This window comes from Thermobia domestica, chromosome 18, assembly GCF_964235325.1.
Source record: "Thermobia domestica chromosome 18, izTheDome1.hap1.1, whole genome shotgun sequence".
Classification (NCBI taxonomy): Eukaryota; Metazoa; Arthropoda; class Insecta; order Zygentoma; family Lepismatidae; genus Thermobia; species Thermobia domestica.
Genome location: NC_137471.1, coordinates 131,841,980 through 131,986,158, shown reverse-complemented (window position 1 = coordinate 131,986,158; position 144,179 = coordinate 131,841,980). Strand labels below are relative to the sequence as shown.

The following is a 144,179-nucleotide window of genomic DNA, read 5'->3' as shown; positions in this document are numbered from 1 at the left end:
CCTCAGACAACTAACAGCAGAGATATGTCCTTACCTTGTGAGCTTATTTGAATTTATTTTTAAGACTTATAGGTTACTTTGGCCCATTCCGAATAGATGATGGGAACATTAGTGGAATGAAGAAAGTGATAGGATACAAGACAACTTCGAGAAAACACTAGGGATGGCCGGATCCGAAGATCCGGATCCTTTGGATCCGGATGTCGGATCTGGATTCGAAATTCGGATCTGCATCCGAAATCCGGATCTCAGATCTCGATTCTTATCCAAACCCACATCCCACCCAAATTGTGATAAACTTGAATATCAAAAGGGGCCGCGGTGGCTCAGTGGTAGAGCGTTCACCTCTGGTGCTTGGGGTCCCGGGTTGAAATTTGTGGGGTACACAAACCGCGTGCGTGGGTTTCCTCGGGGTTCTTCCGTTTCCTCCCACTTTCTTCATTCCACTATTTCATTCATTACTCATCATCACCGTCTCCTTTAGCCTAACCGGCATAAACCTGGGACGTAAAACTCAGAGATTTCATTTCATTTCATTTTTTTGAATATCAAAAATTCGCCGAAAGTAATTTCACGAAGTCCTGACAGTGAAGAACAAAACAGAAAATTAAGACGGATATTGACAAGTCTATTTTTCTCCTTCATTCTACACTAAAGATCAAATGCTTGCCTTACTAAAAAAATAATCTGATTTGACCCGGATGAGAGTTCGAATGTCGAATCTAGGTCCACCCGGTTGCAGGACCGAGATGAAATACACACATGTTTATATTTGAAACCGGAATACAAAACTCGAATATTTAAAATTCCTCAATACACCTATTTCATTGACAGTTAGAAAACAAACAGTTAAGACAAGTATTGACTAGTTTTTACGTATATTTATCTTGCTCGGTCTGCTCTAAATATGAAATGTATACCTTACAATTAGATTTAATAATTATTTAGTAAATCACAATATGAGCACCGAGAATAAACTATGAATTTTGGTGCCCCTTATCTAGATTTGAAATTTCGTATTCATACATAGAATCAGGCTGAAAGATAAATATTTGAGATCTGGACACCGAAACAAGTGCTAGTACCAAGATCGTAGCCGTTTTACCTAGGTAATGCGAGCGGAAGGCGAGCACTAATTCTGCATGTACCGGTACTTTGGGGAACACGAGAAACTAAAAACAGATAAATATTTTTTTCAGGGGCAAGTCGCGCCTTAACATGACTTTTCATGAGTGTTGTGTTCAAATACGGAAACTGTAATGGCGACTTGTTTGAAATAAATGCCTTATCCTTTTTAGCAATAAAGTTAGGTACTTTCACATTGAATAAAAATTAGCAAAGCACATTTCACTGATTAGAGTGCTGGTTCTTATGGAAGCTTTCACACTGAACCGAAGATTTCCTCATGTGGATATCGGATTGCCACAATTCACCTTGCTAAAAGGTGTGGTTTATCAGGAGGTCGGCCAAGATTCTTTTGGACTTAGCCTGTAGACTGCTTCTGGTCTCAATTATTCCTATATAACAAGACTAACCATATATAAAGTTGGTTCGAAATGATTTAAAATATCACTAATTGACCTTAAGAGGATAATCACGATTTAAATATTCGTAAATCAGAAGAGATGTAAAAGTTAAGCGTTAAAATAACTCCGATAATTCCTAATGTAACCTAATGATAGCAATAAAACTCCTTATGTAACATTTTCAAAGCTAAGATTAACAGTTTTGTTCCTGAAGAGGGTTTATGGCAAATATTATAAATCCAATTATCATAAGTAGTACCTCTGACAGCCTCGCATTTCACATCACCATCACTCTTCATCCTGACAAGTGGGCAATTCACTTCCCACAATGACTTTTCAGGCATTCCAATGACATCAATATCTCAGTTTGGGTTTGGGATCATGCTTCGGTGAACCTTGACTATCACCATCAGCAGCTATTAGAGAATCAGAACTTATTTCTGTATTAGACAATGTGGGTAACTATAGCTTTTCGTCTATAGAAGACACAGAGCGTGCCTGTGGTCATAAGTTCAATTCCCGGAGAGGCACTCAAAAATTTCGATGTTGACCCAGCATCGTGAGGACAATTGGGGAGTTATCTTAAGTAAGAGGTAGCGAACTCCAGTCTAGAAAGCCGGCATTAGGGACTTCGGGTGTCGATGCGTTGACTACACATCCCCACTTTCAACGTAAGCCCACTGGTAGGAACCAAAGGACTGTCGTGCCAAGAATTTAGTTTGTTTTAATTATCATAAATGCCTTCTTTATTATTAAATTTTATCCAATATTTTCTTTTCAACTAGTTTGGGAAACTCAGAGCTAGCCACTTGTTTTCTTTTTAATTCATGTTCATAGTTAGCACAATTAATCACTGAGGAAAAACAATCTTTTCAATAAAATTCGCCTCGAGTCTTTCGTAGCTCTAAGTTTAGTTATTTTTAGTTTCTTTTTAAGTTGAAGGGCGGTTTATCATTTCCCCCTCGCTTTCCCTATTCTTTTTTCTAGTTTTACCTATGTTTCTTTGCACGGACATTGCGCCTATACGCACGTGCTTAGCGTGTTCGTTTACAAAAGCGGGCCATTTTCCTGCCACTATAGAAAGTAAGAGTGCACTGTATCAGAGAAATATTAATTGACGTATGTAAGTGAATATATCTGTAACGAAGTCATAATTACTCAGTTTTTGCATCGTACATAGTTTCCTCATCCTTATTAATCTCTTCACCCCCGCTTCCTGAATTCCAGTTCTAGTATTCTTTCTTGATGGGGGACTGATGTCTCATGTAGGCTTATTAACTATAACATCAGCAATAAAGAAAGTACGGTTTAATTTGCACTTATTTTAAAACATTACGTTAATTAAATAATAATAATAATACGGAGCGAGCTCAGGCTACTTGTTAGGATTCTTGCTTCGCAATTGGATAATACCGGGTTCGAATTCGGAGACCAGCCATCATGACTGAGAATTTTCCAGGGTTGTTTCTCAGTTATACTGGGCAAATGCTAGGTAAGTACCTTGATCTAAGGCTCTGGAGACCTTCCTTTCATTACTTTTCCAATATTTTCATCTGTTGATTACTACAGTGTAAAATGGCCTCTGGTAGCTTATAGTAAATAAACAATAACGACGTAATAAATCTTCACGAAACGTGTAGGTTAATTTAACTACAGCCTTACAGTCCCAATAGATAGCTAAAGTTTTAATATCAATTTCCTGACTTTTATATACTATTTTCATATTGTTTCAGCTTTCAATTTTCTCATGTATGTTCCCACCGAGAATTGAACCTGAGATCACATAAACAAATGCGAATATGTTAAATATTTTTGAACACTTTAATATACAAAACACAAAACGCTTCAATGATACGATGCATGGATATGTTTTGGTTACGTCCTGCAATGTATGATTAAAGAAGCCAGGAGGGTGAAGAAAAAATAACAGAAATCTCTTTTATATTTACTCCTTCAACAAACTCCCGACCTCAGAAGGGCAAGTCATAAGTTAGGTAATAAAGTCATACAACGAACACAACCATATCGCTCTCCTGAAATTCTCGTGTGTATGTTTAAAAATCTACTGTTGTTCCACGCCAACCAGTCTATATTTTTTGTTGTATATACCTTCGAAGTGAAAGATATTCATTATTACATTTGTTAATGGTTGGACTCTAGTGAGTCAGAAACTACTATTAACAAAGAGTTTGTTTTGTCTAGTATTCTTGCGATTAGAAGGGCCTTATCTAAAAGATATTTCATTTGTATATGAGAAAAGAAGAAAGTTTATTTTCTAAGAATAAAATAAATATTTTCAATGTGAAGCTAACATTAAGTTTCGAAGAGGAGCTAAACAGGAGAATTTGTTACCATTTACATCAGTTTTCAGACACTTCACTATACTCTGAAATGGGAAGAAATCAAACTTGGAAACATTTTACTAAAGAGACTTCGACAGAAAGTGCAACATGTAAATATTGCAAGGTTAAAATAAAATAAAGAACAAAGGTAACACAAACGTGTTATGGAAACATTTAAAAGCACAGCAACCTACTATATCACTGAATCCTAAAAAACGAATTTTAGAAATTCAATTTTATCATCACAATTTCAGATGTAGGTTTGGATACGAATCAAGACCTGAGATTCGAATTCGGATCCAGATCCGTGATCCGGATCCAGATCCGAGATCCGGATCCAGGTCCGAGATCCGAATTTCAGATCCAGATCCGAGATCCGGACCCAGATCCGAAATCCGAATCCAGATCCGAGATCCGGATCTTAAGTTCGGATCCGAGATCCGGATCTAGGTCCGGATCCGGCAAGATCCGGATCCGGATCCGAAAATTTTTGGCCATCCCTAGAAAACACACACTCGATGTTTGTCCACTACGAAGTTCACATGGCACTAACCGAGATCGAACCGACTACCACACACAGCAGAGGTGAATGCTTCACGGTGTATCTACCGTGACATTTCTTGTCATGTGTGTTCTGGGTAATAACTTAGTTGTATCTTGATTAGCATGGTGCAGGCTGCTACATTTTACTTTCGTTCCCATGGTATGCTGCCATATTTTTTACAAGACAAGACGAGACGAGACAGAACCTCTCGAGTCAAGACGGGACGAGCACATTTTTTCGAGACGAAACGAGACAGCCTGAAGTCTCGTCTCGTGGCAACACAAACTGAGACAATCATTTTAAGTATGTGCACTTTAAAAAAATTAGTTAACTAGATCTTTTTCATAAAGTTTATGATATAAAATTATTGTTCGAAGCCTATGTATTTTAATAAGCCTTCTCCAAAATCAATGCACGTGAGTTGTGCTTTCATCTTCCGAGTTCTTTTAAACTATATGTTGTGGACGTTTATATGTTTGTGGTCAATCCTTTCGACAATGAGATCTCGGAAACTACAGGCTCTAGAAAGATGACGTTTTTACTGATCGATTGGAAATTTTGCGTAGATTGTCCAGTTCTAATTGAATATTAAAAAAAAAACATGGCCATTATTTGTTTATTACATTTTTAGCGTACACTGGAAGCGTTGAATTTTTTTAAAAAAGCACCATATCCTACGCGTTATACATTCCAACACCCTACTGTTGTATATAGAGGTTGTATATGTCTTAGGCGTTTGTTTCATGGCCAAATAATAATGAAAAAGGAAGGATAACCATTTCTCCAGTCTAGGATAAATCTTTACTTTTGGAGTGTTTTGCCTAATGAACACCATATAGGCATATAACTGTCATTATAATTAATTGTGTATGTAATGTATTTGCTTATTACATACTGCATATAAGAAGAAAGAAAACACTGGTCATACATGAATTAGAAACTCCAACCGGAAGTAGGCTCAAATCTTGCAAACGGTGCGAGATATAGGGAAAAAATCGATAAAATCTCCCTTTTATGATACGCCTTGCCGATTTTTTTAAAGACTTCTTTCACTTGTGTCTGTAAAGGGACATGTACAGATGTTGTGAGGAATGAGAAGGATATTTATGCTCATATGCGAATGATGCGCTGTGTAGAGAGCGCAGAGGTTATATGTTTGTCGCCAATCCTTTTGACAATGAGATCTCGAAAACCACAAGTGCTAGAAACATGTCGTTTTCATTGGTCGATTCCCAATTTTATGTAGATTGTCCAGTTCTCATTCAAATTTTCAAAAACCGTATCGTTATTGGTCTATTCAACATTTTAGGGGCCATTTTGAGCTCATAAGATTAACATTGTTGCAGGCCTAAACTACGGTGTGAGGCAACCAGTAGAGAAGTTACGAATGGCGGGTTGACGGTCATTGGAGGCGCTTTGCTTAAATATGAATAGCAAAACCTATTGTATGCTGGCAACTTCAAAGTAGGGATGACCACAAAGTTCCGGTTCCGGCGGAACAAGTTTCGCGGGGAACTGGTTCTTGGAGATCCGGTTTCCAGAACCGGTCCCGGAACAGTTTCCAGAAACGGATTTTGGGAACAGGTTCTAGACATGGATCTGAAAATACGGTTCCAGAACCGGATCTTAAGAACCGGTTCCAGACCTGAATCCAAAAGCCCTCAAAGATCCGTAAAAGTGGCACAAAGTTGACCTTCAAGACACTGCAAAGAGGACTACACGCTTGTGCCCTTCCTGCTCAGACCCAGTGGCGTAGGGAAGGGGGGGGGCGGAGGGGCCGGCTCCCCCCCCAAACAGGTCCGACAATGTACTTTGGTACTTTGATGTTTGTAATTTTTTATATATTTTTATGTTTATATATTTTTTTGTTTGTAATTTTTCTATATGTGCCTATAACAGCACTTGGCCCCCCCAAACACACATCCTGGCTACGCTCAGACCCGTTTGTGCCCTCCAGAAAACAAAATGGTCCACCAATGGGTGTTTAGCCAAATGAGTTTGCGAGTTTCCTGTTTAGCCAATGAGTTTGAAAGTACACAGTTTGTTTAGCCAAATGAGACAAGCGGCGGCCGCCCGCCTGTCGCTTTCACCATTTCATCTAGCACACTGTTCACAGCCTGTCAGCAGCTCGGGTTTAGCGTAAGGATGGCCACAAAGTTCCGGTTTTCAGGACCGGTTCCAGGCCTGGATCCGAAAACCGGTTCCGGGACCGGATCTTGGGAACCGTTTCCAAACCTGGATCCGAAAAATCGGTTCCGGAACGGGATCTTCTAGAACCGAATCCATTTGGAGTCGAAAACAGGTTCCACCAGGAACAGTTCTGGCAATCCCTACTTCAAAGGCCTCAAGAGACGCAATGAGGCGTACTCTGACGGATATGAATTTATTAGAAAAAATATTTCCACTCGATATCGTGCTACTTCTAGGAATTTGATACAAACTCACTCCAACATCTATACATAGGAATTTACTTCCTTTGTGAGTCTCCTATCCTTTACTTGTGTGAGTAAGAAGAGATGCACAGTGTGAATGAGATTCATTTTCATAACAAAACGATGCACTGAGTAGACAGCGCAGGTTCAGCTAGTGGCCCCTTAATCACAAGAATTGAAAGAACTTTTCAACGACCGCATGATATTCCAATAGTAAGTACTCTAGGGGTTCAACAATGTTCTGGGATGGGGCCACCCCAGGCCCCATCTAGTTATGACTTGATAACACAAATAACATTAAGCTATGTAGAACACTTCATAAAATAAACCATTCCCCCCAGAAAAAACACCAAGAAGTAAAGTGATTTATTTTTTTAATATTCATGTTAATTTTCACATAAATCAAACTAGGTTGTGAAAAAGACTAATACATTTGGGACGACTTTTCATAGCAGAAGTTATTCCAATATAGAGTACACAAATACTCATATTAAAAATGTTTTCCATCCATTTTTTTAAATAAATATTTTCACTTACGGTTCAAACGCACTCACTGACTTACCGTTCATAATCGTAGTTCAACTCTAGTTATCAACGCCGTCAGTTCGTTTGAAATGTAAGTGGAAACAAATAAAAACACGGATGGAAAACAAAATATCGCATTTGTTTAATTATTTATATCTCCGTGAAAACTGCGTAGAATATATACTACGACCTGTAAATAATGATGTCAGTTATGAAGAGGTTACTAAAACGTTGGGGATGAAAGAAGGATGTCCACGTCCGTAACTGCGAGAGTTCTCTGCTGTAATAGTACATATATTTTTGCTGGAACAAAAACAATTGTCTACGTTATGGAGGTGCCCGTTAAGGGCGTTTCACTGTATAGTTTTGATCCATTACTAAGTAATATTTAATATGTTAAAATGAATAAACAAATAAAATGAAAAAATATATATACAATTTATTGCTCAAACCATATGTAAAGTTACTTACAAAAAACATGTTCAAATTTCAATATGTAAATCGTATAATTAATTTTAAGTTTTTTACTATAATTTATTTCTACTAATGTGTCACGGTATGCAATGCTACCTACAAAAATTAATATAATTGTTCCATTCTATATGTATTTTACACTTGACATGAACGATCTATAATAACATAATTAAATGAACTTAATAAGAAAGATTGTCAAGTTGATCACATAAAATTTGATTGCTATTTCAGTCGCTGATATGAAATAAGATGATCAATAAGAGGTAATCACTTCATTTTTCCGTAATGAATTTTCACATATAACTATCTGTTGAATACAATAATACAATTGGAGTGCTCTTAGAGAACAAAACTTACAATCAATCTGATGTTTAACTATGGGCAAATATGACATAGTGTATGTAACTGTTTAAATTTGTTCAAGCCATTTAATTTGAATAAAAGATAATATGAAACATGTTTACAAGCTTTTTTCTGTAACACGTAAACAATTCTCATTTAAATATCCCATCTTATTAGAAGTAACGACAAAGAAAACATCGTATTTTATTTTCAATAATTTCAATTTGAATTATTTATTATTATTATTATTACAGTAGAGGCTCGCAAACTCGACCTAACGTAGACTGAAAGGGTGGAGAGTTACCGACAATGTCGAGGTTTACGGAATAAGGAGTGGGCTATCTGCAATTCATATTTTACTCCATATTACTATAATAAAAGCGATAGAACCACAGGGTAGGACACAGAAAAGTACAACACATCGTAAAATAGCTCTAAAAATTTAAAGTATCTCATACAAAACATAACAAGAAATCATTAGTTCTTTTTAGAAAATAAATCGTGGTGATGGACTGTGTCTGAGTTCAGAGAATTAGTGTTAGAAAGGAAAAGGTACACAAATTCTAAAATTGAATACCGTAACAAATCTTTGAGAAGAGGAAAGCATTCTGGCATTCATACGCAAAAAATATAAACTGTAATTGCAATAACACGGTAAATTATAATGTATCTTTACTATTTGCACCGTATAGGTGGTGCTATAAATTATTAGTTTAGCTATTAATAGAACAGCACATCATTTCAAAAATAATGTTCTACTTGATCAGCAGAAATCATTTAGGGACTACAAAAATAACAAAAGTGACTGTCGAGTGATACGAAATGTCGAGTGTACAAATTCTGCTGTATTTCCTAAAGCTCTTCAATTATTCCATTTTAAGCGTGTTTAACATGCAATACAATTATGCTTACAAATAATATAATTTCGTACAAAATATTACACATTATGCTGTCGTATTTCATGTTTTTATACAACAGTAAGCTTTTCAATGATGAATACATTTTGCATAAAAATACATCATAATTTTATGTTAAAGAGTTCTCTTTTACACATTTTATATTAATCCGGGAGAGGGGTCTCCTCTAACCCACTGAATAGTATATTTATAAAAAAGTTTTTTTTAAGTAGCCAATTCAATTAGTACTAAAGCAAAAAAAAAAAAAAAAAAAAGCGACACTTTGCACGAAGCAATTAGAAGAAGGGGACCACCTTCCCACGTACTGAATAACACCGCATATTTTCGAAATACACTGAACTCTAGCCAGAAGGCATTGTGAACGGGGTTACGCTTGGCAACAATGTAGGAAAAATGAATGACGTTTATATCGCGATCACGAGTCATGACATACATATACCACAAAGTAAACGCCAGTTCGTGTCGGTCCTGGTAGCCGAGTAGGTTAGCGCAACATACTAGTAAGGAAAATCGTTGTTGGCGTGGGTTCAAGTCCTGCTTTAGGAAAGTTTTTTTTACTACTTTATTTTTTTTTTATAATACTTCTTTCGTTAAAATAAGATTAAAATAATATTGAAAAAGTGATTTAACGATTATTTTTTTAAATTTTCATTAAACTCCTTTCCTTAAAATAAGTTTGCCCTTGTACTTATACAGATCCATAGTAAAAGTAGTAGTAGTAGTAATAATAATAATCATAATAATAATAGTAGTAGTAGTAGGAACTGGTTAGAATGCAATTGAGCATTCGTTTCCGTGCGATGTTGCCAAACCTAATGCCTTCTGGCTAGGGCTGAGTGTATTTCGAAAATATGCAATAACACCACCCAACGGACAGTGTTACCAACTCAATATGAAGTTATATTTTTCAAATGATATTAAGTCAAATTATTACAAATTTCAAATGTATTGACAAAAAGAAAAACAGTACAAACATTTACAGCACTTTGATATGATAAACCATTCCGGAGATATGACAGTTATTGTTAAAGTTAGTAGAATTACTGCTTAAAATCACGTTATTGCTAGAAATTTTTAAAATGGTTGTTGCTTTTCTTCGGTTTTTGATACTTCAATGACAATTTTGGTTATTGCAATTACTTTAAGTTATCGTTATTATCTTTATGGTTTTTGAAAACAATCTGCGTAATTAAATGTCATATTTATATGCACTTTTCCGAAATAAAGCCTTTTGGAAACGTTAAATTTTGAACTCATTATAACTTTTTTCCTTTTTATTCCAAATGTACCAAATTATGAATGTACTATTTGACATTAAGGCACTTTCACTTGCATTATTAATGTTGTAGAAACCTTCAAAGTTTGGTTTTTGAATATTTGTGATACTCTAGAGTCATTAGTTAGCAACACTGAACAATAAGTTGTATTCTTTGGTTCGTAGATTTCAAATTTATAATAAACGTAGTGCCATTTGAAAAATAAGATGTGGATTGGCAACATTGTTTATTAAGTGGTGTTGTCCAATACGTGAGAAGGTGTCTTCCTTCTTCTTGTTTCGTGGGAAGTTTCGCTTCTGTCCCTCTTTCGGTTTAGCTGTAAAGGCACTGGCTAAGTTTTAAAGAAAAAAACACCCTGTATAATTTAAGGTAAAAGAGTTATTTTACATTTTCTTAATCCATAAGCTTACATGTTATTTCGTTCATAAAACACATAACATCTATTTTGTTTATCTACAGGAAGCTACAGTATTCTTTGTTTAATATATACAAGAAAATAAATTAAAAAAACAAACACAACTGACGCACTTCGTAGAAAACTGATTTCTGGTTGGCCAGTTTGGCCAAATACATACTTAGTGGATATAAAATTGCATTTATTATTCTGGTCAAATAATAGTCTTAAGTTAAATTTCTTATGGTCTTCAAATGAAATGATTGAAGGTAGCGTACGAACATACTTTCTAAGCTACAAATGAACTAATTTTTTATGTTGCTATGGCAAATTGTCTAAGTAAGCAAAGTAACAAATAACTAAAAATGTGCAAATGATTAATAACATTTTGTTAGATAAAAAAAAAAGCAGAAACTACCTATTGGGTTCCTAGGTTAACCATTGCACACACACACGAACAATGGTCTATCCGATGTGCTACTGTTGGATAATTATTCTTTTTCTCAAGCGACTATTTTCCAATTCTATTTTGCCTTTTTCTCTTCTTCGCCAACCCAGTTACACTTTCCCCACACCTTTTTTGTAAATGTAGAATCATTAACTGTATGGTATTTTCCCCTTAATTGCAGTAGTTCTTCTTTTTCTCTATTAATTGATTTTAATCGACACATCTTTGGAATCTCTCCTTTTTCTATTTCATATTTGGATATTTCGGATAGAGTTTCCCTATCACTATTATATATATATATATATATATATATATATATATATATATATATATATATATATATAAAACTCTCTTTTCAGGAATTTGCCCTAGTGTCACTTCCGAAGTCTCGGGCTCAGTGTTGGATAATTGACCGTCCATTTCGGTTCTTAACAGTTCGCCGAGAGGTATATATGTGCTGGCACATTCGCTTGATAGTGCTGTTAGTTTGTATGTGTTCTCAGCTCTACTGACAGAATGTCATTAGGCCAGCCAACATCCCTCTTAAATTCGGGGCGCGGCTGTGCACTAAACTTACAGCAGTTTTTCTGAATGATCGTGATGTCATCCGCGTAGTACCTCCTGCAGCCTTCCAAATTTGCTGAATGGAGTGAGTAAACTGGCTCACTGTCATCGGGTTTCCCGAGTCCGTAACGAACACATAATCATGTTCTGGTTGAAAACTGGGTCTTACAATTTCTATATAAGTTTTTAAAAATGTTTTAGTTTCCTTGTTCATGCATATCTGAGCTGGTCCTTTTGACGCTGCTTTTTTATGCTCAAAGACTTGAACAACAAATATTCTTTCATCTCTGGTACTGCTATCTGCTTGCTCATGTGTTGAAACAAACCAACCGTTTGCAAACATTGCTACTTTCATATTAACAATAGCATCTGGGCGCTTTGTCGTATTGAACATGAGGGCTATCAACAAATAATCCCTTACAGTTGAGTGTTCTCCTGAGGACAATATTTGGCCCTCACTTCGAATTTTACGTAATAAGGTTTCTGCACTCATTTTTATCATGCTTTCATCAAATTTCGTTATGTCTACAGATGTGACTGCATTTTCACGTTCTTTTATTATGCGTTCGTGCGTCCTTTTCATGTTGAAAGTTTGAAACGATTTTTGCTCAGCCTTGCAGAAAGTTAACCTGATCATCAAATTGATTTGCGTCCAGCTTTTTTGATTGTAATAAATACTTCAACAGTGTTTTCAAAGAGTTCATATATGAAAGCACTGTGTTAGGCTTCTTTGCTTCCTTTTGGGTTGAGAAAAAAATCCCTGAATTTTGGGATCCCTTTTTTCACTATTTCGTCTACCGGCACAATGTTGCATTGTTTTAAAATGCTTTTAGCTTGATAAACATGCTGATGCCTGTTTTTCTTATTACAAACTGTGCCTCCGTCTATGGAACTGAGCCATTTGTCGAACTCGTTCCAAACGTGCTCTAGAGAGAAGTCCAACAAGTTGCACTTCGAGCAAAGTGCTTCTTTCAGATTATCCTGAGAAGGCTTCTATGTTCATTTTTCTTAATGCTTCGTAGTATTGTTGACTTTTCTTCGTGTATTTATGTTTGTTTATGATATGGCGGTCCATTCGCAGAACTTTTGCCGAACAACTTTCTAACTTGCACCACTTCCATCTTCTCTTTGTCACAAGAAGTTTTCGGTATTTCATACCGAATGTTTTTGCTTTTTGTTGGACTCCATTTGTAGGTATTTCTTAGATGTCGAGGTAATTGAGTTACCTCCTTTGCGCATATTGGACATCTCTTTTTCGTCTTTGAATACCTGCCCTAAAAATTAAAGGAAAAATCAATAAATTAGCAACGTCTGCTATGTAAAACACTTAATCAATATTTTAATACATGAAATATTTTTTTACATTCATACTTGTTTTAAAAAGCAAAATAGCTGAAATAACTACATATTGCTAAAAATACAACCTTTTCGTATATACAGTATTCTAAAAATATTAATATTGTACTAAGAAATATTGATTTTGCCCCTTCAATTTGTTTGCCTGCATTTTTTTCAATTATATCAATAATGAAATTAGTAAAAACTTATTGCTGAGTACAGTTTGCGATCACTGAGACGGCATAACATGGAATCTTCACATTTAGAGCCTTGGAGGATTTTTTTTAATTATTCACTAAATATGCATGATGTTGCTATATCAGACTTGATTGTTTGATCAGCATTCGTTTTTTATCAGATGAAAATTTAAAAGAAAACCACTGTCGCCATGTCAAAACCCTTAGTTAAGGCAGCGGAAGGTGAAATTGACTTTAAGAATTCTATAAGGGTTACGATCACTTTTAACCTCCGAGGTTATATTAAACGAGGACAACCTAGTACCTGAAGTTCACACTTTCCAACCTCAAATCGCATCCAGCTCCACCACACCGGAGACAAGATCGCTAACCACTTCGTCATGAGGTATAAATGTTTTAAAGTCTGATGAAGAAGAGAAACGAGGGCTTGGGTCGTGCATTTTTCTCCTGATTGAATTGATTCATGAAAATGATATCATACCAGATGAGGGAAAAGAAAGGGAATAGAATGAAAAGCTTGACTGATTTTAACATTGTTTTCATTTAAAAAAATATTTCATCATACAATGCACTCGTTTGGTAATCACTAATTATTATTTTGTATATTTTACGTCTAAGGTTTAAATTGAACATTTAATCTAACACGAAAGGAAAAATGAATAACTATGTTTGATAGATACTTATTCTTATTCTAGAAAACTGTACAGGTATTTCTGTTAAAATGAGGAAAATATAATGTCATTATCTAGTGCAGATTGAGTAATTGTGTATTCATCATATTATTTACAACACTACCAATTTACACGTTTAGTCTTTATTGTTGTAATCGTTATCACAGAACGTATTAGGAGTTCCGGGTATTAAGAGCAAACTCGTCATCGGGTCTTTTTACTTTTGATCGACGACAGGATACAAGATTTACAACTTAATATTTAAAAAAAATAAAAAATCCCCATTTCAATTAACTTATCGATATTTTTATAAATTTATTAACTCATTGGGGTGGATTCTTTTCGAGCAATTTTCTCAAAAACGACTTAGGGGATTTTGTTCGTATTTCATACATGAATTTCTCATTAACAACCCTAAAATATGAAATAAGTAAATTTTCATGAGTGTATACACAAGAGGTAGTTTACTCTAAGTCCTTTTGTTTACACAGTTTTTTCTCAAAAACGACTCATGCCATTCTATTCCCATTCCATAAATAAATATTAAATCAATAACACTATAACGTTACATAAATACATTAATTTCTCATAGAAACACCCACAATAAATAGTTTACTTTTTGGGTTATTTTATTTTTAATTTAGAATTTCTTGAAATAGTACCCTCTATTTTTTGATATTCTATAAACAAATATTCACTAATAATCCTAATATATATGGCCCCGCGTGGCGTAGTCTCTAACGCTCTCGACTTTGCTGCGAGCGGTCCCGGGTTCGATTGCCCGTGAGGTCACTCGGTCGAAAAAGTGTAGCAGATTTTTCAGGCCTGCCTTCTTGAGTGAAGTTTTTCCTGCGTTTTCCTCACTCCCACCAGGCAAATGCAGGGATGGTACCTAATTTACATTTTCCAAGTCGCTTCCCTCCCTCCCCATTCCTTTCTTCCTTCCTTTCCCCTGGATTGTGTGCTCGCCGAGGGATGACGTCCAGTTTGTCCTGTATACAAATCCATACCCACTTGCTCTACACGCTTCTAAGTAATTTTATCAAAGACATCATAGTCTGGAAGAGTCCATAGGCTATTTTAAATTTTCTGATGCGTGTTATAAGAGAAGAGAAGGGGGATTTAAAGAGGGGAAAGTGTGTTAAAAACTGACAAAAAAATCTGACGAGTCTTTCATGTTAGGAAGATGCAACTCGCTTCCAGGTAGATGCAACTTGGTATAAAAACTACTTCCATGTAACGTTATTAGAGAGATCACAGTCTGGAATACACCGTAGGTTATTTTCAATTTTCAGTGCATGTCCTAACGGGGAAAGAGGAGGTTCAAAGCGTGAAAATGTCGGTTAAAAATGAAGAAAATAAAGTATCTCACTAGTCTTTCATATTAGGAAGATGGAACTCGAAGCTCCTTCCAGGTAATTTTAGCAGAGACCATAATCTGGAAAAGACCATAGGCTATTTTCAATTTTTTGGTGCCTGTCCTAAGGGGCAAGAAGGGACTGAAAGAGAGAAAAGTTTAAACATTAGGCACAAATGGAATATCACACGAGGTGGGGTCAAATAAAGTTTAGCATCCCTTTCAGCAGCGAGTCTATATGATACGTTGATCTGCAACTTTACGTGGAATTCGAACATGAGTCCCACCAGGAACTTAAAATGCACGCTTGTGTAATTTCCGTCTAACATAAATCACGAAAACCATTAATTGAAATGTGAGTGTGAAAAAAATCCGAGAAATTCCTTTCGACAGAATCATGCAAAACTGAAAAAGTAAAATGTCCTAAAATGACTAAAAAATTTGAAATATGACGTAAAATTTTAAAAATGACTTGATGAGAAACTGGTAAAAAAAAAAAAAAACATTTCTACAAGGTGAGAAACTTATTCAAGTTTTATGTACAAGTTAGCAATGTCTACGTTATACTAGTTAAAAGATAGTATGTCACCAAAATCCGACCATTGTTTAATAGGTTATTTACTGAAAGAACATACAATGAGTATGGAAAGACGCATTTTGGTTTCAAAGATAGATATATTCATAAATCCATTACAATTAACAGTTATTATTACATGCCCCTTGGTACACTCATGTCCAAAATGATTGTCGCATATCTATAACTGTCTTCTTATAAGAATATAATTTGATAATGATTTTGTAGGGTAGTTTTACTATGTGTACAGATACTATGTGTATAAAGGGGAAATGTATACGTATTTGTGGTAAATTTCATAGGAAAAGAATTATACATACGAAAATTAGAATGAGTAAAACAAAATGTTGCTAAACGGACAAGAAAGATTTATTTCTGTTTTATTGTTATTTACTAGTAGGGTATCAATGTATGTTCTGCAGACACTTTTCCCCCTTCCACCCCCCTAACTGTCAAAAAATTATGAAGCCACCACTGACTATTGTACTTTAACACAGAAGGATAACCCAAAGTGAGATCGCATAGGCTTTTATGACATTTAAAATCATAAAAACTTACATCTAAAAACTTATAACTAAGTTACATCTAAAACTTATAACTAAAACTACAACTACTCCTCTTCTATCTTACAATGACCCCAAGCTAATGTATTTACACCATCTCTTAATATATATCTTTTATCATCTGAAGAATCTAATGCTAGCTTATGAACGGTTATACTATATATATATTAATAATATAGTAATGAGGTTTATGTCTTTATACATTTAGACTAGTGAGATACTTTATTTTCTTCATTTTTAAATAAGCTTTCTTTATAATCATTAAATTGCAACTCCTTTGATATTACAGCTTTAGTTACTCCTTTAGCTTTTTTCTCTTCTTTATTTTCTACTCTATAAGCATACATCTTTGATCTCAATTCAATAAACTCTGTCATTATCTTACCTTTATTCTCATCCTTCATCTTACCTATTACTTTTTTGTTTATTAGTGGTAGTCCATATATGTTATTTTCCTTGTATTCACTCGTGTCAAATTGATCAATTATATCTGTTATATCTTTATAAAAGTCATCAGTTTCAATCTCACATATAAAGCTATCAGTATCCATATAACATAAATCTATATTGTTTCCATATTTCGGCTTCATCGTGTTATAGTGAAAATCATACATTAATAGCTTCGATAGTTCTAATACACTCATACCAACATATATTGGTTTATTAAATGTCAATCGCTCTTTTTTCATATGTATAGCACACAAATTCTCTGTAAATATTGTTTTATAATCAAAATTAGGTTTTGCAATTAATTTTTCTACTCTTTCAGGATCACATTCTAATTGTATGGGCTGCCTCTTTCGAATATTTTCCATTGTTTTTCCGAATACCGAGTTATTCATGAGCTTATAAAAATCTTCTTCAAACTTGTTTTTAGCTTGCGTTCTCATATTTGTATTTAAATCAATGTATTTCTTTAACCAGTCTGATTGTTTGAATTCTAATATTCTATGCACTTTCTTTAATCTCATTCCAAGTGACATATATAGTTTTAAGTTCCTATAGTGAATTACATATCTTTCCTTATAAAGTGTCGTTAGTAGTTTTGATTGTTTAGATTCTGGTGGGCACATTTTTTCTGGAGCTAATGGTAAATCAGAATGTTTGTTGTGTAAATACCTCGGATACTCTAAATCTACTTCTAATATGTAGCCGGTTTCAGAGTCATCTGGAATGTTCATTATATCTATGCAAGGTTTAACCCACTTGAAATCTTTATAGGGCATGTATTGACTCATCGCCCATCCATATAAGTTGTTTGCGTCTAGATATGCTAGGTATGTTGAACACTTATCTTTATTATAATTTGCCATGTATTTGTTGTTAGCTTTTACATATCTTTTACTACATTGCGAGATCCCTCCTCGTATACCTTTTTCTAGCATTAGTATTTTATCATAATCAGTTAACATTTCTAATTTAATTTTAGTCATCTTTAACATTGCATCCCACGATAAGCCTGGTGCTGTATAATACCATGCAGGATCTAATCCATATGCCTTTAAACACACATCTCTAAAGTTTTCAAATATATCTGCTAATTGGAGGACATCTGTTTTGTTATAATGTTCAGTTAAGTCCTCCCCTAACTTTAGATCGAATTCTTTACAAACTCGTACATGAAGCTTATGGCGTTCAGGACTCATTTTTTCTCCTGTTAATCTGTTTGTAAATTTGTCTGGAGACAATGGAACAGGTTCTTTCAATTTTTCAAATGAATCAAAAAAGTCATATGGATAATCACCTTTAGTATTAACTAGATCAAGTTTATCAATCGGGAAAAACTTTAATGTTTCTCGAAATTGTTCTGGTTTTAAATTACTAGTTAACTCTGCTAAACTCTTTGGCATAAATCTAAATGAATCAACAAATCTTAAATTTATTCCATCTTTTTTGGTCCTGCTTTTACATATTTTTCATATGTTATGTACCTTTCTTCATTATTTGCGATCAGTTTAATTTTCTGTGTATCATAAGCTAACTCCTTAATAAACAAATGCGTATCAGCCAGTTAAGTTGTGAAGAAATACAGGAACAAAGTTAGGATTTTTATAGTTTAAATAGCAATAACTGTGAGCTGCACCTCTAAACTTTCCAGTTAAATGATCATGATCTCTTACTTTTGCTTTATTTTTATTTATCTTATACAAACATTTTCTTAATTCGTATTTCCATTCTTTTATTTTTTCACTCATATCATCTTTATCCTTGTAGAACTGTATTTTCTTCTTTAATATATTTATTTTTTTCTCAACAGCTGGTGGTAAGTTATTCAAGTTTTTCTCACATATATGACAAGTATCCGAACTGTTATAAACTTCTTTTTCCTCCTCACTAAGCGGGGTCATATCAACTATCCTGTTATATATTTCCATAATTTCTATTGCTTCTTTTTGCAACATTTCAATAAATACTTTTGCAGCATCTGGACCTCTATAACTAACAGGGGCTTTATAGTTCCCATTTGAATATTTCATATAGTAACAAAAACTGATTGGTTCATGCTTTTGATATTTTACTGTTTTACTACAATTATGCTCTATTTTTAACTTACATAAGATACATTCAAAGTCGGCAAATATGACAAATGGAACTCTTAATGAACGATTATAGTTTTGAAACTCTATTTGATTGTCGTATGCTTTTGGAAGTTCTATTCTAAGAGCCTCATGTTCTTTACAATATAGCTCATGGTTCTGTAATTGCTTCTCATTTCGAAAGTATCTTGTTAAACATCTATCACAAAAGTATAACTTCTCAGTATGTTTTGTTACTTGAGTTCTTATTAATCGTGATAGGTCTTTTATCCAACAAAAATGACTATTATTTTGATCATCTTTTATATATAATAAATTAACATGTTTTTCTTGCTTTGTTTTTGTGATTTGAAGTGGATATACATTATAGTTCCTGTCATAGCTGTAAACATTGATAGAAATATTACTTCTTTCAAATTTTGGAATATCATTTAATTGTACAGGAAATTCAATGTTATCACAATACTTCTTTTGCAACTCATTAACAAGCTGTTTATAATGTGAAGGTCTTTGATACTGAGAACATCTGTCTATAGGTTTTAAATAGCTTGCAATAGAATACAAGAAACATTTATTGTCTTTATTTTTAATATTAATCACTGCTTTCTTATCCTTAATTGGTTTAGGAAGTTCAATATAGGAAGAAGCTCTTAATGGTACATACTTGTTTAATCTGATTTGTAAATATTTAATTTGATGCAATGTCCATCCTGATCCTCTACCTTCAAATTCTTCCATTTCTCTACGAAGCTTTTGTTTGGCATAAGATATATATTCATTTAAGTCAGTTGATTCTAATATTCTCTCGTTTGATGTTTTAAAATTTCGCTCTTGTATTTCTTTATCTTTAATATAGTCACAAATGAAAACAAGGTTAACTTTAACAGGGTGAAATTTTAATTCCTCTTTGATTTTGTTAATAGCAACTCTTCCACTTGTATCTAAAAATTTTATTGGGTCTTTATATCCTCCTGTGTTTTCAACTTTAATGGTTTGTAAACGCTTCTTTAATGCTGTTTCTTCTAATTCTACTTTTATAGGTATACGTGTTGGTTTCGGTTCTTCAATTACTTCTTGTTTAAATGGGAATATATCTCTAATCTGTCTTCTGCTTTGTTCATCATCATATTGTTTAAGAAGGTCTATCAGTTCTGCTTTCCTTAATCGGGAATATCTTTTGATTCCCTTTTCTTTACATTGCCGCCTTAACTCTATTACAGTAAATCTAATATAATTACTCATCTTTTAACACTCTCAGCCCCAACCCTATTTGAGTAAATTTCATCCCGGGACCAGACTACAGTTTGCTATGAACACTGTCAGCCCATGTGTATCTATTTGATACACGTGGTCCATCAGTAAACCCTCACTGTGTATCAAAAAGATACACATGGGGCTGAAAGTGTTAATATATAGAAAATCTTACTATTCAATTTTTATCTTCGCCGGATTATTTCTAATCATTTTTGTACTATTTTTACTTCCATATATCCTAATACAACACTTAACATTGTACACTCCTGCCATTGTCTACATATTACGCGTTGTATTAGAACACGACTTTCATGGGAATAACCCATCAAAGTTACATATACACATATTAAAATTAAATCATTTTTGTAAACTTACTCATCATCGTCATAATCATCACTACCATATTTATATTCATTATCACTACTCAAATCAGATGTTTTTTTGTTGCATTATTAATAATTCTTTTTCCTTTAACAGTATTTGCTTCTCTAGTAGTGCTGCTAAGAGTTTAAGATCATGATGAATTAGTTTAAGTCTATCATGTAATAAATCAAATTCTTTCTCCATATTTATTATATAGAAAACCAACAAAAATGTGATAAATTTAAAAAATCTAAGAATAAAAACGAACAGGTGAATATGACTAGTGCTAAGGAAATATTATCTTACAAACCTATATTTGATTGTGTATGTAAACATTTAGATATTGGAGGTTATAATGATGAAGACAAAATAAATTTTAGCATCTCCATAGGTATGTTAAATCATTTGTTCAAGAAAGCTATTAAAGAAAAGAACTCATTTCTTATACAAAACATTCTCTATACAAACGTTATGAACTTGTCTGATGAGATATTAGATTCACTGACTGATGAACAATAGTTATCTATAGGTTATGATGATTATGAGGAGGAATATAACTATGATCACATTACAGAAGATTTCATACGCAAATATCAGGAGAAAGTTAATTTGAGTGAAATACGTTCATGGAAAAAGTTATCGGAAGAGTTTATAAGAGAATTAGCTGATAAAGTTGATTGGGAGATTATTTCGGAAAGCCAAGACTTATCAGAAGACTTTATAAGAGAATTTGCAGATAGAGTTCATTGGAGAGAAATATCGTATAATCAAAACCTATCTGAAGAATTTATTAATGAGTTTATAGACAAAGTTGATTTTGATGCTATATCTTATGGAAGCAAACTCTCTGAAGCCTTTATACGAGAACATGCAGATAAAGTTTCTTGGTGACGCTTATCTGGAACTCAACAATTATCAGAAAACCTTATGAGATTACACTGACAAAGTAGATTGGGAAATAATTTCAATGTTTCAAAATTTAACAGAAGGATTTATTGCAGAGTTCAAAGACAAAGTTCATTGGCATAACATTTCAATTTATCAAGACCTTTCTGTAGAGTTTATATATTTATTTAGACATTACGTAGATTGGAGAATTATAATAAGAAAATACCGTAATAATTCCGATTTAGGTAGTATATTGAGTTTAGCATTCGATGTTACAACAGATGGTTTGTTTAATGTTTAACTAATTACCTTTTATGGTTATTATACCATAAAAGTCGTAACCTTAATTATTAGATATTAACCTTAATTATCAGATATTAACCGATCATATAAACAATCAATTTTTGTAACCAAATCTTCTTCTGATAAGGATATCCAAAACTCATTACCCTTACCTTTACGAATATCTAGTTCTTGCTGCATTAGGTTGAATAGCTTAATACTGTTAGGATCTCTAAACTTATCATATATTATTACATGATTCGGATATTTTTCTTCTGCTTCATTAAGAGGCTTATATACGCTTCTCTTCTGACAGCGAATAGCATAATAAGGGAAAGGATCATTAGGTTTGTTCTTCTTGTATATGATTAGACAATTATCTTTTCAAATATCATCTGTATATGGTGTTGCGATTGTTTTAAGACGATTTATTTCCTTTTCTTGTTTCTTATTGTTTATACGTAATTGATTCATTTGTTGTTCTATCTCTTGTACGTGCGTTTGTAGTTGTTCTTTATCATCCAAGTATTGTTCGGCATCTTGTGTGAAGTAGTCTTCAATAATATCATAACACTTATCGTAAAACTCTTTAGACAACATTGAGCTATAGCAATAAATATTTTTTTATAAACGTATGTTCCTGAGATAATATATGCTGTTTCTTTGTCTCCTCCTTTTACTAAGTATGTAGAGCAACTCCTATGATTATAGGGGTTGGTTTTTTGTTATAGTATTCTATTAGTTCTTGAGATTCTTTATTTTTCAGCCAATTATCAAATCTTTTCCCACCATCTTGAACCAGCTTAGTAGCGTTAAAGTATCCTGTACTCTTATCTATAATCAATTTAAAATCACCAAAAATACCATACCAATAATTACCTTTAATCTGTTCATAACAAATATCATTTAAACTATACGAATTATCCATAGTACTCATATTTATTATATGAAAATGTTGATTTAATCATTTTCGGAGTTTTTACCCACACAAATAAATTCTCATTCACCATCTCATCATATCAAGTATTAACTCTTTCGAAATCGTTACACCCTTACATAATCATCTAACACAGAGAGGAACGATTCGTCGCCCCTTATCTCCTCCAAACTAGCCTTTTATCGTTATTATTCCATAAAAGACAACGTTTATATTTACACTACAACATTACTTTTATCTATCCAGCTGTTATGTGAATCATCAAATCCTAACCATTTAACGTATACTTTATCACCTTTCTTTCTTAACACCTTTTCCACCAAGTATTCATCTTTATGTTTCATCTGTAATAGTTCTGGATCGTAAAATCTACCTTCTACATCCTCTTCTTCTAAATCTTTAATTCTATATGTAGGTGGATTAGATGGAATAACTTCACTAATAACAAATACTTCTGTTGACCAATTAGGTGTATATCCTTTCTCAAATAACCCTTTCGATTTACTTATCCGAACATAATCACCTAATTTGTATTTGGGTTTAACACGCTTATATTCTTATACACTTTCTCCAATATTGTTCGCTCATTTTTCTTATTAACTTCTATAGGTTTTAAACCAAGTGTTCTATGTACTCTATTATTATACTCACTAACCAATGTTGGTAATATCTCTATCCATTTGTAATTCCCTTGTGTTGTAAACCTTTTCCACATTTTTTGTTTAAGTGTTCTATTAAATCTCTCAACAACAGAAGCTTTCTTACCACTATAGGTTGAGTAATGATTAATCTTATTTTCCTCCATTAACTTTTTAATTCTTTATTGTAAAACTCTGCCTTGATCAGTTTGTAAGTTACTAGGTTTTCTCATTCTTAATATGGATTCGAATGCTTCTGTAACATTCTTACCACTCTTATCTTTAACAGGAACAGCAAACGCATATTTCGAAAACACATCTATAATCGTTAGCAGATACTTATAACCTTTATTTAATTTGGAAACACCTTTTAATACTCCACTATCCATTTCTACAAGATCAGCTTGCCAAAGATCATCGATACCTTTTATAACTACACTTATACTGTCAAAGTTTTTTCTAGATGGCTTGTGAATTTCTTCTATAACGTCTTCTCTAACACCTTTACCATCATATAGTCAATCATTCTTTTTAACGAATTGAGTTTTAGTAACACCGCATACAGAACAAATACCTTTCTTTAGATATCTTCCATTCTTTGTTTGTTCAATTCTAATAGTATCTTTCTCCGTATCTGTCAATTTCTTACACTTAACACAATACATCATCATTATTTATTGTATAGAAAATCAACAAAAAAATTATAATTTATCACTACCTAATACTATACTTTTAACATTATCATCATCATCACTTGATTCGTTTTCACCTTCATCTTCTATTTCTATATACATAATAAGCAATAATAATTTACCTTCTTTCAATTCAGAATCTTTGGATGGTCTAATTGTTAACTGATCATTTATATTAAAGTGTAATGGAAAACTTTCAACTAAAGCGTCATTTAAAAATAGATCTATAAGATGTTTATTAAGACTCGATTCTATATGCATTAACCTACCTCTATAAAGAAATTTGTAGGCGGCAGCTAAATTATATACAAAAAAGGCTGGTTTCCCAAGATCATCTTCTGCCAATCGACATGGAAATTCAACAACTTGTTTTCGTGTAAGTAAATTAAACTCTTCTTTCACTGATTCAAGCTGTTCTAATATTACAACATCTTGTTTATCAATAGCATTAGATACATTAACCAATCTTTTATTTTTAAAATCAACCCAGGATGTAAAAACTTCTCTAGCTTCTTCTTTTATACTTTTAATGTTACCAAAAATATCCATATTTATTATATAGCAAACGTCTTTAGGAAAGCTCTCTTTCTATGTACATTACAACAAACAATAATTGATCTTCTTCCATAGCTGAATTTTTAGTTGGTTTAATTGTAATTATATCGTTGTTGTTAAAGTTAAAAGGTAAATTTTCAATCAAAGTATCGCCTAAATATATGTCTAGAAAGCATTTATCCAAACTTAATTCCATGTGCATTATTTTCCCACTATAGAAAAATTTGTAACCATTAGAAAGATTAAATATTCTAAAGATTGGTTCCTTAACGTTTTTAGCTCTTAATCGACATAAAAAGGGTATAGTTTCCTTTTGCATAATCAATTTAGTAGTATCCATCCTAATCTTTTGAAAATATTCTTTCTTTATGTATGTGTCTTGTAACGTTTCTAATGCATCTTCAAATCGTTTTCTATCGTTCTCTAATTGAGCTTCTATTGATGTAAGTTGACTTACGCTAACAACATCATTTAAATTCTCCAACAATTTTAATTTTTCTTCACTAATATTAACATCATCTTTTCTATCTTTAACATTACCAAATATATCCATACTCATTTATTATACAGAAAATGCCCATCCTAATTTTTCAAAACATTTCTTTAACATCTCTATTTGTCTAGATGAGTGTTTAAAATCAATATCAACATGAACATCATGCTTTTTCATCAGATAGTACAATACACATTTTAAGTTAATAAACAATACTATTTTCGGATACAGTTCTTTAAAGGTTTCGTATAAATTTTCGAAGTCGTTTATAAGTGTTTCTTCCATATATCGTAAGTTTAATGGTTTTTGATCGGTAACGTGGTAGTGTATTAAATAGACATCATCATAATATTTTGTGTATTTATTTTTCTTTAGTACTTCTAGAACATCTTTTGTTGATATTAACTGTTTTGATATATCTCTAAATTCATCATTTAACACCTTGAACACCTCTTCAGGAATAATTCTATTCTGTAAAGCTTGCAAACGAGATAGCTGTAACTTAAATCTTTTTGTAGTATCATACCATGGTTTTCTTACACAACCAGCTCTCATTCCTTCATTAGTACTGAAAACCCAACCATTCGCTACAGAACAATAATCACAAATGTAACTGCTCATACCTTTTGTTAATGACTTACTACCACAATAACTGCATTTTAATGGTCCGGAGTATAATTTGATAACAAGTCCTTTAAGGTAATTATTGGATATAACTTATCCAACTCTTCTTCCGTGTACAAAAATTTAGGTATTAACATTTTTCATAACTGAATAACTGTATATGCGTTGTTTTTATGTTTTAAGTCTATCTTACTAACATCCCGAAAATACCAACAAAAATTATATCTAACTAGTGCATCTAGTTCATCCTCATGCTTCTCAAAATAATCTAAAAATCTATTGTGTATAGCTTCCATAGTTATATTAAAACAAAACTTTTATGGATATACCATAAAAGCACTTAAACCTACTCATTTTTAATCATACACAAAACATCACTGAAAGAATACCATTGATTTAGAAGATTTAAAACCTTAACACAAAGATGACCACATATAACTGAATTAAAGTCTTGTATTCGTTCGTCATTGTAAAATAAGTTTTCGGTACCAAGATATTGTACTAGTTGTTTAGGAGGAACACCACCATAAGAATCGAACACGTACTTTTTATTGCTATCTTTCCAATAACATATCCAATGAGTGCCAATGTTTTCTGATTTATCAAGGTTAACTACACCACACTCATTTACATAGGGTTTTTGTGGAAGTTCATCACTCTTAAATACACCTCTAAATCGTTTTATCTTTAATTCTTTAACCAACCTCTCTATATCAAAGTTGGTCAATGGTTTTAGTTTTTTGACTTCTTTGGTTTACCTGCTCCCTGCTTTTCTTCCATAGCCATATTGTGCCTTTTCTGTTCTTCAAGTTCTTGTTTATTCTTCTTAGCATCAAGTACAGTTTTAGTAATCGCTGCTGCACCGCCTATGAGCCAACTGCTCCTAAAGCTGCTAAAATGGCCGGAATTGTAAAAATAAAACCACCCATATGCTCTTTCTTAATCTTTTTCATTTGTGCAGTAGTTAAAGTTAAATCCATTCCTTTACCTTCTTTAATTTTCTTAGATTTGTCGCTAAGTTGTTTCTTTGTTAATACATGATCAATATTTAAATCCTTTAGTTCGTTATAAGGAACACTAAACATACAACTTTTAATAGAACACATCTTCCTATTTATTTAAGAGAAAATCTTAGTTTGTAAAAGTACAGTTGTTGTAGCTCCACCAAAATCAATTAAGGAATCAGTCTCATCTGTTATCCTTATCTCAAAATTATCAACCTTGTCTTTGGATATAGGGAAAAATAATGGATAAGTAGGTTCGTAAATAATACTATGTTTAAACTCGGCATCTGTTTTAAATGATACTATAATTCCTGTTTCTCTATATGTGTATTCTGTATCTTTAACAAACATACCATCTGCTATATTACAGTGAACATTAATTGTATCGAAAGGGTGAAACTTTGGTGTCTTATCTCCAACATGTTCTATGTTTTTGATTAAGTTTTTCTCAGTAAAACCTAATACAGTGTTAATGGTATCTAAGGTTATATCACAATGCTCGCTAAATATTTTAACTCTATTTTTCTCTCTGTCCTCAGTAAATTTAATATTTTTAAAAGCATCGGCGGAGTATGGAAGATCTGATTTAATATATTCTTCTAATTCTTTTAAACTATATGACCAGGTTGAACTATGAGTTGTTTTATAAGATTAGGATGAAGGTTACTGCAAAATGTTAATTTATTATTTTTCTCTGTAATGTTTGGTGTTAAGTATGTTGTGTAAAACCCAACTAGTCCTATACTTAAATAGTTGCTACTGATGTCTAATTTGTAATGGAGTTTCTTCTTTAAAACAGAAGTATCACTCGTTAACTTAAATACCTTAGCCATTTAATATATAATAAATGAATGAGTTTGATTTACCTAGAGATATTCCAAGAGAGAAAGTAATCAAGTTAATAGAAGATATCATTCAAAAGTTAGAATACAGTTTAAAGAAGAAAAAGAGAAAACTACGAATTGTTAAATATGCATACTACACTTTGATCACGTTATCAGTTATACTTTCTGCAACAACTGAGTTTATTAATATTTTTATACCTGTAACAATTTACTCAATATTAACAACGTCTCTTGCAACTGGAAGTGCTATTATAACAGGTTTGTCTTCTAAGTTAAACATAAGCAAAAGAAAAGACGAATATAAAACCATTGTCACTTGTATTAACTCATTTAAAGAACAGGTAGAGATGATAATAACATTAAATGGTGAAATGGATAACGAATATATAAAAGATACGTTGCTTAAGATCAGAGAACAACTTAAAGATATAGGATCATAAAAGAGACGATTTTCTCTATAATAAATGAGTAAGAAAACTATTAATTGGGATGTAAAAGAGATGATAAAAGAAACAGCAGTTAAGAAAAGAAATGGAGAGCTTATACCTGATGATATTCGATGTCTTATTGTGGGTCCATCTGGGTGTGGTAAAACTTTTTTGTTATTTAACTTCTTATTACAGCCAGGTTGGTTAAACAATAATTACTTCTACATATATTCTAAAAGCATGAATCAGCCAAAGTATGAACAATTAAAAGATCGATTTGAAAAAGCAGAACTAAAGTTTAAGAAGCAAATAGCAACGTTCTTAAGCAGTAATGATTGTATTGTACCTATTGATGAATGTGAAAAATACTCTGTCGTTGTGTTTGATGATTTCATTTTAGAGAATCAAGATACTGTTAGAAATTTCTTTACAAGAGATAGACATAGACATTTTGACTGTTTCTATCTTGCACAAACATATTCAAAAGTACCTAAACAGCTTATAAGAGATAACGTTTACTTTCTATGCATATTCAGACAAGATGATACTAATCTTAAACCTGTGTATAATGAGTTTTTTGGAGGAGATATGTCTTATGATAAATTTAAAGAGATATGTTCAAAATGTTGGCAAGAAGATTATGGTTTTATAGTAATTGATATGACAAGGAAGGTAAACAATCGTAAGTATAGGATCAAGATAAAACACTTCTTAAACGTTTGATGTTTTTTCACGTTTTCACGTTTTTTGACGTTTGTTTTTCACGTTTTAACGTTTGACGTTTATTGACGTTTGTTCGTGTTCTTTATAATAAATGGATGAGAAAGAAATTAATAAGAATATCAAGTTAAAGAAGTTCTTGATAAAGGGCTTCAATCTTGGAAAAAAGAAAAGCAGGTATATATGATAAATTTAAGACACAAGAACAACCTGTAATTGATGCTATTCAAAATTTAGGAAGTGAAATCAAAGAAGTAGCAGAACAAAATAAAAATCTAATAACTTAACTTGTTCCAGTTGTACATAAGACGGCTTCAATAGATCCTAGTCTACTAAAAACACCTAAAAAGGTAACTTATGATAGTTCCCCAAGTAGTAGTGATACGCCTAACAGGAGAAATAAAACAAATGAGAAAACAAATTAAAGACAAAGTTGAAGGAGTAGAACCTTTAACAACAGCGCAATCATTTGGTAAGATTGCAACGAAATATTATAGTAAAAGAAATGATAGTGTATTTGGAATAAGAACTGTAGGAGAAGATGGAAAAATAATAAATAAGATAGGAAATTCTGAAGTTAAAGTGAGTGGCGATGATTTGGTAATTAATGGTAAAACTTATAAAGGAACAGGTCTATGGAAATTGTTAACGATGAATACTAATAAAACCATTGGAGATTATGATGATGACGATTTTGAACAGTACAAGGAAATAATAATAGAATCAGATACTGCCTTCCAAAAATATAATCGAGATAAAAAAGTAGCATCTAATAGAGTTTCTAAGTACATTAATATTATCAAGCCTATTTGGGATAATTATATTAAACCATCTTTACCTCCAACTCCTAAAAGGACTGGTGAAGGAATTAAACAATATACAGAGATACCTAAAGAATATATATGGATGGATGATGTGAGAAAGTTAATTGATCGGCTAATAGTTATAGATGGAGAAGAAAAGGCTGGTAATAATAACTTTTATAATGAGAAAATAGGTATAGTGAGTATGATTAATAACAAGCTTTCACAATTTATTCCTAATGATCCAAAAGGTATAGGTTATTTGATTAAGATCTTAAATACATTACCACCACGATTCTGGAATGATGAGAAGCTTGGAAAAGGATTAGTAAATGATTTGATTAATAAACTCCCATTTGAATTACATATTCCAGGATTTTCGTATTGTGGCCCGGGAACTAAGCTACAAGAAAGGTTAGCAAGATGTGATAAAGGTATTAATCCTCTAGATGAGGCCTATAAAGAACACGATATATACTACAGAGACAATAAAGATACAGAGTCAAGACATATTGCAGATAAGGAACTAGAAACTAAAGCATGGAAAAGAGCATTTAGTAGTGATGCATCAATTGGTGAACGATTAGCTGCTTTTGGGGTTGGTACTGCTATGAATGCTAAGGCTAAGTTAGGATGGGGATTATAAGTTTTTAAATGTTATTATGTATGATTCTTTTATGCCATAAAAGCGTTGTTTCAAGATTTTCCTTATAATAAATGGATAGTGTTGAGAGTTACGAGTTACAGAGTTTTAAAGCTAACACAAGAACATTTAATAATTTGAATGAAGCTAACAAAGATATTGAGTTTGATTTCGATGTGGGGGATGGGTTTATACATCCACACAAAGCAGATTGTCATATGACTTTTAAAGTTGTTGGTGCATTAGTTGGAGGAACATTTGGTGCAAATGATACTATAAAACTTGTAGATAACTTCTTACCATCCTTCTTTTCTCAAATTGAGGTTAGAAAGCATGGAGTTGTTATAGATAAGATTGAACTACCAGGAATAACATCTACAGCTATTAGAACATTAAAGATTTCCAATCCAGAATTTGGATATCTAAAACAAGCAGGATTTGAAACAGATGATAAACTTGGTCTACGAAAGGATTTTAGCGTTTTGTACCCATTAAGGTTAATTCCAGGCTTTTTAAGTGATTATAAAGAGGTTATGTGAAAAGGTGGGTTGAGAATAACATTTACAAAAGCTAACAACAATAACGATGTCTTGTACAAATGGGATGGGACAGAAGCAGGTGCAACAGCTCCTCATGATGGAAAAATAACAATAAAAAGTATGGAGATAAGAATGCCTATTGTTGAATACGAATCTAATTATGAAAGCCAGTTAAAGTTGAATATTCTTAAAGAACCTAAAATTATGTTTTCATTCCATACTTATCAATGTGTTCAGAAGACTGTTGTAGGTTCTTTCTTGGAGTTTGATGTTACTACTCAATTTAATTCTAGACAATTTGATATGCCCGATTACGTAGTTGTAATGTTCCAAACTGATAGAAGTGGTAAACAAACAGCAGATGCAAGTAAGTTCGATCATTGTAAGGTAAAGAATATCTATCTTAAGAATGGAAGGAATGAGGTGTTTCCAAAAGAATCATGAAACTTAGATATTGCTAACACGGATTATTTTAAGATGTACGAAGATTATACTGCATTTAAGAGAATAACATGTGGCAATACCGAAATGTACTATGATCCTAAAGAGTTTATAGATAACAGACCAATTTGTGATTAATTGTAGTAAGAGGAAGAATGTATCAGTAAATGAGAGAACAAACATAAAGATTGTAGTAGACTGCAGAAGCTGTGGCTGCTAATACTATATGTTATGCGATTTTAATTGGACAAAAGAACTTTACATATGATCCCAAGAATGAGAAAGTAGTAGAAGAGTTTTAGATAGTTAAATGTATTTTTGTGGTGTTTATGGAGGTTTTTCCATAAACGCAATTAGCAAAAAAATGATTAAAATATTTTGGTGAAGATAAAAATTGAAGAGTGTTCATTGATTTTCTGTATAATAAATACGATGGCGAGTCATATTGAGGTTTTAAATAAACTTGGAAGTCTTGAGCAAAAACAAGTTATTGGATTAAGAGAATTAGAATTAGGTACAGAATATAAGATTGTGAAAATGGAAAAGATTAAAACTAAGTTTGGAAAGAGCATTTTAGTTGAGTGTGAGGAGTTTAAGGTCTTTCTTCCACCTAGATTTACAAAACACTTAACAGATAAAATGATTGATGAGATCGTTAAAGATGGAATAAAAATCAAATACACTGGTCTAAAAGATAATTATCCAACTGTTGAGTTCTGTATGTAAAATTTCAAATGGGGATTGGTTTTATGAATTTCAAATGAGGATTGGTTTTATGAATTTCTCATAAAACGAACATTTTCCTTATAACAAATAAGCTATGGCTACTTATTTGAATAAAAAATGACGTTAAAGCATTGAGATTCCTTCGCATAGATGAGTTAGAAAAAGGTAAAGCGTACGAGATAACATTATGGAAATTGATTCAAACACAGCGTTATGGTTAAAGAGTTTTAGTACATTTAGATGAGAAATATAAGACGTTATTACTACAAAGATATAGTGACGAAACTGAGGAAGTGTTGAAAGATATGAAAAAATATAAGTTGGTTGTTAAGTACGGAGGTTTGAAAGATTTTGATAATGGTTATAAAATACATCAGTTTTACTTTAGAAATGAATCCAAAAAATAGCAGAAGATTCCATTATCAATATCCGAACTTGTAATTTTTAGTATGTTTTAAGTGTATAAGTGTTTTTATGGTATCAAGACTATAAAAAACTAAGACCTTTGGATATACAGAACATAATGTCATTTAAATTTTAAAGATACATGTATAAATAAGGGATTTATTTGAGTTTTTTTGTAATTATTTCCTTAGAGTTATGCAATCTACATGACGTTCAATAGATAGTAAATTTATTTCTCTATTGATTGCCGTTTGAATTTTGAAAATCGGTTAATATTTAAGTTATAACTAATTCAAAATTTCGGGAATTTTTTACGGGTTTATTTTTGAGTTTTCGGGAAAATGTTATTCTTTAAAAAAGTCTTAGAATTTTATGTAGATTATGCTAGTATTTTTTATTTTTTCGATTTGATGAAATTTTGTAGAGATATTGAAAAAGGGAGAAATATCGTGAGGGTTATGCAACCATTTATGCACTTTAGAAAATTGGTTTTGTTATTAGTATTCATTTGTCGTTTGAATTTTGAAAATCGGTTAATAAACAACGAAGTTATAAGGATTTAAAAAAATAACATCCCTCGAGTACACCATTAAAAACAGGGTTGGTTATCGTTTGCAAAAAAATATCATGTTTACCATATGTTATAGCGAGTCGTTAGTAATAGTTTCAGAGCTTAATTCGTAATTTTAACAATTCTGGAAAAAACATGTTAAAAAATGTTAGTTTCCAACCCTGTTTGTCACGTGAAGGCAAAAATCATCTTGTTACAACTAAGAATTTTAAAACTTTTTTGATTGTGAAGAGAGAGAGAAAATTGTAACTATATAACGTGACAGTATAACGTGACAGAATTGGTATTGTTATTACTACACTTCCATATGCTGCTTGATTACTAAAAAGAAAGAGAAGAAAAACATGCATGACTGCCTGAGAGGATGCAACTTGTGACGTAAAAAGAAACAAGTTCTCCTTTACATTGTTACTACAAGTCACGCTTCAAAAAAGAAAGAAGGAGAATTATCGTAAATCACATGTACATGTATACTCTTTGCTTCTCTCAACTGAATATATGTATATGCGTGTGGAGAATGTGTATAAATGTACGTAACAGTGAATCAACATACTTAACTTTAAGTTCATATTACTCAGCTATTAGTAGACCGATTTCGATCAAACAAAAACTATTTTTTCAATCAAAGACAGCGCTATAAGTTATAAGTTTTTATGGTTAGATGTAAGTTTTTATGGTTTTAAATGTCATAAAAGCCTATGCGATCTCACTTTGGGTTATCCTTCTGTGTTAAAGTGTAATGGCCAGTGGTGGCTTCATAATTTTTTTTGGTAGTTAGGGGGTGGAAGGGGGAAAAGTGTCTGCAGAACATACATTGATACCCTACTTTTACTGCTCTTTCGACATGAAATTTGCCACATACATGTCTGCCGATTATGCACATACTAACATTATAAGAAATACCGGGCGAATTCGTTATCAAATTATATTCCTACAAAAACATATTTATAAACATAAGACAATAATTTTGGACATGAGTATACATCACGGCCCATGTTTCCTAATGCATCCACCTTCCTATTCATAAACAAAAGCCAATTTAACAGAAAGAATAGATAAATTTAAATTGTCTAAATGTAGAAATAGTAGATAGGCATCTAAAATGTACAATACGCCATTTGTTGCCAATTAAATTTATGCCTCAAGAAAAGCAACTCTAAATGTCAACAACACCAAATTACTTAATTTCTTCTCGCTAATTTGTTTCATCGCTGTATGTATTTACTATTTGGTGGCCAAACTACTCTCAGAAAAAAATGTCAGTGCGAGAAAATGTTTAGGAATTTAGGGGGGTTGTAAATGGCATCTCTTTAGACATCACTGTAAGACTGTTTAGAAACTGTAAGACATCACGTTCCGAAATTAATCCTTATAACTCATTAACTCACTGTATATTCAACACTGAAAACTGAAAATTCAAAATTCAAAATTGAAGGTATCAGATTAACACTATTCTGATACCTTCCTAATTCTCCCACCCTTCAGTACGTTACTTAAGGTAAAGATGTATCGTAAAATTACACTTTCTAGTGTTACTGTAATATCTACCACATATATCTAGCACCATCAATAATGGGAATAGAAAAATTGGGATCAGAATGGAGAGTTTGGGGTGAATTAATGGCGCCTAAGCACGTGGATGGATGGAAACCTCTTTACAGGCTCGTAGCCAGAACGATAAAGCAAGGGAGGCCAGAGCATTTTACAAGGAAGCTAACAAGGGACATCACCCAATTGTCCGGCTCCGATTTCAATGAAATTTTTCTAGCTGATAGAGGACATTTATGTATTATTTGTGATGAAAGAAATTTTTGCCATGGTGCATGTTTTCTATTTTTTACAATTTTTAAGAGTTGTGATGTGGTTATTAGAGATTACTGCAGAAGTCCTTACTAACCTTTGTAAACGGAGCGTTAATAAAAGGACAACCATGTAGATACATATAAGGCCTAGGGGGAAGTTGTATGGTAGGTATGACCTTGATGGCATCCATCTTGAAATCCGCCATTTTGAATTAAGGTCAAGTTTTTTTTAAATGGGAATAGGCTAATATGATACATAATTTCGGGCTAGAATTTAATCAGGAAGACAATGGTGAAGCTAGTGTTGAGATACACTCATTATTAATTGTGTACAGTGGCGTATTTACAATTTTGTTTCGGGAGGGGCTTTGCTAATTTTCGGGGGGGGGCTTTGCCAAGAAATGTGAAAATTCTGCAAGGTATTTCATTTACTTTATTATACTAAGTAAGATTTCGGGGGGGGGGGGCTTAAGCCCGGAAGCCACCCCCTAAATACGTCACTGATTGTGTATGTAATGTATTTGCTTATTACATACTGCATGCAAGAAGAAAGAAAACACTGGTCATACATGAATTAGAAACTCCAACCAGAAGCAGGCTCAAATCTTGCAAACGGTGCGAGATATTGAAAAAAAATAATCGAAAAAGTCTCCCCTTTATGATACCCCTTGGTTTTTTTTAATCAATACGTCTTTCACTTGTATCTGTAAAGGGACATATACAGATGTTGTAAGGAATGATAAGGAGATTTATGCTCATATGCGAATGATGCGCTGTGTAGAGAGCGCAGGTTCAGCTAGTACAATACAATGTTCCCATTGCATTGCTTTTCCCTTCTCAATTTCTATTGCGGTGCAGAGGCGAATACTAAAGAACAGATAAAATCCTCATCTGGCAATAACGGTTTTATGTAAAGAAAACCGCCCTAATCCTTCCCTCTAAGGCGCAATGAAGTTGTCCTTTTGGGAAGCAGGGCAATAAAACCATTCAGGGATAGTATATATTTACTTCAAGGATAGTATATGGTACCGTACTTCGCAAACTGGAGACAGAGAATACGAGAAAAAGAAATCTGTATCATAATTGTAGCTTTATATTCTGTGAAAAAAAAAGAAAAAAAAAAAAAGAAAATGCATATTCGTCAATTTTTCAATATTTAAGCGAACCCAAAAGATAGTCGCCACTCCTGGATTATGGTACTTTTGCGTACCATAATGAAAGTTCTATGGTACTTGGTACAGGACTTGAAATTATAGTATGCGTACCATAATTATGGTGCGGTTGACAGCCCTGTTGGGAACGGCGATGAATGATTCGAAAGAGGAGATGACAGGTCACGTGTTTTGTTATTTTTTGTCGAGGTCAATGATTTCTTGGGTTCAAATATGTCAATTCCCTCTTAACCCTTCACCTAAGGTAAAGTATTTTTTTTTTTTCTCGGAAACTCCTTTTATGTTCAGAAAGGAACTAATTCTTTTCTGCCTGCCTGCCCAGTCTGGAGAGGCTTTGAGTCAAAGAAGATACTTGCAATTGTGGTTATTGGTATGTCAAACAATAGAACAATAACTTCAAGGTCACTATATTCATATAGGAATTAAGTCTCTTCCCTTTGAACAACATGGATTCCTGGAAAATTCAATATCCATACAACACCCTCCACAATGCAAATATTTTAAAGAATTAAGACGACGTTGGCGAACATAGCTTGTCCAGGTTCTGTTTAGTGTCATATTTTGATTTGAAATAGAGTACATGGAAGGCAATTGTTGTTTCTTCCGAAAAAAAAATACAAACATCAAAGTACCAAAGTACATTGTCCGAACCTTTGTGGGGGGATGGGCCCACCCCTTCCCTACGCCACTGGATATCACGCACAAGTTGGCCCAGTGGATGTAGCATTTGGTTTCATGATCAATAATGAGTAGAAAATAATTAGGGCTGCGTACGATATAAGAGTTGAGACTATCTCGTCTCGAAAATATGTAGTGAAAGTAATGTCTCATGTCGAAAGGTGCATGAGTTCCTATTAGAAGAGCTCTGTCTCGATTCGTCTACAGCGCAACCATGAAAGTAATCACTTTTAGTAAAAAAAGAATTACGGTGATACAATTTCGCAAGCTAGTTTTTTTTGTGTAAGAGAGACAATATTGTATCACTGAATTTTCTGTCTGTTTTAGTTTACAGGAAATATTTCTGCCAAACAAATAGATTCTATATTATTTGCAGCGTATGAGTAGCAAGTACCTTAAACTAATAAACCTAACCGAATAATAAATATACCAGCTAAAAGTGACCTGATTTTTATACGATTCCAGTAGTTTTGCTACTTCGGACTGGCGTTTAAGAAAAAAAGGGGAATTACAATACATATATTCCAGCAACTTAAGGAAAAAGTACATACTATTTCAGGCAGCAAGAAACACAAAATTCAGGATTACCCATAAATGTTTTAACCAATATTAATTACAATAAAAATTACAAGATTGAGAACAAATACAGTTATGCAACATCTGAACGTTATTGCACTATTATCTGATACTACAAATACTACTTAAGTTTATAAGCGAACAGACAATTATCAGTTAAGAAATATTAAAATCAGCTCAAAAGATGTATCAAATGCTGCTGTAATCCATGTTCATTTATAATAAAGTACATTACACACAATAATATTTCTCACCGGAAAGGTGTGAGTTCTTTTGAAAGTCATTTTTTGTCTTTATCAAATTTCCAAGCATTATTTTACTGGTACGTAAACATATATTTGACAATACATCTCGCAAAGTCTGTTTGCATTGGCATTCATCCTCTAGTTTGAAAGACAAGACATAGCTTTTTTGTAGTAGTTTGATGACACTTAATTGATGTAACACAGACAATTGATTCCGTGTAGACAGAAATAAAACCTCGTGATACTCAAGGAGCTTTTGTAGAATGCAACAGCAGTTGCAGAAAGCGCACATTCTGTTAGGACTATTAGGTTTCCATGATCCATTTCTTTAAAAAGATCAATGGGAATTTCGACATGAACTTCTCCAGATTCTACCCACAATTTGCACTCTACACAATTCTTACGTGCCAATTCCTTTCCTACTACCGGTACATAACCAGATGTGTAAGTTAGAATAGGAATAACATCTTTTAGTATTAGTTCTAATACGAAATCATGCTCAGAAGCACCAACGAACGCACCCATATCAACTTCAACATCTTCAAAATTCTCAACTGGAAGAAGAGATTTCAATGGAATGGAAACATTATTGGAACTTAACATAAGTAGACTTTTAAAACGAAGCTTCCTTTCACTCTCCAGAATTTGGACATAACTTATATAATAATTAGCACCACTCATTTTCTGGTAGTTCCCGAAACGTCGTTCAATGTCGTCTGTCTGGAATTTTCCCAACAACAGGTAATCCATTCTGTAGTAATGAAATACATAGGACATCATTTGCAAATGTGTTTGTGTTGTTAGTACATCAGCTATAGGAACACTCTGTCGCCAGGTTTTTAACCACATGAATAGAGTACGAAAAACATCAACAGATGAGTCTATTCCTCTTACAGGTTCCCTGTCTGGGTCAGTGAATCGTTTTCCCTCAAAAACGCTTTGAACATGCACTATTTTTTACTATTAAAAAAAGAAAAAAACAGAAAAGTACACGTTTCCTCATACCCAGGAAATAACAGTATAATGTACAGCAATAGCTCTTAAAACTGCTACATTCTTTTCATTTATTATATCTAATGCTAGTTTTATGTTTTGTTTTTGCACGTTAGATGGATACACTCACTTCCAAGACAAACTATGACCATATTTTACAATAGACTTCTTTTCCATACTATATAACACTTCTAAATACTTATATTGTGCTTTCAAAAGAACACTCTCATTATTCATATCAGGATACATGACATAGCGTCCATCATTTCTTTTTGCAAGGCAGTTATTTCGAATGCATTTCAGGACGTGAACGGTATCGAAAATAGAAAAATAAAAGTCTAGAGTTATCTACTGGATGAGAAATACTCGGTTCAAGAATTTTGTTTGGGATTAATAACTCAAAAGCTTTGCGATTTACAGAATTATTATCTGAGATTATGCTTAACACCTGAAAACTATTTTTCTCAAGAGCAAAAATAACTTCTAAAATCAAGTTTTTCTATTGCTCACCTGTAAGGGTATGAACAAGTACAATACCGACCACTTCTTTAAATTTAGAAAACACAGAATAAATCATAAACGTTTGAGCTGTTTTACAATCTTGTTAGGATTTAACTGACTAGACCCATGTATTGATCCACTCTTAAAACTATAAGCCTGTTAAATGTATATTTCGTCAATCAGTAGGTTAATTACATGATCATGTTCTAACAAAAAAGGCAATTTGGCTTGCAGGTAGCTCATACTACCTTGTAAAGAGCTACCTTCAAGTGGATATTTACAAATTATTTTTTCTAGATTTCTCGGATGAGGTAGACAAAGTAATTTAAAACTATAAAGAAGAATATAGGCTGATAGTGAGTTGAGTTGGTTTTGGGTTTAACGTCCCGTTCAGCAGCGAGGCTATATGAGACGTGGACCTACTGATTAACGTGGAATCCGAACCACAGGAGCTCCCGCCGGGAATCGAACCCGGGCCTCCCACACCAAAGGCGTGTACGCTAACCGCTTAGCCACGGAGAAGCTCAGGCTGATAATGAATGTATATATAATGGAACTGCTAAGAAATAGTATTGTCACTATAACATCTTTGCATAACATTAGGTTTTGCAGCTGGTTACGTTTAAGCTGTTCACAAATAAAATGTATTTGAGTTGAATCACAATAATGAAGAACAGAAATAGCAGTGTCAATAGAGTCAACTTTATCTATTGTGTTTAATAGTATTCTTTTACTCAAGAAATGTCATTAAACCTTCTAAAATATTTAGAGAACTTAGTTTTTAACCCTTTTGGAAGTTATGTTTGATGTACACTCATGTCCAAAATGATTGTCGCATGTCTATAATTGTCTTCTGGTAAGAATATTATTTGAAAATGATTTTGCCGGGTACTTTTCATACTGATACTATGTGTATAATCGGAAAATGTATATTTGTGGTAAATTTCATAGGAAAAGAATTATAAATACGAAAACTAGAATGTGTAAAACAAAATGTTGCTAAATGGACAAGGAAATTTTATTTTCGTTTTATTGTTCTTATTTACTGCTCTTTTGACACGAAATTTGCCACATACATGTCTTTGCCAATTATACACATACTAACATTATAAGAAATACTGGGCGAATTCGTTATCAAATTATATTCCTACGACATGTTTATAGACATGCGACAATAATTTTCGACATGAGTGTACATATATATTAAAATCCAATGTATCGAATACTACAAGAGATCCTAAAATACAAGGTATATTTTTTTTGAGATCAATATAACAAAATGATTTTTTTTTTTTGCGCTAGTCACACAAACCAAATTTTCTGCAATGCTCTCTTTATTATCAAGGAAGTAATACACTATATCTTTTCCTGAGTTTATCGCCGTTTTAGCCACATATTCTTTATGTTCTATAATACCTTGTCTGACAGCTTCAAAGGGAATCCGCTCTTTCTCTTCCAACCTTTTTGATTTACTGGGAATAGAGGACAGATAGTACGGCAAGTTGGGAAAATTACTTGACACTTTTTCAACTTTGGAATTTTTCTAGGAAACACTTTCACTTCACCACCCACAACAAATGTATCATGACGAAGTATGTTAGATTCATGAAAATGTTTTCTACATATCACTAGACTTTTTTTTTTTTTATCCCGGTAGGTATTTTCCTAATGTATTGACTTCTTAATGGCTCTGATTTTGGGAGCAAAAATGTGATAGCAGTGGAATCACTTTGCTCACTTTTATGATTAGACTTGCAACCACTCACGCTACAGTGACGAGTCATGATGATGACAAGGAGTAACCACACTGAGAAAAAAAATGTAGGTGGCATACTTAAAAACGTAGGTTACATTCGTAATTCCTGTAGTTTCTGGACTTAACGTACAACCGTATATAACATCCTGCAGCAAACGTATAGCTGAAAAAGTATGTATTATACGTACTGTCTCCACAAGTGCAATGACGTCATTCGTGTGACGTTATCTGCAGTAACAAGTATATACGGAGGTAATATCTAGCTTTGTGACGTCAGGGTCGTATGTAGCATGTGGGTTAATAATGACGACATACACTGACTATCAGGACGGAGCATGATTTCAAGAAGTATGCAATATACGTTCTGTACGTATGTTTCTTGCGTTCAACCCCGAGACAGCATCTATATTGTACTTGTGCCCCATACGTACGACTAGATACAGTATACGTATTGTACGTATGTATTATACAGATTTTCCTTATGTCGCACACAGCTTGTCCAGATACAGCATACAGAATATCCGTATGCACCATACAGAGTGCATATATGTAGCTTACAGACTGTCTGCATGCAGCATATAGATTATACGTATGTCGCGTACAGGTTGGCCATATGTAATGTATAGATTGGATGTATATAGCTAATAGGTTGTCCATATGAAATATACAGATTTTACCTGTATCGAATACGTATTGCCTTCTTGTAATGTATGGATCGGACATATGCAGGATCTAGAGTGTACGTATAGTGCACCATTATTAAAGTGCTGCAACATACTGCAAAGTGCATGATACATTCTTACTGTAATGTTGTCAAATATTGTTTTACTCTGTATGAAAACAAAAATAGCTTAAAATATGGTTGATCTCCTTTGTGCCAATAATAATAAAATTAACAATACTACACTTTTCAAATCTAAGTTTGGAGCAGTGAAACTGTCCAAAGAAATGTATTTACCTGCAGGGTGTCCTATAAGTTTGGGCTTCCTGCTAATTCGTTGGAAAGCTACTGCAAAGTCAAGTGTTGAAAAGTGACACAAGCGTTAATTTTAAAATTATGGGCACAAAGCAGGGGCGGATCCAGGACGGACTTCTGGGGGGGGGGGCGGTCGGCGGTAATACTGCTACTTTTAAGAGCTCCAAACTTGTTATGGATGGGTTTATTTATATATAAAATAAGAAAGTTTCCTCTGGATCCGCCCCTGGCACAAAGGAGGTTAACCATATATTAAACTATTTTCGTTTCCATACAGAGTAAATCAATATGTGATATATTACTGTAAGAATTTATCATATGGTTTGCAGTTAGTTAGTTGCAGCACCTCAATAATAATGCAAAATGCACAGCCTTATACAATCCTATATTCAAACTCAAACAAGATTTACGTACAATCATTTATTAAGCTGTTATCATCCATTGCTTGTACGATATAAAGATTATTTTACCTCATTCTTTTCCTTAATAGTATCTTCTACTAAAGTGCAGTTGTTACCACAAGAGGCCTGAATAGAATTTTCCAGAAATAACTTCTCTGTACATTTTAATTAACAGGTATGTCTTTTTTTTTTAAATGTCGCAATAATTAAAAGTGTGGTGTCAGCCGGAAACGTATTCGCTTACAATATGATTCCTACTCAGTACTCGCCATTAAAAATGAAACACCAAGAAGGAGACTGGGTAGATGCGCCAAAGTTCCCAGGCCGATACCTAATAGTAAGTGCAGAATACTCTTAAACGTTCGCTGTATTCGCTGTGTGACAACGTGGTGACAGCGGAGGCGTTGTGCAGCCATCGACTAAACATATTTATTCTTCCCTGCTATAGACATTCTGCAAATTTGGACTTTCCTGGATGCATCCTTCTTAGTGCAACATTTTAAGGAAAGAGCAATTTAACAGTCTCATACATTGCTTAAAGAAAGAGCAATGATTCTCAGAATTACTCGGAAGATATATATATACACAATAATTTAAAACGGTTATTTCAAACTTTGCAATTCAAAGCACGAAAAGAACTATAGATAAAGGAACACTGATTTTAGCCAAATAGTAATTAGTAAACTCAATCACACTCAGTACCATTAGTTGCTTGGTGTTATCCGTAAGTCAGAGATCACGGTATCTTATTTCGTGTAGATTTTTGCATTTGTTTAACGAGTTTGAAATGAAATCTTTAAGTTTTACGTCCCACTATTATGCTGGCTAGGCTAAAGATAACGGGGTGTTGTTCGCAGTGTTGAATTCAGACATTTACACCCGGGGGGGGGGGAATGTCAACTGCTCGGGGGAGGGTTATTTTTCTGTATTTTTTTCAAGAAAGCAGCATATTTAACAATTCCATTCACATACACATCTTACCTAATATTGAGACTAATTGCTGATAAATATTCAATGAGATTATAATTTTAAGAAAACAATCGTTTGATTTCATCTAAAACATTAAATAAAGACTGGCAAAAATAGTTTACACTAAACTTTAACTGCTATTTACAGTAACTATTTTTATTATTTCCTATATTCAGTAATTACTGTTTGTTACTAATGTAAAAATTTTTAAAAAGATTTAAATTAACTGAAATATTTTTTCTCCTAAAACAAACATACTTAGGAATATCTTAATAAAAAGTTATCATTCTTTCTCACACTTCTGATTCTAAATCAAACATATTAGCCTTGGTTTCTTCACTGCATATACATCAATAGTTTAGTTGACGAAATCTTCAGTAGGATTAGTGCCGTGTCGTGGAAAATCAGCGCTTGGCGCGAGAGTATACGACGGCATCCCCGTATATATGAGTGAGGTCGACAGACCAGCCGCCAAAGGTGGGAAAATTTTAAAAAGTAAACCCTGCTTTTCCTTGATTTTGAGCACTTTTCATTACTTTTTTCCTTTCATTTTATATATGTCCACATGTATTTCATTCCTCTGTTTTTCTTTTCTTCTTTTCTTTTCTTTTTCCCTCCCGAATTTTTCACCCCTTACTTCGGCGCCCGGGGCCGTCGCCCCGCTTGCCCCTCCCCCATGGAACGGCACTGAGCAGGATCTTGGCCACCTTCAATAGCAATCTTTCACTTATATACTATTATCATATTGATAAATTCTATATAAGTCTCTAATCAAGGAGGGATAACTGTTCCTCTTTGATCCCTCTAAATGACGCCCACTGAATCTCACCCTTTAACTGAATTATTTTTAATTAAAGAAAGATGTGTTTACTTTAACAATCGTAAAACACATTTACGTCTGTTACTTCCGATGCGAGAAATGGGATTTAGGCGCCCTATTTCAAATAATGTAGGAACTGTATATTTTCAAGAACTGAAGTCTGCTGACATGAGAGATTATATGGAATGATCGAAAGATCTTCCCTATCTTTCCTTTCGTATCTCAACCTGTGCTAGTGCTACCTACTAATATATAATATAGGGCGAGAGTATAGTACCTACTAAAATACAAACCTTTCTTCAACAGTTAACAATTTCATGTTCTGCCAAACTCAGTCATAGCGTTAAGAAATACAAGTTTTATTCACTATTTGGTATTCTATCTTAGATGTTACATGTTAACATTTATATAGAATGGGTCTGCGTCATTTATATGTATATTGAGAGATCGGATTTCGTCTGCACGTACACGGACAGAAAAGCAAATAATTGGGTGAAGTAATTTCTACATTTTGTGACTGAAATTTTGGGAGTTTCTCCGGGGGGGAATGAATTTTCTTCGGGGGGAGATTCCCCCCGGGCTACCCCCTGAATTCAACCCTGGTTGTTCGGTGGGGGTCAATGTTGCCAATTTTGGGTAAAGTCGCTAAATAAGTGGAATTCGACCTCAACGATAGCGTAGGTTGACCATAAAATTTTCAGTTAAAAACGGGACAGGTTCTTGCAACCCTAGACTTTTAGATCTACCTTTGTTCTTATCAGTGCCTTGATATCAGATTTCCTCCTCTCTCTCTTTGTTACAGAGCGGGTACTTATGAAAAAGGAAAGACACGTTGAAATTTGTTCAACACACAACCAACTGCTAAAACCTCTGCTGCCTTTCGAGCAGTACTGCGAACTATAGAGTATGTTTAATATAGGGAATTTCAGTTCAATTTTTGCCTCTTTGTTATTATTAATTATTAATACTTTTAAAAGGAGTAAAGATACTGGGTTTGTTATTTACTTCTTTCATTTACATAGAACGGGACGAATACTACTTTTTCCATCTACTGACGGGACGGCCGGGACACGCCACTAAAACGGGACTGTCCCGGTCAAAACGGGACGTATGGTCGCCCTACGATAGCGACAAAAAATATTTTTTTCCGATTGGAGACTTTTTTGGGTGATTTTTAAATGACGATTTACCTACTTACACATTTAGCGACTTTTTGCTCCAAACAAAATGTTCATCTGTAGAGAAGCATTATTAGTTCAAAACAGTTTTTACGTTCTTTTTTTCTGTTTGTTTGTTTTAATCAGCGCAACTGATGAAGAGTTTGGAAATACAGCATACTCACTGCCCCACAATCCTGCATTGTTATGTTACCCTTGCCCTCTAACGAAGAACAACTACAAACTTGATGTCCTTTAGTTCGCAGAGTTTCCGTTGAGAAACACACGTAATACATCATTACCGATAGCAACAAGATTAGCTATAGATTGCGTGAATAAAGGCGAAGAAGATGTTTGTTATATTTGTCCTTTGGGGTCTTTTAATTATTCTGCACTTTTTCTTTTACAAAAAAATTGCTTAACGTAAGTACTGTAGTGTTAATTATTTCGGAACTATTTTGACCACAATATGAACAAAAGTACCCGAAACAACCTGAAATGATCCCTGAATTAAAGGATTGGTTGCGCCCTATTTACAAAGATGTGAGTAGAACCAGCGGTGCAAATCTGTCTTCAACATTGGGGGGGGGGGGGTAAGACCGTTACCATACTTTTTTTGGCGATGTCCAAAATACTTATGAAGTTGAAAAACAATGTTGTGGAGGATCAGAGTTGTCTTCAGCGTTGGGAGGCTGCAGATTTGAGGCTTATTCTGGGGGACATCTATTTTATCTCACGTTCCTTTGTAGCAATCGGACAAAAATAATCAAATTTCTCCCAAAAAACACATTTCAAATCGGATTATTGGGGAGAAGTCCCCCTCAGTTCCAAGATTGGAGGGGACATGTATCCGTCATCCCCCCCCCCACGGATTTGCGCCAGTGAGTAGAACATATTGTTTAGTTTACATCTACAACTTTAAAACAATGCTTATAGACAATGAATTTCTCTATTATTTTTTATAGCGACTTTTCACCCAAAATTGGAGTCGTCATATCCCGTTTCGCAAACTTATTGCCAACATTTTGGAAACTGGTTGCGAAGAGAGCTACAATGGATGAGTCGAGTTATTTCGTCGCTTCCGCTGTGAACCTAAGTACAAGATTCCAAAGAGATTAAGAAAAAATGAAATGAAACCTTTGAGTTTTACGTCCCACAGTTATGCCGGTTAGGCTAAAGGAGACGCTGATGATAAGCAATGAATGAAATGGTGGAATGAAGAAAGTGGAAGGAAACGGGAGAACCCCGAGGAAACCCACGCAAAGGTGTTTGTCCATCACAAAGTTCATTTGACGGGGGCTGGGATCGAACCAGGGACCCCAAGTACCGGAGGTGAACGCTCTACCACTGAGCCACCGCAGCTCTTAAGAGATTAAGAGTCACAAACATAGTCACTTTCAATTTTGTAATATATATAGGTCTATATATTGCATCACTGACTAATAACTAAAATCCTTGGATTGTATATATAAAAGTCGCCCCCTGCCCGTAAAAAGCTTCATTCGAACTCGGAATCGAACAATTGCATCTGTAAAACAGTGCTGATTTGATTTTAACGTTCCTTTCAGCAGCAAGGCTGTATGAGACGTGGACCTACAGATTAACGTGGAATCCGAACCACATAAGCTCCGGCCGGGAATCGAAAAAATGAAATGAAATCTTTGAGTTTTATGTCCTACGGTTATGCCGGTTAGGCTAATGGAGACGGTGATGAGTAATGAATTAAATAGTGGAATGAAGAAAGTGGGAGGAAACGGGAGAACCCCGAGAAAACCCACGCACACGGTGTTTGTCCACCACAAGGTTCACTTGGCGGGGCTGGGATCGAACCCGGGACCCCAAGCACCAGAGGTGAACCTTCTACCACTGAGCCACCGCGGCCCCCGGCCGGGAATCGAACCCGGGTGTCCCACGCCAAAGGCGTGTTCACTAACCACTTAGCCACGAGGGAGCTCATCTATAAGGCAGTGTAAGCAAACAAAAAAACGCACACTGGATGTTTGCGCAACTGAGGATCAAAACATTCTCAATGGAGTATGAGAAATAGTTAACGCCAATCAAAGTGTGCTTTTGCTTATTTATTACTTCGTTAATACTTAATTCCTTTTAGAAATAGTGAAACTATACTATGAAGAAACACTAATAAACTAATAACAATTACGTTGTATTTCTTACCACACCACGACCATTTTTACCACCCATAGAATTTGAACCTAGTACTATACTGCATTAGTCACGCCGTAACGAAAGATGAACACCTGGCACTCGTAGCTGTTGAAGCTGTGTTGTAGCTACCTGTATATCACGCGGCCTGCGTTGGTACTCCTCAACATAAATACCTCACAGCCCAAAGCCAGGAAACATCACAGACAGAAGACAGGGGCACAAGCAGTGCCTGACACTTCACGAACTCTAAACCCGCCAAGACTCAACTCAACATGACCTTCAATTACGTTCTAGAAACCAAACCAATGCTAAGGCACAAACTTACCAACTTCCTATATGAAAACACAAGAAAAAAAATCTAACTTTTTTGGTTCCAAAGTGATGACATAACAATAATACTAAAAAGGTTTTAATTTTCAGTAACCCAAACATTAATTAACTAGGGAACATAACAAAGCAAAAATAAATAAAAATAAAAATAAATTAAATTAAAAAATAAAAATCTGACAAGTAAACTCTCCCTGACTATTTTTTTTGAATTTCAGTGAGGCTGTAAAATATGTCAGTATCTTCGTAAAATATATATATTTCAATGTAAACAAGTTCTTTAAACAAAAGAAAGCTTTGTAGTAGAGCGCTTACCTCTGACGCGTTAGGTCCCTGGTTCGATTCCTGCTCCCGACAAATAGCCTTTTGGTGAACACTGTAGGTGTGGTTATTCTTAAGACTTTCCAGTTTCCTTACATTTTCTTGATTTCACCATTATCATGTATCTCATTGTCACCTTCTCTCTTACATTGATGTACAATCATGGGGCGTTAAACTAAAAGAAAAAAAAAAAAAAAAAAAAAATTTGCAAATATCCTAGTAAAAATGAGTTTTCTAGACTACACAAGTGGCCCCGCGTAGGGTAGTCGCTAGCGCTCTCGCCTTCGGTGCGAACGGTTCCGGGTTCGATCCCGGGGGAGAACTCGGTCGAAAAAGTATCAAAAGATTTTAAGTCCAGCCATCCTGAATGAGGTTTCCTTGGGTTTTCCTCATTCACAGCAGGCAAATGCCGGAGTGGTACCTAACATATAGGTCCCAGGCCGTTTTCTTCCTTCCCCAATCCTTTCTTCCCTTCCTTTCCCCGGATAGTGTACTCGCCGAGGAAAGTCATCCCTCATATGGGGTAACAAGGCCATTGATGCCGAAAGCCCAGAAATCTAAATCCTAAATCTTCACTACACAAGGAAATTTCCGCGCTGAAAACGGTTTATTAGCAATTATGTTAAGCAGTCCTGTAGTAAATCTGCACCAAGTAATAAATCGTCACATATAAAATGGAATGAATAAACACATAACATTCATTTTGCTACCTTGAAACATAATATGTTTCAAAACATTAATATTCAAAGTTTTTTCAAAATTCAGATTCACCCATTCCATTCTCCTCAATCATTTACGAGTTACAATAGTAAGAATTGTAGTCATAAACTACATTACTTACTTAGTACTATATTAAAGCAAGTTACACTAAAAGAATATATAATTAATGGAATATTTAACTAAAGTAATAGTTAACTATTGTACTTACCCAGGCTTTTGTTTCCTTCCTCTCTTCTGTTCCGTTTGTAAACAACCTCGTTTCGCAAGCAAAAGACGGTAGTTCAATGACGTCAGCCATGGCGAAAGAAAGAGTGTCTATAGGCGGTCTGGATCTTACACACAGATGGACGTATATAACGTATAGCTGAAGTATTTAACATACGTATACGTATGTAAAATACGGAAAATTGTTAGATGTCAGACATCCTGCAGCGACATGATGTAACATCTAAGCGGGTAAAAGGCAGTACCTATGTAGTATATGGATAAAGTACGCTCCGTACCGATTTCCTTAGTAAACATAACGAATCCTTGTATTTGTACAATATACCGCTGTCCGGATAATGGATTTTTCTCAGTGCACACATAAATTCTTCGTTCAGTCTATAAATAAAACTAAACAGGTATCAGTGAAACATCTAAATACGATTTACAAAGATGTGTATTTAGTACATTTTAAAATGAGTACACTTTAAAGAGATTGTTATTAATATTACAGGAACATACATATTTACTAAGTAAATCAGTTTTCTGAAGAAGAAAAAAGGGTCTTGTGTTATAAATGCAGTAAGAATAATTAGTGATAGATTACATGATCGGTAACCACACAACTTTCTCGATGCCAGATTAATTGTCAATTATATATATTATATGTAGAGTCTCCGAGACAATATGATACACAGCTTATGGATAGTTTTTTTTGACCAATCTGGTTTAGTTTTGCTAACACCATTTTCTAGACTACGGCTTCGTTTGTAAGATACAGGGTTGCCAATTGGGAGGCACTATTGACTTTTCAAAATAGAAAATACAATTGAAAACTGGGCCACAATAGTGATAATATATTGCAGCAAGGTGCTGTGTATAAAATTAGTGTAATAAATACAAGAAATATCAGTGACACGGTATTAAGAAAATCAATTTGGTCCAAATAATCTACTCACAAGCTGTGTAACATGTTAATATATATGTACAGGGGTTGGACAAAAAATCCAAATACATTTCATATAGGACACGTAAGTCTGGCCCTCCACTGTACAACACGTGTTGCGGTTGCCGATCGTTTTTTGTTTTCAATGTGTCATGTTGACCTTCCTCTTCCGTCAGCAGTAACCAGTTCACCTGTGAGTGTCGTGGTGTGAAAGTGGTGCGGTAACATGGGTGACGTGCCGGACTTCCAAAGAGGCATGATCGTTGGTACAATCCGCGGCAAAAAAACCTGCAACATGAGGATATAAGTTTATTGTGAAATGACGAAGTCTTTTGCTCCAAAATAAGTGTGCACGGGAGAAGGCCGAGGTTTATCCTGGCGTGATTCGTTCCACTTAGACGTTATGTTCATTCCCTGTGCTGTTAGGCGTAGTTTCACAATAAACTTACATCCTCATGTTGCAGGTTTTTTTTTGCCGCGGATTGTACTTATCTGGTTGGAGCTTCAGTGGCAACAGTGGCGAACATTGTTGGGGTATCGAAAGGCACTGTGTCCAATGTTACGAGGGCATACACAATTCATGGGCAAACGACATCTGCAAAGCACAACAGTGGTCGAAAGACAATCCTGTCAGGTAATGACCGGAGGGCGTTAAAACGGATTGTAGCAGCTAAAAATAAGACCACTGCAATGAAAATTGCGTCTGAACTCAATTCCGGCCTACAAAGCCCGGTTTCATCGAAAACAATGCGACGGGAACTTCATAAAATGAAAATTCTTGGCAGGGCCGCTATCGCCAAACCCCTGGTCACAGCAGTAAGTGCGAAGAAGCGTATCCAGTGCTGCAAGGACCACAAGGCGTGGACTCATGAGCAGTGGAAACACGTAACGCGGTCCGATGAATCGAGCTTCACCTTGTTTTGAACAACCGGTCGAGTTTACGTATGGAGAACACCGTCGCAGGCCTATGATACAGACTGTCTGCTCCCAACTGTAAAGCATGGGGGTGGTTGTGTTACAGTGTGGACAGTGATATTGTGGTTTTCTGGCGTATGAGGCCATTTTGATGGACCAAGTTCTACCCATGGCCTAAATATTGTTCTCTGATGGTGATGGCATCTACCAAGATGATTTGGCACCTGTCACGCTGCAAAAGCGGTGAAATCATGGTTTTGGAGCATGACCAGGAGCTATCACACCTCCCTTGGTTCCCACATTCACCAGATCTGAACATCATTGAACCATTGTGGTCTGAGTTGGAAGGGCGTGTTCGGTCTCATTACCCTCCACCAGCATCCATTAAGGAACTGGAGCATGTTTTGGAGGAACAATGGTACAAAATTCCACACACCACGATTCCGGAGCTGTATACGTCCATTCCACGTCGGATCAAAGCTTTTCTGGACGCAAAAGAAGGCTTCACACCATGCTAGGTATGATTTTCACACTTTTGCAAACGTTTTAGATTTTTTCACCAAGAACTGAGCCATGAGGTATTATGACTTAATTTATTCAGTTGCGTTCTTCTGTTACATATGCTCATATGTTTCTACAACTTAACGTAGTATGAAATTTACGTACGAATTGTTACATTCACAAATAGACCTTGTAAATATAAGGAATTAATTTACGTTTGCATCAACTCGTGACGTGAACTTAATTAAATAATTATCATATGATCGGAACTAATTTTTAGTTTTTAAAAACTGAATATATATAATGGCGCAGCTACAAACTATCCAGGCACTACTCAATTTATGGAAACTGTTAGTGGGTAAAGAAGGAATAACATAATTATTAGTGTGGAAAACCTGTGTGCAATAATACGAAGTATTGTCATAGCTTACAGGAAGAGGTAATATTACATCATATGAGCACGAAAGGCGTGTCTGTTTTAAGGTATGATTTTAACACGTAACTTGTATCGGTGGATTTTAGTTTCATGCCCATTCCCACCATCTCTTCGCGCCCCTGAGTTGCGATAAGTACCATCGCAGGGGGGGGGGGGCGATTGCCCCTTAGAAGTGGAAAATTTCTTGTTTTATATATATAAATAAAACCCATCCCAGAGTTTGAAGCTGTTAAAAGTAGCCCTAACTAGTAATATGACAACCCATCGCCCTTCCAGAAGTTGGTCCTGGATCCAAACCTGTACCATCGTGCTCAGTCTTTACCCGGATTCAATTCCAAACAAGTTTTCAAATTTGCATGGTTGATTAGATGTCGCTAAATTGAGTTCAAAAGAAACATCGTTTAGTACTATAAAGTGATTTTACAACAAAAATGGTTTATTGATACAGGGTATCGTGTTGCTCTCTTATACCGTGACAAAATTTCTTAATAACAGTAATGTCATGAATGGTAGTAAAACTTCCAGAGATGATTATCCACTTAATTGCTTTCGTTCAACTTAGTGATATCAATGAATAATCAAACCTGAATTTAACATTAATGAATGGACAGTAGCCTACGGAATTCTACCAATATTCTTTGCATTACTAACTCTGGTTTGATGTTTTCAAGTAGTGTTAGCACTAATTACTCGTATATAAAGAAAAAAAAACATATTGGTAAGGAGGACTAGCATAACAGGACTATGCTACAGAGGAATGCCAAAAATATCTACACTAAAATTTTCATTTTTGTATCATTTTTTAGTTATTGAAATGTTAAACGGACGATAACTTGAATTTAGCCATACACGTTTCATTAGCTTAGTGAAAGTTACCTTACTTATGAGCATATTCGTGTGACCGCTTCGAGAGCAGCTTCAAACCCTTTCTAACGAAGCAGAGCTTTACTTAAGGTTACTGCCGTTTACATAGACATAAATATGAATGCGTGTAACGAAAAGTAGGGCGAAGCCGAAGTACGTTCGGGCGAAAGTCGAAATAGATTAGGAATTAAGTATTGAGGTTTTTCGTAGGTTTGGTAGTGCAAGGATAGAATAGAATACAACTACAGTTAATGTGCAAAGTCGGCAGTATTAATTAAGTATATAGATTTTTTTCTAGATCTGATAGTGGAAGGGAGTAACTTAAGTTAAGCCGAGTTCAAAATCAATAAATCGTATATGGGAGTGAATACACATATGAAAGGAACTATCCCCATAGTAGTATGGGCCCCACCTGATCGCGTTTTGGACTTTGACCCCGAGCTTTGCGACGTCATAGGTCAAAGGTCAAGGACCTTGATCCGGGGTCAATGACCTAGTGGTACTTAGGACCATCCTCTCTAAATTTTGGCAGGAGTACCTTAGCCCACCTCCTAAATTTTTGCAGGGGTACGTGGGACCATTCCCCTTACATTTTGGAAATTCCCAAATCTAAAAATTAGGTATGGTAGCCTAGGACCATAGTATGTACCTCAATTAGTATTGGCGGTCCACCTCGTTCCCTTTCATGAGTAAAAGCCAAAATGTTAAATTTTGCTGGGGTTTTTGACCAAATTTATCCCCTTTGATGAGCTGTTATTACCTTATATAGTTATATGGGCGTATACAGGGGTCTATTCCCTTTCATAAGACATGGGTATGTTGATGCACTCCTTTAAAAATTTGGGAGGGATACCTAGGACCACCCCTTAAATTTTGGAAATTGTGAAATTTAAACATTTGGTATAATAGTATAGAACCCTAATATATATCCCTATAAATTTGGGTGGTCCATCTCGTTCCCTTTTAGGGGTACAAAATTGCCAAAATATAAACGTAAGCAATACGTTGTACCACGTGTTTGGTTTTTAGCCCATTTTATCCGCTTGGATGAGGTCCTATTACCTTACATGGTTATATGGTCATGTATAAGTGTCCATTCCCTATCATAAAACATAGGTACATTGGTGTACCCCTCTTAAAATTTGAAAAGGGGTACATTGGCCAACCCCCTAAGTTTTGGAAATTGCCAATCTAAATATTTGGTATTATAGATAGGACCCTAATATAGACCACTATAAATTTTGGGTGGTCCACCTTGTTCCCTTTTAGGGGTACAAAATTGCCCAATTTTAGTACAACCACGTGTTTGGTTTTTTGGCCCAATTTATCCCGTTTGATGAGGTCTTATTACCTTATATAGTTATATGGTGATGTATAGGTGTCCATTCCCCATCATAAAACATAGGTACATTGATGCACCCCTTTAAATTATTTGGAAGTGGTACCTTGGCCCACCCCTTAAATTTTGGCAATTCTCCAATTCAAGCATTCGGTATTATTGTACAGGACCTCAATATGTATCATGATTAATTTGGATGATCCACCTTGTTCCCTTTCATGGGTAAAAGATTGTTGAAAATTAGTATGACAACGTGTTTGGTTTTGACCTAAGTTATCCCCTTTGATGAGATCCTATTATCTTATATAATTATATGGGTATGTATAGGGGTCAATTATCTTACATAAGACATAGGTATATTAGTGCATCCTTTTTAAAATTTGGGAGGGGTACCTTGGTCCACCCCTTTTATTTTGAAAATTGTTTAATATAAGTATTTGGTATTATAGTATAGGACATCAATATGTATCACTATAAATTTGGGTGATCCATCACGTTCCCTTTCATGGGTAATGAACAACCTAAAATCAAATTTCGAAGGTTATTGATCCCCCTTCGAGAAGGTCTTATTACCTTATATGATTATATGGGCATGCATAGGGGTGTATTCTATTTTTTAAGATATAGATACAATGGTGCATCCGTTGAAAAATTTGAAGGAGTACATTGGCCCACCACCTTAATGTTTGGAAATTGCCAAATGTAAACATTTATTATAGTACTATAGGACCCTAATATGTATTAGTATAAATTTGGGTGGTCCTTTTTTGTTACCTTTTATGGATAAAAAACGTTAAAAATTCAAATTTCGGAGATTATTGACCCCCTTTGATGGGGTTTTATTACCTTATATGAATGTATGAATGTGTTCAAGGCTCTATTTTCTTTTATAAGGCATGAGAACATCGATGCTTCCATTTTAAAATTTGGCAGAGGTACATTGGCTCACCCTTTAAAGTTAGGAAATTGCCCAATTGGGTATAATAATATAGGTTCTTAATATATACCATTATAAATTTCGTTCCCTTTCATGGGTAAAAAAATGTCAAAAATGTAAATTTTGGAAGTGATTATTTCCATTGATAAGGATGAATGAGTACAGAGATTTATTACCTTTATATTTTTATATTCCCTTTTTAATTTTGTTGGAGTACATAGAACCATTTCTTAAATTTGGGAATTATCAAATAACAAGTTGGTGTCCCTCTTATGGACAAATATTCAAATTTTAAAGTTTATTGACCTATTTTATCTTTCTTGATACGGGTGTATTATTGAATGAGTACAGGATCTATTACTTTTCTTAATAATACAACGAGATACTTTGTATAAATTGATAATTACTTGTATTTATCGGGCAGAAAGTGCTTCTACATAAGCACTATACCAAATATAATGTTAATTTAAAAATAACAAAAGAAGAATGTTTTCAAAATATATAAGATATATACATTATTGTATAATTAGTTGCTATGTAGTTGTTGATAGATACCTAACAAACATGTACGATTGCAATATAGTCTATGTACATATTCGTTCAAAGAGAATCAACGAATAAAATTGTGTAAAACTTATTATCGTTTTGTAATTTCAATATAAAAGGTGAGAATACTAGTAAATGTAATCACGGAAGATATTTTAATGTGTAAACAAATACTACCACTCAAGATCTACTTATATTATTAGCCGAACCAGGTTGACGACTACCTTTGGTGAGTCGTTGTAAAAATTTTGGTTTGCCTCACCCGGGATTCTTGCAAATTCATATCCCGAAGTAAAGTAAGGGTGAATTTACTTTTGTAATAAGGTTAATGACTACGTACTTGACAAGACTTAGAAGTGGTAGAATAATCACACGAAAAATGAACGGTGAGGCAATGCAGAAAGAAACCAGTGATAGTGATAACGGTGAACAAAATGCAGCACCAGGAATGACATTAGAAGACCGAATTTTATTAGTCTTACAGCGGCAAGAACAAAGCCGAAAAGACGATATGGAAGTCATGAAGCAGGAATCCAACAGACAATATGAAGGATTAAAGCAGATGATAGAGCAGAAGTCCGAGGAATCCAACAGGCGATTGGAGCAGAAGTCAGAAGAGACGAAACAATTTATTATTCAGGCAATGAATGACATCACTTCGCAGTTTGATGAAAAGTTAAAAAGAATATCTGAGGATTGCCAGGATAATCAAAACCACCTAATCCAAGAAGTCAGTGGTGTAAAAAGTGATTTGGAAGTAATAGAATCTTCTGTACAGCAACAAAAGATTCAGGTCATGGATAACTCCAACCAGATACGTGTGAATACACAGTTGATAGCTACCTTACAAGAGAAAATCAGGACACCACAGATCCAGGACAACACATACCACAACAACATGGATAATGATCGTGTAGAATTCCCTTGTTCACAAGAGTTGACTTCGCCTTCACCCGTATCTGATGAGGACATTATTCTGGAAGAAATTCATCCGAGGAGTACAGATGGGCGGAAAAGAGATGGTGCAACTACACATCACGCCATAGGTAGGAATTGTCGCTCAACAAGAACACGGAATGATAAAAGGAAGGTAAAGTTAAGCGTCAAGATGAGTGAAATACGTGCTATGAGTAAGTTCAGTGGTAAATGTAATGAGAATGCTACTTCTTTCCTAGAAAAATTTCAGGACGAGTGCAATATAATGTGTATAGATAGATCACAATATATGAAACTAATCCCTCATTTATTACTCCCACCATGTTCTTTATGGTTTAAAGCAGTACGAGATCACGTTAGTACGTATGAGGAATTCCAAGCAGCGCTAATCGCAAATTACGAAAATGACTTTTTGCTTGCAAATAGAGATGCCACGATTAGAAACCAACATTTCAATCCTCGTTTGCACAAATCTGTTGTCGAGTTTGTTGTAAATACATACAACGAATTAAAAGTCGTAAATCCATTGCAATCGGAATCTAGAATCATAGCATCAATTCGAAATTTGCTACCATTTAAGTTACAACAGATCCTATTTTCTACACAGTGTATGAGTTTTAACCATTTATTAATGTTTGTTCAATGTTATGAAACTCAATACCATGCTCTGAATCAACAATCAGGAATAGGTAAAAGTAAAAATAATTCAGATCATTTTGTACCTGTTCGGAATCTAAATATCCGTAGTGTGAACGATACGGAACACAATCTAAACCGAGTAAATTCAAGCAATCAGAACGAGCAAAAATAGACAAAGCTATGTAGGGAATCCGCCTAACCTAATTAGTCGTGGCAATCCTTATGTAAGACCATATACCCAAAACAGGTTCAGAAATAGACGAAATACATGGCGAAATTCCAGGAATACAGTAAATTACGTGGATAGACGTAATCGGGGGTTAAGAGATGGCACTTCGCATCAAAATCCAGATATTGATGCAATTCCTGTACAGAACAGTAATACGGGACATAATCATGAATGTGCTGTACAATGTACTTTATTGGAACCATACACGAGTATGAATTTAAACTAATTGCAGCTGATGTGGTAGGGGTTAAACCCATATCAGCTATAGATTCTCATGAACATTTATCTTCAAATTTATGCGATAACGTCAAACTCACGTCAGCTATTGATTCTTATGAATATTTATCTTCCAACTTACATGTTCATGTTAATGATGAAAACGACCTTATACATGACGTATCTGTAAATAATTATTCGGAAATAGCAGTTAATAGATGTCAGTACCAATTTATGCCTGTAGTAAATCGTTGTTGGTCCAAAGATGATACTGTCAATGATGGTTTTGATGTTGAAGAAAATTTTGTATTTTTAAAATCATACAGTACAGCTAAAATACCTGTCAAAATCAATGGGTTAAGCACTGAAGCTTTACTTGACACAGGAGCAAACGCCTCTTTATTATCATATTCGCTATGGAAAGCAATTACTAGTAATTATTCGAATCCTAAGTTACAAAAGGCTGAGAATCTTATTATAGTTGATTTTACCGGTAAACATAAAAAGAGAGTAGCTGGAATTACTCGTGTGACAATAGCTATTCAAGGTTTTGAAATATCAATCCCTATTCTAGTAATAAAGGAACTGAATGAAAAATTAATTATGGGTTTAGATTTATTATCTCAATTGCGTGTCATGCTCGATTTTAGAAACCAAACGTTGACTATACCTGGCATACCTCAGGAAATCGTTCAGAAACTGCTTCCAAAATTAGATGATATTGCTTGTCAATATAATAATGTTCCTAATGTACATAACGGTTCTGATTTGATTTTCCCTGTGGAACGACATTTTAATGTCAAGTTAGAAGATTCAACAATCGTAGATTCTTCCAATTTAGTGAATATGGTAAAAATCCGAAGACATAACAAATTTTTGAAACGTAATTCTCAAGTAGAGTCTTTGCAAGAAGGAAAATATCAGATCAAGGTCAATGACTTAGTTTTTGTTAAACAACATCCACAAAGTAATGTGTTGTTAAAGAAGATTTACAAATTTTGTGACATTTTCTCAGGTCCTTATTTATGTTTTAAGGAAATAAACCCTAAAGTTTTTGAATTGTTGAACGCTAAAACGGGTACGTCAATTGGACTTCGTAATATAGATGAGTTGAAGGTTTGGAGACCTACCCAGTATACAAAAGAAAAATGGATGCGTCTAGTGAAAAAGTTAGTCGCGCCTGACATTCTTGCTCAAATAAATAGGAATGAAGGAGACTAAGAAAAAATATAAAAGGGTGTCTTCTGTTTGTGTAGAAATAGATTTATTTTCTTCCTTTTGTTCGCTCGAACGTAGGTTGCGTTTAATTTTTGATTTTTATTCAATTTAATTTTCTTTGATTTTCATTAACCAACGATAATTTTCCAATGATTTTAATTCTTTCTTATTAATGTGAAGGATTATAATTTAATTCATGATTGATTAAACACAAAAATTGTTTACATTATATTAATTTGTGTTGAAACTTTATTGTCAAAAATAAGTATTAATGGAATAAAAGATTTAGTATAAATGTATTCATGTAAAGGAAACTAAATAATGTTATATATACATACGAGGGTTGATCAAAATGTATAGGACATAATTAATGGAATATTGTTCTTATAAACGAACCAGTGGTTCTTAAATATAAAAACCAAGCTCCCTTGTAACTTTTATATTCAGTCCCATCGTCGGGCGACATTTTTATACAACGAGATACTTTGTATAAATTGATAATTACTTGTATTTATCGGGCAGAAAGTGCTTCTACATAAGCACTATACCAAATATAATGTTAATTTAAAAATAACAAAAGAAGAATGTTTTCAAAATATATAAGATATATACATTATTGTATAATTAGTTGCTATGTAGTTGTTGATAGATACCTAACAAACATGTACGATTGCAATATAGTCTATGTACATATTCGTTCAAAGAGAATCAACGAATAAAATTGTTTAAAACGTATCATCGTTTTGTAATTTCAATATAAAAGGTGAGAATACTAGTAAATGTAATCACGGAAGATATTTTAATGTGTAAACAAATACTACCACTCAAGATCTACTTATATTATTAGCCGAACCAGGTTGACGACTACCTTTGGTGAGTCGTTGTAATAACACCCAGGTGTATTTGTGTACCAATCTTAAATTTTGGGGGTACATTTCTTATTGTTAAATCAATAATTGGCAATCGTTCTTAAAATTGGATGGTATCTCATTCTTTGGGTAAATCATTGTCAAATATTAGTATGATCACGTGGTCAGCTATTGACCTATGATGGGATTAAGAGTCCAGGACATTGGTACATTTAAACTTTGTAGGATAATTTGAAAATTGTCAAAATGAAATTACGTTATTGCTTTTGATTATTCCAGCCTATGGACCTAATATAAACGTAAGCAATACGATGTACCACGTGATTTACCTTGATGAGGTAGTGTACAGAGATTCATTTCCTTTGTTGTGGTACTTCTTAAGTTTGAGTATACACTTCTAGAAAACAGTTGGTTCTACTAAGGTAAACAATTGACGGCCATTATTGACCTTATTGAACATATGATGCTATGATTAATTCTAAGACTTAGGTATATCGGGAGAAGTATTCTTTAAATTTGGGAATTGTTATAAACAGAATTTTAACATAAGGCGCGAAATTTGAAACAATACATTGAACTTTAGTCACAGCTCATAGTCTAAGATCATTGGTGGTGGATGATTTGCCCTTGAGGTTTAGAAATCTGATAGCTAACCTTTTGGAATTTTATGACTCATAGTCTAAAGGCAATACATGCTACAGCACTGAAATTTAGTAACAAGGTGATGTAATCTGACACTGGCAGAGTTATTGTTGATGCAATTTGATTGGATTATCACTACCTTTTGTGGAATCTGATTGGTTGATCACTCTTTCACGCAATCTGATTGGTTGAAGATTTTCAAATCTTTGCTGCATTCATTTTTAAGTTTTGTTTAACATTTTATCGATTACTGTTTAAAAATCTTGGCTTGAATATTTTCGTTCAACATTTTGTACTCACTGATAAATATGATCAAAACCGTTTATTTGTTAATCGAATAGTTAAAAACCGGATAAAGTTTTACGGTTAATCGTGAAACGTAAAATTATTTGTTTGAAAATTTTTAGTTTGAATTTTTTTGAAATTTTTATGAACATTTTTTCGTTTGAAAATTTTTTGTTTGAAATTTTTTTGTTTGTTAAATTTTTTCGTTTCAAAATTTTGTTTGAAATTTTTTTGTTTGAAAATTTTGTTTCAAACTTTTTCGTTCCAAAATCTTGTTTGAAAATTTTTCGTTTCCAAATTTTTATTTAAAAAATTTGAATTCTTTGTTTAAAATTTTGTTTCAAATTTTTTGTTTGAAAATTTTTTGTTTGTAAATTTTGTTTGCAATTTTTGTTTGGAAAATTTTGGTTTCAAATTTGTAAGTTTGTGCACTCATTGATATAGAACCGGAACTGTTTAGAACAAAAACTTCTGGCAACATTGTTTATCATGATGCAATAATACACGTCAGAATATGGTAATGCAACGTCATCAGTTTTGCATCATCGTTCGAGATAGTATTCTTCATAACGTCATCATGGCTACTTGTCTGGAGTTTCTAAACTCACGTGATGTGATGAAATCATTTACCGATTTACAACAGAATATACCTTATAGAATCTTAGCTAGCCAAATGATCCCTACAAAGTTTGGATTAAGAATCATAGTGAAGCTTGAAAATGATAAGGATATTATTTTACCAGCAAGATAAATACTCATGGAAGCTTCAAAACAAGAAGAACTATTACGTATTTTAAACACTGGATATGAATCTTAATGCTATAAAAGACTCGTTGGACGGAGTCTTCAATTTGAATTTAGTACATCACCGGATCTGTGAATTAGGTTTCGTCAGCAATTGTGATGAAATCATGAATTCAAACGTCAGCACATTCCATTTCAATACCTGTCAACATACCTGTGTTGATAAACAGTTTATTTGTGATCAAATGGACATTGAGTTTCCACGAATTGGCATTGCAATAGACCTTAAAAGACTTCAGTTGGAATTAAAATTATACGCTAAAGACAAACTAGTCCAAGAAGTTCAAAATACATTGTATCGACAATATCCAGATCGTATATCTGGTATGGATGTATGTGATTAATCAGTGCAGTGTAATAAAATGATCCATTTCAATGATTTGTGTTTTTCATTTCAAGTACAACCCCATGTTCTGACGTGTACTATTGTATCATGATAAACAATGTTGCCAGAGGTTTTTGTTCTAAACAGTTACGAAACGGCTCTCTACCAATGAGTGCACAAACTTAAAAATTTGAAACCAAAATTTTCCAATCAAAACTTTCAAACAAAAAGTTTACAAACAAAATTTTCAAACAAAGTTTTGACACGATAAAAATTAACGAACAAAAATTTCAAACAAAAAATTTTGAAACGGAAAAATTTCATTAAAAATTTCAAACAAAATATTTTCAAACAAATAATTTTACGTTTCACAATTAACCGTCAAACTTTATCCGGTTTTTAACTATTCGATTAACAAATAAACGGTTTTGATCATATTTAACAGTGAGTGCGAAATGTTGAACGAAAATATTCAAGCCAAGATTTTTAAACAGTAGTCGATAAAATATTAAACAAAACTTAAAACTGAATGCAGCAAAGATTTGAAAATCTTCAACCAATCAGATTGCACGAAAGATAGTCGTCAGCCAATCAGATTGCACGAAAGATAGTGATCTTCCAATCAAATTGCATCAACAATAACTTTGCCAGTATCAGATTATATCACCTTATTACTAAATTTCAGTGTTGTAGAATGTATTGCCTTTCGTCTATGAGCCATAGGATTCAACAAGGTTAGCTATCAGATTTCTAAAGCTCAAGGTCAAAACAACCACCACCAATGATCTTAGACTATGAGCTGTGACTAAAGTTCAATGTATTGTTTCAAATTTCGCGCCTTATGTTAAAATTCTGTTTATAACAATTCCCAAATTTAAAGAATACTTCTCCCGATATACCTAAGTCTTAGAATTAATCATAGCATCATATGTTCAATAAGGTCAATAATGGCCGTCAATTGTTTACCTTAGTAGAACCAACTGTTTTCTAGAAGTGTGTACTCCAACTTAAGAAGTACCACAACAAAGGAAATAAATCCCTGTACACTACCTCATCAAGGTCAATCACGTGGTACATCGTATTGCTTACGTTTATATTAGGTCCATAGGCTGGAATAATCAAAAGCAATAACGTAATTTCATTTTGACAATTTTCAAATTATCCTACAAAGTTTAAATGTACCAATGTCCTGGACTCTTAATCCCATCATAGGTCAATAACTGACCACGTGATCATACTAATATTTGACAATGATTTACCCAAAGAATGAGATACCATCCAATTTTAAGAACAATTGCCAATTATTGATTTAACAATAAGAAATGTACCCCCAAAATTTAAGATTGGTACACAAATACACCTGGGTGTTATTAAAAAAGTAATAAATCCTGTACTCATTCAATAATAAACCCGTATCAAGAAAGATAAAATAGGTCAATAAACTTTAAAATTTGAATATTTGTCCATGAGAGGGACACCAACTTGTTATTTGATAATTCCCAAATTTAAGAAATGGTTATATGTACTCCAACAAAATTTAAAAGGGAACTTAAAAATATAAGGATAATAAACCTCTGTACCCATTCATTTTTATCAAAGGGAATAAATTGAGTCAATAAACGAACACGTGGTCATACTAATTTCTGGCAAATTTTACCCATGAAAGGGAACGAAATTTATAATGGTATATATTAAGAAGCTATATTATTATACCAAATTGGGCAATTTCCTAACTTTAAAGGGTGAGCCAATGTACCTCTGCCAAATTTTAAAATGGAAGCATCGATGTTCTCATGCCTTATAAAAGAAAATAGAGCCTTGAACACATTCATACATTCATATAAGGTAATAAAACCCCATCAAAGGGGTCAATAATCTCCGAAATTTGAATTTTTAACGTTTTTTATCCATAAAAGGTAACAAAAAAGGACCACCCAAATTTATACTAATACATATTAGGGTCCTATAGTACTATAATAAATGTTTATATTTGGCAATTTCCAAACATTAAGGTGGTGGGCCAATGTACTCCTTCAAATTTTTCAACGGATGCACCATTGTATCTACATCTTAAAAAATAGAATACACCCCTATGCATGCCCATATAATCATATAAGGTAATAAGACCTTCTCGAAGGGGGATCAATAACCTTCGAAATTTGATTTTAGGTTGTTCATTACCCATGAAAGGGAACGTGATGGATCACCCAAATTTATAGTGATACATATTGATGTCCTATACTATAATACCAAATACTTATATTAAACAATTTTCAAAATAAAAGGGGTGGGCCAAGGTACCCCTCCCAAATTTTAAAAAGGATGCACTAATATACCTATGTCTTATGTAAGATAATTGACCCCTATACATACCCATATAATTATATAAGATAATAGGATCTCATCAAAGGGGATAACTTAGGTCAAAACCAAACACGTTGTCATACTAATTTTCAACAATCTTTTACCCGTGAAAGGGAACAAGGTGGATCATCCAAATTTATCATGATACATATTGAGATCCTGTACAATAATATCGAATTCTTAAATTGGAGAATTGCCAAAATTTAAGGGGTGGGCCAAGGTACCACTTCCAAATAATTTAAAGGGGTGCATCAATGTACCTATGTTTTATGATAGGGAACGGACACCTATACATCACCATATAACTATATAAGGTAATAGGACCTCATCAAACGGGATAAATTGGGCCAAAAACCAAACACGTGGTTGTACTAAAATTGGGCAATTTTGTACCCCTAAAAGGGAACAAGGTGGACCACCCAAAATTTATAGTGGTCTATATTAGGGTCCTATCTATAATACCAAATATTTAGATTGGCAATTTCCAAAATTTAGGGGGTTGGCCAATGTACCCCTTTTCAAATTTTAAGAGGGGTGCACCAATGTACCTATGTTTTATGATAGGGAATGGACACTTATACATGACCATATAACCATATAAGGTAATAGGACCTCATCCAAGCGGATAAAATGGGCCAAAAACCAAACACGTGGTACAACGTATTGCTTACGTTTATATTTTGGCAATTTTGTACCCCTAAAAGGGTACGAGATGGACCACCCAAATTTATAGGGATATATATTAGGGTTCTATACTATTATACCAAATGTTTAAATTTCACAATTTCCAAAATTTAAGGGTTGGGCCTAGGTTCCCCCTCCCAAATTTTTAAAGGAGTGCATCAATATACCCATGTCTTATGAAAGGGAATAGACCCCTGTATATGCCCATATATCTATATAAGTTAATAACACCTCATCAACGGGGATAAATTAGGTCAAAAACCAGCAAAATTTAACATTTTGGCAATTTTTTACCCATGAAAGGGAACGAGGTGGACCGCCAATACTAATTGAGGTACATACTGTGATCCTAGGCTACTATACCTAATTTTTAGATTTGGGAATTTTCAAAATTTAAGGGGGGTCGGTTCCGCGTACTCCTGCCAAAATTTAGGGGGTGGGCTAAGGTACTCCTGCCAAAATTTAGAGAGGATGGTCCTAAGTACCACTGGGTCATTGACTCCGGACCAAGGTCCTTGACCTTTGAGCTATGACGTCATACATGTCGGGGTCAATGTCCAAAACGCGATCAGGTGGGGCACATACTACTCCCATGCTGGAAGCGTCAGTGGATTTGTGTGACCCTTCGGGCCCTGGCCCGGGTTCATGTAGGAATTTAAGTTAAAAAGGGAAATACTGAAAGGTGCGCACAATCAGTATGCAAAATTTCACTCTGATATCTTGAAAACTAATAGCGTGAAAATATTTTGAAATTTGGCTTAAGAAAAAAAAAAGTAACGCTTCTCCGACGCCAAGTTGACCGTTCGGTTCCAAAACGCATCTGAGGCGTTCTTTGGTCCAAGCTTGACTTGACCAAGAAAAGAAATCTGGCTTAAAAACTTGTTATAGATCCTAAATAAGCGTTCAAAAACAACACAACTCCATTGTAAAAAATGTTACCATAAATCCTTTAAAGGTTAACTGAAGAACCCCAGAGTAAGTCTATCAGTCATTGACGTAAGTGAATGTAAAAAGTTTAATATTCAATTATTGTTATAAGAACTTTTGAAGTGTGACTCGTACTAGCAGTATTTGAAAGACTATTAAGCACTCAGAGGCGTGCCTATATGATAACTATGATTCATTTGGTAAACCCTAAATCTGTAAGATCTGCATCTGGAAAAAGAAGAATCATATGTAGTTATTTTTCAAGCATAGAACCCTGCATTAAAAAAAACGTGTCTTTATTATTGAATTACTATGTATTACATAAATAGAGGTATAAGCCGAAAACTTCCATTTATGTATGTGGCCATACTCTCTCACCAGTGCATTTGCGACAGGCTATCGCAATCAATATTTAGACCTTAAGCGACCCTCTGTACGAGGCGAGGCCAAGTATTCTATGTAATAATATTGTTGAATATCGTACTACGTTGTATGCTAAATGTGATATTACGGTTTTTGTGTGTTACTGGAATGACGTTAAGTTTATGTACCGTTAAGAATGGCAACTCCGTCCGACTTTATTTAAAACCTTGCAGTCAAATTTATGTTTTCTTTTTCACACACTGCCTTACTGAAATACAAACCAATACAATACTGACAGGCCTTGTTCCCATTGAGAAGAGGGTGGGATTAAACTATTTGTAAAACGTAAAGATGACTTAAAACTTAAAGTAACAGACAGTTCGTTAGTGTGGCAAACTATCCACTGTTTTGGCCTACTCTTGTAACAGTACGAAAAAACATTTGTGAAATTTATTGTACATTTATAACCTGTTAGAGAATCGTATATTTTAACCTGCGCTTATGTTGTGCTATTTATTTTTCACGTATAATAAGTTGCTTGATATTCTACTATTGATGTAAAATTTTGTGAATCAGAAGAGTGAAAACATGTTTTCCTTATTTCATTTTTTGCTTGTTTGTTAAAATATTTGTTTAATCAATAATCTGTTTTACTATTTTACACAAAGATGTTACTATATTTTGATTTTAAATAAATTATAACTTACGTGTGATATTAAAAGTAAGCAATATATTTAATTATATTTAACAATATGTTTATTTTCTCAGATTCGTGTCTTATGATTTAAATAATAAAAAATGTTTTATAGTCTATAATATCGCTATACTAACATATTAATATTTTTTTTGGAAAGAGAGAAACAAATAATGTTGAAAGTTCTCTTCTGAAAAAGTTTCAAAAGTAATTATCGGATATTATATTTTATTTCATTTGTCTTTTTGTAGTTTTTCACTATATTCATTTGCATCTGCTAGCGTATATTATAGAAATATTAGTAAAATTCTATGAATGCAGCTTATCATGGGAAAATATATAGAAAATTCAAATATCCTTCTATCTTTTATTAAGGAAAAGTGTAAAAGTTTTAATGAAAATCAGTGAACTTTAAAAGAAACGTGCAAAAACCTGAAGAAAGGACTTCACTTAGGTATACAAGAGAGCCAATCCTTTTCTTTGTCGACGATAAGCCCCAGCGTTTTCGTTTAGTTCTTTATCAAATGGAAGAAGTTCTTACCTAATGAATCTATGACAGGGGAAAGTCTATGAAATGCTTTTATAAAGGGAACTATGAAAGCTCTGTCGCTTCTTGTGAAGGTATGTGATCAACTGGCCCTCACACCTTGAGTTGAATGCGAATGAGGATAAGGGGAAAGTCAGTTGTTGCTGTGGGTATATTTAACATACTACATGACAGTTCAGTTACACCGTGAACTTGCGTAAATAGAGTGAACATGCTGCCTTCTGTACGAGTTCATACTTTGGTCAAACTCCGCTCCTGAGGGCGGAAGATATACCAGATCTTTGATGAGGGTGTCTTGTCTACGTGGACAGTGCTGCGGTGGTTTAATAAGTTTAAGGACAATGATGAAACATTCGATGACGCATCACGTGCCGGAAGTCCAACACATGTACAAATTGAAGATCTTCAGGCAGCAATTGAGCCGAACAGTGGCCAGACATGTGAGGAACTGGGACCACAATTCAATATGAGCGGGGAAATCATCCGGTAGCACCTCCATCAACTTGGGAAACAGTACAAGTTTTGTCGATAAGTCCCACATGAATTGGTTTCTGACCGGAAGGCACGCGAGCAGATACCTGTGTTTCTTTGTTATCTCGTTTGATGAAGAAACCATTTATGGACAGGATGTTGACACGTGATGAGAATGAGTCCTGCACGAAGCTCCACGGCGCCGTCATCATTGCTTAGTATCCCATGAACTGGTTCCAAAACGGCCGAATCAGCATTGCACTAGAAGGAGGTCCCCTTGTGTGTTTGGTGGACTGCTCGCGAAATCGAACATCGGGAACGTCTTCCAGGTGGTCAGAGAGTGAATGCAGTTGACCGTCTTGAACCGTGTTCAAAAGCCTCAAGACTGTGGAGCCAGCACTTCTGAATCGCAGAGGTGTCCTGTTACAGGACATCGTTAACCCCACACAGCTAGGATAACCCGGGGCACCATTTTACGCCTTGGATGTGAAACACAATTGCATCCGCCATACTCCTGGACATTGCACTGTCCGATTATCACCTGTTCCATTTCTTGGACAATCACCTTAGAGGACACCAGTTCAAATCGCTAGTCATCATCATCATCACAGGTATCCTGCCCTTATTGGCAGGTCACTTGCCGGAGCTGAAAAGCTTCCATAGTCCACGGTCCTCCGCTAACCTCTTCGTCTTCGCGTATGATATTTCTGTTTTAATATCATCCATTAATTGTAGTCTCCTTCTTCTTTCCCGCCACCATACCATCTAGAACGTCCTTCAAGATACAATCTTTTCTTAGGCAATGTCCAAACCAGTTTCTCTCCCTCTTCCTAATAATATCTAAGAGTGTTCTTTTCTCACCCAGCATTTCGAACACTCATTCGTTTTCTGCTCGACCCAACTATTTCTTTCCATTCTTCTCCACACCCACATTTTGAAGGCTTCTAGTAGATTTTCATTAATTTTACGTAATGTCCACGTTTCTGCCCCATACAGTAAAACACTCCACACGAAGCACTTTATGAGTCATTTTCTCAACTCTTTATTCAAGGTCCCACAAAACAGACTTTTCTTCCTCCTAAAGGCTTCTTTCGTCATTCCTATCCTCGTTTTATTTCACGTTCGCACTTCATATTATTACTAAGAATACTACCCAGATATCGAAAACTGTTCACTTGTTCTATTTTCTCTTCTCCTAGGTTTATATTTGACACAGACCCCTTTGTTCGAATCACCATGGCTTTTGTCTTTCTAACATTTATTTTCATCCCATATTCTTCAAAGGCCTGTCCCATTTTTCCTAACATTTTATTGATTTTCTTTTCAGATTCTGCAACAAGCGCCATATCGTCTACAAATATTATGCATCTAATCATTCTAGCTCCTACCGAAATGCCATCATCATCATATAGCCTCTTTTTCACTATCTCTTCTAGATCGACATTTAATAGTATTGGCGAGAGGCAGCATCCTTGTCGAACTCCCCTTCCAACTGCACTCTCTCCCGTCAGTTTTTCTCCCCTCCCCTATCCTAACACTTACTTGTTGGTTCATGTATAAGTTTCTTATGAGTCTTCTATCTTTCCATTCCAACCCTACCTTCGTTAGAACTCCCAATAACAATTCCCAATTCACGTCGTCAAAAGCCTTTTCTAGATCAATAAATACAACATACACCTCTTTCCCACTTTCTATAAATCTTTTACCTATCGTTCTTAATAATCAAATTGCAACTCTTGTGCCCTTGCCTCTTCTGAACCCGAACTGCTCTTCCTCAACTTCTTTATTTGTTGTTTCATATAACCTTTTGGTCAGTATTCGGAGCAGAATTTTAGCTGCATGACATATGAAACTAATAGTTCTATAATCCTCAAATCTCTTTGGGTTCGATTTCTTAGCCATCGGTATCATGATCGTTTTCAGAAAGTCTTTTTTTGCCATTCTCCTATTTCATATATTTCATTGCATAGTCGGAACAATTCTTTCTTTCCCTTGTCTCCTCTATTTTTAATGAATTCGATTGGTTTGTTATTTATTCCGGTTGCCTTTCCATTCCTAAGCTCGGATATAGCCTTTCCAAACTCATCCAATACAATACTAAATCCTTTATCATCCTCGCCTACTTCATTTTCTACTTCAACATTTAGGCTACACGGTCTATCCCTACTCTCATATAAGTATTGAGCGTATTCTTTCCACCTTCCTATAACTTCATTTCTCTCGCTGACTACCTTCCAATTCTTATTTTCTATTGTCATCACAATACCCATTGCTTCCTCCGAAATTCCATAGATTTCACCTCCTTGTATATTTCCTCATATTTCCAAACTCTTTCTAATTCTTCTATGTCCTCGCATTTTCTTTTGTAAAACTCTTCTCCCGCTCTATCATGTTTCTCTTCGTAATTCAATTTTTAACTTTCTGAACATCTTTCTGCCCTCTTATATATCAACCTGTTTCCACGTCTTCCTCTCTCTCATTTTCTGCAACATCTGCTCTGTAACCCATAGTTTCTTAGCAGTTTTGTGTTCGCGGTAACCTACTGCTTCTTCTGCAGCTTGCTGTAAGCAACCTTTAATATTTTCCCACCGTGCGTTACTACCTGCGCCTATCCTTTCTTCGTTTGAACATTTTTAACGAAAATATTTCTTATTTCCTCGTTTTTCAACTTTTCAGTATTCAACACTTTGTTGCCTACACTTTTTAGTCGAATATCTAATTCGGCCAGCACAAGATTATGATCAGAGAAAATATCAGACCCGGGAAGGGTCTTCGTCTTCTTTAAGCTATTCCGATACCTGTCCTGAATCAAAACATAGTTTTTCTGATATCTTCAGCCATCTATTGGTGATTTCCATGTATATCTTCTCTTGTGCTGATTGAACCAAGTGATCCCAATTACTAGTGAATTCTGTCTACAGAAATTCACCAGTCCCTCTCCCCTTTCGCTAGTAGAGGTGCAAAATACGCTTCACAGCCTTCTTCGCTTCACAGCCAACCAAGTTCTACCACGATGGAATCCATTGCCTTTCGGATCGTTGACAGATCATCGATGTTGATGGGCTCTATTTTTGATTTTCTAGGTCTTCTTAGGTAACATATCGATGTTCGAAAGTTGTGGGTGAGTTTATAGTTGTGACCATGTTGGAATTAAAACATGGTACAGGGTTCATAAACGCTTACTCTTATGGCTTAGGGCGTATTCATCCCACAGAGCGCCAATGTAATTGATTTGGCTTTAACTCCTCATTTTATTTCGTTTAATTGAGTGGGACTTTCGTGAACTTGACTTATTTCTTATATATTTTATGTATGGATTGCTGTTTAGAAGTGGTCTGTTTTTCTGTTATCCTACCACCTGAAGACAAAAAGTTGACTTAAATAAGATGGGAGGAAGTATAAACCTCTGCATATTTTTTGAGCATGTGTGTTTGAAGAGATATTTTTAGTAAGTGATTAATCATTGTGACGTTTGATAGTGATAAAAAACTAGCCTTCAGCCAAATAATAATGCATTTTTAGATCCTAAATTAAGAAAGTAATAATAACTCTATAAAGTGCATCTCATCTAAGAAATAAGGTTATGTTAGTCAATCACTTTTATTCCTATACAAATTTAATCTCTATTTCTTTAAGATGATATAATTTAAAATGTCCAACACAGTGAATATCAACAGAAATTGAGGCGTTTCGAGGTGTGCCATAATTTTGGCGCAATTTTGCGTAGTTAAAAGTCTTCAAGGGTCAAAATACGACGAACTTTGTTCTTAAGAAGACAAAGCTTTTGAACCAAGTGAGAAGAACATTCAAAATTGTTACTATGAACTGAATGGACATCCTAAAACTGGAAGTGGTAAAACACTTATGAATTGTGTCGTTCTCCGGAATTACAGCTCGCGCTATCATGGAATTGCAGGGGGATTAGGGTTACTCAAGGATTTTCGAAATTAATTATTGCTAATAAAATTCTTTATATGATTTGTGTCATAACTGAGGTATGTTAAGCTTTTTATCCTAAAAATGTCGTGAAGGAAGGAGGAAACCCCGAGAAAACCCACATACACGGTGTTTTTCCACCACAAAAACGATCGGTTAACTATTACTACTTTCATTTCTCGTTCGCATATTTAATTCCCGAAGAAGGAATATAATTTCAGTGTAAAAATCTCAACGAATATCTCTACTATGACATTTCAAAAATAAGAGAAAGCTAGAATAAAGAACGAACTGAAGTCACTCGTGGTCATATGGTCAGAATAGTAATGCGGTACGTATCCCACATGAAGCTATAAGTTTACGGTCCATATAGACTCGATGCTTGATAAAGACAAATAGAAATTATTCAGCCAATGAAATAATTAGGCTAGAGAGTTAACGGATTTCAAGTATAAATGTGACTTAACTAGGAAACGACAGAAAACTATCTTTTCTTGAAAGCATTTCAAGTGACTTCCTATTTTTCATCATTCTGCACAGTAACTAATGATGAGGTCTATTGTAGAAATAAGTGAAATATTCTATTTACATTGTTTATTTTCAGGACCCTTCGCCGTCGAATACGTGAAGGAACATTTTCAGGCTGGCAAATCTGAGTGAAATTCCTGAAAAGTTTTGCGTATTCACGCCAGGCAAGTGCTAGAAAAATACCTAGTATGCTTAGCATTTATAGGAAAAGCAAAATGAATGCTACAACTTTACATTGTATTTGTAAAAATTAGCGCTAAATGAAATGTATCTTTTAGTATGATACTTAACTATTGCTTCTTGTATTGTATCACAGACTCGAAGAATATTTCAATATACTCTAAAAGTCATTAAATGGAATAAACAGTTTCTTTCAAATGTTTATTTATTTATTTATTTCCTATTTAAAATGGCGGAGTTAAGGCACAACCTTTTCTTCCACTCAACCATTTACACTTTTCTTTTACAGTCGGAACTCATTTTTTTACTGAATAAAAATGATATACAGTTATAATGTTGATTGTTATAAATCAAATTTAGATAATTAAAAATTATAAAAATGAGAACAATGATAATATGACTAACTTTTATGTTGAAACCACGCTCTAACTGCATCGTTCTTTATAATTTTTTAACATAAGAGTAGAACATGTACGGAGTTTACTAGATAAGCAAATGGTATTTCTCGATATAAAAACCAGTTCTGTAACGAGTAATATAGTGAATACTTAACAACCACATTCTCTATGTTATCAAGATTGGAACTGCGAATTTTGTCTGCAGGGATTATCTCAAGTTGAATGTGGTCTCTTGCTTTTGTAGAGAGTAGATTATTTATGTCTAAACATTGTTCAGTTTTATTTCTAAGAGTTTCTAATCTCTCCAGCCATCATTTTGTAAACAACTAGCTAAACACTGACGTAAGATTCACCCCACTTTTTATTTAACTTTTTATCATAGATTTTCTTTACCTTTAGCAGATAGAGTTGAATACTTTTTTTTACATCTTCAGTATTGAAAATAGGTCATGTAATATTTTACCATTTTCTTTTAAGAGGTGTGTTTGTAGAAAACAATGTTAATTTGCGTTCACTCAATATCATTTAGGAAAGTCAATTTTACAATAATTGCTGATTTTGTTACAGATACGATCATTTTTTAAATCTAAATTATTTATTGTTATGTGATGGGCTTAAGTTTTAAATAGATACTGGAAAATCATAAAGCAATGTAAACGTAAAATCAAAATTAAATGGAAGTTTCTTTAATTGTTAATAAAACCAGAATATTCGAGCCGTGGTTTATTTATTTTTTTTTTTTTTTACAAGATATGATAATTTAAAATATAGTGTATTCTTGGTCTTAATACGAACCGGCACTTTACACAGACAAGTGTGAGAACAGCATCTATTTTCAATTGTGTTGCCTTATTATAAAAGGGCTTACACTCGAAAGGATACGTAGCATTTATATATATATATATATATATATATATATATATATATATATATATATATATATATATATATATATATGTGTGTGTGTGTACGTATGTTTGACTCAAAAAGTAGTGACAGGATATGTTCTTAATTAATCTACGTCCAAAGCATGTACTAATGATAGCAAACTGAATTGATTTGAAGAAGAGTTTTCCCGTCAATTATAACTGAGTGAGATAAAATTGAGTTCAAACTAACGGAAATGGATCGTGGTTTAAGAAATAAAATTTCGAATCGTCTCCCTCTATACCAATGTATTAATTTGAGATAATTAAAAATATTACCTAAAAACAGTATCAGCGTTAGAAGCCAACACGTTTCTTACAAAAATTGAATTAAACAAAATCCAAACAGACTCAGTGCCTATGATGTTTCACACTTTTATGTGTAAACGTTTCTTGTAGTGTTTGAATTTCGCTTGAATTCGTCCTCGCATTTTCGACCCTCTGAGAGCATTAACTTCATTTATATTTTCGAATTTCCGAACGTAGTCTCTAACAAGTGCTTACCTCAATACTAGCAGAGGAGAGGGTTCTCTTTACAATGTTCTATTATTTGTATTACTATGTATATGGTTTTCCGTACTATCGCCGTGTATGGTGAACCTAATCTTCAAGCCTTAACCTAATTTCAAATTTAGAATTTTACTAAGTTTCTTTCTGCACCTTAATCACGTCTAAGGTATTGATTTTTGTGTAATGACATGTCTGTTGCGAAACCTAATTTTTCATTAAGTATATGCATTCTTGGCACACGTTTCGCACATTCGAGGTTTTTCATCTGTGTCAACATATATTTTTAAATGTGACTTATGATTAAATCCTTCTCTAGTCTTGGTATATTTAAGATTTATTTGTATGTATTAGTATGTGCCTTACTAAGCTGGGTCTTAATCTCTTTTGGAACAAAAAGGATTTTAACCTGTAACTATTAACATGTTTGTTTCCAAATGTGACTTATGGTTAAAGGCCTATTCGCTCCGTTTGGACTTGTTCGATTTTTCAGCAGTATGTTTTAACATGTGTTTTGACAATTGTGACGTTTGCCTAAATCCCGTTCCACACTCATGGCACGCATGAGGTTTTTCACCTGTATGCACCAACATGTGATTTTTCAAATGTGATCTTTTACGAAAACTCTTTCCACAACCTTGGCAGGTGTGAGATTTTTCAACAGTATGTATTAACAAATGTTCTTTCAAATTTGATCTTCGGCTAAAACGGTTTCCACATTCATGACAAGTGTGAGGTTTTTCACCTGTATGTATTAACATGTGTTGTTTCAAACTTGATCTTTGGCTAAAACGATGTCCACATTCATGACAAGTGTGAGGTTTTTCACCTGTGTGCACTCGCATGTGCCTTCCCAAATCTGCCCTTCGGGTAAAACCCTTTCCACATTGGTGGCAAGTGTTGAGCTTTTCACCTGTATGTATTAACATGTGAGTTGCCAAATTTGCCCTTCGACTAAATCTCTTTGCACACTTTTGGCATGTGTATGGATCATTCCTTGTATGAATTAACATTTTTTTTCCCAAGTGCGTTATACTACTAAATTTCATTCCGGACTCTTGGCACATGAGAGATTTTTCTCCAATATGTATTAACGTGTCTGTTCTCAAGTTCGACATATGGTGAAAGTCCTTAGCACACTCATGGCTCGTATGAGATTGTTTACCTGTATGCATTAAAATGCGAACATTCAAATGTGATGTTTCACTAAAGCCTTTTCTACTCCCTTGGGAAGTGTGAGGTTTTTCAAAAGCATGTATTATTAAGTGTGCTTTCAAATTTGATTTTTTCCTAAATTGCTTTCCACACTCTTTGCACCTGTGAGGTTTCTCACCTGTATGTATTAACATGTGTTCTTTCAAATGTGATCTTCGGCTAAAACGGTTTCCACATTCGTGACAAGTCAGAGGTTTTTCACCTGTATGTATTAACATGTGTTGTTTCAAACTTGATCTTTGGCTAAAACGTTGTCCACATTCATGGCAGGTGTGAGGTTTTTCACCTGTATGGACCAGCATGTGCCTTCCCAAATCTGACCTTTGGGTAAAACCCTTTCCACACTCGTGGCATATATTAGGTTTTCCAACAGCATGTATTAACATATGTGTTGCCAAATATGGTCTTCGAGTAAATCTCTCTCCGAACTCTTTGCAAATTGGAGTTTTTGAATGTGTATGAATTAACATGCCCCTCTGAAAATGTGATCTATGACTAAATCTGTCTCCATACTCCTGCGAAATATCAGCTTTTCCACTTCTATGTGTTAGCATATGTCCTGCCAAATGTGATCGATTAAATTCTTTGTAAAACTCCTTGCAAATATGTGATTTCTCATCTGAATGAGAAAGTATTTCCTTTCGTGTAATAAACTTATTTCCACTTCTGGAAACAGTATGCTTACGGAACCTGTAAAAAAGTTCAATAAAAAAGGAAATGGAAATTGAGATAAATAACATTAAGCAGTAAGGAAATTCAAACTTTTCTATGTAAATACAGCAACAATGGGAAGTTGTTCTATATTATATGTGTTATTGCATATTGAATGTTGTGAGTACCCAGGCTCTCATATTCTATTTTTCGTGATACGCGCAACCAATAACTATGGTAAAATCTGCATATTATTTCTATTCTGCAAAGAAGAGAATGTCTTTTCTGTTATTATCTGAAGTTCTATTTACATTTATATGTATACATCAGACTTGAGTACATACCAAAGTTCATATGTTACACTATGGAACTAACATCTCATTATTACCGATGAAAATGGAGATTCTAATTCACAGGAGACGTTTATTTATAATACCGCTACTTTCAGTGCCAGAAAATTTAGGAATATAATGCCAAATTAACAAAGGAAGGCAATAACAATCTTTAAAACTTAAAAAAAAAAAATCCATCATTTTATGCAGCACACCAATTTCCACGAGTGTTTTTAATATCCTCGGAATGCTTAGAAATATTAAATATTAATTGATTTAACGATCCATACATTTATTGAAATATATCTAGTTTGTTAGATACAATACATCACTTATATATATATATATACGTGGTTATATATAAATATATAGAATCTTTTCAAAATAAAGCCTTTTCTCGAATATCGAATTTTTATTTCCTTTCAAGTTTTGTCATTATTGCAAGAAATACCTGATATTATGATTGCAGAATTTGACATTAAGGTAATCAGGATGTTCATTTCCCCGTTCGTCCCTCTTAGTTATTAGTCTTACAATATTCTAGAATATTCATTGTTATCATGCTGTACCATCCTCAGTTTGGCACTCAAAGAATAAAGTGTGCTTTGATATGTTTTCGATTCATCTGATAAAATACCATTAGAAGAAAACGTATTTCTATAATGTTTTTGCAACATTGATATTATAGGGTATGTCAAACAATGTCTCCTGGGTATAATTTGAAACGTAAAACACTGCAATGCTTATTCTTTGTTACTTGAAAAGAGTGTGTGAAGACAAATGCTCTACTCTGTATATTAAAAAAAAAAAAAAACGGAAGAATGATGTTACAATTACATTCTAAAAGTAAAGCAGGTGAACTGTATCAAATAAATTTTCTAATATCCTGAATTCCTAACTTCATCTGGGTTCTTATCATAATACTTTGATCGTAATGGGTATCGAAAGGAGAGGAAAAGGATTGAAGATTTACCTTAACAGTATCATCTCTCGAGTCTCTATTGTTCGAGGGAGAGAACATAGCGCATAAGCTTATTATTCAAAATAAACTGCCTCGTACAGCAGTGTTTTGGTATATACCGAATTCAAGAGGGAGATGAGGAATAATCTCTCAGTGCGTATGCTGGATATCCAGCTTTAGTGTCATTCGTTCAGAAAACAGGTGAAACGCTTAAAATGAAATTACATACTGCAGGTAGCTCTGTCTTCCAACCGGCTCTTTTATTTTATTTAAATTGCCTTCTTCAGAATGAGGATTCTAGGAGTAACAGAACAGGTTTAAATTGTACACCAAAAATAAGGAATCTGAAGAGCGGATTATGTTACGGAGGTGAAATTTGCTACATAAAATCTTTAGTGAAAACCAGTGGGCAAGTGACTTACGTTTTAAAGGAGAAAATAGGCAATTTGCGTCGTATCCTTAATAACATTACCATATGTTGTAAAATGAAGACACAATGTACAGACATCAGTCGCAAATTGACTGGTACACTGTGATAAAGACAGTTTTGCTAGCATACAGAAATTTTAGAAAAAATTGATTTTTATGTGGTTGTCATGAAATTATAATTCAGCTGTGAACACACATATCTTAAGCACAACATATAGACTTATTTCGATATTTTAACATGCGAATCGTCTTGAGCTGCAGGTCTAGAGGAATAAGATTTTAGAAATCTTGAGGAAAATACGTCACAAAATCACACTTTATTCCTACGTAATTAAAATTCATATATACAAAAACGAAAACAAATATAAACAAAATATAAATAAAAATATAAATAAGAAAATATAAGCAATTTGTGTGTCTTAATGACTTACTCGAGATTTCTTTGTTTAACTCAAAAACAAGTTATATAGACGTTCCTCAATGAGGAAAATATCACGAAACGTTCTTCAAGTTGAGGCTACGCCATTCGCAAAGCCATAATTTGTGGAAAGCAAGGAGCACCCGCCCCCCCCAGAGAAATTCCCCGCCGTTCGAGGAGCCCCATTTTCAGACAAAATTTTCTTACTCCATATACGATAGGAGCATGGAAGTAGAAATGAAGCATCAAACAGGGTCGCCAGATTACATAAACAAAACAGCACACAAAAAGTAAGTAGACCAAAAATGAGTTGTGGACCCATTTCAGTAAAAAATACCTACTATTAGCGGCTTTAGAAATAATAATTATTGGTATGGATTTGAGATTTATCAATATTGTCTCCTTAATAATATTGATAAGACCTTCCCGTGCGGGAGGGCCCACCGGCTCTGGGCCTCCCATAAACATTAAGAGAAAATTGGAAAGAGGGGGCCCAAGAATTAGAAAAAATGAAATGAAATGAAATCTTTCAGTTTAACGTCCCAAGATTATGCCGGTTAGGCTAGAGGAGACGGTGATAATGAGAAATGAGTGAAATGAAGAAAGTGGGAGGAAACGGGAAAACCCAAGAAAACCCACGAGCACGGTGTTTGTCCATCACAACGTCCACACGGCGCGAGGTGGGATCGAACCAGGGACCCCAAGCACCGGAGGTGAACACTCTACCACTGAGCCACCGCGCCCCCCTAGAATTAGAAGAACAACTTTTCCTAGGATCTCAAATAAGCTTATTAATGCTTGCACCCCCAGAAAAAATCTAAGTTACGGCGCTGGTCATCGGTTGCAGGGATTGTCCCGATTTATTTACATTTCGTCTTTAACACAACTTCCAATTTCCAAAGAAGAAAAGACAACCAAATTATTTTGACATTCCTTAAATTGTACCAAAACGTGTAGAAATAGACAGTTTTATGTTTATGTTCCATAACTACTAGTTTATTTTCTTATATTCATATAAGGAGTTTGTGGGAAATTGAGGCCACATGATCATGAGGCTGCTGATCATCAGGCGCAATCCAATAGGGATTCGAATTCCTATGAAGAGTAAGGTCGGAATTTTAATTGTCCTCAGTATTTCTGTGTTCTTGTTCCTGTAGTGTTTGGAATACGTCGAAAGAACATGAGGGGCCAGTGGCGAACAATACTCCGGTTGGGGCGATTTGTTTAAAAAAAAAAAAATGTGAAAGCAGGAAACTCTCACTGCAGCTACCTGGGTTCAAATCCCGTCGTAGCAGTTATTCATTTTTCTGAATGGGAAGATAATGTTTATGTAATTACTGTTGTAATTATGTCATTCCATTATATTATTATTATTATTATTATCACAGAAGGAAAGAAAAATTAACATAGTCGAAGGTATTCATAGGAACAGAAAAGATATAGAGTATGTCAGATGTTTCTTAGGTTTATACATGAACGCAATAATATTATTATGTTTATGGATTTACAGGTAGAATTATCATTTTATAACAACAAGAAATGGAATATAAAGATTTGTTAGCTGATATCAGTAATGCATTTTGTTTCGCCCTTCTTCTAGGTAGAAAGGTGAGTTGACTTCTTAAATAGGATCATTCCCGTGACTAGCGTTGTAAGTTCGATCACAATTTGCAGTTTGTGCACAGCTACGAACAATTCCTTGGAACTCATTTTTGGCCCATACTACAGCAGAGAGGACGTGTTTAGCACTTATGTATTCATCAATTTTTGTCCAAACACGTTACATGCCAGACGGTTACGAATGAAGTTTATACAGATGACGTAATTTTGTGTTGTTGGCATTTCGGCTGCGACGGAGGTCGTCTCAGCTCTTAGACCCAGAAAAATTGAATATTTTTCATGTTAGTATACGTCAGAAGTATCAGTTTTGTAGATTGTAAAAATTTACTGAACAGTCACACCCGGAATCGAACTCGGTCCACAACATTATGAAACTAACGCCGAAGCCACTACTCTAAGACATCACTGTTCCGGAGCTCTAGTGAGAAAAACTAATTTTCTACAGATTTATAAAATGTTGAGGGAAGAAACATTTGAAATGCCTGGCAATTGTGATAATGTTGATGAGGCAAAAGACTATTTTTATTCTAAAGTGAATAAGATTTTTGATAAAAATGTACCGAAAGTGATCTCTTCAACTAAAAACAAATACCCATGTTGGTTTGACAATGAGGTAATTGAAATAATTAGACAAAAACAAATACAACGAAAGAGAATGAAATATTCAGAACATGATAGAATAATGTTTAGACAACTCAGAAAACAATCCAAGAAAATGATTAATAAAGCATATAAGAAATATATAAATAATATAGACCAAAGGTTGAAGTCAAATATAAAATGTTTTTGGAATTTGTTAAGCAGTAAAAACATAAATTTTAAAAATAATTACAACAGAATAATGGCATATGGAGAAAATATACTGGACACAAATAATTCAATTGCGAATGGCTTTGCTGACTTCCTTAAATCAGTTTATGAAAATTCGGATTGTTGTAAAATTAATAATCTAAATCAGTTAAACAACTTACCCATACACACGTTAGTATTGAATTTAATTACTGTTGAAGAATTTAGAAAAGCAGTTAAGAAACTCAAGCCGAAAAAAGGTAGTGGCCCAGATGGTTTTCCACCTTACATACTGAAAGCTTGTGCAGAAGTTTTGGAGAAACCATTATGTATTATTTACAATTTAATCATAAAGACTATGACCTATCCAATCTTATGAAAGAAACTCGTATTTCACCTCTCTTTAAATCAGGAGACGTTAGTAAGATTGCAAACTATAGACCAGTTGCAATTTTATGTGCTACCTCTAAATTATTAGAACACATTTTATATAAGCGTATTCTTGCTCATGTAAAATCATATATTAATATTAGAGAGCATGCCTTCTTCCCAGGAAGGTCAACTATTTCCAACTTAATAACGTATACGCAATATATATACTCTGTATTACATAGAAGATCAATTGTACAGTCCGCGGCATAAAATTTGTTACAAAAATTCTAAGTCCAAATGAATAACAAACTCTTGCCCAGTTTTCTTATGCATTCCCGCAATACATGTATCAATCGATTAGTTGCTTCTAGTATTTATTCCAACTCATCCCCGTTCTCCACCTCTCCTTGTCTAAAGCAGTGTGTGTGACGTAGTACACTCTTTCCATTCAGCTGAAAAAGAAACAGGAATCAAGTTTACAACGTTATAGCTTTAAAACAGTCTTTTTCATTCGTTTGTTCTGAAATATTTTAAGAGCCTAAGTTAAAGGAAAGTCACACAATCTTCCCAGAGCCACATAAATATCTTTAGTTTCATTCTTTTCTTTCTTTAAAGAGTGCAAGCTAGTAAGATGCTCCCTAAGTAATCTATGGAAATTGCCAAGAGCTCTAAAATATCTACGGACAGAAACGAGTTTTATTCAATGATTCATTGAATTTCTTTTCAGTAAGTGCAAGCAAATATTTCAGGGGCGTCATTTGGGCAGGACAGGAGGGTGTAATTCCCCCTCTCTTGAGCTTCATAAATACGTACTTTTTGATCAAATGTATAGTAATACACTAATAAAAAGTGAAAATCTTATGTCGCCGGAGAATCTCTTCCCCCCCCCCCCCGAATAAAGTCTAAAAGACACTGGTTTTAACAACAAACCTATAGAGTTACGATAGCACATTGCTAAAGAGCTTACATTTGGTTTCAAGAGTCGAAGGTTTGATCTCAAGCCATATGACTTCCTGGGTGACATTGAGAGAGAGAGAGGGATTCAAGTATGGAGACAGAGAGGGATGATTTGTATACACAGATTTAGAATTGGGGAAAAAATGGTCGGACAGCATTCGTATTATGACGAAAATTCTGATTTTGTGAAAGATAAGAAGGGAAGTTTTCGAACTGCGAGGATCACATTAGGCAGTTGTCGAATTAATGTGGAGAACTCTTTTTAGAGCATCAGATGATTACGAAAGGAGAGAAAGATCTTCAGAACTGAGTAATTAAGATTTTAAAAAATCTGGTTTCGGCGACGGGTTTCGAAGCACGAACCTTGTGGTCATCGAACCATGGCTTTATCCATTCTGCTACGGAGGATTCTATTACTCGTTCACATACGTTTCCCTTAGCTGCGTTGAAACCTACCTTAAGGGGATATTCCAAAAGTTGACTCGGTAGATGCGCCGTTCAGTTAGGACGTAAACCTCTTGTAACTTAGTTACAATGTGTAAAATGAACTTCCTCTTCTTCAGGACACTTTTTAAAGCTTTAAAATTTGTTACTATTGCTTTAATTAAGTGACATTTGATAGAACCATCTGATAAAGTAGTGCCAAGCCCTGTGCGTCATTGTGTGTTAGGTGAATGGTTAATGTAAGTTATTTTTACGTGGATGGTACGAGCTTCCAATCAAGACCATTCTTATTGATTATTTTATTTGAGCTACGCTCATACTGTATATTCCACAAGTTCAAGCTAGTAGTCACAGCTAGTTTAATTCGAAATAATTTTCCAATATTATATTTTTTACTAAATTTACATGGCATTCTTCACTTGTTTGTAGCCCTGCATAAATGCAAAATTGTTTTAAAAGTATATTTTACTTTCAAGTATTATTGATATTTTTTAAATTGTCCTTCAAATTTATTTTATAATTATTTTCTATTTCTTAATTATAACATATTTTCTATTTATATTGTACTCTATGTTACACGTTTATTATTTACATTTTATGTCTTACCTTTGAAGAGGAGCTTTTCACAATTCAGAGCAGCAGGGACATACACAGGATACAGGCCTTGGCAATCGAGAGCTTTTGCCTCCACGAAATCACTACTTTTTTGTTTGTATATATATATATATATCTAATTTTATAGATGGTGATAGCAGGGGCGGATCCAGGGGAGTGTGTTTGGGGTGATCGCATCCCCCAGAATAGGGAACTTTTTATACTTTTTTATTTTAAAAATAAAACATATCCTAAGTATTTTTCATTTTTGTATTATAAACGTAAATTAAAACCTAAAGTAGATAGGCCTTACTTTCTTAAGAAAGTTAATTCTACAGAAGAGCTCTTTCTGATTTTCTATTTTTTCCTTTTCTTTCTTTTCTTTTCTTTTTTTTCTTTTTTCTTTTCTTTTTTTGCAATCCGCTCTTACCTTGATTTGACTTCGAACGACCGCCCCTCCCAAACAATCATCCTGGATCCGCCCCTGGATGATAGACATTTTAGTAAAATATGCCCTCAATCGCTGAAATAAATTCCTGTCTAGCTTTCGATCGCTGAAATAAATTTCTGTCTACGGCCCTGCAATACAGTGACGATTTTAGGGAGTGATCAGTTAGTAATGCCTCCCTGGAGCAACGACACTTCCCCAGAAGTTATATCTCCGATATTTCAGAATGTGATTTGTGCATTATCACTTTTCACTCTCAGTGTCTTGAAACGCACCAAAAAGGAACTGTTCTGAAGTATTTACTGGTTCTCCCTATGACCCCATTTCAATATGGTCAACCTTGGACATATACACATCTGAAATATCACCTTTTATGTCAATGATCCCGAAAACTATCCATTCGACACAAATATAGGATATTTTCGATTCTTTATTCCTGTCACCCTCCCATTGTCAACTCGAAGCTAACCAAGGCTTATTTTGGACTTACGCAGCATCTACAGTGTCACTTTTCATCTTTACACATGAATTCGACACTAATTTCATTCGTATTTGACTACTTTTACATGTCACCTTCACCTCTTGGTAGGGATTTTTTCAGTATCTCGCCCCCACAACTATGGAGAAATTTCAACCAACTAAGTATAACTATAAATTATCATCTGAAACACAACAGTGCGGGTGATCTTTTTCGCAGAGGAATTCGTTAACTACTGTTTCAATATCAATGTATTGGCTTTTTTTGCTCTGCATGCTGGAGGTTGCCAAAGAGCTAAACTTCATTCTGTACTATTGTGATGTGAATATAGTGGTTTAATTCACTGAATGCTCGCTTAGATGACGCTCTCGTCACAGGAAAAGTAAGATACAGTTATAAAAGAAAAACGAAACGAAATATTTAAGTTTTACGTCCCACGTTATGCCGACTACGCTAATGGAGACAGTGATGGTGAGAAACGAATGAATACATTTCTCACCACATTATCTCTCCATTAGCATAGTCGGCATAATCGTGGGACGTAAAAATTAGATATTTCATTTCATTTTTCTTTTATACCTGTATATCACTTTTTCTGTGACGAGAGCAACATCTAAGCGAGTATTCAGTAAATTAAACCACTAAAACCTATATTCATTGCACAATAGTGCAGATGAAGTTTAGCCCTTTGGCAATCTTCAGCATGGACAGCAAAAAAAGCCAATACATTGATATTGTAACAGTAGTTAACGAATTCCTCTAAGAAAAAGATCACCCGTACTGTTGTGTTTCAGATGATAATTTATAGTTATACTTAGTTGGTTGAAATTTCTCCATAGTTGTGGGGGCGAGATACTGAAAAAATCCCTACCAAGAGGGAAGGTGACATGTAAAAGTAGTCAAATACGAACGAAAAGAGTGTCGAATTCATATGCAAAGGTGAAAGGTGACACTGTGGATTCTGCGTAAGTCCAAAATAAGCCTTGGTTGGCTTCGAGTTGACAATGGGAGGGTGACAAGAATAAAGAATCGAAAATATCCTATATTTGTGTCGAATGGATAGTTTTCGGGATCACTGACATAAAAGGTGATATTTCAGATGTGTATATGTCCAAGGTTGGCCATATTGAAATGGGGTCATAGGGAGAACCAGTAAATACTTCAGAACAGTTCCTTTTTGGTGCGTTTCGAAACACTGAGAGTGAACAGTGATAATGCACAAATCACATTCTGAATTACCGGAGATATTACTTCTGGGGAAGTGTCGTTGCTCCAGGGAGGCATTACTAACTGATCACTCTCTAAAATCGTTACTGTTTTGCAGGGCCGTAGACAGAAATTTATTTCAGCGATTGAGGGCATATTTTACTAAAATGTCTATCATCCAGGGGCGGATCCAGGATGATTGTTTGGGAGGGGCGGTCGTTCGAAGTCAAATCAAGGTAAGAGCGGATTGCAAAAAAAGAAAAGAAAAAAGAAAGAAAAAAAGAAAAGAAAAGAAAGAAAAGGAAAAAATAGAAAATCAGAAAGAGCTCTTCTGTAGAATTAACTTTCTTAAGAAAGTAAGGCCTATCTACTTTAGGTTTTAATTTACGTTTATAATACAAAAATGAAAAATACTTAGGATATGTTTTATTTTTAAAATAAAAAAGTATAAAAAGTTCCCTATTCTGGGGGATGCGATCACCCCAAACACACTCCCCTGGATCCGCCCCTGCTATCACCATCTATAAAATAAGATATATTTTTGGTCTAGGAATTAATTCGTGCGGTTGGTACGCACACATTGAAGCTGTAGTACAAACACAAAATACATAAGTACCTTAAGAAAAATATTGTCCATCGCTAGCCACCACTTTCGCCCATCTGTCAGGCAATGTACGGATTCCGTGGCGAAAGAAGTCCTCATCCTTGGAAGCGATCCAGTCAGAGACCCATGTTTCGATATCTTCTGAAGAAGTAAACCGCTGTCCAATCAAATCGTTGTTCATGCAATCGAACAAGTAGTAGTCCGAAGGAGCAACGTCTGGTGAATACGGCGGGTGGGGTAAAACTTCCCATCCGACATTTTCTAAATAGGTTTTGACCGGTTTTGCGACATGTGGGCGAGCGTTATCATGTTGAACAATAAGTTTATCATGTCTGTTCTCCCATTCTGGTTGTGTTCTGGCTAGAGCTTGCTTCAAACGCATTAATTGTCGTCGATAACGTTCTCCATTCATAGTTTCACCCGGTTGCAGCAGCTCATAGTACACCACACCTTTCATATCCCACCATATGCACAGCATAACCTTTGCACAGTGAATATCTCGTTTTGGTTGTGATGGACCTGGTTCACCTGGTTTCACCCAGGCCTTTTTTCGTTTAGGGTTCTCGTAATGGATCCACTTCTCATCACCCGTAATAATTCGATGCAGAAACCCCTTTCTGCTCTGTCGTTGAAGCAGCAATTCGCAAATGGTTTTTCGTCTTTCAACGTCTCTGTCTTTCAATTCATGTGGAACCCAATGTGACATCTTTTGAATCATTCCCATGGCTTTCAAGCGTTTGGAGACTGTTGTTTGATCAACGCCTAATGCTGCTACAAGTTGTTCCTGCGTTTGACACGAATCCTGCTCGAGCAATGCTGTCAATTCTTCGTCTTGAAATTTTTTTGGCTGTCCAGCTCGCTCTTGGTCTGCCAAGCCGAAATCACCACTTCTAAACCGTGCAAACCACTTCTGACACGTTCGCTCAGCTAGAGCATGGTCACCATACACTTCCACCAAAATACGATGACTTTCAGTCGCACTTTTCTGCATGTTAAAGTAATGCAGCAGGACACCCCGCAAAAACACTTTATCAGGCACAAATTGCGCCATGTTCACTTCACTACAAACTGGTTTTGTTGACGCTTTAATCCACTGCCCTATACTACGAACGATACGCGATGACAGGGGTTTGCAACACATGTGTGGATACACGGAACTGTGGGACGCTCCGTTCGTTGCGCCATCTCTTGTCCACCCGCACGAATTAATTCCTAGACCAAATATATATACAAACAAAAAGTAGTGATTTCGTGGCTCAAAAGCTCTGGATTGCCAAGGCCTGCATCCTGTGTATGTCCCTGCTGCTCTGAATTGTCAAAAGCTCCTTTTCAAAGGTAAGACATAAAATGTAAATAATAAACGTGTAACATAGAATACAATATAAATAGAAAATATGTTATAATTAAGAAATAGAAAATAATTATAAAATAAATTTGAAGGACAATTTAAAAATATCAATAATACTTGAAAGTAAAATACACTTTTAAAACAATTTTGCATTTATGCAGGGCTACAAACAAGCGAGGAGTGCCATGTAAATTTAGTAACAAATATAATATTGGAAAATTATTTCGAATTAAAGTAGCTGTGACTACATTACTTCAAACTTGAACTTGTGGAATATACAGTATGAGCGTAGCTTAAATAAAATAATCAATAAGAATGGTCTTGATTGGAAGCTCGTACCATCCACGTAAAAGTAACTTACATTAACCATTCTCCTAACACACAATGACGCACAGGGCCTGGCACTACTTTATCAGATGGTTCTATCAAATGCCACTTAATTAAAACAATAGTAACAAATTTTAAAGCTTTAAAAAGTGTCCTGAAGAAGAGGAAGTTCATTTTGCACATTGTAACTAAGTTACAAGAGGTTTACGTCCAATCTGAACGGAGGATCCACCGAGTCAACTTTTGGAATATCCCCTTAAGATAGCTTTCAACGCAGCTAAGGGAAACGTATGTGAACGAGTAATAGAATCCTCCGTAGCAGAATGGATAAAGTCATGGTTCGATGATCACAAGGTTCGTGGTTCGAAACCCGTCGCCGAAACCAGATTTTTTAAAATCTTAATTACTCAGTTCTGAAGATCTTTCTCTCCTTTCGTAATCATCTGATGCTCTAAAAAGAGTTCTCCACATTAATTCGACAACTGCCTAATGTGATCCTCGCAGTTCGAAAACTTCCCTTCTTATCTTTCACAAAATCAGAATTTTCGTCATAATACGAATGCTGTCCGACCATTTTTTCCCCAATTCTAAATCTGTGTATACAATTCATCCCTCTCTGTCTCCATACTTGAATCCCTCTCTCTCTCTCAATGTCACCCAGGAAGTCATATGGCTTGAGATCAAACCTTCGACTCTTGAAAACAAATGTAAGCTCTTTAGCAATGTGCTATCGTAACTTTATAGGTTTGTTGTTAAAACCAGTGTCTTTTAGACTTTATTCGGGGGGGGGGGGGAAGAGATTCTCCGGCGACATAAGTTTTTCACTTTTTATTAGTGTATTACTATACATTTGATCAAAAAATACGTATTTATGAAGCTCAAGAGAGGGGGAATTACACCCTCTTGTTCTGCCCAAATGACGCCCCTGAAATATTTGCTTGCACTTACTGAAAAGAAATTCAATGAATCATTGAATAAAACTCGTTTCTGTCCGTAGATATTTTAGGGCTCTTGGCAATTTCCATAAATTTTTTAGGGAGCATCTTATTAGCTTGCACTCTTTAAAGAAAGAAAAGAATGAAACTAAAGATATTTATGAAGCTCTGGGAAGATTGTGTAACTTTCCTTTAATTTAGGCTCTTAAAAATATTTCAGAACAAACGAATGGAAAAGACTGTTTTAAAGCTATAACGTTGTAAACTTGATTCCTGTTTCATTTTCAGCTGAATGGAAAGAGTGTAAGGAGAGGTGGAGGACGGGGATGAGTTGGAATAAATACTAGAAGCAACTAATCGATTGATACATGTATTGCGGGAATGCATAAGAAAACTGGGGAAGAGTTTGTTATTCATTTGGACTTAGAATTTTTGTAACAAATTTTTTGCCGTGGATTGTACATTTCATTTATTTTGATTTTTCTAAAGCTTTCGATAAAGTAAATCATTCAATTTTATTGTTAAAGTTATCTAATATGGGCTTGTCAAATCAGTTCCTGTCTATTAAAATCTTATTTAGTAAATCGTACTCAATATATAGTTTACAATAATTTAGAATCTGGTGAATTTGTGGCAACTTCAGGATTACCACAAGGTTCAAATCTAGGCCCATTATTGTTTTTGATTTATGTTAATGATTTACCATCAAGGGTCAAATTTGCAAAATGCATTATGTATGCAGATTATATAAAATTACAGTATGAAATCCTATAATCATAGCTTTGAGGATAGGAGTGTAATACACCAGCAAATTTTCTTACATAAAATTGTAAATTATAAGATAGATGTTTCAGAATTTTTGGAAAACATTTAATTTAATGCTGTTGGAATTAGAAACAGGAACAGAAATTTATTTAAATATGATACTCCTAGAACTGAAAAATTCAAGAACGCTCCTTTAGTACGTTTGTGTAAATTATATAATGACCTGTCAGCAAAAAATGTAGTTTTGGATTTAGGAGTTCCCTTGACAACATTTATAAAAAATCATAAAATTTGTAATTAAAAATTCAAATAGCTAAGTATGAAAATTATATAAGTATCCTTGTCAAATTTGATTTTTACCAATATTATACATTCGTCATTGTTAATATGGTATTGATAAAATATGAGTTCTGCTAGATGAACATTATTTTTTACTGGAATTTAGATTTTTGTATGTACGTATGATTTATTTAGATTAATTCTTTTGACTGGTTTCATTTTTTGTTTTAATGTGTGTTATTTTTTACTATTCATCTAATTAATAGTGTGTTATTTAATTGTATTATGTACATTTAATTATATTATTTAGTTTTATATGTATATTATTTTACTGTATTGCTTATTGATATATACAAAATTTGTGTAAGCAGTATTTGTAAGTCTTCTTTAATTGGAGTTATTTACTCTGTTGAAGGCATAAATAAATAAATAAATATTTATCATGTTATCTACTCCCAAATGCTGAGCGTGCAACCTAGTTAGATACATGAATCTTAATTTACCCGGTAAATAAGCTTTCCTTGCCAATATAATAAATTATTTTGTACTTCCAACTCATATCGATGTTTAAAAAAATTTATGTTCTTTATCATCTAAAGAAAGTGGTAGTCTTTTTGGCCAACCCTTTTTTGTCCAATTTAATACCCTTTGCATCCATATATCTTGCTGCATCTCCTGTTTAATTTCTTGTTCAGTGAGAATAAACGTTTGTAGCTGACTCATATAATTTTGCGTTTCCTCTTCAACTTGTTGTATTCATAGGAAATCTTGATAAAAAATCCGCCACTCTTACTTCCTTGCGATATACAATTTCAAAACTATAATTGGTTAATAACAAATACCATCTTAATAAACGGGGCGTGATTGTCGATGGAGATGCTTTCACTCCAAAAATCCATCTAATGGGTTGTGAGTCAGTTAGAATTTTGAACGATCGTCCGTATAGATATTTATGGAATTTCTTCACCGCAAATACCACAGTTAAAGCTTCCCTCTCAAATTGTTAATAATTTCGTTCATCGTTTGAAAGCGTGGCCGATGCACATTCCACCGTTCTTAAGTTATTATTGTAACTATTAAATAATACGGCTCCCCCCCATAGGGAGAGGCGTCTGTCATGATAAGAATATCCGCCGTTTCATCAAAAGGGTGGAGAACTAGCGCCTGTGATAAAATTTCTTTAATGTTATCAAACTCCTATTGATGTATCTTATCCCATTTCCATCGTACACCTTTATGCAACAACTGGTTTAGATTGGGAATTTTCAAGGACAATGCTGGCAAATGTCTATGATAAAAATTAATCATTCCCAGAAAGGATTGTAACTCTTGAACAAATTTGGGCGAGGGCGTAGTTATTACAGGTTCTAACTTTGCCTTCGCGGGCATAATATTATCGCCCGCTAAATCATATCCTAAGTACGTTATTTCTTTACTAAAAAAGATAGTCTTATCTTGTCTAACTTTCACATTGTAGGCCATAAATTTTTCCAATACCTTTACTGTTCTCTCGTAACATTCTTCCAAAGATAGATCCCAAATTAAAATGTCATCTAGATAAGTTGCAATGCAAGAACAGCCGTGCAGAATCTGATCACTTGAAAAATTTGTGAAGAAGAATTTAAACCAAAAGGCAACCTAGACTGTTGATAAAGCCCCCAAGGTGTATTAATGACTAAATATTTAGATATTTCATCTACCTCCAACTGTAAATACGCATTACTCAGGTCCAACACCACAAAATATTATCTCCCCAAGTTTATTAAGAACGTCACTTATTTTAGGGATAGGATACGCACATTTTTTTGTATACTGATTTAGAGTCCGTTTAAAGTCAAAACATAGCCTTATATCACCATTTTTCTTACGAACCACTACCATGGGCGTAGCCCAGTCGGAAAACTCCACTTTCCTCCATACATTCAACATACACAACTTATTTACTTTCTTCTTCACTTCATCTAATAGAGCGTACGGAATATCAATGCCTTTCTAAATATAGAAATGTGATCCACTTTCATCGGAATCGTCACTTTATATCCCTCAACCTGTTGAACAATATTATCCGAAAAAAGCGCCGCAAACTGGGTTAATAGTTTATTTTGATAATAGCGAGCATCCTTAGTATCAGACACCATCGAAGCCATCATTTGTAAGTTCCTAAAATTCTCTATATTTTGCTGCCTCCACATGGGAGTTAAAACGTCCAACCAATTTCTACCTAAAATGGGACTACTCATATCCTTCTCAATGACCACCAGAGGTAAATTATGAATCTCTATGGTAATCCACTTTTACATTCACATAGCCTGCCGTAGATATGAACGAAGAATCTGCATTTCTCAGTGAATTCTCAAACTTCATTATTTGGTTTCCTGGAAACCACTTCTTTTGTTGCTTCTGACTCATACAGAAGGGTTGATTAATTCGTGTGTCAATTTAATTTGTTCACTTTGGAAAACTGGTATGAGGTAAAGCCGTACAATTTGGTGTAACTTTAGACGAAGGACATAAATATGTTTTCGCCATAGAAGCATGTAATTTGTACTAAAGATTGAAGAGATATAGGGTCAAAGGTCAAATTTCGAATTTTTACTTATGGGATTGCAATGTTAAATTCTGAAAGAGCCTCAAAAAACGTAAATCAAAGTGATAACAAAGAAAAAGCTGTATGTATGATTCTATATCGCAAGCCGACCAAAAATGCGTCAATCAAGTCCAGATCAGAGGTCACGGTCAGATCAAGATTACAGGTTATCTTGGGAACCCATTAGAATACACTGAAAACAACGCAATGTCCGTACCTCATCATGTCAAATCGGTTCTCAAAATGACCTGTGACCTTGATCTGACCGTGAACTCTGACTATGACACTTGATTGACGCATATTTGGTCGGCTTGCGACATAGAATCATACCATACAGCTTTTTCTTTTGTTATCACTTTGATTTACGTTTTTTTGAGGCTCTTTCAGAATTTACCATTGCTACCCCAGAAGGAAAAAAAATCTTAATTTGACCTTTGACCCTATATCTCTTCAATCTTTAGTACAAGTGACATGCTTCTATGGCGAAACAAAACTTATGTCCTTCGTCTAAAGTTACACCAAATTGCACGGCTTAACCTCACACCACTTTTGCACAGTGAACAAATGAAATTGACACGCGAATTAATCAACCCTCTGTATATATATTTGCTGCGAATGTAGCACGTCTCTTGAGCTAAGTCATGGAGCGGATGGGAGTCGAAGTCCATAATTGTGTGTTGTCTTAACTGACATCCCGTCACGCACGGACCAAACACACACAATTCAGCGCTTTCTGCTCAGCTGGCTAAGCAGAGCAGTTAATCACGTGGATTCGAAAGAATCGCAGATGGTGGTAGTGAATATAATGCATTTTATTAAGATATCGTAGATTGTTTTAGAAAGCTAAATATTGCAGAGATCTTCATGCACTAGCGGATCCAGAATGATCGTTTGGGGGAAGGAAGTGATTAGCTTCCTGGAGGATGAGCGTAACCTCAATATGATCAGAATTTTAATTTGCAAGAATGGGACGCATTTGAAAAAATGAAATCTTTGAGTTTTACGTCCCACGGTTAAGCCGGTTAGGCTAAAGGAGACGGTGATTATGAGAAATGAATGAAATGGTGGAATGAAGAAAGTGGGAGGAAACGGGAGAACCTCGAGAAAACCCATGTACACGGTGTTTGTCCACCACAAAGTTCACTTGGCGGGAGCAGGGTTTGAACCCGGGACCCCATGCACCAGAGGTGAACGTTTACCACAGAGCCACCGCGGCCCCTGGGACGCATTTGAATCCGAGGCTGGAGTGAGGTGTAAACTAGGGATGGCCAAAAATTTTCGGATCCGGATCTTGCCGGATCCGGACCTAGATCGGAATCTCGGATCCGAAATTCGCATCTCGGATCTGGGTCCGGATATCGGATCTGAATCCGAAATTCGGGTTTCGGATCTGGATCTGAAATTCGGATCTCGGACCTGGATCCGGATCCGAAATTCGAATCTCAGATCTTGATTCGTATCCAAACCTACATCTGAAATTGTGATGATAAAATTGAATATCTAAAATTCGTCGAAACATTTTTCAGATTCACTAATATAGTAGGTTGCTGTGCTTTTACATGTTTCCATAACATGTTTGTGCTACCTTTGTTCTTTATTTTATTTTAACCTTGCAATATTTACATGTTGTATTTTCTGTCGAAGTCTCTTTAGTAAAATGTTTCCAAGTTTGTCTTCTTCCCATTTCAGAGTATACTGAATTGTCTGAAAACTGATGTCTAACAAATTCTTCTGTTTAGCTCCTCCTCGAAACTTAATGGTAGCTTCACATTGAAAATATTTATTTTATTGTTAGAAAATACTTTCTTATTTTCTCACATACAAATTAAATATCTTTTAGATAAGGCCCTTCTAATCGCAGGAATACTAGACAAAACAAACTCTTTATTAATAGTAGTTTCTGAAACACTAGCGTCCAACCATCAACAAATGTAATAATTTATATCTTTCACTTCGAAGGTACATACAGCAAAAAAAATATAGACTGGTTGGCGTGGAACAATCGTAGATTTTTAAACATACACACGAGAATTTAAGGAGAGTGATATGGTTGTGTTCGTTGTATGATTTTATTACCTTACTCATGGCTTTCCCTTCTTGCGATCGGGAGTTTGTTGAAGGGGTAAATACAAAAGAGATGTCTGTTATTTTTTCTGCACCCTCTTGGTTTCTTTAATCATACATTGCAGGACGTAACTAAAACATATCCATGCATCGTATTATTGAAGCGTTTTGTGTTTTGTATATTAAAGTGTTCAAAAATATTTAACAAATTCGCCTTTGTTCATGTGATCTCAGGTTCAATTTTCAGTGGGAGCATATATGAGAAAATTGAAAGCTGAAACAATATGAAAATAGTATTTAAAAGTCAGGAAATTGGTATTAAAACTTTAGCTATATATTGGGACTGTAAGGCTGTTAGACTGTAAAATAACCCACAGGTTTCGTGAAGATATATTACGTCGTTATTGTTTATTTACTTTAAGCTACCAGATACATCCTCAGAGGCCATTTTACACTGTAGTTATCAACAGATGAAAACATTGGAAAAGGAATGGAAGGAAGGTCTCCAGAGCCTTAGATCAAGGTATTAACCTAGTATTTGCCCAGTATAACTGAGGAACAACCCTGGAAAATTCTCAGTCAGGATGGCTGGTCTCCGAATTCGAACAAGGTATTATCCAATTGCGAAGCAAGAATCCTAACAAGTAGCCTGAGCTCGCTCCGTATTATTATTATTTAATTAACGTAATGTTTTAAAATTAGTGCAAATTAAACCCTACTTTCTTTACTGCTGATGTTATAGTTAATAAGCCTACACGAGACATCAGTCCCCCATCAAAAAATAATACTAGAACTGGAATTCAGGAGGCGGGGGTGAAGAGATTAATGGGGATGAGGAAACTATTTACGATGCAAAAACTGAGTAATTATGACTTCATCACATATATATTCACTTACATGCGTCAATTAATATTTCCCTGATACAGGGGACTCTTACTTTCTATATTGGCAGGAAAATGACCCGCTTTTGTAAACGAACACACTAAGCACGTGCGTATAGGTGCAATGTCCGTGCAAAGAAACACAGGTAAAGTAGAAAAAAATAGGGAAAACGAGGAGAAAATGATAAACCGCCCTTCAACTTAAGAAAAAAAGCTAAAACTAACTAAACTTAGAGCTACGAAAGACCCGAGGCGAAATTTATTGAAAAGATTGTTTTTCCTTAGTGATTAGTTCTGCTATGAACGTGAATTAAAAATAAAACAAGTAGCTAGTTCTGAGTTTCGCAAACTAGTTGAAAAGAAAATATTGGATAAAATTTATTAAAAAAAAAAGACATTTATGATAATTAAAACAAACTAAATTATTGGCACGACAGTCCTTTGGTTCCTACAAGCAGGCTTACGTTCAAAGTGGGGATGTGTAGTCAACGCATCAATACCCGAAGTCCCTAATGCCGGCTTTCTAGACTAGAGTCCGCTACCTTTTACTTAAGGTAGATCCCCAATTATCCTCACGATGCTGGGTGAACATCGAAATTGTTGAGTGCCTCTCCGGAAATTGAACCCATGACCACGGGCACCGAAGGCACGCGCTGACCGCTGTTTTTTATATATAAAAAAGTAACAGCTTTTTATCAGACTATTTAACCTGTTGAAAGCTTTGCACGGATTACACTGTAACCATTGTGACAACACACAGACATAGAAGTAAACGAGGACAGTTCAAAACACCTATGCCCGAAGCGGGATTTTAATCCAAGACATTCACAGCAAAGATCCACATCCTAATGCCGCAGACCACTCGACTATGGCTGTCGGGTTTTCTCGGCTAATCCGTAGCACATTTAAAGTAACTGATTATTTTAAAAGCTGCTTCTAAATAGGCCTACTGACAATCTGAGTCTTATGTATCAAATATTTCCTGCGATAATACCATATACTCTCCGTCTTCTATAGACGAAAAGCTATAATTACCCATATTATCTAATACAGAAATAAGTTTTGATTCTCTAATAGCTGCTGATGGTGATAGTCAAGGTTCACCGAAGCATGATCCCAAACCCAGACTGAGATATTGATGTCACTGGAACGCCTGAAAAGTCATTGTGGGTAAGTGAATTGCCCACTTGTCAGGATGAAGAGCGATGGTGATGTGAAATGCGGGGCTGTCAGAGGTACTACTTATGATAATGGGATTTATAATATTCTATGTTGCCGTAAACCCTCTTCAAGAAGATAACTGTTAATCTGAGCTTTGAAAATGTTACATAAGGAGTTTTATTGCTATCATTAGGTTGAATTAGAAATTATCGGATTTATTGTAACGCTTAACTTTCACATCTCTTCTCATTTACGAATATTTAAATCGCGATTATCCCCTTAAGGTCAATTAGTGACATTTTAAATCATTTCGAACCAACTTTATATATGGTTAGCCTTATTACATGGGAATAATTGAGACCAGAAGCAGTCTACAGGCTAAGACCAAAAGAATCTTGGCCGACCTCCTGTAAAACCACGTCTTTCAGCAAGGTGAATTGTGGCAATCCGATACCCACATGAGGAAATCTTCGGTTCAGTGCGATAGCTTCCATAAGAACCAGCACTCTAATTAGTGGAATGTGCCTTGCTTATTATTCCGCAATGTGAAAGTATTTAACTTTATTACTAAACAAAAGAAAAGGCCTTTATTTGAACAAGTCAAAATCAAAGTTTTCGTATTTGAACACAACATTCATGAAAAGTCAAGTTAAAGAATATTTATCTGTTTTTAGTTTCTCGTGTTCCCCAAAGTATATGCGGAATTAGTGCAAATGCATTCCGCTCGCATTACCTAGGTACAAACGGCTACGATCTTGGTACTAGCACATGTTTCGGTTTCCAAATCTCAAATATTTACCTCTCAGCCTGATTCTATGTATGAATCCGAAATTTCAAATCGAGTTCCACCAGGCACCAAAATTCAAATCCTGGCACCAAAATTCATAGTATATTGTGATTTACTAAATAATTATTAAATCTAATTGTAAGGTATACATTTGATATTTTGAGCAGACTGAGCAAGATAAATATACGTAAAAACTAGTCAAAAGTTGTCTTAACTGTTTATGTTTTCTTAACTGTCAATGAAATAGGTGTATTGAGGAATTTTAAATATTGGAGTTTTGTATTCCGGTTTCAAATATAAACATGTATGTATTTCATCTCGGTCCTGCAACCGGGTGGACCTAGATTCGACATTCGAATTCTCATCCGGATCAAATCAGATTTTTAAGTAAGGCAAGCATTTGATCTTTAGTGTAGAATGAAGGAGACAAATCGACTTGTCAATATTAGTCTTAGTTTTCTGTTTTCTTCTTCACTGTCAGGACTTCGTGAAAATACTTTCGGCGAATTTTAGATATTGAAATTTATCACAATTTGGGTGGGATCTGGGTTTAGATAAGAATCAAGATTTGAGATCCGGATTTGGGATCCAGATCCGAATTTCGAACCCAGATCCGAGATCCAAGATTCGAGATCCGGATCCAGATTGGAGATCCGGACCCAGATCCAAGATCCCCGGCCATCCCTAGTGTAAACCTGATTCCCAGTTTCCATTTTGGGACCCGAAATTTTGTGTGTGTGCGTGTTTTTTAAATGAAATTATATACTTTCTGTAGATTTCAACTTAATACGCAATTCTGTTTCGGAGGCGTAGTGGTCATGATTCACTTCACACATAGTCACCGCGACATATCAGACTTAGTCTGTCTTAGTACTTGGACAAAAGAAAATACAGTAAAACCTGTCTATGTTGGCGACCATCGGTTCCATCGAAAAGTGGCCAACTTACAGAAAATAAGTGTGATTTTTGTATTTTTAGAATAGGATTTCTAGCATTACTTGATTGTAAAATTTTAATAAGCAGTGGCACGACAACTACTTATAAACAATGTATATAGAGTAGTCATAAAAATATACAGTACTAGAAAATATCACTATAGTATGCAAGAGCGCCGGCCGATTTCTCTGTAAATTTGGGGGGGGGGGCATTCAGATGCAGAAAGTATATATATGAAGATTTTAAGACAAATTGCACTCAAATTATACCAAATATTGTATACTCATAAATAAAATAGGGGCCACATGAGCTTTGGGGGCCCGGGCCCCCTCGATCCCCCAGGATCGGCGCTCTTGATAGTATGTTTAATATATATGCATACCTTTCTCTTCCTGAAAACTAGTCTGGTACATTGGATTATTCGGATTGAAAACATAATAATACAAAGAACCATGAAATAGAAGTGTATGTACGCAGTTTATTAAAATTGATATTATAGCACAATGAGTTATTCAGATTGAAAACAAGAAAAGCTAAGTTATAAATTGAGAAATTCATATGCAATTTATATGACTTCTTTTCAGTTGTTACTGAATGGTGGTTCATTCTAGACATATTTGCTTTATTCTTTTTGGCAGATATGTACATTCTAATATTGTATAGTTAACTACCTCTTGTTAATGAACTAGAAGTTTTTCCCTCGGAGCAAAATATGTTTTGAGAAAATCTTGAGGGAATTCATATCTCAAAACCTCCGCTACCTTTTGACATCCAGTCAGGCGCCAATAAATGACAATTGAGCCTTGAGAATTTTCCGGAATTACTAAAGCTTCCCACTGATGAAAGGAGCCAATATAGCTAATGGTTTTACCAAAACAGACAGGGTAAACAAATACGTACAACCATTTCCTGAATTCCTGTACGTGCTTTTTCTTATTCACATCTTCCTTTACCACCCTTTTATGAGGGTAGTGTTCTGGCCATTGACCTCCAAGAACAAATCGTGCGAATCTATGCTTCCTTGTGTCCAGTCACAAATACAGAACATCTGCCTCTCATATGGGAATTCGAAAGAGTTAAGAAAAATAACAAAATTGTATTTTTGTGGCCAAGATACGCAGGTAAATTTATCATTATCATCATAGGGTAAACATTGCTTCAGTGTGGCCAACTTCCAAGATAGACAGGTGGCCAACTTATAGAGTAGTAAGTAACGAATATCTTATGGGAAAATGCAGGTTCAAGACGAACTAGGCCAAGATAAGCAGGTGGCCAACTTAGAGAGGTGGCCAAGTTGACAGGTTTCACTGTACTATATTGACGATGGCGTTCATTTGAATGTACAATTTTCTCTAATCATTTATATTTTAAATAACAGTTGCGGGACAGCAGTTGAAAAAACAAGACAGGCTCGGTCTACGCAAAAACAGATAACAAAAGTATGCATGCATAAAGAATAATACCCAACGTCAAGAAATAACAAAATATTATATGGCATTTTTATGTACATTTCTTGGTAGCTTAAAAATAATATAATAATTATAATTATAAATGATGTTTAATAGTATATGGCACACAGTGTTCAAGTGTGCCAAAATATAGGGAAGCAATCCTTTCATATTGCTTTAATTTCTGTTTATATCAGGACATAATTCAGCAAATTGAAAATTGGAAAAAAAATATAATATTCAAACTGAACTACAAGGATGTTTTAGTGACTCGATATTATTGCCTGTAGTAGTGATTACACGAACATGCATTTCGTGACGTTCCCCCGAAATAACAATATTATCACTTCCCCCCCAAAAAAAAACTGGCCTCCTCACTAAAGGGCATAGATCTTGTACAGAAGAGTGAAATGAATACACCTTCTAATGCATAATACTAATCATTACTGCATTTAAACCTTGTACTGTACTACTAAGCGGAACCCGGAGCGACGAGCGGTTCGAAGATAACCTACAATAGTAGCGCATAAACCCTGTAAGCTTGCATTGCAAGTCGACCAAGCTTGCATTGAGTTAGATTGGAAAGCGTGCAAGTATGCTGCGAGCTGGATTCCTGTAACAAAGTTAAATGGGCGCAACCTTGCATTCAGTTTTCCATTCAATGTTAACGCAAACATTTTACGCTGGCGTGATAATATCACGCTCTTCGAAGTGTTTAAAGCATCCCTTGCAAGTACAAGAAAAGGCAGATTGTACAATGCGCGGCAAAAAACCTGCAACATGAGGATGTAAGTTTATTGTGAAACTACGCCTAACAGCACAGGGAATGAACATAACGTCTAAGTGGAACGAATCATGCCAGGATAAACCTCGGCCTCGTCCCGTGCACACTTATTTTGGAGCAAAAGACTTCGTCATTTCACAATAAACTTATATGCTCATGTTGCAGGTTTTTTGCCGCGGATTGTACAAAAGCATGCGTTGAAAGTGCAAGCATAGAAAGTCAAAAGCCAATCACGGGCCAAATGACCGAAAGCTTTCTTGCTATTTGGGAAGAAATGAACTGTGAATTTAAATCCTGTATGAATATAATATATTGGAGTACTCCTTATCCATATAAATCACTAGTCACTGTGAAGATAAATGCACAATTTATTCAATAAAATACGGCAAATAATGTAATAACAAAAATATCAATACTATACTTTCTGTTACACAAACTCAATAGAAATATTGTACATGAATTTAAATTATATAGTATCAAATATAAGCCATTATAATGCATAAAGAATTAAAAAGAAAATGAAATTCACTGAACGATTAGCAAAGCATGCAATAAAATGAACGAAATATCAAAACGTAAAACCAAAAAGATGTTTCCGTTCATTATTGCACACAAACTATATTTCCTTTAACATACCGACTGGCAATATTATTTCATAATATCAAATGTTTTGGGAAAAAATGTTAATTAAAATTTAATTTGGAAAAATTCTCATCTTTCAACGAAATTACCAATTGAGAAAAATGTACGTTTAACTATTTCTTTTATTTTCATCTCAGATGTAATATGAACCCCCGTTTGGCCCACTGGCTAACACACTTTGCCTTTGGTGCGGTGATTTCGCGTTCGATTCCCGATGGGGTTTCAGTTGAACGAAAAAAAGTGGTTCGGATTACCATAATCTGTAGGTCCATGTCTCCTTTAGCTATCCTGGCAAAATCGTTTGACGTTAGACAAACATATCAAATATCATGTATAATAGAGTATATAACTTTAAAAAAAGCAATTTTACAAACTTTTTTGTGTTCGTCTTTCTTGATTTTGAATTTCATTTATATAACCATTTAGGACACAACTTTAAAATATACATTTTTAGTTCAAAGAGTGAGTAGACTTGTCCTCCTTTCTACAGCTGTTCATTCAACGAATGAATCATATTATTGCTCCTTTGAGGCTTATGGTGGCCACCTCAAGGAACTAGGGACAGAAGTATTCACAATTCAAATATGTCTGTATTAAGTACCACATATTTTATTAGACTCCGCTAGACTTGTCACACAGATTGGATTGGTCGCTAAAACACGATATTTTATTTCCCAAAGATAAATGCTGGATGTTAAAAAAATAGACAAAAGACCTTTGGGGGTTCTCCTCCGCCTCCCACGTGGATCCGCCAGTGCTTTCATGTAAGAAATTCTGGAAAGTTTCTATATAATATATCCGAGCAACATCTCCTGACACAAACCACCCTCACCTCATATGTTTATATATGAAAGTATGAATACCACATATGAAGGGTAAGGGGAAAAAACTAGGAATGTCCATGTTTGTGCTTTAACGAGTGCTTTGGCCTATTTGTTGGTGACCCTTGGTACTATTTCACTGCGTATGCCATGCATGCGTAGATGTAGAAATGTCCATGTAAAAAGGGGCAAAAGATTTGACCAACTGGGAAAGAACAAGGAATGTCCTACGCAGAAGGGAAAAGAACAAGGATTGTCCAATGCATTGTAACTTATGATGCCTACAACGATAACGTTGTATTTTATATATATCCGTCGTAATCAGGGCAGCAGTGCTCGAGCATTTTGTAGAAGAAGAAGAACAAAGAAATAATGCAGGTAATATCTGTAGATTGGTAGATATATTTCGGTTGATACGTTGCTATAGTGATGTAAACGGTTGTTAAGGAGATGTTAAATATATATAGAGAGAGTTTAAGATTGGTGCATGTTTCAATCTAACTAGTTCTTATCTATACGTAATAATTAGAACACCTGAACATATATACAAACTGGCAATATATGTAGTTATATGTATAAATGGTGGTTCCTACTGCAAGATTTGGTAGAATATGTTGAATGCCATCTGGCGACCAGCACTGCTGAAGTAACAGTTTGTGCGCCCTCTTTGACCAAGTTAGATGCTTCTACTGTATGCCGGTGAAAAGTGTTTAAATACGTTGAGATAATCCTTACAATGAGTATCCTTACAATGAGTTCAAGTGCGAAGAAAAATACTAGTGATGTGCTGCGAAAAACGAGTAAGAAGAGAAAAATAAGATAGGAAGACTGTCTGACGTTATGAAAAAACTTCGCCTGCATTCGCACGACGTAGGTGAGAACTGCAATTGCAAGAGATTGAAATTCTTTGATGCCACTTCAGCCGCAGAACGACAAGGCATAATTAATGCCTTCAATGAATTTAGTACGATCGATGCACAGAATTCGTACCTTGCCGGCCTGATACCGTTGGTTCCAGTTGCAAGATGACGATCGTGGAACCCTGCTAATGCTATGTATCACGATGTCTCTTTCTGCTACAAAATACGAATTAAGCGACATAAAACAACGGAAGAAGTACCCGTGTGCTTTAAAACTTTCCTATCAATGCATGGCATTACGAAAGGGAAATTAGAGCACATTCAAAAAATCTCAAAGAACATGGTGTACCTCCAGTTGATCAAGGAGGTAAATATTCATCCAAACATCGCCAGTTGGACGACGATACTGCGAACAAAGTTAGGGAGCACATTGCATCATTTTAAGGACGATGTAGCCATTACAGCTTGCATGACTCCAAGAAAATATACTTGAGTGAAGATTTGAATATTTTGAAAATGTGTTATGTTCTGTGATAAGTTCACCAATGTTCGCGTCTCTTACGATGCATCCCGCAAAATAATCAACACAAATTTTAATATCTCCTTTGGCCACCTACGTACCGATACGTGCAGTAGCTGTGACGAGTTTACAGTGAAAATTAAAAGTCTTGATCCAATTATTGACGCGAAGCAGATAAGATAATTGACAGTTCAAAACAGATTGCACAAATCTAGAGCCCAAATCTTCTATGATAGGAAGAGATCTGCGCGCATCATGTCACGGACCAAATATGGTATGGAGGCCATATCAATTGATTTCCAAAAGAACATTTCACTGCCTAACATTCCGACAAATGAGGTCTACTACAGGCGACAATTGTCAATGTGTTCATTCAATGTGCATTCACTGTCATCCAACCATTCTGTCATCTTCACTTACCCTGAGTTCATTGGGAAGAAAGGTTCAGACGAAGTTTCATCTTTTTTGTTTTACTTCTTTTTTTTTAAATTTTCTGGACAACAATGTAAGGCATGTTAATATATTTTGTGATTCCGCTGGAGGTTAAAAAAAACTTTACAGTTGTGCGCTTTCTGCACTATCATATTCAATATGTCAAGAGACTGGATTCAATACACGTTACTTTCGTTATAAGGGGACACTCTTATTTGGAATGTGACAAAAACATGGGTTTAATTAATCAAAAGTCAAGGAGGGAATTACCAGAAAATTGGATCGCAATTCTTCAAAATGCAAGAAAGAAGCCTGAGCCCTTTAAAGTTGTTGTTGTGGAACAAGATACATTAAAGGATGGACACCATGTCTTCAAGATAAATTTGTGAAGAGATGTTCCTTTCCACTCCAGCAAATCAGGGAGATGAAAATATCAAGCGATAAGTCTGGATTGGTTTTTCATCGCAGTACTTATAACGGCGCTTGGCTGAGCAATCCCATCGCTTCCAACAAGACAGGACGTTCTAACAGCAACATCATCGAAAAAGAAGAATTTGAGATTCCAACACCCTTCTTCCTATTTCAAAACCAAAGTACACTGATCTTCAGATTTTGAAACGATTTTTTGACCCTAGAAGCCAAAGATTTTACGAGACTCTGCCACATTAGCAGCAGTGAATTGGGCATTTCTGATCGTTACATACCATATTATGTGACGTTCCTTGTTCTTTCCGCAAATTTTCGGGATTTACTTTGCAAATCAATAAACATACATTTTTCCAGTTGCAGCATTGTTCTGATTATGCTTCCTGGTAAACGAATGCACAGTAACCTTTAACTTTATTAAGTGATCGTTCGTGTAATTTAACCCTATTCATTTTGTATACGGTTTCCAATATTAAAAAGCAGTTTTCTCGAAAATTTAATTTTGTGACATTCCTTCTTTTTTCCCCATACCCTTCATATGAAAATATCTTGTCAACAACCCCATGAGTAAAACTACGGGTGCTGACGGCGAGCTTCGACATATGGCCGCGTACAGTTTGTGGTGCCAGCTTTGGCGGCCGAGGCGAGTCTGACTCGTTTTTAGAACAGAACCCACTTGGGAGCCAAAATCGTTAAGCTTTACGTCCCAAGTTTATGCCGGCTAGGCTAAAGGAGACGGAGATGAGAAAAGGATTATATGTTGGAATGAAGAAAGTGGGAGGAAATGGAAGAATACCGAGACAATCCACGCAAACGAAGTTTCTACCACAACGTTCACTTGGTGTGAGCTGGGATCGAACCAAGTATCTCATGAACTAGAGGTGAATGCTCTACCACTAAGCCACCGTGCCCCTTTCGATGATTGGTTGAGTGATGGTTGCTGTTACGGTGCCAACGTGGAGCTGTCCATGCCATTGCCCTGCCCTCTTGTAGCCGCCGACCTTCTCATGACACATTATGCTCTTCCAAAAATAAAGGTGAAATAAACAGTTTTCTTACGTATAATGCCATGTCATCTGTAATCCACTGAACCAAATGAAACGTAAAAACTACACGAAAAATGTTGCCTCCATACCGGGCCAAGAAGCACCTACCCCAACTTCTTTCTTATTTCTAAGTTCTGTCTTACTTCTCTAACATTTTCGCAGTGAGCCAACTGAAGGACAGTGCAAACTAGTACAGCGGCATTTCAGTACAACAGGATCAAAATACTGCATTTAATGAAACAAAATCGTTTGCCCACAAGTAGCTATCCAAATGCCAATCAAATGTGAAAAGGAGCCACCCGAATTTCTCACTAGAAATCCAATAGGACCGCCAGTTCCAAAATGGCCTCTTCTTCCAGATTTTTTTCACACATTTATTCAAATACCAATTTTATATCAGAATTTTAAAACTTTTTTCTTTATGTATTAGTAGAGAATGAAATAAGCTCTCCAGCGAATATAAATCCACGCAGGTCTTTGTATACGTAACAATTATGGCCGCCATTTTCTAATATGACTGTTGTAATAGAGCGGCTTTCCCATAAGAAAAAAACAAAATACTGGTTTAATAAAGCAAGTAATTTCTTTAGCATACACATAGGTATCCAAATGCTGCTCAAAAACTGATATGAAGCCAGCTGAATTTCTCACTCGAAATCTAATACGGCAGTCATTTCCAAAATTGCCTCTTTCTTCAGGCTTACTTCTCACATTTTTGCATATACTATGAAGTATAGTGACATGATTGTGAGATAACTGTGTAAACTTTTAAATTACTTCGCCAAATTCAATTATTTATTAAATTGCGGCTATGTTCTACAGAATCATGAACTCTCATTAAAATCCAAAGGAATAAAAACCTTTTACTAAGATTGTACCGTACATTTCCAGATAGCTTCTGTAATCACATATTTGTTAATAAACACGACTAAAGTTTTCTTCTTCACTTTCCGCATACCTTACGCACAGCCTGATACTTCCCCATTCATTGAACTCCCAAGTCATCATCTTGCAGCCAGACATAACCACGGAGGACACATCAACTAGTGGTATTTGTTACGAAGTTTAGGAAGGTGCAGGATCATCGGAGGCAAGCAGATCCTACCATTGGAGGACGACCCACTCCATGTCCCGAGAATACCATTTTGCCGGTTCATCGCCGCAGATACATTTTGAATTTGACATCTAAATAGTGACATGAAGGTGTAGAAGAGTATCATCTTAAAAGGCGCATCAACGCAGAGAGGACTCGACGCCCCCAGCAGTCCAACAAGATCCAGTTGTTGGCTGATTCAAGAACATCCAGGCTCCTCCGGAGAAAACCATTCATCATCCAAATGACCAAGACGACCCCAGTCTAATCGGATTTGTCAGGCTAGTGCTCATCCTTTATCTTTTAATCATAATCTATCTCTCTCTCTTATCTATTTCCCCAACTAGTCATTTTTCAAAATTAAAACATTTGAATTTCATTTAAATTTAATCATAATTTGATAGTTGAAGTACCGTGTTGTGCTTAAATCTTTTCACATATAAGTAGGTATCCAAACATGCATCAAAAATTGAAATAAAGCCAGTCGAATTTCTTACTAGAAATCCAAAATGGTCACTATTTTCAAAATGACCTCCTTCCTGAGACTTCCTTCACACAATTTTGCATATAACCTAATTGATGTCAGACTTCTCTAACGTTTCTCTCTAAGTATTGGCAAAGAATAAAAAAAGGACTTTGCAACAACTTGAAACCTACGTATGTATAGGCGCCATTTCCTAATATGGAGATATAATAGAGCGGCATTCTCATGTGAGAATGTTAAATTACAACACTTAAAGAAGCAAATAAATCCTTTTGTACATAAGCAGGTAAAAAAAAAAAAAGCTGATATGAAGCCACACGAATTTCTCGATAGAACTGAAATATGATCGCCATTTCCAAAATGGCCCTCGACATAGGGTTGTCTTTTTCTTCTGCTGCAATTGGTTAAGAATAAAATAACGTTTCAAACGTAAACAAACCCACATATATATGGTTAACCAATATGACCACGATTTCTCAAAATGACCGTTGTTGAAATTCTTTGCATAGGTTTCAGACTTTAATAATTCAATCTATATGGGAATTTTGTAGAATTTTATTTTCATCATTGATAAACCATCAAATAAACTTTTAGCAAACCGAAGTGCTTACTAGTTCTGTTAACTTTACCAATATGGCCGTCATATATTAAAATTGTCTTCATACAGCACTTATCTTTACATATTGTAAGACAACGTATCAGCTACTTTCAGCAGCTTTACTTCTCTTGATATCCAATATATTATTCAACAATAAGGAAGGGGAATGATGCTTATTGTCAAAAAAATTGATACCGAGATGTCTGTCGAAGAGAGAGCCGACTGTTTTGCAGACTATTTTAGTTGGGTGTACATAAGGAGGAGTTTAAAGGATGCATACCTATGGGAATGGGAATTAGTAATTTTGATAACTGCGTGGATAGCCTATCGGTTTCTCAGATAGAAATGAGAGAGAACAGGCAATAAATAAGTCAGCGAAAAAAGTAACTAGCCCAGATTGTATACTACCATAAGTAGTGAAAGGACGCACAGAGCTGTAAAGCATCCATTACAGTAGACCAAAAAAACACATTTTTTAACTTCGTGTTAATGCTTAGTGTCCGTGTTTTTCTGTATTGTTGAAATCGGTTGAATAGTTTTTTAAAATCATATATACCTGGGTAGACCTATATAATAAATCAAAAATGGCGCTTCCAGTGCCCGAGGACCCATTTTCCGGGAAAAATGTAGCTTATCATCACTGGCGTTAGACAAGTTTTCCAACAGCGAAAGCATTTTCGAAAATAGTTCATTAGTTAATGAAAATTTCTTTTATATATATTGAAACAAAAACAACGGCCCCAGCGTCAGTGGCTCATTTTTCGGGATAAAATATAGCGTATCATTACTGTCATTAGGTAAGTTTTCCTACAGTGAAACAATTTTTGAAATACGTTCAGTAGTTTCTGAAAATTTCTTACACATAACAAGCTGAAATACCCATTCTTCGCATTGGTCAGATACATCATTATAAATAAACTGCACAACGAAAAGAAAAAATATCGTGTCATTTTGTAGTACTACTCCGGTGATCCGCGGCCCGCAGCCGAATGCAGTTAATTTGAAAGTTAACGCGATCAGAGTTTCACGATTGATCTCAACGATCGCAGAAACTATGTATTTGACACTAACATTGGTCATTTTGGATTATCTTTGCATGTCTCGATGCCCCTCTATTGTTGCCCCTGTTCCTTAGCTGATGGGGGCTAAATTTCAAAGTAAACACAATCTTGAGTTTCATCATTGAGCTCAGCGACTTCAACGACAATGGATTTGACAGTAATATAGGTCATTTTGGATTATTTTTACATGTCTCGGTATCCTCCCCGGTAACCGCGTCCCGCAGCCGAACGAGGTAATTTTAGAAGTTATTGCGATCGAAAAAAAATGAAAGCTTTAAGTTTTACGTCCCACGCTTATGCCGGTTAGGCTAAAGGAGACAGTGACGATTAGAGATGAATGAAAGTGCTGCAATGACGGAAGTGGAAGGAAACGGGAGAACTCCGAGAAAACCCACGAGCACGGTGTTTGTCCACCACAAAGTCCACACGGCATAAGGTGGGATCGAACTAGGGACCCCAAGCACTGGAGGTGAACGCTCAACCACTGAGCCACTGCGCTCCCCTTTTAATGCGATCGGAGTATCAGCATTGGTCTCAGCAACCGCAAAAACTATGGACTTGACACTAATAACGTCCATTTAGGCAGCCCCCCACCTTTTCAGACTAAAACGGAAATGGTCTCAATCGTTTGTACAGAAATGTGCTGGTGAAATTTTCGTTTGTACACAATTACGGGCGCCGCCAGAAAGAAAACAAACTGGGAGGCTGTCTAAATGGTAGCCCCCACCTGTCCAATTCAATCACAAATTGTTGCAATCGTTTGTACAGAAATGTGCAGGTGAAATTTTGGTTTGTTCACATTTAGGGGCGCCGTCGGAACGAAAACAAAGCGGGGCCAGTCTAAATGATAGGCACCCCACCATGTTCAATTCAATCACAAATTGTCGCAATCGTTTCTACATTGTTTATACAGAAATGTGCAAGCGAAATTTTCGTTTGTACGCAATTAGGGGCGCCGCCAGAACGACAACAAAGTGGGGCAGTCTAAATTATAGCCCCCCATCATGTCTAATTCTATGACAAATTGTCGCAATCGTTTGTACATCATTTGTACACTAATGTGCAGGCAAAAGTTTTGTTTCTACGCTATCAGGGGCGTCGACGGAACGAAAACAAAGAGGAGCTGTCTAAGTGGTAGCCCCTCCATGTTCGACTAAACCACAAATTTTCGCGATCGTTTATACAACGTTTGTGCAGAAATGTGCAGGTAAAATTTTCGTCTGTACTAAATAATATTTGGAGGTGAGTATTTTTAATATTTGACCTAGAATTGAAGAAAAGGGATGAGGATTGCTCTCGGGATATCTCGGTATTGCTGAAAGTTAGACATGTGAAAGTTGTTGCTTCGACTTCTTATTTCAGATATTAAACCAGTGTATCGTGTTTTAACGTTTTCTGACACTTAACCTAAAAAGTAAGGAATGGGGTTCACAAAAATGCTCAGAAAATTCGCGATTTTGGATTTATTCTATATTAAAGACTCAGGATGAAGACAAAATATCGTGCACAGTAGCACGTTGGACCATCTGCTAGTCCTAAGATAATAATAATAATAATAATAATAATAATAATAATAATAATAGTGTAGAATCAATCAATTTTGAAAATTACTGGTTAGTGGAACATTAAAGAAATGTGTCACATACAATGGAGTATTTACTAACAAGACTTTGTACACACTATTGTGTCGATTGGTATGTTCACACTATTGTGTGATTCATTACATTGATCATGTTGGAATCTAATTTTTTTTATATGTATTTTTATAACTTACTTACAATCATTATTGCTGAGTTAGTTTATCACTCCTCGGCTCTTACTATTATTAAACTTATTCATTATTTCTTACGTGTGCTGAATCCTTATGAGAAAATGCGATTTTTTTCTTTCTACCTTGCGCAGAAACCGTTATCCTCATCTCGTACAGGAAATTGATAAGTGGAAGATATAACATATTCACAAAGTAGACTGTTAAAGGCAAAATTATAACACAGTATCTTGTTTTATGGGATCATCTTCATTAAACTCATTTTGCAAAAACTATAGAATGCATAGTGAAGTATTTTGGTGCATTCAGCATTCTGATTTACGAGTAGGGTTGCCAACTGGCCGGTATTTCACCAGCCTGGCTAGGATTATTGCTGTAATTTTGATTAAGACCGGTGACCGGTACAAACTTAAATTAGCCCCCTTTTGACCGATATTTTGGAATCTGCAATCCAGAATATAACATTGAACATCGAAATTTTTCAACAGTGCCTTTACAAACAAATTTCCGTTGTATTATACATTATCGATATTTTTTCTAATCTATGGCGGTTTTTTTTATTTATTTATTTAACATAAGAAATTTGATAACACTTAGATTTTATTGTAAAAGAATTTTATATATCTATTGAGAGTAGAAAATGACTTTGTAAAGCAATTTCCTTTGGTTGAAGTGTAAGTTTATAGAGTAAATTTCATTTTATGAATCAACAATTCTTACGTAAAGATTAATATACAGTGTTATTCATCTGTTTCGATAATTATAAAAAAAGTGTCAATTGTTGGTAAATACAATAATGATCAATACAGTCTTCAGTTTCTCATTTGTACAGAGAATTTTGAGGTTGTGCCGGTAATTTTGTTTTCCAGATTTGGCAACCTATTTACGATGTTTGGTTTCAACTCTGCTACGTAGTGGCTTAGTACTGACACTCCGCATGCAAATAAGTATGTAAGGCTACCATACGTCCCGGTTTCTTAAAATTTGTCCCGGTGTCCAGAAATTTTCCTTCTTGTCCTGTTTCTTTTTTTTTTATTAATTACATATCAAAAGCTCTGAAAAGATAATGAAATCGATTTATTCCTTTTGCCTTCGATTCTGACAATACTATAGGGACAATTTCATTCTAATCTTTATTATTATTCCAATCGCTGCTTACCCGGATATAACATGCAATGTTTAAATCCTCCTAACTGGCACTCTGATCACCAAAAGTAGGAATGTATACTCCGAGCTGGCGACAAATTCTTGTAACGTTGCAGACCAGTCCCGAAAACACATTTTTTCTGCTTCAGAAAAACAATTATTCAAATTGCTTTCTTTTAGTTCGCCTGTATTTTAGGTTAACAAAAATAAATCAGTCCATTGAAATTTGGAAACAACTTCATAAATCTGGATTTTTTTTCTTAATAGAGATGTAAAGAACATGTGAGGTGGTATGTGTAATAATATTGAAAATATAATTTTTGCTTAAATAGTGTATGTTTATTGATTGCGTTTATATTGTATAACAGCTTCTATAATAATTTTTAGCATTGTTGACTAAGTATGGACTATAATAATGCATTATTTTAAGTTGTGTAATTAGTGAGATGCTGTAGAAAAATTAGAAAGATAAAATTAATACAAAATGCAATATTTACTACTAATTTGTAAGATATCCTTTTTTTGTTTTCAAAAAATATGGTAGCTCTAAAGTATGGGTGCTGACAAGTGTGTATGCGATAGTCTATATCTTGGTAACTTCTGCTCAGATCTAAATCAAATTCGGTGAATAAGTGGCCTATCGTCTAATTAATAAAGATCGCTACATTTTGCGAACTCTCTCTGACCTCCTAGAAGTGATGGGGATTACATGTAAAAGTAACGTGTCGAATCCATAGTTCATTGGGTCTGAGAAGAATAATGATACTTTTGATGCCATTTAAATACCATTTTAGCCTCCATCATATTGCGGGTTCAGAGGGAGGAATAATCGAAAACAGACGATATTAGTGTCGAAGGAATAGTTTCCGGGATGACTGAGATGAATAGTGACATTCACAATGGCATTTTAAGTCCAAGTTCAGCCCTTACCGACATAGAGTGGCATATAGAAATAAATTAATGTTTAAATGGGTATAATAAGGACTCGCACAGTTTGTGTTTCACGCTTTGCAAATCGAGAACTTCAGAGTTCGGTTCACAGACTGTCCCTCGGTTTCTACTCTCCTTCGGTTTCTACCCAACTACGGTATTTTTAAAGTCCAAACATGTTTCACCCACTCCACCTAATATATTCAGAGTAGATTCACGAGTATCGGAATAGAAGACAGCGACAACTGGTGTTTTGCAATCGATTTAGCGTTCTAATAATAGGTACCATTTCAAATCTCACCAACCGTTATTCAAACCGGTTAACGTTGATAGCTAAACAGCAAAAACGATAATACACAGCCTTAGCCCCACCCCCTTTCTTTGTTTCTAGGTTAAGTATTAAAAAAAGTTAAAACACGATACACTCGTTTAACATTTGAAATGAGAAGTCGAAGTAACAACTTTCATATCTCTAACTTTGAGCAATTCCGAGATATATACATAATTATAATTATTGCAATCCCCACCCCTTTACTTCAGTTCTAGGTCAAATATTAAAAATACTCACCTCCATATATTATTTAGTACAGACAAAAATTTTACCTGCACGTTACTGTACAAACGATATACAAACGATTGAGATAATTTTCTTTAAAACCAAACGTGGGTAGGGGCTACCAATTAGGCAGCCTATTCTTTGTTATCGATTTAGCAGCGCTCCTAATGGTGTAAAAACGAAAATTTCGCCAGCACATTTCTGTACAAGGACATACAAACAAGTGCGACAGTAATGGGGCCCCCCACTTTGTTTTCGTTCTGGTGGCGCCCAATTGTGTGTACAAACGAAAATTTCGAACGCACATTTCTGTACAAACGATTTCGACAATTGTTATTGAAATGAAAAGTGAAATGAAATCTTTGAGTTTTACGTCCCACGCTTATGCCGGTTAGGCTAAAGGAGACGGTGATGATGAGTAATGAATGAAATGGTGGAATGAAGAAAGTGGGAGGAAACGGGAGAACCCCTAGAAAACCCACGCACATGGTGTTTGTCCACCACAAAGTCCACTTGGCGTGGGCTGGGATCGAACCCGGGACCCCAAGCACCAGAGGTGAACGCTCTACCACTGAGCCACCGCGGCCCCAATTTGTTATTGAATTGGACATGTTGGGGGGCAACAATTTAGACAGCACCCCACTTTATTTTCGTTCTGGCAATGCCCGTATTTGTGTACAAACGAAACTTTCGCCTGCACATTTCTGTTCAAACGATGTACAAACAATTGCGACATTTTGTGATTAAATTGGACATGGTAGGGGCTACCATTTAGACAGCACCCACTTTGCTTTCGTTCTGGCGGAGCCCCTAATTGTGTACAAACGAAAATTTCGCTTGCACGTGGGTGTACAAACGATATACAAACGATTGCAATAATTTGTGATTGAATTGGACAAGATGGGGGCTACCATTTAGACAGTTGTTTCCGTACTGGAGGCCCTCCTAATTGTGTACAAACGAAAATTTCCCCTGCACATTTCTGTACAAACGATGTACAAACGATTGCGACAATTTGTGATTGAATTGGACATCGTGGAGGGCTACCATTTAGACAGCCCCACTTTGTTTTCGTTCTAGCGGCGCCCCTAATTGTGTACAAACGAAAATTTCACCTGCATGTCTCTGTACAAACGATGTACAAACGATTGAGACCATTTCGGATTAAGTCTGAAAAGGTGGGGCGGTGTCTAAATGGACGTACATTAATATCGGTGATTTTTTAAAATTATTTTTACATTTTTAATTGATGATTCCTCTGTTATGGTCCCTTTTCTTAGCAGATGAAAGATAAATTTGAAAGTACACGAGATCTTAAGTTTCACCATTGAGCTCAGCAACCTCGAAGACTATGTCTTTCTTTAGCGTGGAATATGTCTTTTGTTAGCTTACATTCTTCGCGGTATGACGTCACGAATACTTAACCAACTACTTCCTGTGGAATGAAATCATACACAGGGGCTGAGGCATATGAAAAGAGAGAGAGAGAGAATCATAGATAACGTGTGCCTGGCAAGGCTGCTTTTAGTTCACTCTCGCTATTCCCTCCTATGAAATAATTAAAAGCCGTTTCAAACAGCCAGGCAAGAGTACCAACAGTCGCGTTTGTTGCAACAATGCCGCTACTATGGATTCGCTGTCTGCCATATACGTATACAGTTTCCGATCGAAATGCTATAAGCGGAATGTACTCGAACTAAAAAATTTATACGGTTTTCATATTTCGTATGTTTTATGGTTACCAGTGGAATTTTTTTCAAGTAAGTTTTTTTTTGATAACTTGGCATATGAGGAGCATGAGGAATGTAATTTACACTGACGACCGTATAAGTTTACTGTAGACAAGCGGTGGCTGCAGTCTGAAGAATGAAGAGTAGGAAAAGCATGAAAAATGATACGGCGACCGTATACAGTCGTCATAAAACGGTGGATGCCACATTAAATGTAATTTTTAATTATAAGGTTTCAACAACAATAACGGGTTGTATATATATATATATATATATATATATGTGTGTGTGTGTGTGTGTGTTTTTGCGTGTGTGTTATGTGCACAGAAATTCGGAACAGCATAAAAACCGCTAAACTATACGAAGTTCTATTTCATTAAGCATGCTTCCGCGAGGAAATATTTATTAATCTACCAGGAGTAGAGTAGCATGGTGGTTAGGGCGCCCATGACACTGTTGTGAAGTAGCTTCGGGATTTTATTGCAAGTATTGTGAAGTAGCTTTGGGATTTTACAAATCCCTTCGTCTAAACACAACCATAAAAAAAATTGTAACAATAAAAATTTTATGAAATTAAGAGATGGATCTATAAAATATAAAGTATATATATATATATATATATATATATATATATATATATATATATATATATATATATATATATATATATATGTATTGGCTCTAATTGTTCGATTATACGGAAGTAATTATTTGTCCGCAATCGTTCGACAGTGGGTACAGTAATGGGATTATATGAATTACTTTGTGAAATCTTTGATGAATACGTAGAAAGTAATTTTTGACGTGCGTGTCACCTCTGGTCAGCGGTCAAAAATGCAAAATGTAGGGTAGTTGCTATATTACGATTTCTTACACAAATCAGTTGCAAGAAAATATGGAAGCTTTGAAAGGCGTTTGTTTATTTACAATCAAAACTAGAAAATTAGGCTTATCTACCTACGAATTAGAATTTGCAGCTGCAGTCATAGAGCAATGAATAATCTAGGTAATAGTTACTTTATGCAAAAGATTAACATTTTAATTTATACGTCGTTAAAGTTTGTAATTTACGTGCAAATGGGAGCATTACCGATAGTCTAAATATCACAATTAAGCTACATATATTATGTAATATTTAAGCACAAATGTCTTCATAGCGTTATTAAAGAAATTACTTGATTATTTTCTCTACACTTTTTTTTTAAATTTCATTGCATACACAAAGAACATAAATACGTTTGTTATTTGTATATTTTTATTTTCCTATTAATTTAACTATTGCACTATTTTTTTAGTGTGAAGATCTATACATAAAATATATATTAATTGTCACTAATTTGTATATTTACTAAATAAATTATTAAAATTTTAAAATTTTATTAGGTCATTTTACGAGAAACCGAGATGTTAAGCACACAAGTATACTAATGTAGTGTACATCTACGCACAGTATTTACTATGCACTCGCGCACTTTTGAACTTAGACCTTTAACGCACAGTAGATGACGTCAGTTCTGAAAATAAGCATACTTCGATTCGGCACTTGTCGTTTGGACACGGCCTTTGCATTCCCTTACTAATAATATCATTAAGACACAAATGGATATAACTCTGAATATTACAACTTGGATTGACGAAAGCCGTTTAGACATTCAATAGTTTGCATGGTTGTATATTCAACAGAAAGATAAGACACAATACAATTTTTCATACCTCAGGTTCCACTAGCCAGACACACGCGATTTCTTGTTAGATAATGAAACAAGTGCTGCCGGATATTAATACACGACTTACTGCGAGATTCAAAAGCTTTGCATTACTTGTTTGTTTGTAGACAGCTATTAGTTTATTGTTCTGAAACGTGCGTAAACACTATGTCCACTTCGATTAAGTTAAATTTCTATTACACTTGTTATGTACTTCTAAATTATATGCACAAAATAATCGTTTGGTATAACGACGTTGTATGATCGTTTGGTTTAACGACCTCATTTCACATTCGTGTTGGAACAATATGTCGGAAGTTGACAACTCTCTCAACTATGAGCTCGGTGGATAAACAGTTAACGCAGTCGCCTTCTAGTGGGAGAGCAAAGTTCAAATCCGGCAGATGTTAAGGAAAAGATACAGCAATCCCTATTGAGAGGTTCCCTGTGAATTCTAATGAAAAGGTTCTCCCGATTTTCTTCTCAAATATCTAGAAAAGGGTTACAATCGTGACCAAATCTGAAATCTACCTTCAAAACAAAACAAAGAAACAAAAAAAAAAAAAAAAAAAAAAACACGAATCAAATATCGCTAATTTGCACTTGTAGTATTGTTACAAAATACATGGAACTGGAAACTCACAACGGTTTTATGATTTCTAAAATGAGTTCAGAAGCCGCTTCACAAGTTGAGTTTTTATGGAACGAAAGTAAACTCTTTGCTTGCTATTGATTGCTTTACGTAAATTATTCGAAGTCTACATTATAGTTTTACCGGTCTAAAATCACTTCTTTCGTAGCAACAGGTAATGGAAAAGTTCTCCGCGAATTCAAACAGATTTGCATTTAGTTTAAATGGTAGGGGAAACCGGGCTAAAGTGCTCACCTAAGGAGATTTCCATATCTCGTATAGTGTTTGGTTTACTTGGTTAGAATATTGGTCAGCATGAATTGTGTACATTAATGTTTTTGAGACGTGATATTGAAGGAGATAGAACATATTGTTGGTTTCGATATTAAAGTTCTTGTCACTAGCTAGGAATCGACCACTTTACTTCAAGTATCTATCTGAAGCGGTCCCATATCAAAAAACCATCTTATCTCTTCAGTTATTTCAGTGATGCCGTAAAATTACTGAAAACATGATGAGACGGATGCGTTGGAACACAATATACGTGACAATGTGTTGACGATGTATATTCTTCATTGTTGAAATAGGTCTATTTTTGAATCAATTAACCTTTTTCAACTATGAAGAGATTTCGTAATAAAAAAGACACGATCAAGCTCTTTAAAATATTTCAAAAGGCCTACTCAATGTTGGAACTGGAGAATATATTGATGTCCTCGAGAATACTTTCCTACGTTCTCTTCACGCCAAATTGCAGACCAAGATGAGTTCATATTCATGCATCAAAACAGTGCTGTATATAACCCACGGCAAACCCAGGCGTGGCTACAAGAACATGCAGAGCTCATCCGAATTGATTGCTCTCCACGATCTCCCAATTTCAACCCACTCGAACATTTGTGGTCTTTCAGGGTGCAGGAGTAGTAGGAAAGACTACAAGACATGAAATAAGAAGTTCTAGATGCGCATGTGATCGAGATGTGAAATATTACCGACTTAGGCCTGATTACTGTTATTCGCTTGTTGCAAGTATGCCAGAGCGACTGCGTACCGTAATAGCAGCAATTATATAAGATATTAATACACGGTTAGCCTTAAAGAAATAGACAACTTTAATGTTCCCCAAATGAACCTTTAATGGCATGGTGACATAACTTTCTTAAGTTGTAGGGTACATCTGGAAGTTTTTGTGGTACAACTACAAATGTTTTATGTGTGAATCTTTGCTTACATCCTGTAGTCGAATTCATCGCAAACACGCATCAAAGTCTGACTGTCCACCAATGCAACAACGTCTCTGAGTCGTTCTTTCAGTTGCGTCAAACTCTGAGGGAGGGGAGAACACACACCTTATCTTTTAAGAAATCCCACAGAAAGTAATGACACGGTGTGAGGTCTGGACTTCGTGGTAGCTATTCAGTCATAGCCAAGTTCTCATCATTTGAGCGGCCAATTTACCGCCTAGGAAGAACTTCTTCAAGCTAACCTCTTATATCGGAATGCCAGTGTGGTGGGAATATGAAATTGACACTATCTTCTTCAAGCTGTGGCATGAACCAAAGTTGCAACATGTCCAAATACATTCTTCCAGTAACGGTTTCCCCTTGGAAAAAGACTCGTCCATAAACCTTTTTGGGCAGTACAGTCAAAACACGTAAGCCTTTGGGGAGTCCCTAACCTGCTTCACAATCTCGTGAGGGTTTTCACTTCCACGTATACGCACGTTATGTGTGTTTACGATACCACTAATGTGAAAGGTTCATTCGTCCCTAAATGTAAGCAGTTAAGAAATTCATCTTTTTCTTCACAAAGATTTTGCATGAACACAGAAAAATTTAAACATTGCTGTTTGTCACTTTGACTGAGACTTTGAAGTAATTGCAATCGATATGGATAGAACTGGAGACGTTTGCGTAGAATATTCGAAATAGTCTTTTGAGGCATATCAAGTTCCTTTCCTATTATGTGTCGTTGTTTACCTCGGGCTGCGAGTGTAGCTCGCATGAACTCGCTCAAATGTTTCATTTGGCACTGAAGGTCTTCCCTGGATTTCTTCTTACACAGACAACCTGTTTCTTCAAATTTATGCACTCAGTCATAAATGGACTGCCGTGTGGGTGGTTGTTTAACATATTTTGTCCTAAAATGACGTTGCACTACAGTAACTGAATTTGTCTTGGCATATTCCAGAACACAGAACGCATTCTCAATTTGACTCGCCATATGCCTGAAAGCCACGTCAAGGTCAAGTTCGACGACAAGGCCGCTTACGTTACACACCCATCACTGAATCAAAAGAAAAAACTACATGTACGCATGAACTGCAGTTAAAATTTTTCTGCTCTAAAAATTCGTAACATTTTATACATAGTACAACTTGTCTATTTCTTTTAAACTAACCCTGGATATATATATATATATATATATATATATATATATATATATACATTTACATGAGGATGAGGATTAGATGCATGGCATGGCCGGAATGAGGAAAGTAGGAGGCAGAAGAGAATTCCGAGAAACCCAAACAAACGATGCTCGAACACTACAGAACCTACTTGTCGGGATTTAGGGATAGAATCCGGGCCTTCCGTCCCAGAAGTGATCACTCTACGAATCAGCCATCGTGGCCCCGCAAAATGGTCACTGTTCACAGAACAGACCAGCCGAAAGCATTAATTAAGGGTATTAATGATTATTTTGCCGGCATATGTTATACAAATTAGCAACAAAAACCTATTTGTCTCTAAGATTTGGCCGCGGTAGAAGGTAATGATAACACCTGCTATCGTAAGATGTAAATTTCTGAGACACGAACCTTTAGCAGTGAAGTTGATTCAGCCAGATATTACAATAATTTATTTACAAAAGCTGAATTTGTAGTTGGTCTAGTAGCAGTTCGTTCATGTTACGACCTACATCAAAATTAGAACCAAAAAAATAAGTGAAAGGGCTTCGTAAAGATAACACCTATTGGTGATGGAGTGGTCGATAATTTCTTCATGTGATCTGTATTTGACATTCTTCCTTATTAAGGATTTTGTATATACAAAATGTTACAGTTTCAGAACCGATAAGTAAACGAACACAAAAGTACGAGTTTTTGGATCATGAAAGTATTTCGAATTAGAGGGAAAGTTACATTCTAGACAGTGAATTAGAGTTACTAATAATATAAAAGATATGACCAAATTTTCTCGCCCAAAATAAATATACACCCTATCGCAGTTAGTGTTTCAGGAGACTCGAACATTAAATAGTCTTGAGACTTAAGAGTAGTTTTATATATTGTTTAAAGTATTAACAAGTGATCGTTTTACTTATAAACATTGTTTTATAAGAATAGCTGTTGACGTTAGTCAGAAGCGTGTCAGTACTTAATCCTGACACTCAAGGCTTTCTAGAAAAGAAGGTTTATACCGATTTTCCGCTACGTTTGGATACTTACTTCACTACCGAACTGTCTCACCTCTTACAAAGCTAAGCATTAGATTGCATTATTTTGTGTATTCAAATTATAACAACTCCATTAACTCAGTTTAGTGTAAACGAAAAAATATTTAACTAAGTATTGCAAGTGTTGAAGAGAAATATATATGCAGATATAGATCTGATGAAATAAATGCATTTGAACGTACCTGAGGGCCTCAGCATTGTTACTTGCTTTTCGATTATCATCTTCTTCAATCCTTTCTTCGTGATCGTTCCTATCTCCAATATTGGCCGAGATGTGACTGCATGACTCTGTCGTGCTGTGTGTAAAATCGGAGGACTTTGGTTTGATGCTACTGTGAAAACTTGTGGCATTTACTAGTACTTCTGCTGTTGATGAACACTTAACTAAACATATTGCTTTCGAAGTTAATTTCCAGTCTGATATTGTTTCATCCTCATTACTTTCTGAAGCTATATTCTCTCCTTCGATTGCACTTTCTTCTTTCTTACATTCTATATGTATTGCAAGAGGATCTTTTTGATCATTAACGTTACTAGTACATAGTTCATAATTACATTCCTCTAATGACTCGTTTTCTGTATTCATTTCAAGTTTAACTGGTTCGTATTTTGTTTCCATTTTCAATTTAGAAGCAAACTTGAACTAATAAAAAGGCTTGTCGCAAACAAAGTACTGTTCAAGTTGGAGATTTAAAACTTTCAGTGTTTCATGTTAAATGAGGACAAACAAATCTGAAAGTAATAAGAATAAATGTTATTAGTTTTAACATTTGAGAACGGGCTGGGAGAATAACAGGGTAAGTACTATTTATGGTGAAATACAGTCAGTGGGCGGAATGCCTAGTATCAGACTAGAATGTAAAAGATACTGAAACTAGTACTTCAAAGTTTCCGAAATTTTGCTACAACTTATGCCAAGATATCGATGTTCCTAAATAGCGAAAAGAAAGAACCATACCGAAATGTAGTATTTAATATCCGATTTTCTCTTTACTTTTCTACTTGCTAAAGCAAAATGTACAATATTTTTCTTGTACTTCACATAAAAAATATGGGCTACATTGTTTCATGTACACCTTGTCTCAAAAAGGTTGAGCGCATTCTTTATTGGTGTTTTGAGGCAAAAATTTTCAAAGTCCAACTTCGGGTATCTTCGGGAAATAGTAAACCAGGTTCGAACCTCCAAGCCAGCCTTTGCAATCGGGAAAAAGTTTGCAGATGTGTTTTTCTTCTTTTAAATATAATAAGACTTGTTACCAAGTGTACAAAAAAAGCAACATTGATTGAAATATTTAATGATACAATATTTCGAAACTTTGTATTAATGTAAGCTCATGTTTGTTTGTCATTTAGCTCTCCATACGTGATGGGACATTTAGATACGTAAACGAATCTTTCCATATGTAAAAGAATGCTCAAAGTTAAGACATAGAATATAATTATCACCTGAATACTAAAATAAAAGTCAAAGTAGAACAAAAACAGCGTTTGTAGTGGGTATGAATGTCATAATTTTCTTGAGAATCGTTATACATCGCTAAAAGTACCTTAGCAGAAGTCCTTGTGTTAGCTCACTGGTAAGCTGTCGGGTTTCAAATCATAAGGTTGTGAGTTCGAATCCCATCTGGGTCAATGCTCTTTTAAAAATTATATTTTCCGCAATGCATGAAAAATTATGTAAAATAATGACATTAAATACATCAGTTGTATATATATAACATAATCATTGCAGAATGTAGTAATTATTATGTTTAAAATATAACATCTGAAATAGGTAGGTGTTCGCAGTAGGTCTGTATTATATATATGAGAATGTTAAATACAAGTTAAGAAACTCGTTCACTAGCAATAAATAAATCATGTAGTGTATCTATTTGCAGCTATTTGTTATACAGATGTAACTTCTCAATATTCTCAATACAGCATGTCATTTACATTCGTCAAATACAGTATATTCCTACGGATATAGAAAGTGTGTAAACAGAGTATCCAAAGTTGGATCCTGCTTCAAGACATAACTTTTCCCGATCCCCTTAACGTCACGGGAAGAAACATAAATTCTCTTTAGAACGGAATATCGTTACTTAGAGTCTCATTCGAATACGTTGAATATGCTTTTGTATATTCATTTCTCTCTCTCTCTTTCGCTTCGTTTATGTGTTGCGGAATATCCCAAGTTGAATACAACATTTGCAAAGTATATGACCATCAGTGTCATGGAATACCGGAAATTGAAAGTCGTGTTTCTTCAGGTTGGATTTGCGTGTTCATGTTAGCTCACTGGTAGAATACGGACTTGTTAATAAGGTCGTCTTGAGCTCAAAGCCTGCAGAATTTTTTTTTGTTAGTAGAATTGCACAGAAATCGGATTCAAGGAGTGGTTTACTTCTAGAAATATTTTCAGAAGCGTTTAGGTAGCCCTGAAAATGACTGTGTTCGGGAGTTGAGGCGGGGACATTAATATTGTGTCCAATACCCTTCTGAATTTATTACACGCCCCATTCTTCTGGGCATGCAATCTATTAAATGGGTGACAAATTTATCTCCTTCCCCTACCTCCAGCTATGCTTCGGAAACAAGATGCCACAGGTCATCCTGGGTTCTTGGTGGATCTGCCTCAGGCCAACTATCCCTTAGAGTACGCTTCACTTCTTCCCACATATTTTCCGTGAGATTGAGGTCTGCTCCACGAGGCGGCCAGTCAATTAAATCAATCTCAGGCTGCCCTGCGAACCATTCCTGAACCACACGGGAAGTATGTATTGGCGACTGGTCTTGCTGGAACTGAATTACATCATCAGGCGGAAATACTCGTACAGATAGCACCATGATATTACTCATAATATCTAAGTACTGAGCACTGTGCAGGTGTCCTTCAATTCTGTGAAGCTGTTCTGCTCCGCGCCTGAAAATCCAACCCCAACATGAAATAGATACATGGCCACTGCGATTTCAAGCAGCAACACATCCAGGGTCATATCGGGTGCCTCTCGGGCGATACACAAAACGGCGTCCCTCATTTGATGTTGTGAATATGGATTCATCTGAGAAAACTACGTTTTCCCAATTGCGACCCACATTCGCCTGTGCAAACGCGAGACGGCAAATTTTGTGGTCGTCTGAGAGTTTTTCCTTCACGGCAGCAACACAGCCACGTAACCCAACATGACGAAGCCTTCGCAGAGCTGTATGCTTACTACCAGGAAAGAGAGAATCTTCCCTTAGCTGTCTAGACGTCCGTAGTGGGTCTAACCGGGCTTCGTTTACTAATCTCGCATCTTCTGCTTCGGTTGACACATGAGGACAACCAGAAGATCGTAAATTACCAGTTTGACGTGTAGGACCATATTTCCGAATCCATCGCCTACCTTAGAGGCCGGGACACCTACTCGCCTGCTAGCTGCAGTTGCAGAATAGCCTTCCAACTCCCATAAAGTAATTACTGCTGTACGTCTATCCATAGTTACCAATGTTCTGAGCTGTGAGCAGGAAGCAATAGGTAAAAGCTAGTACCTGACGTGTGGTTGGTTGATTGCACGACACGCCTATTGTGGGGAATGACTTGGTCAACGACTCGCGAAAGAAATCTGAAAATGGTGCGCCGTAATAATAATATTAAAAACAGTTTTTATAAAGGAATATTAATACATACGAAAAGCTGTTTAAAGAATGAATTTTTATACTGACTTTACACGTATAAAACATATACCATATACCAAACAGATTGAGCGATATGATGATAGCTGTATTGAGACGAACACTTTCGAAGTCCAACTTCGGGTATCTTCTGAAAACAGTAAACTAAAGCTGCTGGTTCGAACCTCCAAGCCAACCTTAGCCTTTTCATGCATTTAGGATAAAATGTACAGATATGTTTTTCCTTCTGTTAAATATAATAAGACATGTTGAAATGGTATTAAGTGTAGAAAAAAAGTAAAGTTGATTGAAATACTTAATGATACAATATTTCGAAACTATATATTCACACTTTCGTTTCGTCATTGTGATTTCCATACGAAAAAAATAATTTACGTATGAGCTCAGTTATATTTCAGAAGCAGCTTCCGAAAAGCTGTCATGTTAGCTCAGTGGTACACCCCGAGCGTTTAAATCGTGAGTTCGATACCCGTTCAGGTGAGATTCTTTTATGATATTCTACTTTCCTGAATGCATGAAAATTATGTAAAATAGTTACATTACAATTCATCAGTTGTATATATCAGTTGAATATTTATATATTCATATCATTTCACGACATAAGCAATTCTTATCTTTAAAATATAACATTTGAGGTATTGACAGAACGTCGGTATGTTATATGTGAATATTAAATACAAATTAAGAAAATCGTGTAATAGCAATAAATAAGTTATGTAATGTATTTATTTGCAGCTATTTTCATACGCAGGTAACTTCTCAATATTCGCATTACAGCATTTAGGTAGAGAATATCGAAAATCGGATCGTGGTTCAAGACAAAAAACTAGCTAGCCCCAAACTGTCACGTAAGAAATTCACCAATCGCAAAAGTAAAGTGAAGAGATTGAGAGCGGTAATATCTTAATCGCTCTCTCTCAACTCTCTTATCTGCATTTATGTTCCAACATAACTCATGTATGCCTAGAGCAGGGTTTCTCAACCTGGGAGTCGTGGCCCCTAGGGGGTCGCGAAGATAAGCGGAAGAGATAAATATAGTTAGAATCTAATACCGGAAATTATTTTGAATTTTGTTCTAATAGGCATACTTTTATTTTTTATACATATTGTAAAGAACAATAAAAAATAAGTCTACTGAACATTTTCAAAGGGTGCAGAGTTGTTTAAAAATGAATTTAAATGAAAGACGTATGATATGATACTAATGAGAACTGTATATAGAAATACTAGAAAAATACATATGGAACAAAACCTGCACATTGAAATACAATTAAAATTGAAACCTAATGAGATACCTAAGCATGGTGTAATTTCACTAGTGCAGCAATGCCCGGTTCAATCTTCGTGACGAACATTATGAAGCCATTTTCAACTGATAAGCGATTTCTTGTCTTTGTTTTAATGTTTACCATGAAAAAAAACTTTCGCACAAGTACGATGTAGCAAATGGAATTATCACTTTTAAAGCAGCATATACCAGACCAGGATATTCTTCTCTCCTCATCAGGCAGAACTTGTCCAAGTCTTCGTTACAGAAAACCAGTTGCAAAGACTTGTAGCATGATCATTCTATTATTTGGTCAAGAAGTTGTGGGCTTAGATCAGATACGTTAATGGCCTCTTCAATGAAGGTGTTTAACATCAATCTTGAACCAGCACCTTCGTCGTTGGGAATATAGATAGTACAGTTACTGTATCCACTGTCAATGCCGGGCGCCGAAAAAAGAGGCACAAATTTCGGAGAAAGTGTGTTACTCACGTTAGGAAAGTAGGGATGCACGCGAGGCAAGACGAGACGAGAAATGGAAAATTTCGTCTCGTCTCGCAACCTCAAACGTTGGTCTCGTCTCGCGTAAGGTCTCGTCTCGCGTCTCGCATAAAATTTTGAGTCTCATCTCGCGTCTCGCGCGAGACTTTCTCGCATGGTCTCGCAGTCTCACATATATTCTAGGTCAAAATTTTGCAATGTGTTATTCTATGGCTGTTGAATGATGATGTGATATTCTGTCCGAAGGCAGGTATTTGAGCTAAAAGTCCCTTGGCAAGGTGAATGGTGGTTTGCCATTGCTTTCCATGGGATGAATGTTCATAACATCCTAAGGAGACGGAACCTAGAGTTCAACATGGTATTCGAACTTGTGTCCCCTCCGCTACAAATTAAAAGAAAAGTTGTGCTGGAATTTGATCGCTGGACCATTAATTTTCGTCAAATTAATAGCATAATTTACACCAAAACCAGCATAAATTGTTGCTGGATCCAACATTGTTTTCCAGCTTAGAGGTGTCCAGCAATATTTGGCTCTTCTAAAATATCGTCGCCACTATCAACATTTACACGTTTTGGTCGTTTCCTTGAAGGGTGATTTTTTCCAGTATAAAGATGTTTTTATACCACCAAAAGCGCTTGTACACAACAAAAGAACTCCTCACAACACAATACGACCCAATTCTGTTGGTTCGTTCGTGCTTGTAGCAATGTTGGATTATCGCATTTTATCAACTTTCGCTTTCAACTTATACTGCCAGATCTAGAAAATAAAATTACTGACAGATATAGGGCCATTCCTACCATCTCCCACGAAACCTATAGGGACATTCTGCCAAACCAGTATTTGAATTAAACTTCCGAGCTAGAGGGGGATGTTTTTGATAAATATATAGAAAGAAAATACTTATTCCATGTAAAAATATCATGTTATTTCTGCGAGCCGGGCCGGGGATAAACTTTGAGAGAGGGGATTTCCCCGCCATCCCCCAACATTAATCGCTAGTAGTAATGTGAAAAAGACAGAAACAACAGAAATAACATATTTCGCAGCAATAGGGAGTCTTATTCGCTTTTCAGACCAAAAATAGAAGGTCATGTATTCGTGTGCGCCCGCGTGTATGTGTTTGTCGCAAAAAAAGTCCTAAATCTATGCTGTAATAAATATCCAATTTACAAATTTAAATATCCAATTTTTTAGAAACTAAAGAAGGCTTTAATTCTGAAAATTAACCTTGATTAATAATAAATCTCATAAAATGTCTATTGCCCCAATCACTTTTTTTGTTCCTGGAGGCATTAACGCTCAACTTAGAAAACTCAATAAATGTAAAATTACTAAATATACAATTAAATGTAATTCATAAATGTTGCGAGACTGCGAGAAGTCTCGCGAGACTTCTCGTGCGAGACTTAACCGAGTCTCGTCTCGCATGGTTTAGTCTCGTCTCGCGTCTCGCATAAAATTTTCACTCTCGTCTCTCACTCACGCAAATGTGAGACAAGACGCGAGACGAGACGAGACGTCTCGCGTGCATCCCTATAGGAAAGTGCATGTGCACATGTATAAAATAGAAGGAAAAACGTAATAAAATGTGCTCAAAATCAAGGAAAGGCAGGGTTTACTTTTGAAAATTTTATTGAGCTTCGTGCCAACCATGGTGGCGTTTCGCAGCTAGTCTGTCGACCTCACTGATATGTACGGAGACATCGTCGTATACTCTCGCCCCGAGCGCTGATTTTCCATGCCACGGCACTGTTCACTATAAACAAGAAATGGATTCTACTATTATAGAAATAGGTATGTTAAAAATCCCACACAAGCTTATTATAAAACAGAAATTATAAAAGGGTCGCTGGCAAGAGGATGTGATAAAAGGGGATGGTGATAGGAATTAGATTGAGAATCACTGGCCTAGAGTAATTTTAACCAAATTTCTTATAGTTTGATAAAGAATGCTGTCGGGTTACCTATGGTGAATGGGAGGGGGATACATATAAAAGATTGCTAGAAAATGATCGGTATTAGTGTCGAATTCATAGTTTTCGGGGTCGCTTAGATAAATAGTGTGACTTTCGATTTCGCTTAACTCCGATTAAGCTCTCATTAGTAGGGATGGGCACGAGCGATTTTTCTTTGAAACTCGACATCTTTGAGGTCTACTCTAGGACTCGGCGCGAAAAATATCCTCCAACTCGACTCGGATTAGAGTCGAGTCAAACTAAAACGAGCCAAATCCTGTGTGTAGTCCTACCGAGACAATACATAGACAATATAATTATCCTATTATCAATTATACTACTATTACTACAAATAATAATAATAATAATAATTATTATTATTATTACAACACCGTGTATAAACATGAACGATAGATGGTTAGTAAAGGAATACTAAAAGCTAGTTGACTGCCGACGTCGGTAGTCATGACGTCTACAAAGCAAAGACATCGTTCATTACCCTAAGCTGTAAGCGTCGGTGTACTACAGATGGTCAACTATTGACCTCTCGCCAAAAATTGGTGGCCCCGCAGCGACAATCCGCGGTGGCCCAGTTACATTTTGAAAACATTACTACCAGCGGCAGAGACGCGATGAAACGACAACGAACCACAAAATTACTCTCCCAAAATATGTTAAAATGCCTATATGTGTGATTTGTTTATATTTAGGTGAGTCAAAAAAACGAAACAAATACCCCGGGGTGGACGCGAACTATCAATATTACGATTACTAGGCACGTGTTCTTCTGATTTCCCCACGAAAACGATCATAAAAAGCTTGCTTGTTGATGGATAAATCATTGACGTCTTAATTTATCCAATCAGACAAACCCCTACATCTCGAGTTCTAGGAGGTGATACTGTGAACCGTTTCAGATTTATTGCTTTCTGGTGGGGTACTATCTATGTGCAAAATTTGAGTATAATAGCCGACATGCATCTTCGGTGCCTCTTATCTTTAGTACAATTTTAACCAGAGATGGTGTGGGTCAATGAAAATTTGATCCACGAACCACCATGATCCAGTATCACCCACCACCCAAATGACCCATTGGCCCACTCAGACCCATCATCCGTGATCCACTCTGACCCACCACCAACTATGAACCACTCTGAACCATTGCGACCAACTCCGACCCACCAACACCCATCGACATCAACTCTGACCCATGATCCACGTCCTCTTCTCCGTTGACTAAAAAGGCTACACTTGTAATAAAACAAGACTTTGAAATTATCACTTATCGTACTTTGAATTTCTACCGTCAATGGCTCAAGCACCTCTCTGTTACAATACTGGTGGATCTGACCTTTACGATATATAATGGAAAAGTGTTTCTCAACTTCCGAATTAAAATGAATTTAAATTTATCATATATAATTATTTCTTTGTTGCCTTACAGACACATTTCAGTAGAAAATAGGATGAAATTTGAAAGTCTCAAATCAAGGAAAAATAGACCAACGTAAAAAAAGAAAGAAAAACTAATTTTCTATATCATTAAGCACCTGGAGTGCCACTCTTTATCTAATCCACCTCGAAAATTATGGATTCGACACTAATGTCGGTCTTTATTTATTTATATATATATATATATATATATATATATATATATATATATATATATATATATATATATATATATATACCGAGCGAAGTAGATCAAGTGGTAGAGCGCTGGCTTCGCATTCGGGAGGTCGCGGGTTCGAATCCCGCTGTCGACCAACCTGACTGAGGTTTTCCAGGGTTTCCCTCAGTCCTACCAGGCAAATGCCGGGATGGTACCTACTAAACAGGCCCTGGCCGATACCTTCCCAAATCTTTTCCATTGTTGTTGTATATCCAGTGTAAAATGGCCTCTGAGCTGTATCTGGTGATTGTTAAATAAATAAATAAATATATATATATAATTTTGATGTCAGTCCCTTTCATTTCTCCTAGGAGAGCAAACGGATACTGCCACCGTTAGGACTAAATTTGGTCTTAAATGACATTAAAATTTCTACCAATTAATTTAGCGACCAGTGTTGCATTTAAAAGCTCGGCGCCCCTACGCACTTTTGCTCTCGGCGCCCCCAATAATTACATATTTCTCCGCCCCTTCATCCCTAACTTAAAAATAAAACTTAATTCAAATATGCTTAGTTAGTGAATTTATTACATTTAAATACCACTCACTACATGCTACAGCTAGAACTACGTAACAAAAAATAACAAATATGAAACGTGTTCTGAATTATTTTTAGATTTCTTACGCTATTATTATACATATTAGAACAGTAAAAGAGGATTGTTCATGAAATAATATATTTGCTCTTGATTTTTAACTTTTTCATACGGAAAAAATTAAAATATTATTCAAGTTTTAAATTTTGTACTCTGCAAATATATTGCCCTCTAGGCAGTGGGACTAATGTGAAATGTGGACTAATGTGGACTAATGTGAATTACGGCGCTGAAAACTTACGATTCGATTCTAATATCGGTTGATTTCGATATTTTTATGTCGCTACTAACCACCCTGGGTGCTAATGGGAGCTTAATTGGACTTGAATTGAAAGTATAACTATTCACCTAAGCGACCACGAAGCTATGGATTCGATACTAATATCGACCCGTTTCTAGCATTTTTGATATGTATCCCGACAGTACTCTTTTCCAGACTGTAAGAAATATAGTTATAATTGCGCTAGATATATCAGAATTATGTTGAAACACACACATACATCCACTTTTATATTCTGTATAAATAGAGAGTGAGCGACCGAGCGAGAGAGAGCGACTAAAGGCATCACCACTTCCACATTGCAAAAGCATATATCAGGAATTGAATTGAAAATCTATGTAAAGACTTTCTGCTGTGGCGTGCTTCATAAGGACAATTCCAGTCTGCTCACGTGATTTTTGGGGTTCATGAATTTCTTGCGAGCGTTGCAACTTCGGATTCTCTGTTTAAACCCTCGGTTTATGCATCGAATAAGTTTTCAAGAACATAAATGACATGCTGTATTATGAATGACGAGAATTACCCTCTATATGACAAATAGATGCAAATAAATACACTACATGATTTATTTATTGCTAGTGAACGAGTTTCTTAACTTGTATTTAACATTCTCATATATATAATACAGACCTATTGTGAACACCTACCTATTTCAGATGTTATATTTTAAACATAATAATTACTACATTCTGCAATGATTATGTTATATATATACAACTGATGTATTTAATGTCATTTTATATAATTTTTCATGCATTGCGGAAAATATAATTTTTAAAAGAGCATTGACCCAGATGGGATTCGAACTCACAACCTTATGATTTGAAACCCGACAGCTTACCAGTGAGCTAACACAAAGACTTCTGCTAAGGTACTTTTAGCGATGTATAACGGTTCTCAAGAAAATTATGACATTCATACCCACTAGAAACGCTGTTTTTGTTCTACCTTGACTATTATTTTAGTACTCAGGCGATAATTATGTTTTATGTCTTAACTTTGAGCATTCTTTTACATATGGAAAGATTCGTTTACATATCTAAATGTTCCATTACGTATGGAGAGCTAAATGACAAACAAACATGAGCTGACATTAATACAAAGTTTCGAAATATTGTGTCATTAAGTATTTCAATCAATGTTGCCTTTTTTGTACACTTGGTAACAAGTCTTATTATATTTATAAGAAGAAAAACACATCTGCAAACTTTTTCCCGATTGCAAAGGCTGGCTTGGAGGTTCGAACCTGGTTTACTATTTCCCGAAGATACCCGAAGTTGGACTTTGAAAATTTTTGCCTCAAAACACCAATAAAGAATGCGCTCAACCTTTTTGAGACAAGGTGTACATTATTATTTTTGTTTTTGGTACACATAGGTACATTTTATCAGACTATGGTTTTTGCTTTTCTCTAATTTCTTTTAAAATAAAGTTGCGAATTCTAAACGCACGATCAGTGTTGCATGAGGACAGAAAATTAAAAATTTCTCTGCTACATTACTAGCGTATATTCCGAAAGTGAAATATGAAAAGCAGTGGTATACAAATTTTCTAACTAAAAGTGCATGACATTTGAATATTCAGTATAATATTTTAAAGACACATTCACTTGTTTTTTTTCAGCCTTTCATCTTTACTCAAATAAATGTAACGATAACAATTTCTAGTTAAATTTATCTTGTCCTCCTTGTTGTACGGTTTAATTTACAGGTCTCACCTGTTTTTGGGATTTTTGGTTTTCAGCTAATTATATGCGATGGATATATTTCTAGTAACTTATAATATTTTTGGTTATACTTGTGTATAGCGCACATTAGAGTACCAATGCTATGTGAGACAAGGATTTACTGGTTAATGTTGGATCTTAACAACAGGAGTTGTTACCAGGAAAGCAATATTCTTTCCCATAGAAGCCGCCCAGACTAACGAAAGAAAAGTTAGAGGTCGTATATAGAGTTATAATGGGACATATACCCACTCAATTGTTTCAGATGTATTATCAGCGTAGAGATATGGTATATTTTACTGAAATGAAACATTTCATAAAACGATATCCTTTCTCATGGCACTTTTCTTTTGCGCTGTACTGCTGTTTTTCGATATTTAATACATAACAGTTAATATCTACGAATCTTAACACCGAACACTTTTATCGGCATATGTGCTAAAGTAAAATTTCATTTGTTTTGAAAATTAAAGTTAAATAAAAGGTGAGGTAAGTATGGTACCATTCTACATAACCTTTTTAAAATAAATTTATTTACCAAAATAAATACGTACTCGTATTAATAGATTGTTTTTTACGATTTAAACAGTTATCTTTCTTACTTGAATGAAGAAACCATTTACGTTTCCAACTTTACAAACAAACAATAGTATATTATTTTTCTTCTGTTTCATAAATATTGGTTTCAGTCTGAGGTAACTTTTGGCACATTATACAGCGTGTCCAAAATGTCATAATGTTATTTTGAAAACTCAAAGGAAGGCAATAAAATAAGTTAGAAAATTTGAAGAATTCACCAAATAAAAAGAAAACTTTCCAACATGCCGCAGGGTGATGTGCAAGCATGTGCACACACACTTGATGACGTAACACTATGAACTGTGCAGCTGCCAACTCCGACGCCAGTCGACGTGTGGACGGTACAGAGGAAAGTTCAGTGTGTCCTGTTGCTTGCTAAATTCGAATCTGTGGCCAAAGTGCAACATGAATATCATCGTGTACAATGTAGTGCTACCTGATAGGAATAACTTTACTCGGAAGGATTACATTACCGGTATCATTCAACTGGTTGTTGGAAAAAACATGTTTTTGTAGGCTATCGGTAAGTGAAGAGTGTGTAGAGGCTGTACGGGAAAACTACTTAAGGAGTCCTAAAAAATCTGTGCGTGCGTGTGCTTTACAATTACTGCAAACAAGACTAAGGCTGTTTCGGTAATCGACTAATCGATAAAATTTCAAAACTGTTTCGTCGATAAAGGATCTTAATTTTATCGAAATTTTGAGTCTCGAAATATTTGGGACACTCGAAGTGTTCGAGACACTCGAAATATTCGAGAAGTTCGAAATTTTAAACATTTGACGGGTTTGAGACAGTCAAACTGTTCGTGATTCTAGGTTTGTTTGAAAGTAGCAAATACCGAAAGGTCTCAGTATCTTTGCAATTTATTTAGTCATTCGAACCGTCACTTTACCGATCGACCAACAACAGGGAAAGAGAAAAAGGAGAAATTTGCATCTCCTTTCGAGAGTTTAAATTAAAGTTCTCGATGGAGACATCTGCCGATACAGGTAAGGTTGAAGGAAATTCGATAAGACAGAAAGCTTATCGAACTTAGACTTTGAAAATATACTATCTAGTGCTCGAAACCTTTAGAGTATTTGAGATTGTCGAAATGTCGTATAATATGTAAACTTCGCGTATCAATGGAACAAGTCTTGAGAGTTTCGGGTGCGAAGCTCCTTATTATAGATCGCACTGCCTCTCTATTTACGATAACTTTAGAACAGATTGTTTGATTTTGGAAGAGCTTACTTTAAAATGTTTCCATTTGTTTCGTCATACTCCTGTTGTTCTTGGTTATCGTACAACAAGCGGATCTTCCTTGAGTTTGAGTATTCGTTCCTACTGTAAGAGTGTTCGTGATGTAACGACTTATAATAACATTACCATTTTATCACTATTATTATTTCTACTTCTATTACTTACACCATTTTAACCTTTTGTTATCGCTTTTGCATCTGACGTTTAATAGGTTTCGGTAGTATAATTTAAAATTTTTTTGTTATTTTTTTATTTGTGATATGGTAAAAAAAATGAAAATGAAATCTTTGAGTTTGACATCTCACGATTATGACGGTTAGGCTAAAGGAGACCGTGATTATAAATGGTGAAATGAAGAAAGTGAGAGGAAACGGAAGAACCCAGAGGAAACCCACGAACACGTTGTTTGTCCCCCACGAAGTAAACACGACGTCAGCTGGGATCGAACCTGAGACCCCAAGCACCAGAGGTGAACGCTCAACCACTGAGCCACCGCATCCTAAATTTGATTTGTGATATGGTGGACGCCATGTGAAATAGATGTTATACAAATTGTCCATTTAGTTGTGAATAATTTAAAGTTATAGAAATTCAATTAGATTTTAACTACAATGAAAAAGAGTGAATACTGGTATGGAAACAAAACTAAATTTCACTAGATTGCTAAAGATCTCTTTCTATTCAATATTTACTGCATGTGAGGGAAAAGCAACCTGGGCCCACTCTTCTAATAGTGATCGCATTTTCTTTCTTGCCATTTTCCTGTCACTTGCCATTTATTTCTTTGCTGCCAACTGGTAACGGCTGGGATCACGTGTTGCAGTAATACGTAGCAATTAAAAATAAGGACTTGAGACCGCCCTTGTGTAATTTACGGCGAAAATTTTTGATTTGTCCGCCATGTTGTAATGCCTATGACCATGTGTCGCAGTTACCGGACCCACGATGAGAAGCTTGCAGAAGAACCCCCATATTTTCCGTTTTAGGTCATTCCTATTGGCACCCGGCGGAGCAAGCGCTCCATGAAACAATTAGCCTGCAGCCTGTAAGTGACTAAGGTCAGTAACCTAGCAAATAACTTGGTTTGGTTCTACATTTAGCATATTAGCGCGATGATATTTCGTGACTTTCCCGCTGCCCGTATTTTTTTTTTTGGCCACGATCTTGAAATAAAATGGTGTGACTGACTACTTCCACCGCCCTATTTATTTCGTTTGTGTGAATGACTAAGAGCGCGTACAAAATCGCATCGCATTATCTGATGCTCTTCCCATGAATCAGACAGACACATACGGCGTGAGCCGTTACATTAACCGGTGACTTCTTAAAGGGCGTGCTAAAAAGAACAGAAAAAAGTCACATGAACGGCTTGATGGGTATAGGTTTTGAGACAGAACTATCCATTTTTTTTTTTTTTTGAAATTACTTTCTCTTTTATGTGGCAACATTGATACATTCTAAATCTTTCAAATAAGTGGTAAAGTATGAAGCATTAAGAAACATTTTTCTTTCATACCTGCCATTATTAACTTCCACATTGTTACAGGCACATAAAGTTTTATGACGACGTTGTTTGCAATAGGGGTCAGATTGCTGCACTCCCAAGCTAGGGGTTCTTGATTCGAATGCCGGTCAGACATGTACATGTTTTTGCCTACATTAGCCTCGCACATAACAAGCGAGTCAAAGACCACTTCAAAAAATAAATTATAGTTAACAAAGTTTGTTGACATCCGAACACTTTTGCAGAATTCACGATATACTCGAAATTTGATAATATTCAAACTTCCGATAATACTCGAAGCTTCGCTAATATCAGAATTTTCGATAATTACCGAAACTTTGATAATACCCGAATTTCAAGTAGTCGACAGTTTCGAGTAACCGATGACATCTCCATAAATTTTCAGGTTGCAAGTTTGAGAGATTCTCAACCTTATCGAACACTCTTAAGGAAGAGCAATATTCATAAGGTGTTAAAAGTCTATGTTTTTCGGGTAACAATGTGTAGCAGTTGCTCGTTATAGCACTTGCGGATAGACTCAAACAATTCGCATTCGCTACAGGTATGCTGCATGAGATTGACAATGTTGAATGATTTCTGCAGAGGATTGTGTTTGGCAAGCAGGTGACATTCCAGGTCTGTGGACATGTTCATACTCAGAACGTTTGAATATGAGCTGCTGAAAATACTAGTACCTACGTTGTGTACGAACGTGACAAAATAATGTGAACAGGTGGTCTCATCTGATGTAGGATAAAGTGATAAGCCAATTTTTCTTTAAGGAGCACACTGTGACGGCAATTATCTTGACATATTACAATTGTATGTAGTGCGAAAATTTCCAGGTTTCATTTTTCAACACGATGGCAACTCCTCCATATTCCGGCAACATTATTCGTATCTGGAAACATCTTTCTCCCAGCAGTGGATAGGCAGGGGTTTGCCATGGCCAGCGCGATCCCTATATCTAGCGTTTTTAAATTATTATTTGTTGGAGTATGTGAAGCAACATGTATACAGCGAACATAAAACTTCATTAATAAGTTTAAAATAGGAAATCACAACTTTATTCACTCTGCTACACCAGACGTCTTTAACTGTGTGTGGGAAGAACTTGAATATCGCAACAAATATCTGTAGGGCAACAAAGGGAAATCACATGAAATTGCACTGATTAGCTATGAAACTTGGAGAGTTTTCCTTTTATTTGGTGAAGTTTTCACATCTCTACCTTGTTTTGTTGCGTTCCTGTGACAGGTTAAAATTGCACCATGACTTCACGGACGAACTGTATAATATTTGCAAGACAATTTTCTTCTGAATCGTCAAAGGACTTTCTTTTTCTACGAAAGTGAATACCATCTCCAGGAGTTACGATATTCTTTTACTTGATTTTTTCGATAGAACTCACCTAGCTTTACTAGTGCTTTCTTAATATTTCTTTGTATTTCAAAGAAAAATGTTCTGAATTCATTACTGCTACAGTTAAATACTCGAATGAAATTTTAGGAGTGTGACTGCTAATCATCTATACATAGTGACCAAACATATGCAGAAGTGAGCGGAAGGATTGTGCTTTCCGTGAATGCGAATAAACTGAGGTTAAAACTATCAAAGATTATAGTTTTATAGCTTTTCTTTCTGCTTGTCTCTCTCTTTCAGATTTATATTGGGCCGGACGTAATCCCAGTCTCACTTTCCATGAAAAAATTCTCGTGCAGGAATCGCCGATTGAGCTCAATGTAAAAGATTTGCCCACCGTTTGATTGTATAAAATTATGCTGTCAACCTCATAAACGGACTATGAACTAGCGAAAGGTTATTGTGAAAAGAGATTTCATTCTAAGTAATGAAAATTGTATTAACATTAAAACACAAGGTAAACACAATAATAGGTACAACACATGATATGACATTTAACCTTGTACTCTGTGTACTACTCATGTATGAGAATCAAAACATTAGTTTGAATTACGCTCGTTATGGTGACTATTTTTGATATTATACGTCAGGTACTCACTGCTGATTCCAGTAGATACACAATATATTGCTTCGCTGTTCAACTTTCTTACGCTAACACTGGGAACGTAAATGATGAAGGAGGGATTTGCCAGACGTTTCGATTGTATTTCTACTTGGACCTAGCATGATGTTGCTATTCGTGAAATAAGTCCTCTTGCGCTCATACAACGGCAAAACACTCCACTCCGATGATATCGCCTCTGCCACAAAGGTGAAGGTAGAATCAATGATGCCAAATATCGATTTCTGATATCACAACAATTAACTCAAATTTCTGAGGGTATTAATGGTACATCACACATAAAAAATCACTGTTTATATCTCGAGACTAATTTCCACGATATTTCCACGAATGTCTTCGTACGGAGTCTATTTTATAATTTGAAATTTCACACTGCAGAGACTGTCTTTCTTCTTTTGATTCAAATAATTAATTATCCCCCAAAAAATTACTGATAGAGACTGCGATCACGTATTAAGATATCTTCCAACTTAAAATCCATACTCTGTTTTCTCTTATACTTGCACGAAGTTAGCAATCTTGTATTATCCTTAGATTTCATAGATCGTTATTTAGTTACAAGATGAAGTGCCAATGTTCTTACTGTTCTGTTAGTGTTTTTCTGCGATAGTGAAGTTGTAAGGGGTCTGTCCTGGTTCGTATATTAGTAATCTTCAAAATCATTCTAAAGCGTATTAACACTTTCTTAACTGGTTTTTAATACTTAACCATGAGAAGCGTACACAATCAACTTTCTGCATATACGACCAGATGTCTACACCTTTATACACACTTATTTACTCGACAAGATGTCTACGTACATGTACATTTATTTACGACGTTGCTATAGTAACAACAACTCTCTTTGTAGTTACCGATTACAAAATAATCTCTGAATAGCTGAGTCTTTCTTTTCTTTATATATAATACTGCTCACATAATTCGCCTCTGATCCCTTTCTATAAGCTGGCACAGATTGCTAATATTATATACAACGTTATCGTTGTAGATGTCGCCCGGACGGGACTTCCAAAGTAGTTCTACTATGAAGGAAAGAACCCTGGGTTGAAGATTATAAAGCATCTACCTTTTGAATAGCCCTCGTATATTTAATATCAACTTTAATACATATATTTTTACTTTTCCATTTATATATATAATATATTATAACATTACACATTTTTATATTTGTCAGTATATTTCAATACTAAGAACGACGAATTACAATTATCATGAATGAGGCTATTCAAAAATTAAACCTAATTTATAGTTTCCTTCATGTTCAAATTACAAATAAAGATCTTTATAATATTAAATATTAGCAAAGTCAGAAGGCGATAAAATTAGAACATATAAACACATTGAGGATTATCATTTAATACATTAATAAACTCTGAAAAATTAAGAGATTCGATATTCATTATTCTTATTCTTTCCATATAATAAATTGCATCTATTTTATATAAATCTGTCATTACCTTCATACGTTTACATTAAAATTGTGATCTTTTATTCTTGAATATTTATAATATTCGCATGAAATTCGAATAGAATAAAAATACGAAAACAAGAGTAGCTTAAATATATGTTTCTTGGAGAACACATAAATTGTCAAACTCAGTATGTTCTTGTATTACAATAAAGCTTTTAGATAATTTCTTATCATGAAACATAAATTAACAGTTCCTCAATTAATGTAATAAAAGGAAATTGCAGCAAAACTGTAAGGAATAAATTCAATAATATTTTCAGTTGACTGCCATAAATTAACTTCGTCAATATTCCGTAAATGGTTTGCTTTATGCTTTCAACATACATTTTAATAATAAATCGACTGAAGAACATATTAACCATAGACGTAATCAAAGGTCAATTTAATACAAATCCATCGGACGCCATTTGGGATAGTTCAAGTTATACGTTCGAAGGGTTCATTTAAGCAACATTGTATAGCACAATCTTGTGTACTTCCTGAGCAATTAGGCACTGTTACCATATTTTGATTCCTATTTACAAAATTCCTGCCATCTGCAAATTGATTTTGTGAAAATCGGCGATAATTATTACTTCTGCTGAAATTTCTGTTGCTATTTCTAAAATTCCTAGCTCCATTTCTATGATTAGGTTGCGTTTGATTTCCGGTACCATTATAACTATTCATTCTAATAAAACTACGGACATTAGAGTCATTTTCATCGTTATATTTACATTACGAACAGAAGCATATTGTGTCTGATTACGTGCATAATTACCCTGACCTCTATCCTGCATATTATTGTTATTCTGAATTGCCGACTGACTCTCATAACTCTGAATGAGCATAATTAAATGGTTGAAGTTAATGCACTGTGCCGACATTAAAAACTGTTTTAATCTAAATGGCAATAAGATCCTAATAGAAGCTATAATTCGGGATTCCGGATGGTTTGGATTTAGTGATCTTAACTCATGATAGGTAGATACTACAAATTCAGTAACACTTCGGTGTAATTTTGGGTTGAAATGCTTCGTTCGCAAGACGGCATCTCTGTTCGCTATCATAAAATCGTTTTCACAATTTGATGGAAGAGCATTCTTAAAATCTGAATATGTATGAAGACTACCTCTGATGGCTTTAAACCAGGTTAAGCAGGGTGGTAATAAAATATGCGGCAATAATTTAAAAAACTGAGACTCATCTACACCCATAAGCTCACATTCATCCTGAAATTTTTCGAGAAATGCCCTTGCTGGGATATCTTCTGGCACACCACTAAATATAGTAAGTGACTTAACTTCGCTGAATCGCAACTGTTTATCTGTATTCGTCTTCATACGTCGCTTGGAGATGTGTTTGCGCCTGGATGTTTGCCTCACTCTTCCTTCTCCTTCAGTACTCTCAGCACCACTCGAAGATCCGTCAAGTTCCAAAATTGGTCTGGGAGGATTAGGTACCCAACCAGTAGATGTGGGGTGATTCGTGCATCCATTATTTTGAAATGGAGTTTCGGGAATACATCTTTCCTTGATAAAATTTACTTCGTCTTGCAGTAATTTGATGTGATTTTCATGAGCATTAATCGTTGATTCTAGAATATCCATTGACTCTTGAATTTCCGTGCTCCTTTGTGCTACTTTTTCCATTTTCTTATCGTACTGCTCAAATTTTTCCACTACATGTTGGTTCATCTGACTTAATTAACGTTGAACAAGATCCCATCTGTTTTCATTGCATTGTTCCAACTTCGCTATTTTTTCATCAAAATCATTAGCTAGCTGTGTTATCTTCTGGTCCAATTTTTCATCAAAGTGTTGAATTTGCTCGGACTGGTTCCTAATTTGCTCAGACTGGTTCCTTATTTGTTGGGCTAATTCATCACTTTTTCGTACTTTATCCTTAATTTGCTCAGACTGGTTCCTCATTTGTTCAGACTGGTTTCTTATTTGTTCAGACTGGTTTCTTATTTGTTGGGCTAATTCTTTTAAAATGTCAGTCAAATTTTCATTAGGACTCATTTCTGAATACAAACTCTCATCACCAGTTATATTACTACTTGTACTCATAGCCATATTTCGGTGAATCACTTCGCCACTTCTCAATATGGTAACACTAAGGTCGCGTTGAAAGCTTGCCGTTTTTACTATTCTTCAAAACGACACTTATATAACTTTCGGTGGTGGGGCACCAATTTGTAAGGGGTCTGTCCTGGTTCATATATTAGTAAACTTCAAAATAATTCTAAAGCGTATTAACACTTTCTTAACTGGTTTTTAATACTTGACCACGAGAAGCGTACATAATCAACTTTCTGCATATACGACCAGATGTCTACACATTTATACACACTTATTTACTCGACAAGATGTCTACGTACATGTACATTTATTTACGACGTTGCTATAGTAACAACAACTCTTTTTTTAGTTACCGATTACAAAATAATCTCTCAATATCTGTGTCTTTCTTTTCTTTATATATAATACTGCTCAAATAATTCGCCTCTGATCCCTTTTTATAAGCTGGCACAGATTGCTAATATTATATACAACGTTATCGTTGTAAAGTGCATGTTGTATTACGGCAAATTTCAAAAATGAACTATGTAATTTTTTGTGTAACAAAATGTATTATCATATTAATGAATACTTGGGTGATAGTTTGTAAAATAATGTAGTATCAATTATATTGAAATGTCTTATTATTTGATAAGTCTAATGTACTGGTCTCTGACCAATAATGTACGACATGGATAAAAGAATGAATGAATGTTAAGAAAATATGGCTGAGGCCATACTAGTAGGGAATTAGCGAAAATGACTGTGATCTTTTTGGTGTAGAAGTATTTCATATATTTCAATGGATTTCTGAATTTTCGAATACCGTCCAACAAAGCTACCAGCAACAAGCTATTGTTTCTGAATTTATGAAAATTACTTGCGAACGACTGATCGTACAATGGAGAGAATCCATGTATAATATTTTAAGATATGTAATTACTAGGCTCCTCTCGGAGAAAACAAATATTACACGAAACTACATTACAAAAGTCGCACTCTGTAAAGAAACATGTGGTAAGAGTGCACTTACTGCAGAACATCCATAGGAACCATTCGTAAACGAGCCCTGCGGGGCATCTCACCCCCTCGCTCGCTCAGCTATGTTTTGTGAAGTAAGTTACATGGGAGATCGTGTATTTGCAAGATTGTGGGAGAAAAAAAAATCCAAATCACTTCTTTTGCACAAAGTGCACTCTACCAAAAATATGCTTCGATATTTTTATTTATGAAAAGAGTTTATATTAGGAGTTGATATAATGTAGTGGAGTGAAAATAGTCACGTTTTTATTAAAAAAAAACTAGTATATATAGAACACAGTAAGTAAAATATTGTGCACATACTTCCTTTTGGCATGTATGTCTCGTTAACATTTTAATTTGTAATTTTAAGTAATACGCAACGCACATTTCAATATTGCCACATTCACCCTATGTAAAATATGCTACACCAAAATAAAGAAGACGGAAGACAAATTTTTAGAATGTACCCAACTTCATTCAGTATTAATAGAAAATACCAAACTTCTATCTTTTTATCGATCCTACAAGAAGTCTGGCCACCATCAAGTAAACATATTCCTAGGGGGGGGGGGAAAAAGGCCTGCAATCTTGGGAATGCTTACCTCCTGTTTCCAGTATTATTGCTTATGAGCAAATGTTAGTGGCTATATTGCCTTTCCCTACGGAAACACAGCCAAGCTGCATAGCGGTTCCGCTAGATTCATACTGCCTGACAATTATGTAAAATTAATGGTTTGGCCACTTAGCACCAGATCGCTTGCGTGGTTTGCATTGTAGTTTTGGCCTATGTTTAATTATAGGAGTCCAGCTTCATTTCGAAAAAAAAAATGACAAAATTTCACTTTTTATGTTAATATTAGTTTCGTTCAGGTTCGATTAAGTTTCGCTATCGTTGGTGTCCTTAGATTAGGGCTAAGTATTTTCGTATTTTTTGCATATTATTTTATGTGCTCCACTAGTAGGCACGTATATCCTCTACACCGGAGCAGTTTTACAATACGGATCTAAACATTTGCGGAAAAAAAATCTAATAAGACTGTAAGAGAGTAGCAATGGAAATAACGTGTACAGTTACGGGTTTGATGTGTACTTACCGATCTTCTAGCATCAGTTATTATTAGGTTATAGAAAAACTAGTTATTAGATAAAATTCCTACAAGGGTGTAGATTACGTTGGGGAACAATTTGCGGAGAAAGGAACAGAAAACTTTGCGCAAGACTGTAATTTCTTCATGTTACGTCGAGAACAAAGCCCGAACAACCCCTGCGGGACTTCTAACCAGTTCCTAAACTTAGTACTACTACTTACCTAGTTTTTATTCTATGGTTTCTTATAGTTGTTTGGTGTGGCGTTAGTGCTTCTTTGTGGGTTGGTTTTGTAGATAATCTGTGAAAGTGATCCTGCCCCCGTGAATGGAAGACCACACCGTGAAAATGATTGCTGAAGGTACAGAAAGTGAAACCAGAGAGAAAGAAATATATATATATATGGAACTTTCTCTGTGGTTCCGTATAGTAAAGCTGCAGGACAATTTCTTTAACTTGCTTGTGTAAATTTTCTATTTTTATGTATTTCTGAAAAGGTTTAGTTAAACATAGCGCTAGCATTATTATTTTTATTAATTTTGAATTCACTATTTTCACGCCAATTATTTCTGGTGAATCCCGTGAATTTCATCTATGCAAAGTAGATGTTCTCGTGTGTCCGAAGCGAGAAATATTTTAGAGGACAATGAGGAATGTTAGAAATAAGAGATCTTAGCGTGAGAGAGGAACGTGATTTATAAATGTATATAAATCACATTGGCACATTGTGAATTTATAATTTATATAAACTAACGTTGTATATTCAAGATGGCATGCTTTCATTTGTTACTTCTGAAAACACACTAACGGTTATGCACAACCTATATGCAACAAATGTAAAATGGTTTTTCGTATATCTCACACAGTGATGCCAATTCCTTCAGAGCATTTTTCCCTTCACAAGCTTCAGAATTTCCCTTTTCCGGACAAAATTTCCCTTCATCCAAACCGCTCAAGTACTGTATTTTTAAGCGTTTTCGCTTCCACCCCCTCATCCCAATCTTATAACCACATGCAAGCAGATACCTGATTGTCTTCTTTTGAGCTTACGCAGAATTTGAACTTGATTTGTTGTTTAGGTATCTAAGGCGTCGCGATAGAGGAGGGGAAAGGATATGGAAAGATGTAGGCTAGGACCTATGTTAAAGGTGCAATCTCTGCATTTGCCTGGTGTGACTGAGGAAAAACCCTCTAAATACCTCGGTCAGGACGGACAACCTAAATAAATCAAAAAGAATAGAAGGTCGGGTATGGACTTTTGGGTTTCGGGTAGAACAACGATGAATTTCGAAAAAGTACTTATTGAGGCTTAACAACAATTGAAAATGTATTATTATGCAACATTTGATAGGTACCCCAATGGGGTTCGGGGGTACCATGGGGTACCTAATTTATGAATTTTTAAATATTTTGAAACATATGTCTACGAAATCTTTCAAAGAACGTTACAAATACTAAATAATCGAAAACCACATCTCGCTACTAGTGATGGGCAGTGGGAATATTCCCGGTGGGAAGGAATTTAAAAATGGGAATATTCCCTGGTTTTTTCCCTGACCTATAAATTCCCGGGAAGGAATTTATTTCCATTTCTTTACTTTATCTTCCAAATTATAAGAACAGTATGACTAATTACTTTATTTTAATATATTATGATTTAATTCTAGGTTTTATAGAATTTGGAGGTTAAAAAATTTAAAATTCTTTGACGGTACTTTATATAACTAATAATATGAGTTTTTAAGTTCCATTTCCATTTGCACTAAAATGTAAGGTAATTGTTTAGTATTGGGAGGCCAAAACCAGCAAAAAGTATTATGATTTACGGAAGAAATAAGTTGATGGTGATGTTCAAGTAGTCAAAAAAGTATCGAACACATTTTTTTTTAGGGCAGTAGGAGATTTATACAACACGGAAATGTAAGTGGAAGCGATTTATGTGAGAAAAGAAAGTAAATTGTTGGTAACGAA

General features: G+C 35.1%; 1 protein-coding gene across 2 annotated transcripts; it reads right to left on the bottom strand.

Annotated features, from left to right (window-relative positions):
• Positions 1–71,955: 71,955 nt before the first annotated feature.
• On the bottom strand, positions 71,956–143,138 carry LOC145675481 (uncharacterized). Of its 2 annotated transcripts, none has more exons than XM_081745918.1 (3): positions 142,432–143,138; positions 119,741–120,290; positions 71,956–75,734 (listed from the first exon to the last, which is right to left on the bottom strand). In XM_081745918.1, the coding sequence occupies exons 2-3, from the start codon at positions 120,175–120,177 to the stop codon at positions 74,288–74,290; spliced, it is 1,884 nt and encodes a 627-aa protein (XP_081602044.1). In that variant the 5' UTR covers positions 120,178–120,290; positions 142,432–143,138; the 3' UTR covers positions 71,956–74,287. The 2 variants fall into 2 exon arrangements, with proteins under 2 accessions (XP_081602044.1, XP_081602045.1); XM_081745919.1 differs by lacking the exon at positions 142,432–143,138 and adding an exon at positions 142,217–142,404.
• Between the last annotated feature and the right edge of the window lie 1,041 nt (positions 143,139–144,179).

Excerpts from the sequence above, each read along its gene's own strand:
- LOC145675481 (XM_081745918.1), bottom strand. The coding sequence starts at position 120,177 with ATGGAAACAAAATACGAACCAGTTAAACTTGAAATGAATACAGAAAAC. Across the intron at positions 75,735-119,740 it reads AACAATGCTGAGGCCCTCAG|GTTCCGTAAGCATACTGTTT; the intron begins GTACGTTCAAAT and ends ACTTTTTTACAG.